General features: G+C 36.7%; 3 protein-coding genes across 17 annotated transcripts; 1 reads left to right on the top strand and 2 right to left on the bottom strand.

Moving 5' to 3' along the window:
* Positions 1–50,240: 50,240 nt before the first annotated feature.
* Positions 50,241–60,979, bottom strand: mfsd8l1 (major facilitator superfamily domain containing 8-like 1). 3 transcript variants are annotated; one of them, XM_017478591.3, is made up of 12 exons: positions 60,613–60,979; positions 58,917–59,067; positions 58,424–58,486; positions 58,011–58,130; positions 56,154–56,233; positions 55,491–55,761; positions 54,194–54,267; positions 53,353–53,566; positions 52,573–52,695; positions 52,067–52,197; positions 51,772–51,853; positions 50,241–51,530 (listed from the first exon to the last, which is right to left on the bottom strand). In XM_017478591.3, the coding sequence occupies exons 1-11, from the start codon at positions 60,613–60,615 to the stop codon at positions 51,788–51,790; spliced, it is 1,296 nt and encodes a 431-aa protein (XP_017334080.1). In that variant the 5' UTR covers positions 60,616–60,979; the 3' UTR covers positions 50,241–51,530; positions 51,772–51,787. The 3 variants fall into 3 exon arrangements, with proteins under 3 accessions (XP_017334080.1, XP_017334079.1, XP_017334081.1); XM_017478590.3 differs by having other exon boundaries at positions 58,917–59,102; positions 60,613–60,975; XM_017478592.3 differs by lacking the exon at positions 52,067–52,197 and having other exon boundaries at positions 58,917–59,102; positions 60,613–60,977.
* A 2,607-nt stretch (positions 60,980–63,586) lies between these two features.
* polr2h (RNA polymerase II, I and III subunit H) lies at positions 63,587–71,649 on the bottom strand. Of its 5 annotated transcripts, none has more exons than XM_017477269.3 (6): positions 71,566–71,649; positions 68,904–69,000; positions 68,627–68,710; positions 67,830–67,923; positions 65,716–65,799; positions 63,587–63,847 (listed from the first exon to the last, which is right to left on the bottom strand). In XM_017477269.3, the coding sequence occupies exons 2-6, from the start codon at positions 68,974–68,976 to the stop codon at positions 63,730–63,732; spliced, it is 453 nt and encodes a 150-aa protein (XP_017332758.1). In that variant the 5' UTR covers positions 68,977–69,000; positions 71,566–71,649; the 3' UTR covers positions 63,587–63,729.
* On the top strand, positions 70,901–113,558 carry LOC108271205 (lisH domain-containing protein ARMC9). Of its 9 annotated transcripts, none has more exons than XR_001813816.3 (27): positions 70,901–71,117; positions 72,942–73,026; positions 73,125–73,239; positions 74,307–74,432; positions 74,749–74,934; positions 75,419–75,574; positions 76,104–76,196; positions 79,121–79,145; positions 79,445–79,590; positions 80,989–81,087; positions 81,648–81,683; positions 83,453–83,487; positions 83,986–84,097; positions 86,428–86,520; positions 87,204–87,294; positions 87,889–88,012; positions 88,555–88,694; positions 89,336–89,412; positions 92,915–92,989; positions 95,445–95,535; positions 96,411–96,469; positions 97,449–97,547; positions 98,425–98,531; positions 102,083–102,156; positions 104,959–105,019; positions 107,187–107,278; positions 107,516–107,652. XR_001813816.3 is itself a non-coding variant. In XM_017478594.2 (27 exons), exons 3-27 carry the CDS (start codon positions 73,165–73,167, stop codon positions 112,615–112,617), a joined length of 2,400 nt encoding a protein of 799 aa, XP_017334083.1. In that variant the 5' UTR covers positions 70,903–71,117; positions 72,942–73,026; positions 73,154–73,164; the 3' UTR covers positions 112,618–113,558. The 9 variants fall into 9 exon arrangements, 8 of the variants coding, with proteins under 8 accessions (XP_017334086.1, XP_017334083.1, XP_017334082.1 ...); XM_017478594.2 differs by lacking the exon at positions 107,187–107,278 and adding an exon at positions 112,565–113,558 and having other exon boundaries at positions 70,903–71,117; positions 73,154–73,239; positions 107,516–107,682; XM_017478593.3 differs by lacking the exon at positions 107,187–107,278 and adding an exon at positions 112,565–113,558 and having other exon boundaries at positions 70,903–71,117; positions 107,516–107,682.
* The last annotated feature ends 306 nt before the right edge of the window (positions 113,559–113,864 follow it).

Genomic DNA, 113,864 nt, shown 5'->3' with positions numbered 1-113,864 from the left:
AATACACTCTGATATACAACTACACAATACACCCTGATACACAACTGCACAATACACTCTGATACACAACTACACAATACATCCTGATACACAGCTACACAATACATTCTGATACACAACTACACAATACACCCTGATACACAGCTGCACAATACACCCTGATACACAACTACTCAATACACTCTGATATACAACTACACAATACACCCTGATACACAGCTGCATAATACACCCTGATACACAGCTACACAATACACCCTGATACACAACTACACAATACACCCTGATACACAGCTACACAATACACCCTGATACACAGCTACACAATACACCCTGATACACAACTACACAATACACCCTGATACACAACTACACAATACACCCTGATACACAACTATACAAAACACCCTGATACACAGCTACACAATACACCCTGATACACAACTACACAATACACCCTGATACACAGCTGCATAATACACCCTGATACACAGCTACACAATACACCCTGATACACAACTACACAATACACTCTGATATACAACTACACAATACACCCTGATACACAGCTGCACAATACACCCTGATACACAACTACACAATACACCCTGATACACAACTACACAATACACCCTGATACACAGCTACACAATACACCCTGATACACAGCTACACAATACACTCTGATACACAACTACACAATACACCCTGATACACAATACACCCTGATACACAGCTGCACAATTCACCCTGATACACAACTACACAATACACTCTGATATACAACTACACAATACACCATGATATACAACAAGACAATACACCTGAATACACAACTCACAATACACCTTGATACAAAACTCAAAATACACCAAGACACACAACTACACAATACACCCAGATGCACAACTACACAATACACCCAAATACACAACTACACAATACACTAAAATACACAACTCACAATACACACAAATATACAACTACACAATACACCCAGATACACAACTACCCTAAACACACAAATACACAACTCACAATACACACAGATATACATTTACACAATACACCCAGATACAGAACTACACAATACACCCAAATACACAACTACCCAATACACCCAAATACACATCTCACAATACACACAGATATACAACTACACAATACACCCAGATACACAACTACCCAATACACACAAATATACAACTCACAATACACACAGATACAAAACTACACAATAGACCCTGATACACAACTACACAATACATCCAAATACAAAACTATACAGTACAGCCAGATACACAACTACACAATACACACAGATACACAACTACACAATAGACCCTGATACACAACTATACAGTACAGCCAGATACACAACTACACAAAAAAACAAGTAATACAATGCACTATAACAAAATAATTTCACAGTTACATCTTCTCGAAGGAGTAGTGACTGTAGTGAAGTGTAGTGACTGCTAGTGTTGTGCCTTGAGGGTGTGATCTGTGTTTAGTTGTGGTGAGAAATAGTAACTAGTTAAACACAAATTAAATAATAATCAGTGTGAAAATCTGTCACTTGATTTACAGTGAGCTTTAAGCTTTGTGTTTTGAAGTAACTTCTAAGAAAGTATGAAGAAACTGTACGAAGAATGTCTTATTATGCATTTAATGAGAGGTTGTATATGATAAGATGAAGCCATGGTTATACTGTAGGTTTTTCTTCCCTATTTGTGGCAAATAATAAGTGAGAACTAATTGCAGGTAGGAACTAAAGCTGTGAGTAGCGAATAAACGTCAGACCGCATGCACCATAGGATTGGTCTGAGGATTCATTCAAGCCAATCCTTTGGTTTTGTCACTGTACCACATCATAACTAATTCACATAGAACTGAGAAAAACTCTATTCAAATGTCACTGAAATCACGGCTCTGTGTTGCGCATGTACGTAGAAAATGAATAATCGCTTGCCACTATGTTGCTTGCTAGTGTGAACGTAAATATACAGTTTTAAAAAGAATAATTTTGAAGTAGGGTCATGTGACAACACAAACTATCTGCAAGATGCTTTTGGAGACAGATCTCCTGATTCTAGCAAAGTTTCAGAGATGTTCAAATTCAGATATTGGTTTGTCCTGACCACTGAGGCTGAAATCCGAATCCACAACTCTCAAACTGTCTCCTGTGGAAGGCTAATTTGTGTTTTTGTATAAATGTGAGTAAAAATTGTCTGAGAGATTAACATGAATATATTTAACCCCTGTGCCCCTAGGCTGAATATTAAAATGGTCCATTTTTATCCCAAGCGGAAAACGTCTGGCTTTAGTTCCTTTTTATCAAATGGCTCCAATTATTAGGAACCTTTTCATGGCTAAACCTCAGGATCATACGCTTTTAACCTTGCGTTGCAGATATCCCGTCCAAATAAATGCAGCCAAATTAAATCCAATCTGATCATTTTAACACAGCAAGAGGGACTTTTCTGGAATAAACAGAACCATATGGGAAAAATTTACTGAACGCTTGTGTGCATGCGGGAGAGCGAGTGAGTGAGAGAGAGAGTGAGAGAGAGAGAGAGAGAGAGAGAGAGAGAGAATATGCAGGAGGGCGCGAGGGAGTGGGAGAAAGAGAAGATAAAGAGGATGCAGGACGGCTGGATCCCGTCTTTCTCGGCAGAACAATTTGTTCATAATGGAGGGAGCAGTGTGTGTGTGTGTGTGTGTGTGTGTGTGTGTGTGTGTGTGTGTGTGTGTGTGTGTGAGTGATACCCCAGTGTAGTTCTGCTATCTATCAGAGAACTGCACAACCTCTGACCCCCGAACCCCCGAATGCGGGGAGCCAAAAAGTCTATGAGAATCTGGATCTATTTCAGAAAGACAGACAGACAGAGAGCAGGAGAGAGAGAGAGAGAGAGAGAGAGAGAGAGAGACAAACAGACAGACAGAGATAGAATTAGAGAGACAGAATGTGAACGAGGGGAGGGAGGGAGAGAGAGACAAAGTGAGAGAGTTACAACAGGTGAGTTTTAATAAATTTAAAACATACAGACAGAGACAGAGACAAACAGATAAATAGATAGATAGATAGATAGATAGATAGATAGATAGATAGATAGATAGATCGATAGAGTATAATTTTTAGCGAAGAAAATAACTTCACTGCACTTTATGTATACATGATGAAAATAAAAAATAAAAGCTTTCTTTCTATAGACAGACATTCAGAGCATCTACAGACAGACAGTCAGACAGATCGATAAACAGGAATTAATGGGTTAATAATAATGGACCATCAATTCATTTTCTGTTAATATTTCCTGGGCCTCAATAAATTAACTAATTAACTTTAGCACGAGAGCAAACTGAATGAATTAGTCAAATAAAGGGAAAATAAAATTATATTTTGAAATAAATTTTTAGTGCAATACCAGAAGGTGACTAGTTTTACTAGCAGATGTAAATATTCGGAACTCCCTAAGTGTGAGAATCAGCTCTGTTTGTCCATTCCAACACTTTCTGTCTGGATTTAATGTTTTACCAAAAAACAATATCAATCAGAGCTTCGCTAACATTGCACTGTTTGCTCGCTGCCGGCAGCTCGCTATTTTAACCAGTGTGTATAAGAGTGAGTAAAGGACTAGAACCTTGTTTTAAAGTGATCACTCAGTGAAAAATAATATGTCTAAGCATAGTAAATAATTCAGGACAAATTTGGTGTCAAAAGTTTGTTTATTTAGCACTGTAGCTATGAAGCTAATGTAGCTAAAAGGTAATGAAAGCTAATACAGCCCAGCTGTATAAGTGATCACGCAGTCGTCTTGAGAAAATATTTGTTTTATTATTATTATTATTATTATTATTATTATTATTATTATTATTATTTTAGGCACAAGTTATGGCACAATATTAATGTTTTCTAATATGGTGTACCTCCTATTAGTTGTGTTAGCATTCAATGATGAGTGTAAGTAGAGTGAAATTTTAGTTTTTTAGTTTTAGCTGCACACAGTCTGTTATGTTCTCTGCACTGGAGCAGCTACAGTGATAAGAAGAATGTCTCAGCTTCGTAAGCTTTATAAGTGTTATAAGTTATATAAGTGTTACAAATTTTATTTTTGAAGGAAATGTGCCACAGAAATACCTTAAATCATTTTACACCAGACCGCTTTGTGAACAAGGGTCAATACAAAGCAGGATTTGCTAAAAATTTGATTCGCAAGTATGGATCAGTGCCAACTCTTCATGATCCAGCTACATATTCAGAAGACATAAGTATCACACTTTATATTTCCTGAATGTTTGCAAATCGCCTTTCCGAATGAGCTTGTGAGCAGATTCCACGGCTAATGTGGCTAGTTACCATTGTCTCTGATTGTATTCATGGAGACCAGAGCTACGTCATGATTGTTATTTTTAACCAGAAACCACCTTCGTTATGCACAATACAGTAAAGTGATTGTCTTTTTGAAAACTATGTGCGTTTTGCACATCATTTTACACCAGGCTGCTTTGTGAATGAGCTTGTTAGCAGATTCCACAGCTAATGTAGTATCCAAAACACTAGCTGTTCTCTTCCGGAAAGGGGGCGGGGAGCAGCACCTCATTTGCATTTAAAGAGACACACATCAAAACAGCGTGTTTTTACTCTACACCCACCCCCCCACCCCCGAAAAAACAGGGGCATTTTCTGCGTAGTATAATAAGTGATGAGTAGGGTATTTTGAGCTGAAACTTCACAGACACATTCTGGGGACACTGAGACTCATACTATAAGGCTTAATATAGGTCTCCTTTAATGCCTACTTGCTAACTAGCTAAATCATTATGTTATGGTTTTGTATATCCTAGTTGCTGGCAACAGTGTTTTCATGAATTTAACCAACAGCAATTTGATTAAGCAAAAACACAATTCCACTATTTCTGAATGCACCAATATTTACATTTATATGCCAACAAGTGGTTACCATAGCTACATTTACCATAGTTAAATTTTACCTGATGCTATGAACGTGATGGCATTGACAGCAGTATTAGCATTAAAGTTGAAGCTTCAGAAGCTGATATTTTCGAGCCGAGTTCACAGATAAGGAGGTGAAAGAGCTGGACAGACTGAAGGACTAAAGCACAGCTGCAGCACTCTCTTTAGGTAGAGATGAACTGAGGGCTAAATCCCACTGCACAAATGCTGCAGGTACAGATAACCATGTTTTTAAAAAAATTTTAAACACAATATCATAATAAGACACACATGCAATTTCAGCACACCTCCCTGAATCCCAAAAGAACATGTCTCAGAGTGAGAAGCGATGACTGAGATCCATAATCTCCACTCAGGAAAAAGGCCATGGAGGGGACAGATCAGGGAACGAGTGATGAAATAATAAATAAATAAATAATGAGGGGGAATGAGAAAGGGAAAGAATGACAGAGGGTTGAAGGGCTTCTCCTTTCATGGCCAACTTCAAACAGAAGGGATGCTGAGGAGATCCATTGTACTGGAGAAACAAAGAGGAAATGAAAGAGTAAGTAAGAAAGAGCAAGAAAGAGAGAGAGAGAGATTAGCATGAAAGACAAGACAGATGACAGCACAAGTGGCTTTCGTGCTTAATTCTTAGAGAGCTGTGTTAGGACGTTTCTGTAATAAAGATGTGTCACATATAAATATTTGATTGTTTATTGTTAAATATTTAATACTTTAATGTAAGATTTATAAGCATTATAAGCATGCAATAAGTAGTTTACTAATTAAAATGTAATAATTAATAAATGATCAAATTATAAAGAATTGTGTAAAATGCATTGTATATAATATATTAATGTTTAAGAATAAGTTGAAAACAATATGATGATCAATGTTTAATGTAATTAAAACTTATAATAATAAAATTCATAAAACAAGAAAAACCTGAATCTTTCTGTCACAATTGAACTCTCTTTTATTTATCTCATTTTCTCAATTTAACGCTATAGATGTATATGTATTCACTACAATGAATATAACATAGTAGGGCTACAGAGCCTACTGGAATTTATTTACATGATAGTATGGTATTTCAGACACCTCTGCAGATTGTCTTTTCTTTTAAGCAGTAATAATAATAATTCAAAATAATTTTAATGAATGATAATTTTTTTAATCTTTAAAATAAAACCAGTAATCATTGTGTAGTCTGGTTATCCATCACACATGCTCATGTCTTGGATATGTTGAAAAAAGGTGGCTGACTTTGTTGTATATTTTTAAAGAAGTAAGTAATTAAGTGATGGAGTAGATCAAGTGGCTACAAAAGCAAGCGTGGCATCCTTTCTGATTCTGAAACTTGTTCAAGTTCAACTTTACTTTTTTGTTAAATATTTCAAGACTGCAGAGTCGAAAAGAAGCTAATAAATTGTTGTGCTCGATTGGCACACCTATACACTTATAATATACATGCATACAACAAATTAACAGAGAAAATATACATTAAAAGACAGCAGTGTAAGGAAAAATTTCCCATCACTCACCAAATTCAAACTTTGTCCTATGCGCATTTTTGGATTTGAAAAGACTTGCCACATCGGGAGGAGATTATAAGTCATGTGATTGGAATAATTTGGATAATGAGGCAACTATGTTTGTTTTCCATTGCTATTGTTATTCATCTGATTATATTCTTATTGTGTTATGTAAACGGTTGTTCAAACAGGAACTTTTAGGATATTACAGATTCAAACAGCAAATGAGTGACTACTCACTTTCATGTGGCGTGCAAGCCACCATGGAATTATGGCAATGAATTTATCCAAATCTGCTTCAACCACAACTCCACCTCAGTGAGAGCCAAACTCTGAGAGGATACAGAGCAGAACCTACAGCTGGAACACTTCTGGGCCAAAAATATAACACTGCACCAGTGTTAGATACACTTGGCTGCATTTGGGTCATTTTTGGATCAGATTTTAAATCCTGTATAAACGCTGACTCACAATACACCTGACATTACCTTAACTGTCTGATACTGTACCTAAACTACATTTATAGCTCTGACAGTAGTGCAGCTGCAAATCACAGGTTTATATTAATTTGCCCATTCTAATACAGTACTGTTTCTACAGTAACAGCTCGTTCACACGTACTTTTTTGACAGACAAAAAAATCACTGATATGGTGAAGTTTTCTGTAAGGAGACATTTACTTAACATTTATGGAAGGAGTCTCCAGTGTCAGATGTAAAGTTGTAACATTTTTTCTGACATCTTCAGGACAGAGGAGTTTATGCTTTGCAGTTTCTGTTTTTGTCTTATTAACTTGAAGAGAGAAAAAATAGAGGCTGGTGAGGGAATGAGTGTTGATGGCTACTATACCGTAATTGAGTACAGGAACTAATTTGTTTTGTGGCAACGCTACAATATTAACTGTAATTATAATGGATAAAAAAAATATGATAGGTTTTCTTTAATAAATAAATAAAAATAGATCATTGCTGTGGTAAATGAGGAATAAAACACCTGACACATGTTTTGGGGTGGTAAGAGTAACTCGACTTCATCACATCACTCAGTTGTGGATTTCTTTATTTAAATGTCTGTTGAGGCAACGCTTAGTTTAGTTGTATTTTATCTGACAAGGAGTTAAAACTTTACAGATTCTCAGTAAAATTTTGTCCTTTACAGAGGAAATGTTTTAGCGAAATTGTTTACCAACCATAAACAGCCATAAAATAACCAATAATGAATAATTTCATTATTTTTGAAGGCTTATTATTCATTAACTTTGCTCTACTGCATTTCTTTGCATGTGCCTAAAACATTTGCACAGTACTGTATATGGAATATTCATTATTATGGATGTAATTATGTTATTCTGTGATGAAAGCAGGAATAAAAGTGTGAACTAAAAGTGTTTGTGAAGCTTAGCATAGGAAGGGACATTTTTCAGTCATGACTGTTTATAGCTCAAGACTAAGATGAAGAGAAGACAGATTGGGGGATTTTACAGCCCTATTGCTGTAAAATCTAAAGAGATGGAGTGAGCAGAAATGAACACAGCTCTGCAAACACTTGGACTACAGAATCGGAACTGAATGTTTGGTATTTGGAGCACTAATGCCTGAGTTGACGTTTCCAAGAGATGTTTAACACTGTCGCATGCAGAGACGAGATGTCCAGGCCGTCTGCCACCAAATCAGGAAAACCAAACAGTCTAAGACAAGAGAGATTTACAGGAAAATGGGAGGAATTGTATTGTACACACATTCCTGATGTCTGTGTGAACATTTCTTGACATTTTTGGCCACCCAGTCACTCAGAGAAAATGTGCAGACCCAACAAATTACACTTCACTGACAGAAAGTGGTTGAAATTCGCTAATTCTTTATCTGTCCATCTTTCTCTCTGGTATTAGGGTTTTCCTGGAAGCGTCCGGACTGGAGATTGATGTTGTGAGTCTGCACAGTGTAACATCCGTTTCTTTCTCTCCTTTTCTTTTTTCCTCTCTCTCTCTCTTTTTCTCTTTCAATTTTTCTCTGTCCAAGATTTTCTGTAAACACACTGTCCTGTTCCACAGATGACATGCAGATGAGGCCAAAACCCCCAAAGTGTTTATGGCAGCGCAGGGCGTTTGAAGGCCCAGCTTTCTTTCCTTTCTTCCTTTTTTCTCCTATCCTTCTATTTGTGCTGATCTAAAGCAGCATGTACTCTGGACTTTCCCCTTGCTCTTTTTTGAGTAGCACTGCTGTTTAGATAACTAGTTTCTGCTAGCTCATTGCTAATGGGAATCCAGGCTGTTCCATTTACAGACTTCTCTGTAATGCTTGAGGCTACAGGTAAATAGAAGGGAGTTTGCAAATAGGTTCTCACCTGCACGACCTACAAGAATTGCAGTACATGGATGTACAATGCAAGTACCTGCATTGTACATCCTAACAGATTTTACAGTGAGGGAAATAAGTATTGAACTTTTTTTTTTCAGTAAAATTTTCCAATGAGGCTCTTCACATGAAATTTTCACCAGACTTTGGCATCAGCTAAAGAAATCCTTGCATGTAAAGAAATCCAAACATTAAAGTCCATAAATGAAGCTATGTGTAATAAAGAGGAATGACACAGGAAAAAAGTATTGAACACACTAAATGAAATTTATTTAATACTTACTGGAGAAGCCTTTGTTTGTAATGACAGCTTCAAGGTGCTTCCTGTGTGAAGAAATTAATAGGCTGCAATATTCAGGTGTGATTTTGGCTCATTCTTCTAAACATATTGTCTTTAAATCTTGTTCAATTGCATTCAATTCAGGTGATTGACTGGGCCATTCTAACACCTTGATTTTTTCTTTGAAACAATCGAGAGTTCTCTTTGCTGTATGCTTTGGATCATTGTCCTGCTGGAAGTACCACCCACGTCTCATCATCATCATCATCCTGGTGGATGGCAGCAGATTCTTCTCAAGAATCTCCCGGTAAAGGGCTCCATTCATCGTTCCTTCAATTATATGAAGTCTGCAAGTACCATGCGATGAAAAACAGCCGTACACCATGATGCTTCCACCTCCAAACTTCACTGTTGGTATAGTGCTTTTAGGGTGATGTGCAGTGCCATTTCTTCACCAAACATGGTGTGTAGTATAACTGAAAAAGTTCAATTTTGCTCCTGTCTGACCAGACTACCCTCTCCCAGTATTTCATAGGCTTGTCCAAATGAGTTTTAGCAAACTTTAAATGAGTTTCGACATGCCTTTTCTTTAGCAATGGAATCTTTTGGGGTGAGCATGAGCAGTGGAGTGCATTGCCTATTGTTTTCTCTGTGATGATGGCACCTGCTGCCTCCAAGTGTTTCTGGAGCTCTTTCCGAGTGTTCCTTGGCTCTTGGACTACTTTTCTGACTATTCTTCTGACTTCCTGTTCAGAAATCTTGCGAGGAGCTCCTGTGCATGGCCATTTGATGACGTAGTGATGTTGCTTCCACTTGCAGATAATGGCCCCAATGGTGCTTACTGGAGGATTCAGAAGTTTTGAAATACATCTGTATCTGATTCCATCAATATGTTTTGCAACAATAAGATTGCGAAGGTCTTGGGAGAGCTCTTTGTTTTTACCCATCATAAGATCTTTCTTGTGTGACACATTGGGAATGAAACGCCTTTTTATAGACCATCAATTTACTAACCCAGCTGATGTTAATTTGCACAGATAGGAAATATAATTACTTTCTAACTACTTAGAGATTTCAGCTGGTTCCTTGCCTTACCTTGCCTTCAAGAACTGCATTTTCTTAGCATGTTCAATACTTTTTTCCTGTGTCATTCCACTTTATTACACATAACTTTATTTATGGACTTTAATGTTGTGAATTCTTTATATATGCGGATTTCTTGAGTTAATACTGATATCTGGTGAAAATTTCATGTGAATAACCTCATTGGAAATATATTTACTGAAAAACAATGTTGACGCATTTAATACTTATTTCCCCCACTGTATTTATGCTCAGTTTTAAAACAGTTTAAGAGTGTTAGATTAGTTAGTGTTACGTGACGAGACTATAGCAGAAGCAAGTTAGGAATTAAGTTATTAGTTAAGAAGAGTTGTTGCTTCAAAATTGGTTAAAGTTGGAGTGAAGGGCAGGATTTGCAATTGTAGCTTTAATTGCAAATTCACCATGTACCCCATTCCACTCATTAATCCACCCAGAATCCAATCTGTAATCCACCCATAGTCCACTCGTAGTCCACTCTGTAGTTCATCCCCAGTACACTCTGTAGTTCACCCCAGTCACTCTGTAGTTTGCCCTCAGTCCACTCAGTAGTTCATCCCCAGTCCACTCTGTAGTTCATTCCCAGTCCACTCTGTAGTTCACCCCAATCCACTCTGTAATTCACCTAAATTCACTCTGGGGTTCACCTCAGTACACTCTGCTGTGTACCCCAGTACACTCTGTAATCCACCACAGCCCACTCTGTAATCCAACCCAGAACACTCTGTAATCCACCCCAGTCCACTCTGTAGTCCACCCCAGTCCACTTCGTGGTTTACCCCCAGTTCACTCTTTAATCCATCCATGCTCTAGTTCACCCCCAGTCTACTCTTAGACCTTTTCCACTAGGGCTGGAGCCAGAGCTGAAGCCCAATCTTGAACCAGGCTGCGCTTTTCTACACAAAAGAAACCCTGGGCCGCTACCCAATTCCTGGAGCCGAACCGGCCCTGAAACCTTGCTGGTCTCAAGCAAGGGCACCAGTGATGTCAGTAGGCGGAGCTTTCACTACAGACTGCAGTTTGAAAGGCGCTATTTTTAAAAGCTTTTTTTGGAGTTGCGGTAAACATTACAAACCAAGATTAAACTTGTCAGTTCAAAAGTGGTTGGCAGAAGAGACCAACTCTCCGATGAAAGAAATTCAAGACAAACTGGAAAGTTGCATCAGAAAAGAAAAGTGCAAATATGAGGAGATAGCAGGGTAACTGGCCACCTTAGGACTTAGCCGTTCAGCAGATCAAGTGGTCAATAAATAATAATAAAAAAAATAATGATAAAAAAAAAAACATAAAAAGGAATACACGGACCAAAAAAGAGAGATCAACAGAAGTGGCAGTGGACGGAGCAAAATGATTAATTTTGAAGTCATGACATTAATTCTGGGATATCAGCCTCATCACATACTCAAGGAGCAGAAGAGCAAGTAATGGCATTGCTTTACACAACAAACATTATCCAAAAATATGCTCATTTGAGTTGTTATGACACTAGCTCCCTTTACACTGTATTCAATTTTTTTTACTGTTCTCTTACACAGAAAAAAAGAAAACGTGACAGTAACCAGGACCTGCTGGAATATTTTCAAGCTGCAGATAAACGTTTCATGCTGTAAAATGTGTGTGTGTGTGTGTGTGTGTGTGTGTGTGTGTGTGTGTGTGTGTGTGTGTGTGTGCTTGTTCAAAGAATGACACTTAAACTAAATATTCACTTTTTAATCAGTTTTTTATTGTACACATTGACATTTAATTTAATAAATCTGAATTAACACATTATGTCTTCACATTATATCCAAAACTAACTACTACAAATGAACATATTACGAACATTTCTTTGGTGAATAAATCTCTCACCTGCAAAATGACTATTATGAATACCAATTCGTATATTAAGAATGTCGTTTATCCTGCCTGCTGAAATAGTGCAATAATTCTGGATCGGATGTTTGTGAGGTCAAATCCCAGCACTGCCAAGTGCTGCCACTTCTGGGCCCTTGAACAAGGCCCTTAACCCTAAAATGCTCAGTTGAATAAATTAGAGAAATGTAAGTCGCTCTGGATAAGGGTGCGATAAATGTAATTCCTTAGTACAGACTGTAGCCTCTTTCATAGTACACTCTGTAGTCTACTACACTCTGTAGCAGTTAACTTCATAATTCATCCTCTTCCATTCCTTAGTAAGCGGTGTGGTTATTGCTCACATTGACTCATATTGTTATTTATACTTCATTCCTTTCAAATACAGGTTGAAATCAGTGTAATTATAATTGATTGGATTAAAGCAGTGTTTGTTGGTCAGTCACCATGGCAGCTCTGTGCTCACACTTGCGTATTTATGGCTCTTCAATTACACCTCAATAAGAAAATTCTCCCTTTAATGCGATTCATTAGGGAACGTTTGGATGGTGGCTGCTGCCAAAAAACTTTCAGTCTGTCCGGCTTTGTGCTGTAAAACAAAACATACAAAACAATCTGTGCACTTTCACATCTGGCCTGTGAAGAAAAGTAGTGAAGGCATTTAGAGCATTTCTCTGAAGAACAAGAACAAAACACAACGCGGAACAAGAGAGAAACACTGCAGAAAAGTTTTGGAAAGCTTTAATAGTCATCATGAGTAAAATACGTCCAGTCACAATGACTCAGTACTGCTCATATATGTTAAAAAGATTATAATCATTTAATGTATTTATGCCAATTACATTAGATTATTTGTTTTAGGTTCACTCAAGTTCAAGGTAATGCACAGAAATACAGCTTGTGATGTTTTGATACACAATAGAAAATATTTTTAAAATTGATATTAAATACTCGATGAATTGGTTAATTATTTAATTAAATAAGTAATTCCATTGTCATGTTTGACAATCTGCTATATCTAAATGTTTTTAATCCTAATTTTGACCCTTATCAATTTTACACTTTCGGCATCCTGTTATCCCTTTGTGGTTTTCCAATTTCCTTATATGGTGATTGTTTCCTCGTTTCATGCCCCATTGGTCTCTTGGTTGCAGCGTTTTATTTTATTTTATCTTCAGTCTGGTGTTCTGTAATTAACCAGCACTTTTAAGCTCTTTCCTTAGTTTTGTTACTTGAAATAGATTCTAGAAATCTAAAAATCATTTTACAATTAAAATATACATTGTTATTATTATTAGGGTTGTCATGACTAGTTATTATAAAAAGGAATAATAGTTAAGTAATAATAGTTATGTGTATGGTTTTTTTGCTTTTTGTTTTTGTTTTTTGTCCATGCAATTTATGTTTTTGTTTATGATAATAATTTTTGCACCAAAATGTCTGACAATAGCATAATCCCTAACCACCATGTTTCAGTGACTTTCAATGTTTAATGTGATCAATCACAAAGTAATGTTAATTTTATATAAGCTTAATGCTTTGCAGTAATTAAACAAGCTTCAATATGTCTCAAAAGTATTTAAACATATTAAAATAACATTTGCCAGAGTAAGAATGATAAATCAGCTTACACTGGAGGGATTTTTATTCACTAAGCACACATGCAGATCTTTTGCCAACATAAAAACCGTGTAATAATGTGCATTTGTTAGGTCCTGAGTAATAACTTTACAATAATGAAACCACATGAATAAAGGCACTTTAGCAAGTAGTAAAAACATGAATAAATGTGCCCTGTGGTAAACTTTCAGTGCCCTCAAATGAAAAGCAGACGTGGGCTACTGCTGGGCCGATGATACATGACTTTAATATTTTTGAGGCTTGGAGCCCAGGTCAGTTTAAGAAGCAAACGGTATGATGTAGTTTGATTTGATCGCACAGCAGGGAAAAAAATATTTTAGCATTTAAAAAACTATAGCATTTTTTTGTTCAGGAAGTTAAAAGGGCCCCAGAATCTATCAGAGTTCTACATTGGCTGTATCCCAAATGTCAGAGTTCATGTCTGGTTAGTGTTCTCACTAAAACACAGGCCGTTTTAGCTAAATATGTACAACGCATAGAATCTGCTCATAAAGCCAACCTGTTCAGGAGTTCAGTCCAGTCCTAGTGCTGTTTTGTCTCATCTTTTGTCTCAACTGGTTTTAACAAATGTTTCATAGTGTGCATTTGAGAGAAAAAAATAAGTTAGATGTTGCACATTTTACACTGTAAAAAAGAAAAGGCGGCTTAACTTAAAATTTCAAGGCAACTTGTTGCACAAGTTTACTCAACTCAAGGTTAAAAATTGAGTAAAGTGAGCTACTTTGGTTAAAAGTTGAGTAAACTCAAAAAAGTTGTGCAGCAAATTGCCTTGAAATTTTAAGTTATGTTTCATTTTTACAGTGTACTGTTCGTGATGACATTCTTTTTTTTCTTTTGATACCTAAAGAAAACAACAGTACATCAGATGGAATAAAGTGTGAATCACGATGCCAGTCAGTGAACTAAAGACCCATCACTGTTCTCTGTGTTTAATGGTGAACATCATTATTGGATTGTGTGTGTCACTGTTTAATAGTACCAGTATTGGATGGTGTGTGTCAGTGTGTGATAGTGTCCGTGTTGGATGGTGTGTGTCACTGTTTAATAGTGGCAGTATTGGATGGTGTGTCAGTATTGGATGGTTTGTATCAGTGTGTGATAGTGTCAGTATTGGATGGTGTGTGTCACTGTTTAATAGTGCCAGTATTGGATGGTGTATGTCAGTGTGTGATAGTGACAGTATTGGATGGTGTATGTCAGTATTTGATAATGTCAGTATTGGATGGTGTATGTCAGTGTGTGATAGTGACAGTATTGGATGGTGTATGTCAGTATTTGATAATGTCAGTATTGGATGGTGTATGTCAGTGTGTGATAGTGTCAGTATTGGATGGTGTGTGTCACTGTTTAATAGTGTCAGTATTGGATGGTGCATGTCAGTGTGTGATAGTGTCAGTATTGGATGGTGCATGTCAGTGTGTGATAGTGTCAGTATTGGATGGCATGTCAGTATTGGATGGTGTATGTCAGTGTGTGATAGTGACAGTATTGGATGGTGTATGTCAGTATTTGATAATGTCAGTATTGGATGGTGTATGTCAGTGTGTGATAGTGTCAGTATTGGATGGCATGTCAGTATTGGATGGTGTATGTCAGTGTGTGATAGTGACAGTATTGGATGGTGTATGTCAGTATTTGATAATGTCAGTATTGGATGGTGTATGTCAGTGTGTGATAGTGTCAGTATTGGATGGCATGTCAGTATTGGATGGTGTATGTCAGTGTGTGATAGTGTCAGTATTGGATGGCATGTCCGTATTGGATGGTGCATGTCAGTGTGTGATAGTGTCAGTATTGGATGGCATGTCAGTATTGGATGGTGTATGTCAGTGTGTGATAGTGACAGTATTGGATGGTGTATGTCAGTATTTGATAATGTCAGTATTGGATGGTGTATGTCAGTGTGTGATAGTGTCAGTATTGGATGGTGTGTCAGTAATGGATGGTGTGTGTCACTGTTTAATAGTGTCAGTATTGGATGGTGTGTGTCAGTGTGTGATAGTGTCAGTATTGGATGGTGTGTCAGTAATTGATGGTGTGTGTCAGTGTGTGATAGTGTCAGTATTGGATGGTGTATGTCAGTGTGTGATAGTGTCCGTATTGGATGGTGTGTGTCAGTGTGTGATAGGGTCCGTATTGGATGGTATATGTCAGTGTGTGATATTGTCAGTATTGGATGGTGTGTCAGTATTGGATGGTTTGTGTCAGTGTGTGATAGTGTCAATATTGGATGGTGTATGTCAGTGCGTGATAGTCTCAGTATTGGATGGGGTGTGTCACTGTTTAATAGTGTCAGTACTGGATGGTGTGTGTTAGTGTGTGATAGTGTCAGTATTGAATGGTGTGTGTCAGTGTGTGATAGTATCAGTATTGGATGGTGTGTAGTGGTGTTCGATAGTATCACTGTTTAATAGTGTCTGTATTGGATGGTGTGTGACAGTGTCAGAGCTCAAGGCAATGCTATGTTAATCGAGGCGTCACGCAGTGACTGGAGCAGCCCAGTGGTCTTGGTGGCCAGCGCCAATGGGTCGGTCCATTGTTGTGTGGACTGTATGAAAGTCAACGTGATGTCTAAATTTGACGCATACCCAATGCCAGGATTTGATGAGCTGCTTGATTGATTAGGCACAGCTCACATTTATTCGACACTTGACTAAACCAAGGGGTATTAACAGATTCCCTTGACTCCAGTATCGGTTTGGTTTCTTTGGAGCTAGAGCAACTGTCTTAGGGACAGAATACTCCTCCCACACAATATGTATTCTGCTGCTTATTTGACATACTGTAAATGACGTAATCATGTACAGTAATGATTAACAGCAGCATTTACAACATCTGAGCGCTGTCCTGGGATCCTTGACATGACTCCAAAGTCTCACAAATCCAAAGAAGTGTGCAATTGGACAGTGTGTGATGGTGTTTGTCAGTGTGTGATGGTGCATCTCAGTTTTTGTTGAAACAGTGTTTATGGTTTGTTCTCAATGTTTGATATGTCAGTGTTTAGCGTGTGTCAGTGTTTTATGTTGCATCTCCCATATTTGTTAAAGAATCTCTCTGTTTTTTGTTGTGTCTCAGTGTTCGTTAGTGTTTGATGGTGTGTGTTGAGTTAATGCTGTATGTACTGGGTTTTGGACCTTCATCATCACAGCAGCAAATCAATGCTTGAATGTGTGTGTGTGTGTGTGTGTGTGTGTGTGTGTGTGTAGTATCTTTTAGCCTGTAGATGGGAAAATGGCTGATGTACGCATTCATATTTCAGCTGCTGACGGACAGGTGACCCTCGGCCCTCTGGGAATGAGAGCTGGCCTTCAGGCTATTAGAGGGATGATACACACACACACACACACACACACACACACACACACACACAGTCTGCTAGTGATTAGGCCTTCACACACACACACACAGACACACACACACATGCAATTTCCCACTGTCCTGAGGCAATAAAGAGCACGGTGCTGGTGTTCTCCATCTTCCATTGTGTGTTTGTTCTGCTGATTGCTGCTCTTTCCTTTTTCTCCGCACATTTCTCTCCATCTAAACTTTCCATTTTCCCAGAGTTTCCCTTTAAAAACGCTGCAGTTTTATTCTGGAGCACGTCGGTTGATGTCAGCACGTCTCTAATCCCATCAAAGGCACATCAGAAGCGTGGAGATGGAGGACAAGATGGCCTTTCATGCAGCCCGGAGAGTCACACGGAGCGCATATGGTTAGAGAGAGATAAAGAGTGAGATAGGGCACATACACACTCAAACAGAGCCTGGAGCATTTCATTAACAGGCCTCTCTCTGCTCCTCAGGTGTGTGTATGTGTGTGTGTGTGTGTGCGTGTGTGGTTTATGATTCAAAAATCTGTGTGAACATCTAATACAACTGACACAAATGTTTATTACTCGAGATCCCTCATTTTCCGCCAATCAATAATATCATCAACACCCTATTCACCCTATGACATAGTGCAGAATATCAGGAGTGCACACTTCAGTACTCAAGTGTGAAAGCATAGGGGAGGATCATTTATTCAATCCCACAATAGACGATGATTTTGTTCAGGAGATAGAATGATGAAAAAGTGTGTAGAGAACATCCCTCATGCTGTTCCCTAGACTTGTATGATAATAATGTAATGTAGGGAGTAGGGAGTAGGGAGTATGTAGACATTCAGGACACCACATGGGAGTGAAAGTGAAGTTCATGTGGGTGTTAAAAGCCCTGTCGGCCTGTGGGAGAGACACGATGGAGATCTGGACTGTATATAGACCTGAGACAATAAATATGTCCGAGTGTCATGTATGTGTGTGTTTGTGTGTGTGTGTGTGTGTGTGTGTGTGTGTTTGTGTGTGTGTGTGTGTGTGTGTGTGTGTATGTATACTATACTACATACATACATGTATACATGTATACATACATATATATATATATATATATATATATATATATATATATATATATATATATATATATATATATATAAACACTATCAGTCAGAAACACCTGACTGAAATGTTTCTCATGATCTTAAAAGTCTTTTGATCTGAAGGTGGATGATTAAATGTGTGAAATTGGTGTTGTAGACAAAAATATAATTGTTCCAACATATTCAATTCTTTCATTAGAAAACGATTATTTTTATTTAAAATATATATATATATATATATATTTAAATGGATGACTTGGACCAAAATATTCCGAAAAGCAGCCAATAAGTGTCGAGCACAGGTGGGAACTCCTTTAATACTGTTTAAAAAGCATCTCAGGGGGATTCCTCAAGAAATCGGTTGAGAAAATGCCAAGAATATATTTCTGGAAAATCTAGGCAAAAATTGTGTCTACTTTGAAGATGCTAAAATATACAATTAGATTTTAGATTTATTTAGATTTAGATTTATTTTGTATTTTAGATTTATTTTGTATTTTTTATCACAACATAATTCCCATAGTTCCATTTGTGTTACTCCAGAGTTTTGATGACTTTATTATTATTCTAAAATGTGGAGAGAGAAAAAATAATTTAAAAAATAATGAGTGTGTCTAAACTTTTGACCGGTAGCATATACTGTATATACAAGTGAATCTCAAAAAATTGACTATGGCTGTGTGTCAACCAGATTGAGAGAGGCTCAGGAAAACTTTTTAGAGCTGATTAGAGCTCTTCGCAGGTCAACATTTCTGTATTATAAATTCTTTATTTTAATATTTTGAGATTCTGGATTTTTGATTTCCGTGAGCTGTAAGCCATAATCATCAAGACTAAAACAAAAAAAGACTTGAAATATTTCACTTTGTGTGTAATGAATCTAGAATATATGAAAGTTCCACTTTTTGAATTAAATTACAATGAAAAATGAACTTTTCTACTATATTCAAATTTTTTGAGATTCACAAGCTTCTGACATCTCTCTACTGGAATCTTTGCCCATTCCTCATGTAAAAAGCTTCCAACTTATTAATGTTCCTTGGTTTCCATGCCAGCCTGCTTTCTGTAAATCCAATGGGTTTAAAATCTGGGGACTGAGAAGGCCACTAAAAGACATTCCAGGACTGATCCCAGAAGAATGCTTTGGTTGACTTGAACGTATGCTTGTTATCATTGTGTTGCTGGAAAGTCCAGTGATCAAAAACCTTCAATTTACCCACTACAGTAACCTAATTCTTCTCCTAAATAGCCTGGTATTTTAAAGAATCCATGAGGCCAGTCACTCGATCAAGACTGCCAGTTCTTGCAGCAGCAAAACACCCACACAACAGGACTGACCCTCCTCCATGCTTGACCATGGGGATGGTGTTCTTTTTGTCATAAGCCTTTCCTTTCTTATGCCAAACATACCGCTCGTCCATGGGTTCAGACAGTTCCCATTTAGTTCCATCACTCTGTAAAACATCTGTAAAAACATCTTCCAGCGCTTCATTATCCTCATGTCTTAATGAATTGAAGGGCTGGTTAAATTCCAACTTTCTCAGGTTGAACTTGTGTAAAACTTAGATAATAATTGCTAGCCCCTCAACTCCAACAAGAAGTTTAACTGTCCCTAGCTTTGACATTGATGATACTTCAATTTTTCCATCTGCCACAGTCACATGCTTAGGTATCATTTTTGACCCTTCACTAACTCTAAATGCATATATTAGCAAACTATCTAAAGCAGCATTCTTCCAACTTCGCCATATCGCCCAACTTCATCCCCATATGTTAACCAGAAAGATTCAAAAAGTCATTAGTCCATGCTTTTATTACATCTCACATTGACTATTGTAATTCCCTTTTCTCTGGACTACCGGCACACTCTATCTCCCACTTACAATATATTCAAAATTCTGCTGCAAGAGTATTAACTTACACTAAACAATCTGCATATATCACTTCCTTCCTATATAACCTTCACTGGCTACCTGTTGCATCTCGTATTATATATAAAATTCTCTTGCTTGCATTTAACTCACTCCATGGTCTTGCTCCTTCCTACATTCCTGAGTTACACTCTCCCGATATTCCCACTCGCTCACTCCGATCTTCTATGTGCGAACTTCTCCTTGTTCCACATTTCACCTTTCGTCAGTGGGCGGCAGGTCTTTTTGTGTTGTAACACCTAAGCTATGGAACTCACTCCAACCGGGCAATTCAGACAACTACCTCTATCTCTGAATTCAAAACTCAGCTCAAAACCTATTTGTTTACCCATTATTATCAATCATGATGTGTATCTGCTTCATATAATACTAATTGTGTTTGTCTGTTTATATTGCTTACACTTTCTGTGCTGTCTACATGATGCTAAGTGTCTGTCCTTTGTTATAGATTTGAATGTTGTAAGATTCACCATAACAATGCAACTGCATTGCTTCTTGATCTGGACTGGGCAAATGTCCACTGTCCACATGATTCATAAATTTTGACTATTTTACTGTATCGTTACTGTCTTTTATCGTGAAGAGTCCCTGAGCTATGGAAAGGCGCTATACAAATGAAACATGTTGTTATTATTATTATTATTGTTGTTGTTGTTGTTGTTGTTGTTAGAGCTGTATAGGCCTGTGCAAATTAATTTTTGCATATTCAAGTTTACTTTTTATGCGGTTCTTGATCAAGAATAGAGTGCGGTGAGGTGTCCAGGAATGAAATCCTTGCATGTTTAATGTTTTTCTGAGACTGTTCACTGATACTTTTGTCCCTGCCTTCATCAGGTTATACTGCAAGTCTTTGGCAATGAATATGTTTTTTTCTCCAGCTCTTCTGTTCAAATGTCAGATTCCTTTTGGTAACATTTTGCTCTTTGGTGTATGCCCAGGTAGGTTTGTTGCTGTACAGTGAGTTTTAAACTTATTATATGGTACTGCCAACTGTGTCTCTTGGAACTTAAGTGCCCTCTTGCCTTTTCAGTGTAATAAAATAATTCATTCTCTTAGCTTCTGTGAGGGCTCATTTTTACTTTGCCAAGTTTCCTGCTGAGCTTACACACATGCATGGTGGGATTTATACATGTATCACTGTTATAGCAAATTGAGTGTCATTATAGAGTTCCCAATGGCCTAATTGGGTTTTAGCACAAATCTGTAGCTTTTCAGACTAGAACGTGATTTAAAACCAGTTGTACTGAATAGGGTTGAATAATTTTGTCATGGCGTGATTAAGAAAATATTATTTTACACAGAAGTGTGACACCATATGTTTTCATTATCAATTTGGATAGGTCACTCAACTGATACATTGGTAATTGTAGAATATTAACAGATGTAACGGGACCCCTGTCTTCCAAACAGTTCTATTTTCAACTCATCAATTCACAGAACGTTCTCCCAAAAGGTTTGAGGATCATCAAGTTGTGTTTTGGCATAATACAGTCAAGCCTTAATGTTCTTCTGGGTTAGCAGTGGTTTTCACTTCGCCATTCTTCCATGGACATCATTTTTGCCCAGGGTATTTCTGATAGTGGAGTTATGAACAGTGATCTTTATGTAATGCGAACAGTGATCTTTATGTAATGCAAGAGAGGCCTGTAGGTTCTTCGATGTTGTCCTTGGCTCTTTTGTGGCTTGCTGGATGAGTAGTTGCTGTGCTTTTGGAGGAATTTTGGAAGGTCGGCCACTTCTGGGAAGGTTCACTACTGTGCTGAGTTTGTGGTTTGTGGTCTGTGGTCCTTTGGAGTCCCAGAGCTTTTGAAATAGCTTTATAGCCCTTCACAGACTGATGTATTTCTATCACCTTCTTCCTCATCATTTCTGGAATTTCTTTCAGTTTTGGCATAGTGTGTTACTGGGTAAGAACTTTTAACCAACTTCATGCTGTTGAAAAAGTTCTGTTTAAGTGTTGATTTGATTGAACAGGGTTTGCAGTAATCAGGTCTGGTTGTGTCTAGTCCAGCTGAACCCTATTATGAATGCAGTTTCATAGATTTGGGGAATTAGTAACTACGGGGGCAAATACATTTTCACACAGGCCCAGTTAGTATTGGATAATTTTTTTTGCTTCAATAAATAACATTATCATTTAAAAACTGTATTTGTTTACTCGGGTTGCCTTTATTTTTATCTGCCTATATTTTTATTTTGTTTTAATTTCTGAAACAATTTAGTACGAGATATACACAAAAACTGTAGAAATCAGGATGGGGCAAATATTTTTTCACAACACTGTGTGTGTGTGTGTGTGTGGGAGAGAGAGAGAGAGAGAGAGAGAGAGAGAGAGAGAGAGAGAGAGAGAGAGAGAGAGAGAGAGAGACCAGACAGGGAGCTTGTAGTTAGTAAGATTCTCACAGTATAAACTTTCTCACCCCCTCTCTCTATCTCCCTCTGCATCACACACGCACACACACGCGTGAGCACACACACATGCACACACACACACACACACACACACACACACACACACACACACACACACACACACACACACACACACACACACACATGCATAATTTAGTGCTCAATTCTGGTCACAAATAATAATCATTTAGGGCACGACTGCTTTCCAGGGCTGTTTGCTTTAATACTTTTAGTAATAAAATAATAATAATAATAATAATAATAATAATAATAATAATAATAATCACAAAAAAATCTTCATATAATGTCATTAAATAAATCTAATAAATAAATAATAAATAACAGTAACATATAAAGTGTATTATTATTATTATTATTATTGTTGTTGTTGCTGTTGTTGTTATTATTATTATTATTATTGTTGTTATTATTATTATTATTATTATTATTATTATTATTATTATTATTATTATTATTACAAGTCATTTAACAGGTTAATAAATAGTTCCTTCTTGTAAGTTTATAACAAAAAACATTTTTAAAATTATATTTATGAGAAATAATATATGTTGTGTAAGTTGAATATCACACGTGTTACATTAACATTTGTGTTTGTTGTTTATTTATTAGTTATTTTACTATTTAATTAATATTTTGTTTTACTAGTTTTAATTTAGTTTTTACTTACAATTATTTTTTCAAAGAGAGTCATGTTTATTATGTGCACAGATTATTATATGTGTATTATATAATCCACAAATTGCAGTATATTTGCATATGCAAGTGTGCCATATATAAACATAAATATATTAATTAATTTTATACACTTTAATATAATTTTAAATGATCGCTTTAGTTTTTATTAAATACTTATAATAATAATAATAATAATAATAATAATAATAATAATAATAATAATAATAATAATAATAATAATAATAATTTCATTTTATCATACAGAAAACTGCTCAGCAATGAAACTGTCAATCTACTGCTAAACGAATGTGAATGGTTGTTTGTGTGTGTGTATGTGTGTGTGTGTGTGTGAGTGTGTGTGTATGTGGTATGAGCGTCCATGTGTCTGCAGTAGGATTTGTAGCACTCCCTTGGGTCTCATCCTCCAAGGCACTGACTGGCAGCTGTGTGTGTGTGTGTGTGTGTGTGTGTGTGTGTGTGTGTGTGTGTGTGTGTGTGTGTGTGTGTGTGTGTGTGTGTGTGTATCAAACCACTACAGTGTCATGCTTTCCCACATCGCCTGTTCAACAGCATGGGGTTGTTTGGAATGTTGACCACATGGTTACCAATCATCACAAATACACACACACACACACACACACACACACACACACACACACACACACACAAGCTTTGATCCACTGCCACACTGAAAGATCTCTAAGACACAAAGCACACTGATGCAATACACGCCATTAAAATCCAGCATTCATAAATATACAGCAACACACACAGATGAAAAAAAAATCATATATATTTGTTTAGCTGGAAATAAACAAATATATATATATATATTTATTTATTTATTTATTTATTTATTTATTTTAAAGCTTTATTCAAGATCAGATTTTTGAGCCAGTTTAGGCTTAATGTACCAACATTTTAAATGTTTAATTAATAGTTTTAGTTTAGTTTAGTGTGTAGTGTCACTCTCACTGCAGGTATCATATATACAGGAACAGACTCATCCTTTAGAAGGAACTTTTTAGCAACGTCTGCAATTGTGCTTTGTTCGAAAAGCATGAATGTGCTGAACAAGCTGTTAAACTCAAACTGAAATCCTCAGGGACAAAGTAAAAAATAAACTCCAGCCACTCGTTCCTGATGTGTGGATCCTATGGAAGGCTGCGCAAAGACACGTTTGCATCCAAACAGACAGAAACAGAGGAATGTTTAAACGCACGCTTGTCCAACTTTTACTGCTTGTTAAAAAAAAAAGTTGTGTTTGACAGTTCCATCAAGACTTTCATGTATATCACAGTTTCCTGTTTATTTTTTTCACCACCAGATATGTGTGACACAAACAGAACTGATCTACAGCACACTGGTTCATATCAGCCATTTCCTTATCATTCTTCTGTCTCAGTGCATTGGGGACAACATATAAACGACAACAGAGACTAGTTCCATACAGTTTCAAAGCATGTGCCTTACATTCCCTCCAACCATCCATCCATCTGGGCCACTTTTACTGTTATGACCAAATGTTTCTAATGGAAAGTATTCTGTATTAATTGGTTATGTATTGCAGCCTTCCAGTAGTATGCCAATGTCCTCACAGTCCCCTGACTTTCTGACATCATTAAAGATCTGTAGAATATCTCAGAGCTAGAAACACTCTGTAAAGGAAGAGTGGGTGAAAATTAATTTAATAAGAGTATAAAGACTCCTAACTGGCTAAAAAGAAAAGCTGTGATAAGATAAGATAAGATAAGATAAGATAAGATAAGATAAGATAAGATAAGATAAGATAAGATAAGATAAAAACTTTATTTATCCCACACTGGGGAAATTCCCTCGTTACAGCAGCTCAATTACATGCAAAAAACCAGATAGAATACACTTTAGAATACACTTTAAAAGAATACACTTTAAATAGGAATATAATTGGAAAAACATGTCTAAAAAGTTATATACAATAGGAACAGAAAAATACGAATAATAGTAGTGAAAATAATAATAATGGTAATATGTACACCATGAACACCTCAGTGTATTTATATATGTCAAAACTCATCATTTCTGACTGCAGACTAGTGAAACAAATGACAAAGAAAACACCCCCTCAACTTGGAATTCCTACTTGGGAACTCAGGACGGTCTCCTCAACTCTGAGTTCAGCAAGTGACAGCAAATTAACATGGCTGCTCACAGCATCAGCAGGAAACACAGTAACACTTCTTTACCGTTAAATGGGTTACTGACAGCAGTAATCTAGTTATTGACCTTACTCTGATTAAGATAATAATGTGATTAAGGTGTTTTCATGAGTTGCTTTTACAATACTCCTGTCATGTTCTTGTTTTACATATTATAGAACATAATTAGATTAACAGCCCGCGTAATTACCTCACCACGCAATGCCGTCCGACGTCCCTCCAGAATTTCACGTATCGACATGCAGTTCGTCTTCGTTATGGTACCGTGTACAGTTTTTGGTGTTTTTATTTACTTTTTTTTACGAACGCTTTAAGTGCAGTTAATTATTTGTCATGCTATATGTGCTAATAGACAACTGCTTGAAGCCGTGGGCTGTGTCCCAAACCGCGTACTTACCGTCTATATAGTAACCAAGATACATGTATTTTTCAACACTACAGGCCTATAGTAGGCAAGTATACTGTTTGGGATACAGCCAAACTCTCTTGTTCACTGTAAAACCTAAAACTGCCGTGTCTGATCGTGTCCTGTCACAAAATGCGGTGAAAACTCCACATTCATAATGTGATTAAGGTGTTTACATGTCTGTAATACACATCCATAATGCAGGAATACTCTACCTGTCTTAATTCGATTAGAGCTTAATTCGAGTATGACCTTAATTAGATTAAGGTAATTAAAAATTGCTGTTTACATGGTAGTTTCTTAATCAAAGTATGGTCTTAATTGGGTTAAGGGTGGCTTATTGTTGTCCATGTAAACGCACTGATAGACTTGTTAGCTGCTAGTAAACTAGCTTATATTTGTCACACTGGTGAAAGTCTAATCCTCATTTTCCTACTTATTTAGTCGCAGCAATCAAATCTATCAAATGTGTACATAGTTACTATGTTAAACAGCTTGTGGAAGTGGTAGCTCAGTGGTTAAGCTGTTGGCCTACTGACTGGAAGGTTGTCAGTTCAAATCCCAGCATTGTTAAGCTTCTCCTTTTGGGCCCTTGAGCAATGCCCTTATCCCTCACCTGCTCAGTATAAATGAGATAAATGTAAGACGCTCTGGATAAGGGCGTCTGCCAAATGCCTTAAAAGTAATAATAAAAATTTTAAAAGGTTAATTATAATGTATATGCAAGTATTTTCGATGAATCGGTACACAGACATATACACTTGTTAAATCTATAACAATGGGTGTATAGTTTGCTATTTTGAGGAAGAAAATATGCATCGCTCATCACAGTTAGCTGAGTAGCTTGTTGCTAACAAAAAACAAACATGGAGACGTCTTTGTTTTTTTCCCTACTTTGTAGCTTGAATGCACTGAGGTTGAGAATGATGTAATTCCAGTCTCCAACCTCGAATGCAGAATTAGTGGGGTGGCCAAACTTTTTCTGCTTTTTCTGCTTTTTTTATGTTCATTAAACATAATGTAACTGTGCATTTTAAATAGTTTGCTACAGAGGTTGGGGTTAATTCTTTTCTTTTCAGAAATAATACTATAAATTTTTAATGATAATGAATTGACTGTTTAAAGTGAAATGAATTTCACCTCTCGTACTCTGTGTAAAGACAAACTGAAATGCTTTAGCATGTACATAATAAACATTAATAATAGTAATAATAGACTACTGTGAACTCTAGTGTTGGGTCCGAGTCCACCTTTGCCGAGTTGAGACCAAGTCCTTAACCGATTGAGGCCAAAAAGGGCCGAGTTAGACTCAAGTCCGAGTCCTTGATGGCCGAGTCCGAGTCGAGTCCTGCCAGGCCCAGAAAGTAATTCAATTGAAAAAAAGATTTGAAATTGCAATTGTAAACTCAACACTGAGCTGTTAAATTAATATTTTAACCTTCACAAACCAATGGCAACCACTATTACATCTTGCCATTTAATATTTTTATTTCACGTCATCAGCACCTCAACTAGTTTCCTATAAAAAAAAATGGTTTCAAAGAAAAAAAGGGATATAGGTGTATATTTAGATCTTTATTATATTACAAGTGTATGAAAATACACATTAGCCAGTTTTGTTATTGTATCACACTATATTGTGTCCTCCAGTTCAAGTTGACATTTCCATTTTTAATGCCTCTCCCCCACAGTTATAGGCTGAGAGAGAGAGTACAGAGCAGAGTTAAATTTAGCAGCATGTCATTACAACAAGCTTCATGCTTTATTGCTGCTTTTAATCTGTCTATGAATGACAACAAAGTCATTTCTGAACACAGATCTGTTCTTGTACCTTTTTTTTTTTACATTTTAATTCCTAAAACCAGCAGTGTTTATGATATTTACTACATTAAGAAGTACATTTCACATTTTACATGAAATTCAAGACTGGAATCACCAGATGCTAATGTTTATGGGCAGGCGATATGACTACAATCTTGTTCGGTACTCGCCCGATGAGGCGGCTGAAACGTCTTGAAACGCGCACACAGAAAGTCCCCTGGTCAGGCATGGAGACATTCATTCATTCATAAATCTTGAGCCTGTTGGGACCATGGAAAAAATTCTCAGGGTCCCCTTTAACCAACATTCATCACTATTATGTTATGAATGATGTAACACCAAGCAAAAATGTACACAATCTAAACATTTGTATATATTTCACATGTTCACATTAGGACAATTTTCGAACTATAAATACAAAGAACAATAAAAACTTAAATAAATAAATAAATAAAAACTCCAGGTCAAAAGAAGATTAAAAATTGTAAATAAAAATCTGTAAAAATATAGAACAAAATTTAAATATATAGAATGATCAAACACTGCAAAACACTTCAAATCAAAACAATATAAACATAGTGCAAACTGTATATCTAAAATCTGATCTTTTAGTTTTCTTAGGGAACTAAACCTACATTATAAGTCCAGTGCTCATCAACACCCTTTAAGCACTGATTCTACAAATGCTGCTTACGAGCCTTGGCCAGTGCAAATGCTGCCACTATGTCCTCCATATCTAAATAGCAGCATTCGGTTATTTACTGTTATACTTAAACACACAGTTGTTATTATCTGACCCACTTACCCACTGTCTTGCTTTCTTTTTTTCTCATTCTCTTTTTTTCTTTTTTTTACCTTCCTGATGGAAAAGTCCCCGTCAATTTCCTTCATTGATGTCGTTTCCTGACAGTTTTACCACCAAAAAGTCGACGGGAATGGCATGGGACCCCTTTCAGGAGGTTTCCGACTGTCACGTCATTACAAGTCATCCATTGTCACTGTGGCTGCCATATTTTGAGACATTGCAGTGGAGTAAAGTTTGTCAGACCCAGGGGCCCCCTAACGGCCTGGGGCCCCAAGCAGTTGCCTGCATTGCCTGTTTACAAGCTGCATCCCTGCTTGTTATCTTAATTTTATGTTGTTATTTATTTTTATCTTTCTTTTCATATTACACATGACGTGGGCTCGACTGTACTCGGGACTGGACTCGACTGTACTGTTTCGAGTCCAAAATGTCCGAGTCTGTGTCAAGTTTGAGTACAAATTTACCCGAGTGCGTGACAAGTCCATGTTCGTTCATAGTCACACTGGAGTCTGGACTCGAGTCCGAGTCTGGGATCGAGTACCCCAACTCTAGTGAACTCTTCTGTAAGTTTAATATAAAGTTGGAGGCGAATGAAGGCAGTGTGAGTTTACGCTCACAATAAGAAGCAGCTGACTGGATGATGAAAATATATTTTTGCAATAAATGTCAAATTTTCCTTCCTTGTTAGAGATATTCTTCTACATATTAAACTGGAGCTTTTCATACAGATTTCGTTGGCACTCTGTTAGCTAATCTAAATATTGTTATACATATACACTGTTGTGAAGTATTGCAATTTTGTCATTCATATGCAAACAAAACAAAATCCTAAAACAATGAAACTATTAAATATGAATATGACAGTGTGGAAAATCACAGTTTATTTATAATATATTTAGTATTACATGATTATTATATGACAGGTGTAGGAACTTCTGGAGCACAAGAGCACCTCGGGAGGATCATGTCAGTGTCAGTGTAGTTTATTTTCTATCAGGGGGCTTTCAGAATAAACTTCTGCAGTTGTTGTCCACTGATAGCAGTGTCCTGTGGTGTGGTGTGTGGTGTGGTGTGTGTGTGTGCATTCGTGTGTGTGTGTGTGTGTGTGTGAGAGAGAGAGAGAGAGAGAGTTTGTGTGTCTTGTGTGTGTTTGGCAAGAGGTTCAGTGCTTGGAAAAGAACAGTAGCAAAGAGGACACTGTGAGGACAAACACACACACACACACACACACACACACACACACACACACACACACACACACACACACACACACACACACACACACACACACACACACACACACACACACACACACATTGCCAAATCACACAGCCACTCTAATCTTCTTTAATCCAGACCTCTGCAGTGTCGAAGCCCACTGAGCTCCGGGCAAACACTGACCTCTCTCTCTCTCTCTTTCACACACACACACACACACACACACACACACACATTTTCCATTCAAAAGAATTACAATAGAATGAAATAGAACACTATAGAACATTGGAATTTGTGCCTAGTTAGTGTTCCTGCACGCTATTTAAAACCATGTTAAGCAACATCTCACCTTCACCCTCATCAAAAATGCCAGGGTCTATGAATATGCATGAATATGCAAATTAGGAAATGTCCCTCATTCCACTTACATTATATAACTTACCCAGACTTGTTAGCTGCTAGTAAACTATCTTATATTGATCACACTGGTGAAAGCCGTATCTTCATTTTCCCTCTTGTTTATTTAACAGCAATCAAACCTATCAAAAATGTACATTATTACCATGGCAACCATCTTTTAATAACTAACATTAGTTCCATAAGCTATTAGCTATCTTAGCACACAGACTCTGAATCATCTTGAGTATCAAGTCGTAATCCTGTAATCTTAGATGTGAATCAGGTTTGTGATGTGCTGTGATGAGAACACAAAACAAATTCTTAAGACAACAACGAACTATTTCAATGACCCTGATTCTGGTACTGAACCAATACCGTAGTAAAGACATACACCGATCGGCTATAACATTAAAACCACCTGCCTAACATTGTGTAGGTCTCCTTGTGCCACCAAAACAGCTCTGACCCATCGAGGCATGGACTCCACAAGACCTCTGAAGATGTGCTGTGGTATCTGGCACCAAGACATTAGCAGCAGATCCTTTAAGTGCAGTAAGTTGTGAGGTGGGGCCTCCATGGATCGGACTTGTTTGTCCAGCATATCCTACGGATGCTTGATTGGATTGAGATGTGGGGAATTTGGAGGCCAAGTCAACACCTTGACCTTTTTGCCATGGTCCTCAAACCATTCCTGAACAAATTTTGCAGTGTGGCAGGGAGCGTTATCCTGCTGAAAGAGGCCACATACTGTTTCCATGAAGAGGTGTACTTGGTCTGCAGCAATGTTTATGTAGGTGGTACATTTCAAAGTAACATCCACATGATTGTCAGGTCCCAAGGTTTCCCAGCAGAACGTTGCCCAGAGCATCATACTGCCTCCATCTTGCCTTCTTCCCATAGAGCATCCTGGTGCCATCTCTTCCCCAGGTAAGCGACACACACTCACTTAGCCGTCCACATGATGTAAAAGAAAATGTGATTTATCAGACCAGTCCACCTTCTTCCATTGCTCCATGGTCCAGTTCTGATGCTCACCTTGACAGGTGCCATTGTAATGAGATACTCAATGTTATTCACTTCATCTGTCACTATTTTTATGTTATAGCTGATTGGTGTATATCCTATATATTAAATTATGTAAATTAATGGCCAATTAGAGCAAGCACATTGTGTGCTTCATAAGTTGCCTTTTAAGAAAAAGAAGCAGGACTAAGATACTTTGGTCTCACTGGGGGTGGGGTTAATTTTCAGGCAAGAAAAATGTCAATAAAATATTAAAAAATAGTGACCATGACAATATTCTTAATAATAATAATAGTATATAATAAGTAATAACAGTATTTAAAACTTATATAAAATTGTTTTAGGAAAAAAACATTAAGTTACACACAACATCAGCACATAAAAGTGTAGATAAAAGTAGATAAAACTGCAAAAAAAAAAAAAAAAAGTTTACATGTAACTTCAAGATTCAGGTTTTTATCATTTTACCCCCTACTGCATTTATATATATTTATATATATATATATATATATATATATATATATATATATATATATATATATATATATATATATATACATTGCAGTAATGTTGAAGAGAGATTAATTTTTTTAGACATCCTCCACTGATTTGCTTTGTCTTTCTCCATCTGAAATCTATTTAGATTTCTTCAGTGTGTGGAATGGTTCCTTCTCCCAGACATTCCTGAAGACAGGAGGTCACAGCGTCGTGGTTTTAAAGGCAAACGTCCAAAAGCAATTTGTAGAAACTGGCTGAGAGCCAGAGTGTGTTTTTAAAAAGTTTACAGCAAGAAAGATTAATGGACAGTTCAGAAAACCACTGCGTCTCTGCAGCCTTTCGGTAAAAAGACGTAATGAGACATTTTCACTGCTCTCTTTTTTCATCATTCGGGTCAAGCGGAGTCAAAGGTCATACCAGCTCTGAGAACCCTGACAGAATTATTAACACAGACGGAATTTTAATGGGTGAACTGAACAAAGGATTCAAATGAATGAAATCACTGAAGCTGAATTAACGCAGTTTAACTGAAGTCAGTTAATTAACTCATTTGAGACTTTAACTGAATCTTTTCATCAGGGTATACATTTCACTCAGATAAACATTTGAGAAGTTAAAAAAAACAAAAAACATTTAATATTATAACCATAAAATGGATTCATACGTTATATGAGACATCAAGTTTATAGATCCAAAATGTTACATTCCTTATTATTCCTTATTCCTTATCTAACTTCACACTAAAATGTATTTATTTTAATTTAATGATATTTACAATATCTCATTTAGTTAATTTAGAAATAATACGCACACGAGCAGGCACACACACCAGCATCATCAGCAGCACCTTAATGTTCTGTAATACCAGAATCCACCATTATCATTTTAATTCAGATGTGTATTATACAAGCATTTAAAAGATATATACAAACTAAGCACACATACATCTGTAATTAATAAGTAAATGAACTACTTAATTAATATAGCATGGAAATTATTATATACAATGGGAAAAAAGAATGGAATAAAAAATACATTCATATCTTTTATATATTTTCCTAAACACACAGCCTTATGTAATACATACATAAATAAATACAGCATATTGTAACACTTGTTTGCATAAAACTAGGATGAAATAAAACTGAAATATAAAATGAATGCAAAGAATGAAAATTATTTTATAAAACATTATAATCCTATAATGCTTACACTGCAGTTTCACAGAAAAAAAAAAAAAAAAAAACATTCATATGCAACTAATCTGCAGTATCTTCTGTACGTTGACTATCAACATTCTGGAACAAGCATACGATGTATGTCAGCGTATCAGACATTCACTCAAATGCTCCGTATGTCACATTCTGCACCTATTTACAATTTAACCAAGCTAACCTCTACCACTACCCTGTTTAAATGATTTCAATATGTAGTAAATCATTTGACATCTTCTTTGAACATATTGAGCATAATGCACGTCATGCGTAATGTTTGTGCCTTTCACGACATATGATTACACTTCCTGAGTTCATGAGGTAACTTCTCCTCTTCTCTGTGAACACGATCAGGCTGCATGTGCTGTGGTAACACAGTACAGAAATATGGGTTATTTTCCAAATGCAAATAGCTTTTAAGCTGTAAATTCTTTAAGATACTGAGTAAACAGACACTTTCCAACATATACACTACCGGTCAGTAGTTTTGAGACACTTGACTGAAATGTTTCTCATGATCTTAAAATCTTTTGATCTGAAGGTGTATGATGTTTGAAATGTTTGAAATGTTTGAAATCAGTGTTGTAGACAAAAATAGAATTGTGCCAACATATTAATTTCTTTCATTAGGAAAATAAGATTTTATTTACCAAAAATTATTTTTTTTAAACGGATGACTTTGAGCGAAATATTCTGAAAAGCAGACAGTAAGTGTCCAGTATAAGTGGGAACTCCTTTAATACTGTTTAAAAATCATCTCAGGGGGATTCCTCAAGAAATCAGTTGAGAAAATGCCAAGAATATATTTCTGGAATATCTAGGCAAAAAGGGTGTCTACTTTGAAGATGCTAAATTATTTTGCATTTGTTTAATTACAACATAATTCCCAAAGCTCCAGAGTTTTGATGACTTTATTTTTATTATTCTAAAATGTGGGGGGGGAAATAAAGTTTTTCTAAACTCTTGACCGGTAATATATATATTAGAGAGAGAGAGAGAGAGAGAGAGAGAGAGAGAGAGAGATCAGCCATAACATTAAAACCACTGACAACTGACGTGAATAACATTGATGTTTCAGTGACTCTCGGCCATAACGCCTCCCCAATGGTGTGTTATGAAAGCAGGAAGTATCACAGGAAGGCCTTTTATGACACACTAGGAAATACAAGGCACACTGCAGCTTGAGACATACACTACCAGATCTGTCACTTAGTGCTGGCTGCAATAAAGTGTTGCACAGCATTTAAAGAAGATGCCATGGAAAACAAAACTGCCTTATTAGCTAACCCATCATCTTCTTTTTTTTTTTAAGAATCTGGTATTCTTAACTGAATGATTGGTCTTATTTGCCTCCTTTATGAATTTATGTGTGCTTGCTATCTTTATTTTTTCATATTTAATATTTCTTTAGTTAAAGTCCACCTATTATGTTTTTTCAACTATTACCTTTCATGTAGTGTGTTATAGAGCTGTTTGTGAATTTAAAAACATCTGCAAAGTTTCAAAAATCAAACGTACGACAAACAGAGTTATTGACTCCCAAAAGAAGGAACCGATTCTGAACAGCTGAAACGAGTCATTAGTAATTCCAGACTTACTTCCCGTACTAACCTACATAGGTTTGTAACAAAAAGCCCCGCCTCTGGTCTTCATCGGCTGCTCATTGACATCGGTAGACCAAGTACAACAATCTGGGATATCTGACTAATCAGAGCAGAGTGTGCTCTCTGAAAGGAGGAGTTTTTACGAATCCTTTAGAACGGATCATTTAATGAGTCGTTTGTGACACTGGGGGAAAAAAGGTAATGCTGCAATTGAAATTATGAGCACATTAAAGTGTTTTTTGACCTTGGATGCATGTGAATCTATTGTATGAGACCTTTAAAACTAAATTAGGCACATTTCAAAACCATAATAGGTGTTGTTTAATGTCTTTAATATTAGATAGTTTAATATAGACTGGGTTTTACAAAATATTCGAATAAATTAAATGAAAATAAATTTGTGCGTGTAATTGAAATAGGCGACATAAGCTTTTTAAATGTGACAACATAATCTGTATATAAAAGTGAATTAACTCATGGCGATTTATATGATTTTAATCCAATCAATTGAGGTTTATATTAGTTACTCTTCTTATGTGTAAAGTATACACACTCAGGATGAGTAGCGCTGAGCACACACACACAAGTAGGATGCAAATTAACAAATATATCATCAAATAAATGCATTATTTACAAACACATCATTTCATGTCCAGCTTGATAAGCGAGGCCCAATATGTATTTTTTTTTTAATCAGAAAATGATCGATTACATATCAGTCTAATTCAAACAGCATTGTAGTATAGGTGGCTGTGATAAAGTTATGTTGGTGCAGAACATGGCATCAATTGCATGTTGCTATGCATCATGTTATTTTTCCAAAGTGATAAGTTGCATGTGAACATTTTTGTCTGTGAGTCTAGGTTTGAACGTTTGAAACTCTTCATTGGTATGTTTTTTGACAAATGTGACAAATTAGATTAATCCTCTGATTTTACATGAGGAAACCTGCTCACAGCCTGATCTATAGCAAAAAAGGGGTGGGGCTTGCTGAGGGGTGGAGTCAACAGGGAGGTGGAGTTATTCTAGCACATTCTAGTACTCTGCTCTGGACTCTCAGTGGCATGAGATATCATACACTGATCTGTTATTAACAGAACTGTAGCGTTTAATTCAACATGGTCATCAACATTCCGGTATTAAATAGTCGCCTACAGTGCATATTATATGAAAATAGTTCGTAGCGTTCGATTTGAGATAGAGTCGTGTTCGAATGTGATCCACAGATAGATAGATTTTTTTTCAAGTGTACAAGTCAGGTAGTATAACTTATCCTTTATTTACAACCCTCCTTTACACATCTGTTCATTATTTATACTGTTTGTTTTGGCTGTGTGTTGTGTTTAATTATTTTTGACGTGTTATTATTGCAAATGTGCAGCTTTTTGTTTTAATCCATCCCTCCTGAAGATTCTTAGTGTGAGTATAACCCCTTATATTCTTTATAGCACAATAAAAACAACTGAAACAGCTGAATGTCATGTAATGGCTGGCTTCAGCTGCGAACTCCACTTCCCAGAGTTCACTTCTGCAACATGTGGCTGAAAGTTGGTCACCTGACTCATTCTCCTGCTCTGCATCGCTGGCCTTCTCATTACACTCACCTGTATCCAATCAGCCTCAGACTATAAATCACCCAGACTTTCCCCTCAGCCAGACTGAAGTCTTGGCCTAGTTATGCTACTGGTTTTACTTAGTGGCTGGTTTAGCCCTGGTTTAGCCCTGGTTTAGCCCTGGTTTAGCCCTGGTTTAGCCCTGGTTTAGCCCTGACCTGTTTTTGTGCCTGTTTTAGACTTTAGATTGTGTTTTAAATTATTTGTTTGGGTACTTATCTGAGAAAAAAAAAAAGAAAAAATTATAATTTTACATGATTTTATATTGTTATATTAAAGATATATATTTTAGATTTATTTAAAATAATTTTAGTAATAAATTTAAAAAATATATATATATGTTAAAAAAGATAACGTTAACCAAAAATGTATTTAATTTTAAATGTGCAAAATAACAAAGCTTGTGGGACAAAAGTGTTTTTTAAATAATTTTTTATATTATTTCAATACAGCTAAAATACTTTCATATTTGATTTTTTATTTATTTTTTAATTAATTTTAAAAACTGTCAATAAAAAAATTATTGTAAAAAGTGCAACATATGAAAGCTATAAGCAGGTACTACAAAAGTGTGTTTTTGCTGTTTATTTTGTTTGTTCTTTCCATCATGCTGCTATGTCTGTAAAATAATTTGTAAAATTATTAATTTAAAAAAAAAAATAATATGAATTTTTAAACAATTAATTATTTTTTTAATCTATTTTTTTATTTAAATTGTAAATTTTGAAAGCTATAAGCAGGTACTACAAATGTATGAATTGTTAAAATAATTGTTTGTATTTATTATATTGTTCCAGTTCTACTACTAAAATGTGTCATTACAAAATTGTCATTTTTAAAAATATTAAAACTAATCAATAACAAAATCTCATAGAAAGTGCAAAATAACAAATGTGTAAGCTGATACTACAAAAAGTAGATTTGTAGCCTATTATTATTGAATGTGTATTTATTGTTCCAACCCTACTATTAAAAACGTCTATAAAAGTATTTGACATGACTGAAAGCTCTTTGTCTTAGTCACACTATCATTACCTGCTAATGATGAAAGTAATAAATCAGTTCAGACGTGGTCAGTGCTGAACTCTTCACCTTGCTGGCATTTGTCCATCCCTCGTTCCTCATCTCTCCGTCAGTCAGCGCCGGCCGCCTCCCAAACGTTCCTGAACATTCCTGCAGTTTCCCTGACTGACAGGATTTAATAACACGTTAAAAGAGTTCTCCGTTATTAAAGGCCATGCTCGCTAATTTTTTGGGTCGATGTCAAGAGCTGGAGCTCGAGCCAGACCTCGTCTTTGGACTCGTTTTATTTTAACCCTCACTGTAGTTTGCACTATTTAGCAATGTTCCGTTCCGCTGAGCCGGAACAGCATTTCATCTGTAAGGTTTACTTTTTAAATCTATCAGTGATAAACATTACAGATAAAAACACCAAGCCTCTACTCATGCTAAATGTTAAGATTCATTATTAAATGTAGGTTTCACACTTTAGCTGTAGTGTTTTGGCTCTGATGGGTTTTTGTTTTTGCTGAACAGCAGGTAAACAGAAGCGAGATTGGAAAGATGGTATGTCTCGAGGCTGCCTGACCAAACATCATGGTCTTTTATTCGCTAAATTTGGCATGTAATTTAACGTTAAGTTAGCATTAGCGCAGGACACGGCCATTACCAGCACGTCTAAGAATGCGCGCCAAGCTACGATCACACTTCCTGATAAGCTCCCATCTGCTCCGTTACCTCCAGCAGGACTTTAACTCGCTCCAGACGATGCTTAGTGTCCTGTGGTTCTTATTATTTTTAGCTTCTCATGTTCAAGGATGGTTTCTTTCTTCTGCTCTCAGGTTTCCTGACAGGATTATACTGAGTGTATCAGCACATCTCTCCATCACTTCCAGCCTTAATCACGGCCTCTATGTTCTCTGTCTCTGTCTCTGTCTCTGTCTCTCTCTGTCTCTCTCTCTCTCTCTCTCTCTCTCTCTCTCTCTCTCTCTCTCTCTCTCTCTCTCTCTCTCTCTCTTGCTTTGTTAATTAGATTAGATGTGCAGATGGGGATGAAAACTTTTGCTCATGCTGTGGTTGTTGACCTTTTTTTCTAAAATGGCCTTTAAAATAATAAAAACTTAAATTCAGGATTTAGTTTTACACATACTGTACACACACACACACACACACACACAGAGAGAGAGAGAGAGAGAGAGAGAGAGAGAGAGAGAGAGTTTACCAGTAGTTTACTTTAATGACGAAAAATGTAGGAGCATTTCTTTTTCATTTTACATTTCATTTTATTTTTAGATTCTGAAGATGTTTATCTTGTTACTGTTACTTGTTACTAGCATATAAACCAAAAAGACATCATTGTTTCTAAATTTTTTAAAATAAAAATTGTCTGGTTTGTAGTAGCAAACCGACGTTTGCTTGAAATAAAAGGTGATAATGATTTTAAAAACTCTAAAGGAGGAAAATATTCTATATTCTTTTTGCCTTTGTGGCATTATAAGCAAAGACATTTTCAAATAAGTTAACTATAAACTTTTTAAGAATGTTTTTACTTAGTGTTCAAATGTGAGTACACATCTCCATCACTTCCAGGCTGAATCCGTGTCTCTGCCTTCCCTTTGTTAATGTAATTATCCAGCGTTGTGATTGGCTGAAGTGTGTGGAGTTTGTGGAGTTTTTCCTGTCTGTTTTGCCTGTCGCTGTGCTGCATTTTATTTCTACATGATTCTTTAAAAGCACAGAAAACTCTGTGAACTGCATCAGCAGGAAACATTTATTCATTTGGAACGTGGCCATTTTCCCCTCATTTCTACTAGAAAGCAGTAGAGTTCAGTTTGATTCACACACACAGCCTCTCTCTCTCTCACACACACACACACTTTTTACTTAAAGTTTAAATTTGAGTTCCATTTTGCTCTAGTTTGTTTATTTATTTTATTTATTTATTCATTTATTTATGTAAGAGTGTAGGGGGAAATATAAGACTAATGTAAAATGAATACATCTGAAGCAATAAAAATGTATGCATTTTCTCATAAAGCTTAACTTTGTCGAGACATTTATCAGTACAACCAAACAACCCATCTTTAAAATTCAAATATATATATATATGAAAAGTAAAAGATACCCCTTTCATGCATGAATAATTTTTTATGCAGATCCAGATTCTTTTGATTTTTTTTTATATAGAAAATATCATTCCTGAGTATAGAACATTTACACAGTTTAAAACAAACAAACAAAAATATGAGGCATTCAGTGTAGTCTGATACACAAAAACACTTTAAAAATTTTGTTATATATATATTAGTTTGCATAGCAAGTTAGTAAATATAGAAATCGACAAAGTCTAAAGAGCTACAGAGGTTACGTTAATTTACAGTAATGATCTCAAGTGATTATATATATATATATATATATATATATATATATATATATATATATATATATATATATATATATATATATATATATATAGCCTTAAGTTGACTGTCCATGAGTGTGAAGAGACACTATGCATGATAGTGTTCAAAAAATAAACTGGGTGAGTGTTCTGACTGAACAACAGCACTCACGACTTAAAATCCCATGTACAAAAAAAATTGGGAGGAGAATAAATAAATAAATAAATAAATAACAAAACAGATTTGACCCTTTTTTTGCCTCCTTAAAAGGTTTACAAAGTTCATTTTTTTTATAATTAAATTAAAATAAAGGACAGAAAGTCATTAAGAAATAATAAAGATAAAATTTTCTTTTTTAGAAGCAGACAAAAATGACAGTTTACAAAGAAGAACTACAACATTACACAATATGATCAGAGATTAATTCATAAAGCAAAAAAAGACTTTTGGTTTCAGGTTTTCTATCAAATTTTTTTTTAAAAAGAGAGAAAATGTTAAGGGCACAATTATCTCCACTGCAAACTCACTATTCCTTTTTCTTGCTTTCTTTCTTTAAAAAAAATATAATTATAAACCGCGTTTCTCCACCTGTCACTCTGTTACATTAAAAAAGTGGATAAAAGGAAACTCCATCTGATTATTGTTATTGTTATTTTTAGCTTTTCCAGTTCGGGGCCAGTTTCTTTTTTCCGCTCTCAGGTTTCCTGCCAGGATTAGAGTGAGTGTGTGTTCATCTGATATTAGCACATCTCTCCATCACTTCCAGACTGAATCCGTGCCACTGCCTTCTCTCTGTTAATTTAATTATCCAGCCTTGTGATTGGCTGAAGTTTGTAGAGTTTGTAGAGTTTTTCAGCTTGTCGTTGGGCAGCATTTTATTTTTACATGATGCTTTAAAAGCACAGAAAAATATGTGAACTGCATCAGCAGGAAACATTTATTCGTTTGGAACGTGGCCATTTTTCCCTTCAGTTTTTCGAAAAAGCAGTGGAGTTCAGTCTGATTCACACACACAGGTTTTCTTATCTGATCCTGGTAAAGTAAAAAATAAATAAATAAATTTAGATGTCCAGCAAACATGCATGTGTACTACATATTTGTCATTTCACAGTGGGACATTAGCATAATGTTAGTGTGATGTTTGTGTCATTGATGTTGGCATGGCTGTGAAAGTGTGATGCTACTAAAATGTTGCTGTAATGTTAATGTGACACTGCGGTGACTTTGGCGTGATATTGGCATGATGTCAGTGTGACACTGGTGTTATAATGGCATGATTGTGATGTTGACACCATGGTGTGACATTAGTATGATGTTGATGTGATGTTGAGATAATATTGCCTTAATGTTATTGTGATGTTGGTGTAACATTGCCTTAATGTTATTGTGATGTTGGTGTAACATTGCCTTAATGTTATTGTGATTGTGGTGTAACATTGATTTAATGTTATTGTGATGTTGGTTTAACATTGCCTTAATGTTATTGTGATGCTGGTGTAAAATTGCTTTAATGTTAGTGTGATGTTGGTGTAACATTGCTTTAAAGTTAATTTGATGTTGGTGTAACATTGGTGTAATGTTAGTGTGATGTTGGTGTAACACTGCGTTAATGTTATTGTGATGTTCATGTAACACTGCGTTAATGTTATTGTGATGTTGGTGTAAAATTAGTTTAATGGTATTGTGATGTTGGTGTAACATTGGTGTAATGTTATTGTGATGTTGGTGTAACATTTGTTTAATGGTATTGTGATTTTGGTGTAACATTGGTTTAATGGTATTGTGATGTTGGTGTAACATTGGTGTAATGTTAGTGTGATGTTGGTGTAACACTGCGTTAATGTTATTTTGATGTTGGTGTAATATTAGATTAATGTTATTTTGATGTTGGTGTAATATTAGTTTAATGTTATTGTGATGTTTATGTAATATTAGTCTAATGTTAGTGTGATGTTGGTGTAATATTAGTTTAATGTTAGTGTGATGTTGGTGTAATATTAGTTTAATGTTATTGTGATGTTTATGTAATATCAGTCTAATGTTAGTGTGATGGTGTAATATTAGTTTAATGTTAGTGTGATGTTGGTGTAATATTAGTTTAATGTTAGTGTGATGGTGTAATATTAGTCTAATGTTAGTGTGATGGTGTAATATTAGTTTAATGTTAGTGTGATGGTGTAATATTAGTTTAATGTTAGTGTGATGTTGGTGTAATATTGTTGTATAGTTATTGTGATCTTGGTGTAACATTGGTTTATTGTTATTGTGATGCTGGTGTAGCATTGCTTTAATGTTAGTGTGATGTTGCTATGATGTTCCTGTGATGTGGGCTTAAGTTTGGTATACTGTTGATATAATGTTGATATAAAGTTGGGTACAGTGTGACGTTAAGATACCTATGGCATGACTTCAACATGATGATGGCATAATATTTATGTGATGTGGCCACGATACTAGCATGACTTTGATGTGATGTTATTGTGATGTTGTTGTGATGTTAGTGTGACACTGGCATAATATTGGCATTATATTACCGAGTGTGTGATTGTTTCATGTCTACTGTAGTTTCACAGAGCTGTGTCCTGAAGGTCCACCTGAGACATCTCGAGGGGTTACTGACAAACCATATTAGCATTGGTGGTCACATGTTAACACTCAATAATTCAGTGACTCACTAACACTAGACAAAAAGCACAAGCTAACAACAGTGACTCCTAATAGTTTAAGCACAAATTTTACATGTTACTTAGACATAAAATATTTCATGAACAACAAGTACATTTTTGCAGTCGTTTTATTCCTCAGCGCTGAGAGGAAAATCCAGCACGGAGCTTTGATACAGAGGTCTGTGATTATGTTTTATCACTTCTCTTGCTTTCACATGCCACGTGCTTTCACATGTTTTTTCCCCTGATGTTCTTAGATGCTATAATGATGAAATGAGGACCCGAGAGGCCGTCACTTGATTCGAGCCGGGTTTTCAGTTTTTTTGCTGAAAAGCCTGATGTTCGCAGCAAGTCCAGTTGAGATGAGATCGCAGATGTGAGCGTGTTTTGGCTCTTCTCGTTCCAGAGAACGGATCTGCACCCAATTAGCCACCACCTAATCATGTGCCTTCCAGCCCTGGCTCGTGTTTGTGAGAGAAAGAAAGAGAGCGAGAGAAAAGAAAAGAAAGGACGTCAAACAGGATCTGGAGCCAAGGGATTGTTCTGGTAAAGTTCAAATCGTTCTAATTGAAACTGCAGTGAAAATGAAAATTCTGTTTAAAAACAGAATAAACGTCGTTCAGCTTTCCATGTTTAATGCACGCACTTGTTTGAAAAGAAACACGAGGGATTGACAGACAAGGACCGCTGTCATAACATGCTGTGGGCTTTGTATCCATGCACGCACACACACATACACAGCGTGATATGCCATTCCTTTGTCCAATTATCAGACCCATGATGGCATTTCAGGCTCTCTGGGATCCGTCGCAGTTCATCATGAGGTCATCGCTCACTACACTGCACTCCATCCCTCTCTCCCTCTCTCTCGCTGTTCATCCCTCTCTCTCTCTTACTCTCTTTTCATCTTTCTGTTCTTCACATGGTCATAACGAAGTCATACACTGCCCCCTACAGACTGATCCTGTTACAATTGTTACTCTGTTATACCTTAAAAAGAAAAAAATTCTTGTATTTTTCCTTTGATCATATCTGTCGAATGATGGCAGTTTGGCACTGAACTCTGGCACATCACGAAGAAATTCCAGGGCGAAGCAGTTTAAGAGTGAACCAATCCAACCCTTATCTGATTGTTTTCCACGTTTCTCAGAGAGATAGTGGCGTTTCTGGATTAAAAGGAGCAACATGGTGAACGCCAAAACTCAAACACAACGATGATGTGGTGAAACTCACGATTTGAAAAAAATCGAATGTGATTTAACTCTACTTCAGTTCCTTTCCACTGGCTCCAAAAGTCTGAGTGCAGGAGAAGAAGAAAAAAAAATTATTTCATGCAAGTGAAGTTATTATTTAACACATAGGCTGATATGAAACTGAAATCCCTCTGAATAGCACTGACACCTGGTACTGATGTGTAATAGTGAGAAATAGAATTTTTGCTTGATAAGTGATGAAATAAACAGCTTTTCATCATGCACTCAGACTTCTGGACTCTTGAATAGGTTTAAAACAGGGTTTTTTTTTTTAGGAAGGTTTGAGTTAAAATCCTATAATCCTGTGTGAGGATCATCAACGCTCAGCCGGTGTGAGAGAACATCAGGAACTCTCTGAAGCTCTGAACTGCTTTATAATCCTTCTGCTTTATAATCCAAGTGTTTAACCTGGAATATTTATCATTACTGGCTCTTTTTCAAGTTAATATAATGAAATAGTCATTTTTTTGTAGTTGGTAGTCAATTCCTTAACGACTGTGGACTATTTCCTTAATACAGTTAATCGTAAAAATCCATCTTTTAATCCTGAAGCACTTTTTTTTGGACTAATAATGAAATTGCTACGTATAATACACAGACCATTAAAACCACTGACAGGTGAACATGTACATGTACAGGTGAACACATCTGACACATACTATCTACCTAAAAACTGTTAGAGACGAAGTACAGCCCTTCATGGCAACGGTATTCCCTAATGGCGGTGGCCTCTTTCAGCAGGATAATGCATCCTGCCACACTGCAAAAATTGTTCAGGAATGGTTTGAGGAACCTGACAAAGAGTTCAAGGTGGTGACTTGGCCTCGAAATTCTCCAGATCTCAATCTGATCAAGCATCTGTGGGATGTGCTGGACAAACAAGTCCGATCCGTGGCGTCCCCACCTCGCATCTTACAGGACTTAAAGGATCTGCTGCTAACATCTTGGTGTCAGATACCACAGCGCACCTTCAGAGGTCTTGTGGAGTCCATGCCTCGATGGGTCAGAGCTGTTTTGGTGGCACACGGAGACCTACACAATATTAGGCAGGTAGTTTTAATGTTATGTCTGATCTGTGTATGTGCACACACACACACACATACAACCAGTTTATATTACAGTTACCTAATTTAATTAATTTTAAAACATGTATAATAATAATAATAATAATAATAATAATAATAATAATAATAATACATAGTAGTTTTCACATCTTTAAACTGCAGCTTAAACTGCTTTGTACAATATCACAAATGAAATTAAACAACAAGCAAAAAAGAACAATAAATTGTAATAATAGAATATGCAAAAATATTTTTTTTTAAATTAAGTGAAATGCAAAAAAAAAAAAATGCTCAGTACTTGTTGAAGTATTATTATAAGCATTATTTATATAGAATGCCATTTAACTATATTCTACATTTATCTAGTTTAACTGTATTCAAACAGAGTACTTTTGCAATGGAATGGAAATTAATAATGAGTATTATTCATTATATAAATAGTTATTAGAATAAATTCTGATTTTCCATTATGCAGCAAATCATCAGGACCAGTTTGGAAATAAAACCTTGTAAGATAATAATAATAATAATAATAATAATAATAATAATAATAATAATAATAATAATAATACAAATTTAAAAAGCAACAGTATTAAAGACATCCTGTTATCATCGAATTTATTCACTAGAATTCTCATTCTTTATAAAGAGGAACATTAAAATGTTTACATTAAATATTTATTTCTTTATTTTACACTTTCAAGTGTAATGTCAGTGAGTCACTGTTACAGGCCACATGTTTAAGTCTAGTGTGTGAGTACTGAACAATAATAACCATTTTAATAATTTTATATATATATATATATATATATATATATATATATATATATATATATATATATATATATATATATATATATATATTAATCAGGTGTTGATCTTTTTTTTTATATACATAAAGCTCTGATATGTTCTAATACTTGATTGTTTCTATAGTAACAGTTCACAGGGACTTGTATGGTGGACGCTCTCCATAAATGGATTTTATATATCATTAATATGGTGAAATTTTCTGTAAGGAGTCAATATTTTATATATGAATTTATGTAAGGAGTCTCCAGTGTCTTTGCAATAGTCAGAGGTAAAGCTGTAAAACCTTTCTTCCAGCATCTTCAGGACAGAGGAGTTGAAACTTTGGGGTTTCTCAGTAACAGGACAAGATGCAGTTTTTTTTGTCTTCAAGAGAGAGAAAAAGCCAAGCTGGTGAGGGAATAACTTTTTGTAGCTGCTATAATGTCATGTGACGTTCCACAATATTAATGTAAGTATAAATGGATAAAAACTATTGCGTTGAATGTTGTATATTTTTGCAAATTGCTGTGGTATAAGCAGAATAAAACACTTGTGGACATGCTGTTATGGGAAAATAATCAACTTCTGGGATAATGTTTTGTTGTGGATTATTTTCCTATAATAACACACAGCAACGACTTTACTCCTAACTTTGATGCTGCGAGGAGTCACAGTAGGAACCAGTGTGTGGTTTGGTATGAGAAAGAACTAATGCGTTCTACACTAATTTTGAAAATAAAGTTTCCTTGCCATTATGGTCTGAGTGAATCATTTCTTCTTTCTGAATTCTTATTCAGTTCTGTACAATTTAAACTGATTCACTGCTTAATGTGTTACTGTTCAAATGTTTACGTCTGTACTTAAAGTAAAATGAAGCTAATTGAAGTAAAACTTTTCATTTTGTCTGTAACAGTGTGTGTGTGTGTGTGTGACGTCAACGGATGTTGAATTCACCTCTGGCCTCGTGACCTTTAACCCACTGACCTTGGTTTTGCCTCACAATAGCCCTGTATACTTTCCATGCAACACTAAATGCGCACACACACACACACATACACACTCAGACATATTATTCATGCTCAGCAGATCAAGAGAATAGACTCAGGCGTGTTTGTCAGCGTTATTCGCTCTCTCTCTCTCTCTCTCTCTCTCTCTCTCTCTCTCTCACACACACACACACACACACAAATAAAACCCCTGTTAATGGAGTGTCTCTTATGTAAGTGTGTGTGTACAGGTGCTGATGGAAGAAGTAGGATTCAGCTCTGATCTGTGTCTCATGTGTGTGTGTGATGTGTTTATCCTCCCTGGGCCCCCTATTGCCCCAGACGCCCCTCTCTCACCCCTCTCTTTTGCCTTGCCCCACCCCATCCTGGGTGTGTGAGGATCAGCGTCCCATCTGTGTGAGAGGCGCGAGATCGTTAACCCTGATTAGACTGATGCGGCCCTCAGCACAGAGACGGCGTGAAAATCCTGCAGCAGCCGCAACCTACTGACCTGCTGCTGAACCCACAACACAACTCTCTCTTTCTCTCTCGCTCTCTCGCTCTCCCTCCCTCATTTTCTCTCACTCTACCATAGTGTTGGTTTTAAACATTGTGTTGGTACTCTTTATAAGACTAAATCCAGTGTAAAATCTAATCTTTTCAACGTTTTTGTGTCCTTCCTCAGTGTCCGAGTCTGACCACATGACCGCTGTGTTTAAAGCCCATAACTGTCAACTTTAGTTCTCTCTAAGTGATATAACATCTACTGTAAAAATAAAAAAAATCCACTAAATGTCTTAATTGTGTCTCAGCTGCAGGTCGGACCACTTGTTAACATAATTAAACCAAACAAGAATAAAAACCTCTAAACGACGTGACCTTTTAAACATGATTCAACTGGAACAATGGTATCCGCTCTGGATTAAAAGGCTCGGGTTAGTAAACGTGCAGGATGTGGCTCTGGGAAAAACACGCATCACACACTTTACATTCTTAGTAAAAGTGGATTCTTTTTCACAACATGTGACTTTGTGTTCCTCTCATGCACAAGATGGTTAAATTATGTTTCTAATACAGATGTTGAGGTGATTCTGAGCTGAGAGCAGAATTCACTTTGATGCTGATTGTCTCTGACAAACAGTAGTTTAAATTTAGAGATGGTTCTGTTTCTTCTTCACAGCACTGCACAGCACATTCAGTCTGTTTCCTGTAAATTCATTATTATTAGTATTATTATTGCTGATTGTTGTTGTTATTATTATTGTGTAATGTGTTATGAAGATTTACTTTGTTTCCTGTAAATGTATTTTATAATAACAATAATAATAATTATTATTATAATTGTTGTTGTTCTAGTTGTAGTTAATGCTGTAAATATGTATTTAAATATAAAATATAACAATCTAAAATAATTTACACTAATAAAATAATAATAAGCATTTTATATTCCTAATTTCATGAAGCTGAAATTCAGTTTTCCTTTTTAAACATGTGCACAGAATATACATACCAATATATTTTTTTCATTGAAATTTTTACATCAATTCATTGGAATTTTATACTCTACTAAAATGACAACATTTTCGTGCGATGAAATTCGAATTCGAACAAATTTCGTATATTTGTTTAACCATCTGTGATTATTTATATGTTAATATTTTATGTGATTGATAAATGTCAGCTACAGAACTTCTGCACAAAAAATGTATCACAAAACAATGCCTGTGTTTTAAAACACAAAAATGTTACATGCTTATTTTATAAGGAAGGGCAAGGGGACTGTATAGTAGTAGTAATAATAATAATAATAATAATAATAATAATAATAATAATAATAATAATAATAATAATAACAACATTTATTTTTCTTAGCATTCATAAACAGTTGCTTATGTAAAATCTATGTGTAGATTTATTGGCTTCTAAATATGAAATAAATGCTTAAATATAAAACTAAGACAATGTCACTAACACTAAAATAAAAAAAATAAAAAAACAAATAGCATAATTCATCAAAAAGCAACCTGTATATATTTCTTTTAACAAATTGTCTCAAACTCTTTTCTTTTGAAAAAAAAAATTAGTCATACAAAAAATATCCTTTAAAAAAAAAACAATAAAATAAATAATATAATGTGGAAGCTGCTGTATTCAATGGTGAATTTTCTTTATCTTTCATAAGTGATTTATTTATTTTTTTATATCCAAGATGTTCAACTTCTCCAAAAATTAAAGAGTATAATAATAATAATAATAATAATAATAATAATAATAATAATAATAATACCTTTCATTATAAATACAAATTATGTAATGAAATGAAGGAGTCTTCGACAGGTGACTCTACAGCATCAGATTAATCTTTAATCAAATAAAGTTTTTATTCTAAAGATCTAACTGATTTTAGTGGTTCAGTTAATATCTTCTCAGCCTTCAAACAAACCCCCAGAAATATAAATGACCTAAAATCGTACAGAAAAAAAAAAATCAGAGAGTTCATGTAAAGTTCACACGTCCACTATCATCACATCGTCTGTGCGTTTATTCGCTGTTCCTTTTTTTTTGTTGTTGATAGCAACAGAAATAAAATGGCTGGCGGCTCGATGCATCACATGATGTTTTGTACAGTTAAGACAGTGATTGACAGGTCAGTGTTCGGTCAGAGCAGTTTTAGAAATATCCCTAAACCATCCTCACTGTATGGGTGTATGACCCACTCCCAAACACTTCCCCGCCTTCCTGACCCAGAGTTCACCCAGGGGCCACATGATGCACTGACCGCCATGTAATATCCAAATCAACAGCACAAAGACCTTCCTTTAACTGACAAGGACAGGGTTGAGTGAGGAGCATGGTTTTATAGCGCCCCCTGTCCTCACGCAGCCATTACACCAAGACAGCCACAGCAGCAGCGCAGGGTCAATAACTGAAACATCATCATCATAATAATATTTATTTATTTAAGCATTATTACAATTGATTTATTATATTAATTTAAATGACACATTTGTTGACAAGATTAAAGATTAAATTAATTTAAAAAATAAGATTAAAATATTGTAATATAGTAAATTATATTTACTATGAACCCAAAAGGAAAAAAACCCACATGTAAAGTTTTATTTATGTATTTTAGCATATTTAATAATTAAATACCAAAAAGAAAGAAAACAGAATAGCTCATAGACTGCAGTAGCTATTTAACACTTTCCTTTTTTTCTGTTATCTGTAAATTAAAAAAAAAAAATAATAATAATAATAATAAATAATTCATTAGAATGATATAAAAACCATATTTTTTTTCTACTTACAGGAAAGAACAAAAGAGTAATATACTTTTACAAGTATTGCACAGTATTTTTTTATTATTATTTTAATGGAGACTTTAAAAACACATTCTTCATTAAAATCTCTCTTAAATCTCTTACTTATGCTACAGGTTAGTGTATATTTATATTATATATATATATATATATATATATATATATATATATATATATATATATATATATATATATATATATATATAGCTATAATTATATTATGGAATTACATTAATCTAGTATATAAAAGACTGATAACTACTGGAATAAAAACACTATTGGTCATTTAGATCCTATTATATGTACAAAACTGGAATACCATGACATTAACTTAATTGAAAGAACAAACAAATCATTTTCCAATAGAAAAATTCTAGTATTTTTATAGTCATTATCTTTAATCATTTTTAATTAGCTGCGTAATATTATAATTTAAAAACGATGACACTAATTACGTTATTGTGTTTTATTGTTGCTGAGTGATGACTACTCTAAAAGATGAATGGGGCAAAAACACAGACAAATAACAATGAAATGAAACCGTAACATCTGCTGTTATTTTAATGCTTGGATGATTTTTGAAATGAAATATTTAATGACGCATCACTGGCTGCGGATCTGAGTGCTGTGTATGATGTGAGCGATGTTTTCATGTACGATGCGAGTGCCCGCTCACCAGGAACTGTTAGGGTCTCATTAATAACACTATACACAGCACTACATTATCTACTGTCATCCCAAACTCAGTTATCTTTCTAAACAAAAGGGAAAAATAGTGGAGTTTGACAGATCATCTTTTAATAATACATTTCAGTATTGTCAGAATTAAGATGAGATACAGTGTCAATCACACACTTTCACATGTAGTGTGTAGAAAAGTAATACATTTGGGACAGAGGCTATAGGACATGGCATGAGTTTTTACTTCATGCCTTCACTGGAAAGAAGTATTTCTGTCCAAAAAGTCTTTCTTTTGTACTTTGTTTTAGTGTATTTTAGTAATTTTAGGAGATTCCTAATTCTACACAGTGTAGTAACATTTAAATACAACGATGACTTACAATGTAAGTCGTCATCAATAATCCTTAAACAGATTTGTAAAAGAAAAATAAATTCACAACCATGACTGTAACCCAGGTTTCATAAGTCCCTCATCATAATCCTGATTTACTTCTTTACAATGTTTCATTTTGTGATTATTAATCATCATTTACAGATCAAATCCAAAGAGAAGAGTGGGCGAGGCCAGGTGGATGACTCCAAAGAGCTAAGGCAAAGAGATGGTCAAAGTGCTAAAGTACAGGGCAACAGATTGGCACTAAAGAGCTAAGAGGGCAGGGAAATACCAGACCAGAGTGGGCAAAGAAAGGTGGGTGCCTTAGAAAGAAAAATGGATGGGGCCAGGTGGATGTCTCCAGAAAGGTAAGAGGGTGGGGTCAGGTGGATGGATCCAGTGAGCTAAGGGGATGGGGCCAGGTGAAACAGTTGAGGGGACAGGATCAGCAGATTGGCTCCTGAAAGCTAAGAGGCTGGATCCAGAGGGATAAAGGTAGTAGTAGGTGGATGCCTTCATAGAACTAAGAGGGCAGGGCCAAGTAGATGGCTGAAGACAGCCAAGAGGGTGTTGGGAAAGATGGATGTCTCGAGAGAGGACATCTTCAGAAAACTAAAGTGGTGGGGTCAAGACTGCTCCAGAGGAGTACAAGGGATAGAGCTAATCATAACCAATGAAAACAACTCATGAAGAACTGGGTATGTTTATAGAATTATGTTAGAACAGATTTGCAATATAAGGTTTTAAAATATACCAAACCTGGATATTGTGAGTGTATCAGTGTGTGCTGTGTGTGTGTTCATGTGTTCAGCACATGGAAAAAAAAGGATTCTATAACATTATTGCTCTGGATTTCAGTGTAGCATTTAAATGATATACATTTATAAATATTATGGTCACTGCATGTTGTACACCTTGTTCATTCCACGTCTCCTCTACTGCAGTCTGTACAGGAAATAACACACTATCTTTTCCAAAGCAGCGTGTTAAACGTCATTCCTTAAATACAATCCTGAAACAGATAATGATTCAAATGAATAAATATGCAACTAAAATCAAAATCACAGTTTGTGGTTTGAAAACATAACTAGAAGTTATGTGATGATAATCAAGATAGGAACATTTGAAATAGTTTTATAATCAACGCTGTGCTGTACTGTGCAAAAATGGCCACACTTTGACTTGATATGATGAAACCAACAAATGTGCATTTAATGCAGCGTTTATGCTATACTGTATATAACTGGTCGTACCCTTCTGGGTCGTGTCTCATTCCTCAGTTTGCTCCACTGTAGTGCAAGCGACAAGCCTCTTGTATGAGAAAGCCATCATAATCTGAGAAAAATCACAAAATCACCAGCAGAGGGCCATAAAGTGCAAAAGACTAAATGGAGTCAGTCACCAGCACGCCCTCACATGAGTGTGCACTTTCAGAACAAGTTATAAAGTGATGATAAATTTACTGACTGAGTAATTAAGCAGCACTGATAAAGAGTGAACAACGATGAATTAAAAACAGGATTGGAACACACACACACACACACTTACAGTAAGCAGTGCTAGTAAGACCATCATCACTCCCAGCATCACATAAAGGTTAGAGGTCAAACTTCCAGCCCATAACGGACCCAGAATAGTGGCCAAACCTCCAACAGAGCGCCGAATTCCCTGACTGAAACCTGAACACACCCACCCACACACACACACACACACACACACACACACACACATAAATATTTTATTTAAATTCTTAAATTAATGAAAGTTGGAGTCAATTTGCCCTGTCAAGTTATACCCCTACCTGCACGTTTCTGTATAAATGAATTAACACACACGTGATTGGCTAGCATCAACCTGATTGACAGGAGAGAGACAAAGATGGCCCCAGAGAACACTACTGTTATACTCTAATGGACTTCTGATCACAGATTCCATCACTGGAATAGGAACTCGTGATATCTTGAAAACTATAAAATAACTAAAAAGAGTTATCATCATCATCATCATCATCTTCATCATGTCATTATGAAACATTTATTTCAGCGTTGTCTCACCCTGTGTTTTCTCAGCAGTCACTTTGGAGAAGAGAGACACCTGAGCGACGGCGATAAAGGGCAGACCCAGAACCTGCAGGAACACGCCGATGATGAACTCGGTTAATTGCCACGAGAACCCCCCTACAGCAGAGAAACAACAACGGGAAAGTTAAAATCATCTCATAAATCTGGTACACACACACACACACACACACACACACACACACACACACACACACACAGAGAACATACAGTGACTCAAGCACTCCATCCAACTACTACTAGCTTAATTACAGAGGGATTTTGTGTGTGTGTGAGTGTGTGTGACAGAGAGAGAGAGCGAGAGAGAAAGATTTTGCAGAGTTTTAAATTATTTACTTGTGTAAGTTTATTTCATCTCCATCTGTGAAGCTGAGACGAGACACTGCACATCATAATACAAGATGGAGCGTTTTCAATGCTATACAATGTGATTCACTAAAGAAATAAGGCCACGCCCCCTTAACCACCACCATCACTGATGGTGGAAAGGCCATGCCTCCTTCACTGAGACAGAGAGGTACTGAGGCCGCGCCTCCTTTACTGAGACCGATACGCAGAGGCCATGCCTCCTACAGTGGGACTGACGGGTATAGAGGCCACACCTACTCCATAGAGACTGACAGGTACAGAGGCCACATCTTCACTGGAACTGCTACACACAAACGTCATGAATCGTTTGATGGGATGGACACATACAGAGAAAGAAACACAGACAGAGAGAGACAGACAGACAGATAGACAGACAGAGACACTCACCCTGAGGGTTAGCAAGGAAGATGATACACCAGACACAGGAAATGTTGGCGAGGAAGACGCCAATGGACAGCACCACCCTCTCCTCTACCTTTGTGCTGATCCAGCGGACGAAGATGAAGCCGGTAATCACCTCCAATCCACACACACAGTACATCACACTGTTCTCCAATTCCCCGAAATTAAAGTACTGCTGCGTTAGCGGAGTCACCATCGTCTGTTACCCAGTCAACATGGCACACACACTCAGTCCGAGTACAGTGCACAACCAGATAGTGGTAATGTATAAACGATATGGCTGCATTCACATTTAAAAAAACAAAAAAAACACTTGCATTGTTGCTCTGACATGTCCTTTTAAACATCGCCTATTTTATTATTATTGTTCTGCTTTTTTAAACTTTTGGTTTTGGACACGATATAAAAAATTAAAAGAAACACAAAAGCTTTTTTTCCTCCACAGGACTGAACACAATGTTCACCAACAGGTCAGCTCAGATGGGATATATTTCCTATACATTTCTCATGCTCATTTTATAGAAGGTAAAACAGGACGTAATCTTTACAGACATATGCATGCACGGGCTGTCAAAAATGACAGATTTAGACTAAAATCCCAGAGTTACTCCAGGAATAATAGTATTTCACACCTCCACATGGGAAACAAATCCAGTCTGAATAATCCAGGAAACAATCAAAAACCTTTGTATTGCCGTCTTCTGATTTTCAAACATTAAATGCAAACGCAAGGTTGTTTGAACAACTGCTCGCCAGATCACATGCTTTGATCTGATCACAAAGCTTAGATCTTTCTGTGTCCATGTTAATGTGTGGGTGTGTTCACCTCCAGTGCTGTCTGGTTGAACAGTGTGATGAACTGAGCTGTGAGCAGCACCACCACCTCCTCTCTCAGAAACTCTGTTAAAGTGCACATAAAAAAAAAAAAAACTAAGAAAGAAATCAACAGAATTTTAAAAAGGACATGTATATAATATTCATGCACCAAGTATGATGTTTCAGAGTGAAACCTCTCTCAGAATTCAACAGTGCTTTTCAACACTGCATGCTCAGTAACTTCCTTCCAATTAATTCTAACAAGATGGACTCCTACTAGGACCACAGGAAGCTAGAAGAAAGCTTTCTGATTTCTTAGTAACTCTACATGGCCTTTCAGTTACATCATGTGCAGCGCTAAATGACCTTTGGTCTAATTATTGACTCTAGTCTCTCATGTAGATAATATTACTAGAATAGCGTTCTTACATTTCAGAAATATTAGAAATATAATGTAACTACATGATGCAGAAAAACTCGTTTGCATGCTTTTGTTACCTCTAGGTAGGATTATTGTAATGCCTTGCTCCCTGGATGTTCCAGTAAGAATATAAACAGGCTCCAGTTGGTTCAGACTAGAACCAGAAGATATGACCACATCACCCCTATCTTATCCAGACTGCACTGACTCCCCGTAAATTTTTTTGCATGGATTATAAAATACTATTATTGATCTATAAGGTACTGAATTAGTCTCGTGCTGCAGTATGTGAGGGAACCTCTGGTCTTTTATGATCCACAACATCTACTTCATTCAAAAGATGCAGGCTCTTTGTTGGTACCTTGAATAGTGAAAGCTACAGCAGGGGACAGAGCTTATTGACAATGGAGTGGCTGGCCACTTTATGTCCCAGGATGCCCTCATGTCTGTGTTACATGTTCTGGCTCTCCCTTTTAGTTATGCTGTCATAGCTAGACTTGTCAGAGTCCCTATTTATACCCTGCACACAATGTACATCTTCTTAACCAAATACATGACAAGTGCATACCTAATAATCTGTGTTCTCTCTCTATTCCCCCTCCCTCCCTCTCTTTCTCGCTGTTAAGCTACACAAGCTACTGCATTACCAGTGATCCTTGCCACCATCACCACTGGCTTGCTCATTAGGGATACATTTATACATTTAAAATTTCTGTCCATTGTCAAAAATTCATCAAAATAAAATTGAATTGAACCTGTATGTATTATCAACTAGCAATCAAGTAATGGCTTGTGAGAATTGCTTTCAGAACATGCGCACACACACATACACACGCGCGCACACACACATACACACGCGTGCACATACACACGCACAGACATGCACCTCGTGCAGCACTGAAGTGTTTGAAAGGGCTGGAATGTATCTGTTCAACAGGTGGAGAGGGCGGAGTCAAGTTGCCATTAGCGATGGTCTGGTCCATTACAGGCGAGTTAGGGAGTGTTCCATATGACTCAGGCAGATCATTGGGTTGAACCAGCAGCCTCTCTTCCTCTTCCTGTTTCTCTTCTTCTGATCCCTCATTCCTTCCACTGAGATCCCAGTACATCAGCAACACAATGAGCTGCAGCAGCAGCCACAATACACACATGAAGATCTGCGCACACACACACACACACAAAATATTAACCAAAGCATTATTTAATTTGTCTGCTTCATATGTCTAACAGTTCCTTATAAATCAGCAGGGATTATCCTGCCAATGGTTATCAGGATCGAACGCAATGCAAAGGAGTCGTCTGTGCAATCTGACTGCAAACTGCCCTTAACACCTCATCACAAACAAACTCAAGTTTAAGAACAGTGGTTCAGTAGCAACAATGTGAAATCCTTGCTGAAATTTGATTGGCTGATGGCAGCCATTTAACCCTGCCATCATTCGAAAACCCCTTACAGTTTTACAGTGACTTAACTCTGCCCCCTCTGAATGACCACTCATGAAAACAATAAAGATACACATTAGTGTATATGTTTGCGTGTGTGATTTACCCCGGGAGCAGTGTATTTATTCACCACGAACGGTCCAAGCTGGAAGTCACACAGTCTGAGGAAAATGTTGAACGCAGGACCTGAAACACGACATGAATAAGGACAAGAACATCATCCCTATTAAAATATAAGAGTAACAGCTGAATATGTATGTGATATGGAGGTATACCACACTGCTGTGGAGTCTGATTGGTCAGAAGGTGTTGATTAATTTTCTATAACAGTAGCTCCGACAGTAGTGCAGCTGCAAATCACAGGTTTACATTCTAATATGGTTATAATTTGTTTAGTATCAGCTCATTCGCAGGGCCTTGTACGGTGGACACTTCACATAAATAGATTTGAAAAAATTGGCATTGGTATGATATGTCAAAGTTTTCTGTAAGGAAACATTTTAGTTAACATTTATGGAAGGAGTCTCCAGTGTCAGCGCATTGTAACAGTCAGAGTTAAAACTGTAACTTTAATTTTCTGCTGTGGAAATGTTGTTTCTAGCTAAACACACCGTGATATTAAAGACTGAGGGTGTGTCCCTTCTTTTCTTCACTTTGCAAAACTAACGCAAAAAAACAACAGAACTCTCAAAAGGGTGTGTTATTATTAGACTGAACATCACAGCTGTATGGTGTTTTACCACATTACAGCCATCATGCACACTGTAATATATATATATATATATATATATATATATATATATATATATATATATATATATATATATATATATATATATATATATAGCCCTGTGATGGACTGGCACCCTGTCCAGGGTGTACCCCGCCTTGTGCCCGATGCTCCCTGGGATAGGCTCCAGGTACCCCCGCGACCCTGAAGAAGGAGTAAGCGGTAGAAGATGGATGGATGGATGGATGGATGGATATATATATATATATATATATATATATATATATATATATATATATATATATATATATATATATATATATATATAATAACCCCAATGGTGCTTACTGGAATATTCAGAAGTTTTGAAATACATCTATATCCAAATCCATCAATTCATTTTGTAACAATAAGGTTGCAAAGGTCTTGGGAGAGCTCTTTGCTTTTACCCATCATGCTTCTTGTGTGACACCTTGGTAACGAAAAGCCTTTTTATAGACCAATTTACTAACCCAGCTGATATAAATTTGCACAGATAGGGGGTATAATTACTTACGGATTTCAGTTGGTTCCTTGCCTTACCTTGCTTGGAGAACTGCTTTTTCTTGGTGTGTTCAATACTTTTTTTTTCCCTGTGTCATTCCACTTTATTACACATAACTTTATTTATGGACTTTAATGTTGTGAATTCTTTATATTTCCAGATTTCTTGAGTTAATACTGATGTCTGGTGAAAAATTCATGTGAATAACCTCATTGGAAATATATTTACTGAAAAAAATTGCGTTGATGCGTCCAATACTTATTTCCCCCATTGTATAAATCATACTGGAAATGAAATAAAAGCTAATAGGTGGTATAAACAAAACTTTATAAACATTTATAATACTAAATTTTCGATGACTCTCAAAATTAAGTGTGTTCAAACAGTTATTCAATGGTCTGATTCCAAAAACAGCACAGAGAAATAAACACAAAAGATACATGTCAACAAACACAAGAAATAAACACAAATACACAGCGTCACATTGCATTCTAGCTACGGATATTATTATTTTAAAGAAACCATGACAATAATATAAAGTACATTAAATATCAAGGCACACTGAATCAACGATCAGCACATGTCTGATGCCAATCTTCCTTGACCAAGAAAATTGATACAGAATTTCATTCAATAATAACTAACCGCCCAGTGATGACCAAAAAACCTAATCAATCCAACAAACTGACCAATCAGGAGGCCAACTTGTCTGCAGGCCATAACAGCAGCGAACACAGTGGACCGATCTTCAGGTGCCGTGATTCTCGTCAAGAAACCAAAAATAGACGAACCGGCTCCGGTCCCAATCCCTGTTATGGAAAAACCATTATACTCAACATTACACATTATAACTGAAGGTGTTTCATGTGAGAAAACTTTTACATCACAAAACCGGCAGCTGTTTTTGTACATTTGCATAACATGTCAAACAAAGCAAGGTTAGTATTCTTTATTGGTGGGATTTTTAAAATATTATTAAAAAACACAAAATAAATATGATGATGATGATGATGATTATTATTATTATTATTATTATCATCATCATCATGATTTTTGTTATGCACTACAGAAATAAAGAATAAAAATTTGCACTACTCCTCACCAGCAACAAAACGACTGCCCAGCAGCAGCCACTTTGAAAATCCTATAAAATACATAAAATTACCTGAAATACAGACAGAAAGAGAAATGATCAGATCTTGTCTCCTTCAGGTTCTCAGCTTATTACATGAGACATAGAGAGATATATCATTTACATTTATATATTATGTAACATTGTAAAAAACACTTACTGCTCTGAAGGTCATTTTTGTTTGATTATTCTAACATATGAATGGATTTCTTTAAATAAACAATAAGCACAAATATGTTGGTGTAGAAGAACCATTTTTGGTTTCGTATAGAGCCTTTGATTGATGGATTGTTAACGCAGGGAACAAAAAAATCCCAGCATAAATGGTTATTGTGAAAAAGATTCATTGAATGAATTAATCTTTCAGAAACCAAAAATGAGTCTTTAGTATTATTCTAGAGAACCGTTGTGTGTGTGTGTGTGTGTGTGTGTGTGTGTGTGTGTGTCTGCGTGTGTGTTTTACCGATGATTTCAAAGCAGTTGGCGAATAAGATGATCTTCTTGGTGCCGTGTGTTCTGTCGGACCAGAAGCCGAATAACGGACCTGAGAGCAGGCCACTGAGGCTGAACGCTGACAGACTGAGACCCAGAAAATACGGAGCAGCATCCAGCGTCTGCAGGAAACGCCAGATAGTAGGTAAAATCACCGCTAATGACAATTAAAAAGAGAGAGAGAGAGAGAGAGAAAGAAAGAGAGTTTATCTGATGTGTGTTTGTCTGTCTATTAATCTGTCTGTGTTTCAATCAGTCTATCTGTAAGTCAGTCTGTCTCTCAGTATGTCTGTCGGTATGTCTTTCCTTTCATCAGTCAGATGGTCTATCTGTCAGTTGGTTGGACTGCTGGTCAATCGGACTGTCCGTCAGTCGTCAATCTACCTGTCAGTCAGTTGGACTATCTGTCAGACTTTCGGTCTACCTGTCAGTTGGCCAGTCTGTCTGTCAATCGGTCCAACTTTCTGTCATTTGGTCTAACTGTCTTTCAGTCTATCTTTAAGTCAGTTGGTCAGTTTATCTGTCAGTCAGTCTGTCTGTCGTTTAGTCTTTCTGTCACTCAGTCTGTGTCTATCTGTGAGCTGATCAGTCTGTCTGTCAGTCAGTCTGTTTGTCTGTGAGCTTTTCAGTTTGTGTGTCAGTCATTCTGTATGTCTGTGAGTCAGTCAGTCTACTGTAGGATGGTCTATCCGTCTGTCTGTGAGTCAGTCAGTCTGTCTTTCAGTCAGTCTACTCTAGGTTGGTCTCTGTCTGGTTCTCGGTGAGTAGGTCTTTCTTTCTGTCTGTCTGTCAATGATTAGGTCTGTCAGTCTGTCTTTTAGTCAAGCTGTCTGTCTTTCTGTTTGTAGGTCTGTTAGTCAAAAAAAACATCTGAACATCTTAACGTTCGTCCACAACATGGCTTAACTGTTGTATTGCCGCTGTATTCTTAAAACCTCTGTGAAAATAAAAGTTGTGACTCATTTTGTCTATCACGGTGTCATTTTTGTGTCCGTCTTTAGTTCACTAGATTTGGTGCCAGGTTATTTATTTATTTGCCTGTCCATTATCTATTCATCCATCTTTTATTTTACTTGTATTATATTAAGGTTTTAACGCATATGTTAGGAATGTTGCTAAAAAGACAAAAATGAGAATAAGTGCATTCAATACACAAAAACAAACCCATGAGAGAAAAAGACTGACAGAGCTCACAATTAATTCATTTCATTCCTGCAGAGAGTGAATGGAATGCTAATTTCATTTATAAGGAATTTAAAAGCTGTGTGTGTGTGTGTGTGTGTGTGTGTGTGTGTGTGTGTGTGTGTGTGTGTGTGAGTGTGTGTGTGTGCAGAATGAAATCTAGTGTCATCTTATTGCTTTAATTCCACCCTTATAGAAACAGAAGCAAATACTTTGTGGCCTTTCACGTGTGAAATAACGTGTGTTTATTCTTTCATATTCCTAGAAAGTTATTTATGCTCCTGCGGGGGAGACAACATGAAGTATATGAAAAGTACATAAATCTAGTTAATGATGAGCTACAGTGGAGACAACACAGATGAATTAAAGCGTTAATTTTACATCTAAAAGACCTCAAAGTCATGCTAGAAATGCTCTGTATCATGCACACAGCATGTGTATTTACTGACAAGAAAGTATTTATTAAACTGCATGCAAATGCTCACCATATTCCACTCCACTCAGCAGGAAAATCAGTCCGATTGTAATAAACGTCAGCTTTCTCTTGCGTCTATAATCCATTTCTGCTGCTTAAGACTGCTCGCTGACTTTAATAAATAAGTGTAAGATTGTGTGAATATGATCAGCACTACGTCCATAATATAAATCCATTAACCCTGTGCTTATTTACCTCACTACAGACTAACACCGACTCTACTTCTACTGACTCTCCCTCACACTGGAGCTTTCCAGTCCTTATTCCACAAAATCCCGCCTCCTACACAGGGATTGGCTAGTCGTGTCCGTCTCCTGCGCGATGGTTGGCTCGGGTTTTATATTTCCAAATGAACAGCGCGGTTCCGGAAGTTAAAAAACAAGAACTTTTTTTTCTTAAACTATTCATTCATCCATTGACATTTCTTCAACCACTTGGCATTGTAACTCAGATGTGCCGTTTTGTTCCAGAAACTTTTAATGATTAGTCAATGACCTAGTAGTTAAACTAAACAGTAAGGCTGCGTCCCAAACCGCACACTTCTGTACTACAGAGTGTGTCAAAATTAGTACGCCGCCACTACCAACCAATGGCAGCGTATTATTTTCTGCCTTGACTATTCAGTACAGAATGAGGCGAAGTGAAGGTGCTAACAGTTACAGCATGCCGTGCCGACAAACTAACCTCTAACCTCTTAATTCAATCATATTTAGGTGACAGATTTAAAAAAAATCCTTTGACATAAAAATTTTTATATATATATATATATATATATATATATATATATATATATATATATATATATATAGGTTGCTGTACCAATAATGTTTGCAAAACATATCATGACTTTTTTCTTAGATGAAATTACCATTAGCAGAAGAATATATACCTGTACAAGATAGTTATCCCATTAAACTCAACTCTAATAACTGAATTAATTCATTTCATTTATCCTATAATGTGCAGAAATGCAGATTCATGTGTTAGTAGCACAATAAGACATACAGCCATTTATTTACAGGCTAAAGATCCTACATAAGTGCTGACCAGCCTGACTGGTGACTCTCATTAAGACACACACACACACAGACAGAGAGAGAGAGAGACTTTCAGTCTCAAATTAAATTCAATTTCTTAATCTCTGAGTGCCTTTTCTCAGTCACATTTAAATCCCACATGAGCTGCTACTTATTCTGTGGAGTATGACAGTGTTTATAGCACTTTACACTCATCCTGTCACATTGCAACTCTATAGTTTTGTCTTTATTACACTGTGCTGCTGTGTGTAGATATATTTTACACGCATGTGATTTTATTTAATGGTCACACATTCTTTCAGTGATTGCCCGGGTTTAAACCCCCTGCCCACACTGTCCATTTGGTGAAAGATTTTTTATTTCCTGTCATGTTGTCTGACCCAAGTTAACCGAAATGCACAGTTGTATGACCCTTCCTTATCTAAGCACATGTAAGTGCAGACGTTGTGCATTATTATTAAGGAAGAAAAATATACCTCTATTTTATAATACATTGATGGAATTAGTAGACATTAAATAGGAAATGAGGCCAAATATTACTGAATAATACAACTGAATGGATCTGTTTGCTAAGCAGAGGACAGTTATATTGTTAAAGAGCCAACGTACAAGAGAATAATTATTGCAGAATATATTACTTATACAACCCCAATTCCAAAAATGTTGGGACGCGGTGTAAACTGTAAATAAAAAGAGAATGCAATGATTTGCAACTCTTAATTCACAATAGAACATAGAAAACATATCAAATGTTTAAACTCTGAAAATGTACCATTGTAAGGAAAAAATAAGGTAATTGTGAATTTCATGGCCGCAACACATCTCAAAAAAGTTGGGACGAGGCAACAAAATGCAGGAAAAATAAGTGTTACAAAAAAGAAACAACTGGAGGAACATTTTGCTACTAATTAGGTTAATTGGCAACAGGTCAGTAACATGATTGGGTATAAAAAGAGTATCTTAACTAGCACTCTGTCCAGGGTGTACCCCGCCTTGTGCCCGATGCTCCCTGGGATAGGCTCCAGGTTCCCCGTGACCCTGAAAAGGAGTAAGCGGTAGAAGATGGATGGATGGATGGATGGAAGAGTATCTTAGAGAGGTAGAGTCTCTCAGAAGCAAAAATGGGATGGAATCTGGATTGAATTAAAACCTGAAAGACCTGAAATACCTAAAACCTGTATCTATCGTTCAGCACTGCTTGTGCCTTTCCAGATGTGCAAGCTGCCCATTCCAATGCAAACCAATACCATCAGAGATACAGGCTTTTGAACTCAGCACTGACAAAAAGCTGGATGGTCCCTCTCCTCTTTAGTTTAGAGCAGAGGTTCTCAACCTTTTGCAACTAAGGCCCCCCCAAATAAAAACAAACAAACAAACAAACAAATAAACAAACATATATATATATATATATATATATATATATATATATATATACACATATACACACATATATATATATACACATATACACACACACATATATATATATATATATATACATTATATATATATATATATATATATATATATATATATACACACATATATACACACACATTTTTTGATAGATTTTTTTTTTGCTTTTGTACTTTTTTTAATTACTTTTCATAACATGATTTAAAAAAAAAAAAAAAAACGTTTATAAAACTATATAACCGACAGGTATGGAACATGAATGATCAAAAACATTTCTGAACATTCCAACTTTTGGAATTGGGGTTGTATATTTATAATCCCATTCAGACAAGGGTGTAATCTTTTGAACTGGTGTAATTTTAACCTTTTTTGCTATTCATTTTCATAATTTTATGGAACCATACACACAACGTATTTAATTTCGTTGGTTGTAGTCTTTATTTTGTGCTAAGGGTGCACAAACTTTTGCGCTCACTCCTACAAACATGTGTAGATGTCAGTTACTGAGTAAAAATGCAAAAGACTGATAAATACATATAAAAGGAGTTTTATTTACATTATAGTCACTTTGCGCTCGACTTTTCCCCAGCTTTTACAAATACAGCTGGAGATTTCAGAGCTGTACTTCCCTCATGCTGTCATCATCAGCACTACAAAAACACACACACACACAGTTAGAATGCAAGTTTCTTCATGAGCAGGTAAACTCGGGAATCGACCTCAAAGCCGTGCAGGTTGTTGGCGTCACCCTGAAGTCGCATCAACAGGCCACCGTACGACACGTACGCAGAACTAAAGAGAGGAAAAAGGGGTATATTGCATATAATGTTGTATATTTCAGAAGCTTGGACTTAGAGGGTCAATTTGCATTCTTTCTGAAAATGAATTAATGTTAAATATGTTCTATATAAACAACACTAAATATACAATGTGTCCTAAAAGTCTCCATACTTAGGGGACATTGACACTTATTTTTTTTTAGCAAAAATTGCTTCCAAATTTCTTATATAGTCTAATACATTATAGTTCTCTCTCTCATTCATTATACATCTCACACACACACACACACACACACGACACTGCTGCCAAACGTATTAACACACTCAAAAACTGGACGTGTTGCGGACCAACCGAGAACGGGACGTCCACGAGCATCCACCGACAACGGCTCAACTAATGTGGTGCTGGTAAACATAGTCCCATAAGTATGGAGACTTTTGGGACACACTGTATACATTTTCCACCAAAATAGTGTTTAAAAGTATAATAAAATATGAGAGTTCAAAACGTCATGGCTCAATGTAATAATCATTTTTGTCAGCTGAACTTTATAATTCCCACTCCTACACAATAACTTGTAATTGACATTTAGTTTGTCCTGTCTGTGCTTTAGTAGTATCATATTTATGACCTACAGGAGGAGATTAAATGAGCCCAGAAGTGTATTAAACCTACAGCACAAGTGTACAGATAGGGCAGTGGTAGCTCAGTGGTTAAAATGTTGGACGACCGATCGGAAGGTTCAAATCCTAAACAAACCTTTAATCAAGGCCGTTAATGATCAACTGCTCAGTTGTATAAAAAATTCTCTCTCGATAAGGACATCTGCCAAATGTAAAATGCAAGATTGTTCAACAGGGAACAATGTACATGATGTGACGCCTCCTTCACACTCTTTAATAACGTCCCAGGGAAGTGCCTTGAAACACGCAGCATTATTTGATCTGTTGATGTAATTTTCTCTAAAACAGGAAGTCAGGGCGGGACATAAAGTGTCTCCTGCCCCTTTTTCCTATACTTAACATTTAGTCAAGTCTGGAAACTGTAAGCTCCATACCAAGCACAAATACCTCCTCCTTCAAAGTGAATGAATTCAAGCCATTTCCTTCTTAACCAATTTACAGTCAGAAAACTGAATAAAAAGAATATGTTCGAACTGCCAGAGACACATTTACGACCCATGCTTGCTCATACGAGTTCTCTCGCTCAACAACAGCAACTTCAGCATGGTGACTGTTATAATGTTGGGGGTGAGCCACTTCAGATTCTAGATAGCATTTGACTGGATAAAATCTGATGACAAGCTGAAGTGCAGAATGATGTCATCAAAATTGCTGATCCGTATTGCTGGTAAAGAGAGACTAAGTTTTGAATGCGTATATATTCTTCTTAATGTGAAACTTGTCATTGGTTTTGTATCACACAAGCTTAGAGAGAACCTTAAAGCTAACATTCATACTAAAAGCCACAAAATACAATTAAATAAAAGTCATATTAAAACCGTGATTTAATTTGTTTCTTGGTGCAACTCAATTGATGATCAGCATCAATTCAATATCTACTGGCTGTCTTGCTTAATGAACACTCAGAGGCTAAACTCACTTTCTTTGGCATGTTTGCACAGAGTGAACCATTTTCACTCAGTGTGCAGAATCAACTCAGAATTTTGGAGTTGACACTAAGTGTTCAGTGCCTGGAATCAGTGAACTGACTTTTTTTGGATCGATTTCCAGCACCTTTGGATGTGGCCCGAAAGAAAGGATCAGATGAGAATCGGATATCAGATCTAACACGTATATGATCGTGAACATGGAGAAAGTGAGATCAGTGATTGTCTAAAGGAAAATAATGTGCACAAGCATGTTAACAATTGCACTTACAGCCGTGTCGCTGCTTCTGTCGAAGTCTCGTCTCCCTCGATCTTATACACTTTACCGTACATGGCGTAATCAAACTGATCCGCCCTGAAGAGAGGGGAAAAAAACACACACACTTAAATGCCAAGATTTCAGTGCTTCAAACGTCAACAGCTTTGTTAGCTAGTTCATTACTTTCTGCCAAAGTTTTTTTTCCCTTTGTATTTCTAAGTGCACACCTTCTTTTACACATTCAGTTATTTACAGTAGGAGGGTCCAATTGACGCTTTTCCCATTCGAGAGAAACGTCCGATAAAGTGTCTGTATTTAAAAAGGGAGTGAGTGAGAAAGTCAACAATGAGGAACGTCAAGCTTCAGTAAGCTTCAGACCCTCTCTTTCAGCACTGTGGAGTAATAATAATTCTAACAAATAGTAGACTGACAAGGAAAGATTTTTTTTTAAATTACTGTTTATTCATTTAATATTAATGATTTATATTAATTAATTTATTTTTCATCCAAGTAGATAATTATCTGTAATTATGTTACTACTTAAAATAAAAGAAAAATAATAAAATTCCAAGAATAGAACCAATAGAATTAAAAAAATGAATTGATAGCAATTAATAGATTATATTCTGTACATTGTTATACAGCAATTTGTAACCATTAATAAAGTAATTAATATAATATAAAATGAATGTGAACGTAACTTGCCAATAAAAGTAAGGTCAATAATAAAAGTTAAATGAAAAGAGTGAAATAAAAATGTTTAAAAAAAAAAAAAAAAAAAAAAAAAAAAAAAAAAAGTGAGCTGGGTCAGGGTTGCCAGACTGTATGCAGAGTGCAGAGCACATTATTAAAAAACATTTTTACTTTAACATTCGGACAAAATGTCAAACAGCACGAGCCCAAGCCCGTTTCCCTTCGTCTCAGGATTTGTCCTACAAAACATTTGTTAGGGCTGGGCCATAGATCCATATAATATTGATATTGTGATAAATGATTATGCGATACACTTTTCTGAGATACCGTTGGTATGGTGAGGTATTTTTTTAAGTTTTTAATCATTACAAATGAAATGGTACCGGTGAATGGATGCCGCTGACTTTAGTTTTTTGTTTTTTTATTGTTTTTTTTTTTAAATGGCTTTGTATGCATAAAAGTATCGTCAAACGCAGTTTAACATTTTCTATTTTACTACTGCTTTTACAGACAGTTTGTTAGCTATATATCGTTTGTTAGGTATATATGCATCGTGTATCGTAGAAATGTCCTCAGGTATCAGGATGATATTTTTCCTCATATCGCCCAGCCCTAGTATATACAGTGCCCTCCACTAATATTGGCACCCTTGGTATATATGAGCAAAGACGACTGTGAAAATTTGTCTCTATTTTTTTTTTTTTTTTTTTAAATCACTCTCTCCAGATCCTTCAAATTTCTAGGGCCATGCTGGTGGACTCTCCTCTTCAATTCAGCCCACAGGTTTTCTATGGGTTTCAAATCAAGGGACTGGGATGGCCATAGCAGGACCTTGATTTTGTGGTCAGCAAACCATTTTCGTGTTGATTTTGATGTATGCTTTGAATCACTGTCCTGCTGGACATGTCCTTTGATTCATAACATTTGATTCATAACATTTTCAGTTGACTGGAACTTCTTAATTATTGCCCTGATGGTGGAAACGGGCATTTCAATGCTTTAGCTATTTTTTTTATAGCCACTTCCCATTTTGTGAAGCTCAACAACCTTTTGCCGCACATCACAGCTATATCCCTTGGTCTTACCCATTGTTATGAATGACTAAGGGAATTTGGCCCATGTGTTACCTCATATTTATACCCCTGTGAAACAGGAAGTCATGGTTGAACAATTTCCTCTTCCTAGTCACCCCAAGGTACTAAAAAAAAAAATTCAAATATCAATGGGAATATACTTCAAATATATTTTTCTCATATGAGCTCATAGGGTGCCAATAATTGTTGCACACCTATATATAAAAAAGTTGTTTTTTTTAACAAAAGATCAAAATGTTAAACAAAAAAGGCAAGTCTTCACAGCCTTCTTTGCTCATATTTACCAAGGGTGCCAATATTAGTGGAGGGCACTGTATACAAAGTGGATGTTAGCGTCACCTGGACGGTCGGTCGTCAGTGGGATTGTACTCGCCATCGTCCGGAGTGCCGTCCTCATACAGCGTGCTGGCGATCACCAGCCTGAACTTATCGCCTGAAAACCACCAAAGTCACACCATTACATCTAGATGTTCCACTACAGCTGTGCTGCATACACGCACATCACATAAGAATGACAGCATTCCTGATGATCAACAAGAGTGTACAACTGTGTAGCTGGGTGTACAGTACAGATGTGTATACTGTGATCCTGAAGACCTAAATATGCCATTGTGTACACTGTGTACAGCTGTGTGTATTATGCAGCGCTGTGTGTATTGGATAGTTGTGTATTGGACACAGCTGGGTGTGTTGTGTATATCTCTGTGTATTTTGTGTGTATTATGCAGCGCTGTGTGTATTGGATAGTTGTGTATTGGACACAGCTGGGTGTGTTGTGTGTATCTGGGTGTATTATGCAGAGCTGTGTGTATTGGACACAGCTGGGTGTGTTGTGAAGCTGTGTGTATCGGACAGATGCATACTGCACACAGCTTTAAGTCTTGTGCACAGCTGATTGTATTGTGTAGCTGTGTACGTTTGTGTGCTGTACTCAAATCCTGCAAACTTGACAGTGTAGCTGTGTGTATTGTAAAGCTTTATAGTTTACAGCATGTGTATTGAGCATATCTGTGCCCTGAGCAGAGCTGTGAATATTGTGAAGCCGAGTCGTGATCCTGGAGACTCATAGGATGAGTAGTGAAGAGTTGCGTGTTTTACGTTCTTGAGCATATTGTACATTAGTGTAGATTTCTCACCGAGCTCGACCGGGTAAATCTGAGTGTTCACATCCAGGATCAGGTCCATTTTAAACGACTCGCTCTCACAGTGAAGACGAGACACTGTGAGACAATAAAACGAAGGGAACACACACACACACACACACACACACACACACACACAGTGTGAGGAGTGTGAACAGGACAGGATTGTAACTCTAGTCACATTTTATACATTTTAGCTCATAATCATCATGTAGATGTGAGCGAGAGAGAAAGCGAGAAGCCCATGTGAGCTGAACTCACTGTTCCTCACCTCTGTCAAACTTCTTCCCATCAGGATCAATGTCTTTCACATCAAAGATATCCTCAAACAGAATCCCAGCCATGTTTCAGCCCAACAACGGCGACTTCTGCTGTCAGGACAGAACCAAATCTGTTCTCAGAAACTTAAATGAAGGGGGGAAGAAAAAGCAAACACATCTGACGACACCCCCCCCCCCCTTCTTGTTCCCAAAGTTTTATTACTTTTATATGAAAAGTAATTATGAATGTATCTTATTTACATTTTGGGGGATTGTATAAAGAATTGTGGCACATGTTAAAACATAACTGAGCTGGAAGCAGTCGGTCTAATCCGTCACTCTGTACTGCAGAGTAATAGGAGGGGGGAAAAACTGACAGCAAAATATTACATTCTACCGGCGTTTGCTTAATATAAATCTCTTTATGTATGTTTATATTACTCGTTATTTACCTACACATGGATATCGTACATTCTCTAAAGACCATTTTTTCGGAGAGAAATAAAAATAATAATAATAATTATAAATAAATATATTTTTAACTTATACAATAACCGTTAGCATGCTAGCATTTCTAAGCTAGTTATTACTCAGATTTTTTATGTATTTTTTTTAAATAAGTTCTTTATTTTCAGTCACTTACTTACTCGAACAAACCCTTATCCGCTGTCGGTACAGTATGGGTAAATGTAAATTAACCCACAATTAAGGGGGGGGGGGAAAGAGAAAACTTTAAAAAGTCGACTTTCCAGAGACAGCTTTCATTCATCTACCGCGCTACAGCAACATGCGTCACCTTTGACTGGTACGCGTTACAATTACTTCCGGAGCAACACAAAATTGCAAGAGAAAATAGCTTCGTCTTCTTCTTCTTTTGGTTTTAATGGCGATTGGCAAACCAACGTAAGGTGCATTACCGCCACCTACTGGAATGGAGTGTGGGCAGCAGATTTACAGGGAAAAATTTTAATTAATAATAATAATTATTATTATAATAATAAATAGATAAATAATAAATTAATTAATACATAAATTATTATATACTAGATATCCTTACTAAATTACTAAAGTCTCTCACTTATCCCAGTATTTTTTAGATAGTTTATTAAGAGAAGGTGCATTTTCCCAGATGTTTTCCACAGCAAGTTCTTTAGTGTCATGTTTTGCTTTCCTATTTGCATCTCTAGCTCAGTTCTTTCTTCCTCATATCGTTTGCATTCTAACAGAATGTGATTTACTGTCTTTTGTGTATTGCAGTGGGTGCAGAGTCCAGTGGGGTGTTTTCCTATTCTGTGTGATGTTAGATTTAAGCCAGCATGACTTATTCTGAAATGTAATTATTATCTCTTCCTTTGCCCTAAGAGAACATTTATGATCCTAGAAAATTGTATATTCATACCCTATTTGCGCACACACATACGTGTTTAACATTCCACCTGAACGCTCATGTTTCTCTTTTTGTAATTATTAATTTGTTTTGATTTATTTTTTTAATCATGTATAAAAATTTATGGCATAATTCAATAATCATACATGTGTTTTCGTGTTGATACAACACAGAACCAAAGGAAAAATTAACTAAATAACTAAAATTAGGAGAGGGATGAGGGTCTTATTCTAATAACATAAACAAGTCCAATGTGGAAAGAAGTTAAGTTTCAGGGCATTTCTGTCCGACATCCATTGCAGAGATTTTGCAGATAACTTCAAATCATTCTTCCATCCATTGAAATGAGGGTTAATCTTTAAATATTTACATCTGTTGATAAAGTGTTGACCTAAAATATCAAAAAATTCTAGGTTCTTATCATTCAAAACCACTCCAGCTTTAATTGAGATCACATTCAACGGGTGTAGCGATATATCTTTAGATTGTAGCCAATTCTGAAAATTTGTTTTGGTTGCATTTTACAGTTAAGCCACTCGAACTGCACAACCTGTTCCAATATATTTACGACACTTCAGCCCACCATACGGCCGTTTCTCTGCGTTGCTAGGTGTATTCGCTAAGCGTCTTGTTTGTAGTTACTATGGCTACCAGCCTTAAATCAGTTCGTTAGCTGCGTTGCTAGCTCGCATGATAACTTCTTTTAGCGGCTGACAAATCTGCGTTTTCTGTTCGCAAACATTATTCCTCGTCTTAAGCGTGATTTTGGTTATTTTAGAGAGGCGGATAGAAATGTGTCGCGACAGTTTTATCCCCGCAAACGAGCTGTGTGAATGAGGTAAGGATGCAAGCGTAGGTGTTCTGGAAAACTAGCTAGGTACTTAATTATAGGATTTTTTTAAACTTAGGAATATATATTTAAAACGTTTAATATATTAACACATACTCTCATGCGATAATATGTTTCTTAATAATAATAATAATAATAATAATAATAATAATAATAATAAGCATTTGCTAAAGTATGAAGTTAGCTATTTTATTAGAATGCTAACTAGCCTGGTGTTGTTTGTTAGCCACCTAAGATTTAGCTTGGCCTCGAATAGCAGCAGTGAGTTGTTTTCAACTCCACTGCTGTTTAATGATTAGGAATAATGCTTAGAATTGAACCTTTTAGAAAGCAGAGAACCGAATATTTACAAGTTAAAGTCGTGAAATGTGGTCTACTATACCAAATGAGCCATAATAACAAAGCGTTCAATAATATAAAATACAAAGAGAGTCACCGTAACAATGCTTTTGGAGGGAATTGCGTCGTACGCCAACGAGTCGACTTTCTGATCAGACTCTTTGACTCAACCAACTTTAGGTTGAGAACCGATTCACAAATGTGAGCTTTCGTTCTTTTTCTCGCAGATGTAGTCAAAGCCATTTATTTTTTATTCATTCGTTTATCTTTAGTAACTGCTTAAATGCTTCCACAAGAAGCACTTTTCACCATCTGAGCGGCTCGTCTGTGTGAGTCGTGTGTGTTTGACTCCCAGTCTAGTTCTCAGGAGGAAGACTGTAATGAAGCACAAGAATATTAATGTAGGGATGTTTACTGTTTTTGTTAAATGCTTTTTTATAAAATCTGATGCAGAGTAAATTAGTTAACTAATTAGAAGTTAAGAACGAATTCAGTTCATTTTTATCGAAATAAAACGTACTTTTATTAGAAGTAAGATTCATGTAAACAATCTAGACATGGTTAGGTTAAAGAAGAACAATCACTGGTCAAAATATTGGGGAGCCATTTGGGATCCCAACGAGTCAACACTTATTTGTGATCAGAGCCTAATAGTCTGCTAATCTCCTGATTTTAATCATGTGATTAAATGATTAAAACAACGATATATGATGAAGATAGACTGATTGTGAACAGTGGCACATTATGGGCTGTGGTCTGTAGCACTGGGTGATATGACGATGTAATATCAATACTGTGATGAGTTATATCACAGTACACTTTTCTGATATATTACAGATAACTTTAAATCTTTTAATATTTTTTTTACAAACTAAATGGAAGCAACTGATTTGATTTAAAGATTCAATGCAAAAATTTGACAAGAATTTCTTATTATCTTCTTATTTTTGCAGTTAAATGACCTGAAATAAAAGTGCAATTGTCCTCAGTTTTGTGTAAGTGTGTGTGTGTGTGTGTGTGTGTGTGTGTGTGTGTGTGTGTGTGTGTGTGGATGTTTGGCTGCAGTACATCGTGATACACATTGTGTAGGTTTTTGAGAAAAGTTTTTGCGAATTGTTATATGATATTTTTTGTTGTGAGCTTGGTGGTTTTGTGGTTAGCACATTTGCCTCGCACCTCCAGTGTGCACTGTATGGGCAGCACTTGCATGTTTTCCTCGTGCTGCAGGGGTTTCCTCCAGGTACTCTGGTTTCCTCCCCAGTACAAAGACATGCATGGTAGGCTGATTGGTATGTCTAAATTGTCCATAGTGTGTGAATGTGTGTGTGATTGTGCCCTGTTATGGATTGGCACTCCGTTTTGGTTTTTTTTGTTGTTTTTTAATTTTTTTTTAATTTAAGAAATCAATCTTTACTTGTGTATTCTACTCCAGTATCCATCCATCCATCTTCTATACCGCTTAATCCTTTTCAGGGTCACGGGGAAACCTGGAGCCTATCCCAGGGAGCATCAGGCACGAGGCGGTGTACACCCTGGACAGGGTGCCAATTCTAATCCAGTATGTTTATTTATTTATTTATTTATTTCGTTTTAGATCAGATTTATTTGACCTAATTACTGTGTATCACTCTGTACATTTATCTCGGTTATTGATAGGAACAAATCTGAGCCCCTGTGTTTATCAGATTGTGGATACATGAGTTCCAGTAGCTCTACAGAGATGGGGGACGTCTTGGCGAATGAAGCAGATGTCCTACTGATGATCAGAGAAGTAGGTTTATGCAACATTAATGAACATTTTGCTAGTAGTTCACCTCCAGGATTATTAATGTGATGTGTTGCAGTGTGGTGTGTTAGAGAAATAATCGTAACTTCTGTTGTACCTTTTTGGTTAGTTGAGTGTAATTGTAAAGAATCATCACCTAAGGTTTATAATTCGGACTTGAAATTCTCACTGAAATCTCCAGAATGATAGTTTTAACATGTTTACAATCCTCTTCTATGCTGATTTCTATTCTGTACATGTGGGTATTTGGATTAAATTTGCTAAAGATGCATTTTCTATTTAAAGTGCACCTATTGTGGTTTTTTTTAAATATTACCTTTTATGCAGTGTGTTATAGAGCTGTTTGTGAATGTAAAAAGTCTGCAACATTTCAAAAATCAAAGTACATGACAAACGGAGTTATTGACTCCCAAAAGAGGGGGGGTGGGGGGGTGGCTAATGCTGTAATTGAAATTATGAGCACATTAAAGTGTCTTTTGATCTTTGATGCATGTACATCTGTTGTATGAGACCTTTAAAACAAAATTAGGTACATTTCAAAACCATAATAGGTGTGCTTTAAATAAGAGACTTGTGCATAACAGTAATGAGCTCAGTTTGTGATGTCACAAAATAGGGTTTAATCCAATGAATTATAGGTCAGTATGTAAATTAATCGTGGATAATGTAGAACCAGGGAACATTTCCATGCAAATCCGCTTGTCTAATGTTAGTAATGAATAGATGGAGATTGTCATGGAGACATTATGACAAGGAGAATGCAAATCTGATACTGAAATCTGACTCCTCCATTTGGACCCGTGGCTAATATGAGCTGGTTTACTAGCAGGCATTGAGCTGATGTTAGGCAAATAGAGAAGGCAGGCGCACACTGAGGTGCCTCCTAATTACATATTCAAGCATATTTATAAATGCTGTTGAGTTTATGAATTATAGTATAAGTATAGAGACAATCCTCTGCATGTTAAACAGTGTATTATTTTACATGGTGTAAAAGGACATGTTCGGGAAGGCTTGTATGTATATCTAATGAATGCGTTTGTAATCTCTAGTACCTGAAGTTCTGTGAGCTGGAGGAAACAGTGACGACCTTTGAGAAGGAATGCAAGAGCAAAGGAAAACCTGTGACAAAAGAACGCAGCCATTTAGCTGAAGACTCCAAAACGCTAGCCATACAGGTAAGCACGATTATGTTATCTGCAGACTCTGCCCTGATTGTTCTCCTTCTAATTTACAGAACAGCAGCATTCAGATATTCAGTTTACAGGCTTCATATCTTTTCCTACATAAAGCAGATTATGATTGCTGAGTGTTCTTGCAGTGGTTCTGGGACATCGTCTGTGCATTAGCAGTGCGTTCCATCTCACCATGTCTCTGATTTACGGCATCAGTTTATTTTTTATAAAAAAACAAACAAACTATTATATACATAATATTTGGAAAATAAATGTGTGCACTGGAGGAGCTGTGAGCTGTTCTCTGCCGTGTCCATAGAAAGATCGTCTGCAGAAAGATCTGCTCAGCTCGTTTGATGATGGAGAGATGAAGGTTTTCTTCAAGCTTTGGACAAAAAACATACCCGCACACATCCGTGACAGCGACCTCGCCGTGCAGAAACTGGAGTTCTACCTGCACGTTCACTTCATCATCTATCCACTGAAGAACTCTGTTGGAAAGCAGGTAGAAAAATAAAATAAAGTTTTTTATTGACATGGTTTTATTAACCATCAGTTTCTTAATAGTGAACAGAGCATGACGTATGAAACACGATTTATAGTTACATTTAATGTTCCTGCTCAAAGTTAGCCTCATGTTAAAAGCATAAGCTGAAGATGTTGGAAAATTCACTGTTACCGCTTTACCTCTGCTTTTTACAAAACGCTGACACTGGAGACTCCTTTCCATAAACGTTAAATAAACGTCTCCACTCAGACAACTTCACCATATCAATGATTTAAAAAAAAAAAAAAAAAAAATCTGTTTGTGAAGCATTGACTGTACAAGTCCCTGTGAACGAGCTGTTACTGTAGACACACTAGCGTATTTATAAAATGTGCAGAGATTACCTCATAGCTTAGGAATTTTTATTAACAATAATGATTAATGATCGCATGACGTGTTAATCTGGCTGTGTGTAATCTTGAAATTTCGTTTTCCTTTAAAGGATAAAGCTGAGTGTGATGAGCAGATCAGGCATTTTAAGCACTTCTTGGAGACAAGAGGCGCAGCACTGAGCCAAACCACAGAGTTCCTGCCGTTTTACGCTCTGCCTTTCGTTCCCAACCCTGTAGCACATCCGTCATTCAAGGAGCTCTTCCAGGTGATCATCATTTCCACTGCTACACAGCCTCTCTTACACCTCCTATCTTAAAAAAAAAAACAAAACACAAACTAAATTTATGTCAAAACTCAGGTTTTATTCATATTAGTTCAAAACAAAACCGTGTGATCCAGACTTTTCAGTCTTGTTTGGTCCCATCTCATGACTTTCTTCTGATGTATGGAGTAAGGGAGCTGGATCTCTGCTGGATATCTAGTGCACTTTGTAGGCTGGGGAAGCTTCTATTTTAGTTTTTCTGCTGTGCTCTGTATTTCATGTACACCCTATACCTCATGTAAGTGCACCATGTAGGGAAGGAGAATAATAGCTTGCACACTGTTAGATGTAGTGTGCTGTGTATCCAGTAAGGAGCCAGTTTGGAGTTAAGCCTCTGTGATTATATTGTTAAAGTTTAGTTGATGGTAAAGTGTGAACTGTTTAGTTTCATATGTGTAAAGTACAACAGTACATACAAAATTAGCATTAATAAGTTATTTTATTGTGTGTGTGTGTGTGTCTTTGTTTTCAGGATTCCTGGACTCAAGATTTAAGAAAAAATCTTGAAAAGGTTTTGGTCTCGACCCTGAAAGCATCCGCTACACCGAGGCTGCTCGCATTATATGTATCCTTTCCTTTAAACACTGATTACACATCACATGACTGATGATGATAGCCGTCATGGCATGTTGGTAAAATTTTATTCGGATGTTCTTTTTGAGAGACCCTCATACACCAACCAATCAGCTGATTCTCAATGCAAACTATAAATTAATATTATAGCAACTGCTGCTTGACAATCTTTCACCATCAAGCATATAACATTAACATAAAAATAGTTTATATAGAATTTATTTTTTTTAAAATCCTAAATGTGTTACCAGGACTAGGTTTTTAAAAATATATTATTTGATATTAAGGATTACACCATGCTTCTCTTGAATTATAGATTGTGATTGGTCAGAAGGTATTGATTATTTTTCTATAACAGACAGTAATGTAGCTGCCAAATGCAGGATTATGTTAATGTGCTTGGTCTAATAAGTTATTGTTTCTATAGTAACTGCTCCTTCATAGGGGCTTATGAGGTAGACACTTTAAAAAAAAAATTAAATGTTGATATGGTGACGTTTTATGGACAGAGTTTTTATAGAAGGAGTCTGCAGTGTCAGCACTTTGCAACAGTCAGAGGTAAAGCTGTAACTTTAAGTTTTCTGACATCTTCAGGACAGAGGAGTTTACATTTTGCGGTTTTTCAGTAACATGACAAACTGCGGGGTTTTTTTGTACTTATTGAATTTGAAGAGAGAGAAAAAAGAGGTTGATGAGGGAACGGCTGTTTATAGCTGCTATAACGTAAATGAGAATAGGAACTAACTTGTTTCATGGATGTTAAACAACATTACATGCAAGTACAAACAGATAAAAATGTGTCAATCATTGTTAAATTGCTGTGGTATGAGGCAAGTAAAAGAGTTGGGGATGTGCAGTTATGGGGAAAAAATGTCCGTGTGATAATGTGTATGTTGTGAGACTTGTGCTGTTTTTTGTTCAGGTTATGCTCATGTTCATAGGTGGTTTGTTAGCTTTATGAAAAAGTCTGCACTAACTGTAAACATGGCATGTGAGATTATGCTGATGAGAGTAAAGTGTCGCAATTTGTGTACTGACACAGATTTATTCTGCTGGCATGTCTTTTTCCCCAGCGATACAGTCCCAGAGCAAATATCATTATATTACTTGTGATAAATGGTTTTGAAACAGTGAATGTTCTGGATCTACTGGATAGATATGATAAAAATATGATGCTATATTGTGAGAAATGAGTTCTGAATCTAGTTACAGTGCATTCCAATAATATTGGCAATATAGAGCAGAGTATTTTTGTGAATTATTTGAACAAAAGATCAAAATGTTAAACAATGAAGACAATTTTTCACAACCTTCTTTGCTCATATTTACCAAGGGTGCCAATGTTAGTGGAGAGCACTAATGTTATAACAGTATAGACAACAATGTCAAAAAAGATTATTTGCTCAAAGACTACTATCACACTATAAATTTACAACACATCATTAGGCACATTTTGAAGTGTAAATACTTTTGTCATGCTCAGGAGCTTGAGAAGGAGCTTGAGAAGACACCTATCACCAATGTGAAAAACGAATTGCCCCCTTAAACTTAAGTGCCACCTTTTGCAGCAATAACTGCAACCAAATATGTCCGATCAGTCTTTCGCTTATTTCTAGGACTAGGACTTACTCCTATGCTTTGGATCATTGTCTTGCTGCATAATCCAGTTGTGCTTGAGTTTCAACTTATGGACTGAAGACCGGACATTCTCCTTTAGGATTTTCTGGTAGAGAGCAGAATTCATGTTTCCTTCAATTATTGCAAGTTGCCCAGTCTCTGAAGCAGCAAAGCATCCCCACACCATCACACTTCCACCACCATGCTTCACCGTAGGTATGACGCTCTTCTGTGGAATTCGGTGTTTGGTTTACGCCAGATGTAACGGGACCCCTGTCTTCCAAACAGTTCCACATTCGACTCATCAATCCACAGAACATTCTCCCAAAAGATTTGAGGATCATCAGGGTGTGTTCTGGCAAAATTCAGATGAGCCTTAATGTTCTTCTGGGTTAGCGGTGGTTTTCACCTCACCACTCTTTCATGGATGCCATTTTTGCCCAGTGTCTTTCTGATATTGGAGTCATGAACAGTGGCCTTTTTTGATGCAAGAGAGATCAGTAGGTCCTTTTGAAGTTGCCCTTGGCTCTTTTGTGACGTCCTGGATGAGTAGTCATTGTGCTCTTGGAGGAATTTTGGAAGGTCTTCCACTCCTGGGAAGTGCTGTTGAAAAAGTTCTATTTAAGTGTTGATTTGATTGAACAGGTATGTAGTAATGAGGCCTGGTTGTGTCTAGTCCAGCTGAACCCCATTATTTCATAGATTTGTGGAATTAGTGACCATGGGGGCAAACACATTTTCACACAGGCCCAGTTGGTATTGGATAACTTTTTTGCTTCAATAACTAACATCATCATTTAAAAACTGTATTTTGTGTTTACTCAGGTTGCCTTTGTTTTATCTTAGATTTCGATTTAATTTCTGAAACAATTTAGTACAAGATATACACAGACCAGACGAAATCGGGATGTGGGCAAATATTATATCACAGCACTGTACATAGATAGTATGTATGCTGGGGAGTAAAGTTAGAAAATAATTTTTTTTTAAAAAGCTGGGAAAAACAATTAATCATTTCATTCAATTTGGGTTCTTTTACTGACACAACAGTGTTGTTGGTAATTTGTTTCGATCCATCTCAACAGTGAACAACACACTCAAAATACTAAACATTTATCTACACTGAGTTTCCAGTTTATAAATGCATAGATCAGTGTATCAGATGTATTCAGTTTTCAGAATCAGCAGAAATACTATTTGTATATAATACATATAGTTAATGGTATTTATGGAGAAATAATAGTTTTGTTGTTTTTTAATCAAAAGTAAAATTGGATTTCCTTAGCTATATCTCAACAGAGAGAGAGCACAAACAGCAACAGAGGTAATAATTTATTCACTCTTGATATTAAAAATAGTCCCAAATGTTTAGCTTCATTTTCAGTATGATATATAATTGAGGCTACTCTGCTGCAGTACCGACACAGACCACTAGGTGCCCTCACCGTACATCTCCAACACTCTGACATGCATTATGATTTTATAACAAAGTAAAACTTATTCTTGCTTTGTGTGTGTTCTTTTTTTTTTTTGTCCATTTTGTATAAACTCTTCGATTAAAGTGTGTGTGTGTGTGTGTGTGTGTGTGTGTGTGTGTGTGTGTGTGTGTGTGTGTGTGTGCAGAGCACATGAAGCAGCTAGCTGAAGCAAAGAAGCAGGTTTCAGCATACATAAAGAAGTTCAATAAGATCCAGTTTGATCATTACAACCTCATCAGTGCAACTGCTGACCTGGTGGACACACTTGAGGCTACCGTCAATGGGAAAATGGCAAGAAATATCCATTTTGTCTTCATTTATTTGATTGATTGATTTATTTTTAATTTTTATTTATTTTTTTAACATATTTTTTACTGCCACATACAACAACTAGTGTCACAGAGTTGTTAATAATAAATTGCTTTGAATGAATGAATTCAGTACAAAGGAATTTTGTTTTGCCAGATAATTCTTATCATTATTCAGAAATGAAAGTTCATTCTAATGGCTCCAGGAAGCACACTGAAAAATGTCAATAGCAGAAACCAACTCACAAGTGAAAACAATTCAGAGTAAATGTTAATGGATTTTAATCATATTTTTTTTCTGTATGATTTAAGTAAAAAGATGAATAAATAAATAAAAAATACTCAATCCTTGGGATTTATACAGTACAACTGATAAACATAGACATCCCCTAATATTCGAACATCTTTTTTTTTTAAAAAAAATTGTAATTATAAATATAATAATCAAGTTTTATTTGCCCGTCTCTCTGCGAGACAGTGATACACATTTCATTAAAAGTCACACAAAACTTGCCATCGACTCCAGTGCACGTATATGCTGATTGGAAACACCCTCAACACTACGTGCCCAGCCCCTATCCCTAGTAAACTGGGGTCACATTTCCTGTATTTGCATATTGAATCTGATGATGCAATAACACTCTCCTGTTACAGCGATTCTCATTCACATATTATGAAAACTAGAGATGCACTGATACTAAATTTCTCAGCTGATACGATAACTTTATTATTCAATAAATTTATTTCAGAGTGATATCGGCCGATACCGATAGTTCTGCCTTTTATACCTTTTAAATGAATAATAATTAATTCCACAATTCTGAAGGAAATGCGAATAAAAACTTTATTCTCTCCATTTCAACAAGTTGTTTCACAGTAACTGGTCTCATAAACACAAAACACATTACTCACATTAACATTAACACATAAGTAAGATTTCTTAACTTATTGAATGATATTAATTCATATTAGCATTGACTGAATTCACATTCGCAAAAAACAAAACAAAACTCCATGCTGAAACTCCCGGTTGACTCCTGCAGTATCTGGTGTAAAATTTTTAGCAATGCAGAGATTACAAAAACCAGTTTAGTCATCATTCCACACAAGAGACATCATCTTTACACACAGCATGACATTGAAGTGTTTTCCTGCCCTCTTTTGATTAACAAGATATAATCAACCCTGATCATTGGATGTTTTTAAACTATAGCGATACCGATTATTGGCCGATACATTGGTGCATCTCTAATTAAAACCCAGTTAAAGTTTTACGCGTTAAGTAAAAAATATAAGTCCTGAATATAAGTAATTATTTTTATATCACACACACACACATTCTCACAGCCTTGTATTTTTTTATTTATTTTTTAAAAAATAGATTTCCCCTGAGTATCTGCAGAGTTTGTATGCGCGCCTCTTCGGTGGACAGATGAGCGAGAGTGTCGCTCAGAGCATCGATTTTACACGGCCTGGGACAGTGAGTCACACAAGCACACATTCTTGCTAGCTACGTGGAAAAAGAAAAAAAAAACCATCAGTTTAGATTACAGTTTTGTGTTTGTTGCATTTCTTAAGCTGGATATAAGCTCTATATGTATCAAACGGTCATAAATTTAGTTAGGATCCAAATGAAAGGCACAAACATATTTAAATATTCATTAAACTGGATGATGTTTGTAAATGTAAAACAGAAATACAGACCTGCCAAGCTTTACACATTTTGAATAGGAGCTTCATGTTTGAACATTGTTGTACTGCTGAGAGTTTTCACTCAATATAATACACCAGAACAGTCTTATTTTTTTCCTCTGATGGTAAATCTGACACACAGCAGAGAAGTGGCTATAGGATGTAGATCCTGGAATGTGCAATGTTTGAAAAGTGGGCACGATGTTAATAATTGACAAATAATAAACCATTATTCAGCTGTATAATTTAAATGACACTAAACACACTCTGTTCTGCTTAGTGATTCCTCACCCACTTCTTCTGTGTGTGTGTGTTTGTGTGTGTGTGTGTGTGTGTGTGTGTGTGAAGGGATATTACTCTATGTCTCCTTATGATGATGGATATGTAAGTTTCTGGTGTATCTTCATATCTTTTTCCTCCATCCTTTCTCCCTCGTGCTTCGTGCATCCTTTATATTCGTCCTCTCGTCCATTGGCATGTCTCTGGCTTTCCCTTCGTTTCTGTGACATGAATGTCTGTGTTCAGTGTAAGAATGCTTGTCTTTGTCCCGTGGAAGCCCAGTGGGAATAACCATTTATTAATTAGCATTTAACCTGTTCTAAACCTCCTCCTCTTCCAGCCTGCACTCTTGCACTAAAGTTCCTTCTTCATGATGTTTCTTTAGATTAGTGCGGTATCACACATTTTAAATTTAGCATCCGGTACATAGAACATGACTTTTTTAGAATATTGGTCCATCCAAGTTCCCTGACTTGAAACCCATAGAAAACCTGTGGGGTGAACTGAAGAGGAGAGTCCACCAGTGTGGACCTCGAAATATCTTTAAAATATCTGGAGAGATTCTGAATGGAGGAACGCTCTCAGATCCCTTGCCATTTATTCTCATCAGGCATTATAGGAGAAGGCTCAGCTGTTATCTTGGCAAAGGGAGGTAACACGAAGTATTGACTAAAAGGGTGCAATAATTGTTCCACACATATATTTAACAATGGTTTTTATTTATTTTTTTTTGTTTGTTTTTTTGGATAAACCCGTGTTGTGTTTGCAATTGTTTGATATCCGTGTCTAATTTTCATAGCCTTGTTTACTTTTTTACTCATATGTACCAAGGGTGCCAATATTAGTGGAGGGCATGGTATATAATAAAGTTAAATGGCTAACCAAATAAAATTCTTACTCTATATGAAGGTTGCATTAAGGTCTAAAAGTAACGTGAGTAGCATTTGATCTGCTATTAAGAGTGGAGCCATACGCAGATTTGTGAATGGTGCGTCACTGTGTTTCATTTTATTGCTTGATCAGACGTCATTAAATGTTTCCTTTACAACTTCGCACACACACCTTACACCCACACACACACACAGAGGACAAACACTCAAAAGAGGCGTAATATGATTGGGTTAGCTTAACTGAAAGGCTCCTGCTCACATCTAATATTTACCTACAGTTTTAAAGATGCCACTCTTTATGATTCTCAGTGAAATGAGGCATTAACTTCCCTCCAAACACAAATAAACCACTAATTACCCTGCTCTTTCACTCCAGTACCTATACCTCCCACTGTATGGGCTTGAGTTTCAGTCTAACTCCCTGTGACAAGGACCGAAGAGGAGAGAAAAAGAGTAAGAAAGTGAGAGGAGAGGAAAGAAAAAGAAGGTTGTGTTATAAAGGAAGGGAAAGGAATTGTAAGGAAAGAAAAAAATAAAGGAAAGAAAATTGAAAAATTTAGATGGGACGGAGAGGAAGTGAATTGAATGGAAATAAAATAAAAGGGAAGGAAATGTATTCAAAAATAAAGTCAGAAGATTTAAAGAAAGGAGAGTTAAAGAAAGGAGAGAGCAGAAAAGAAGAGAAAAGTAGAGGAGATGAAATGAAATGAGATATTGGACAGACTAGGACAGGAAAAGAAAGGCGTGAAATATGAAAGGGAAAAAATAAGTCGCAGTATGCTGATTAATGCGAGGTCAGCATTTGGAGTCACTGCATGGACATGTTTGTTAAAGCTGCGATTCTGCATGCAACCCTACCCACATAAACACACCGTCTACTGACCTGCTATAGCTACACACATGCTAATGTTACATATTAATATTACACTAATTATCCAAACCTCTGTCTGTCTGTCTGTCTGTCTGTCTGTCTGTCTGTCTTAGGCCTCGTCCATGTTACGAGCGTCCATTGCAGCACAGTAAGTATGAACCTGCAGCACCGTACTGCAGCAGAAATAACATCTTAGCAAGTACAAAAGTCTTAAATACAGTCATATCTACCTAGTATTTCCTATTTTACACAGTTACTGTCAAACAAATACGGGATTATTAACCCTATATCTAGACTTATTTTACTTCTTTCAAGCTTGAAATAGTCTTGTTCTGTTGTCAGATATTTTTTTTCTCAATTTAAGCATTAATTTCTAGAAAGAAGCAAAATGATCTGCAAATAGAATAAAAAAAAATTAAAACAAGTTTAGTAAAAGCATCTAAAAACAGGTGGAATAATCTTATTTTATTCCATCTCATAATTAGAAATATTAGATACACTGACCCATATTCAGTTTATTTTGACTTGCTTTTTTGTATGCTCTAGTGTTGTTTATGAATTATCGCAATGTTTTTCAGTGCAGTTTTTTGGTTTCTGTCTGGTAGAACTGTAGTTGTGATTCCTGCGTCTCTCTGTTTATCATCAGGAGGAGTAAAGATGTCCCACTGCTGCCTTCACTGGACTATGACAAGCTGAAGAGGGATCTGATTAATGGATCGGACAGGCTGAAAGCTCTGCTGCTGCAGGCCCTGCGCTGGGTACACACGTGCACACACGCGCGCACACACACACACTCTCTCAATCTCTCTCTCTCTCTCACACTCTCACTCACTCACTCGCGCTCTGTCTCTCTCCCTCTCACGCACACTCTCTCACTCACTCTCTCACACACACACACACTCTCTCACTCACTCTCTCACACACACTAACTCCCTCACTCTCTCTCTCTCACACACACACACACTCACTCACTCACTCTCTCACACACACTAACTCCCTCACTCTCTCTCTCTCGCACACACACACACACACACACTCACTCACTCACTCACACGCTCTCTGTCTCTCACATACACACTCACACACACTCCCTCACTCACTTTCGCTCTCACACATACACACATATCTCAAATTCTGACACCTGTGTGTGTTCTATTAAGGCTATAAACTATAGGGCTACTTCAGAAAGATAATTTTATCTTTAAGTACCTTTATTGATCCCTCGTAGGGGAAATTAAAATTGACCGAGCAGATCGAGTAGGAGGAGTAACATCAAAGAAAAGAATAGGATTTCTTATATAATACCTATACAGTAGAAATATGTCGTGCAAATTAGACAACACTCGCAGACTTGTCCTCTGAAGGTAAAAAGGTTTATTACAGAAGGATGGTTAAAACAGGATAGAATAAAGCAGGATAGAATAATGAGAGCGCTCTAACGCCCTTGTACTAAACCACTACTATATATATGAAACGCAGAGCATGACATAATTCTTTGTACTGTTAAGAAGCAGTTTGAGGCAGTTCAAACAGGCTTTGTTTTAGGATCTTGGATAGACGAACTTTGAACAGATGAACCTATTTGTGTCTCTGTAAGCAGATAAAAATTCTGTACTGGTCTCTATGACATGGCATGGCCTTCTTAGGCATTATCCTCAGATGAACATAAACAAAGTTGTTATAAGAACAAACTTATTACAAAGTAAAAATGAGTAATTTCCCTCACAAATTATATAAACTGTATGCTAGAGTTCTCTTTGTATTTGTACATAGCAGTATCCTTGGTATTTGCGTACATGTGCAATAGAGTGTAGCAGGAAATAATTCTAAGACCCGGAGTTAGCATTTTAGCACTTCCGCTTCCATTGGCCTGAAGTCAGTGACTGAAATAAGGTCTGTGGATAACACAAGCTCAAGATATTTCCACGTTTTATTCCATTACATAAAATACATCGGTAATACCCCACTCATGATTTTTTAAAGCTTTTACATGTCTTGAAAAAGGTGGTTGCTAACAAGTTTGACTACAGAGGTTGTCAGGGACACCAAACACCATCACACCGAACAGGAAAACTCATCTATCTACTACAGCCTCGTTATGTTTATTCTCACGCTCTTACAAACCACTCCAAATCAAACTTTCCAACTTGTAGATTTATCAGTTCATAGTATTTTCCAAATTGTAGTGCTATAAATACAAGAATAACCAATTAATATTTTTTGGTTTTTCCCGATTTTTTTTTCTAAGTTCTTCTGTAGCTAGGCAATTTTATTATTTTTTTTTATTTTTATTTTTTGCCACAAGTCGTTGTATGGAAGTTTTATCAAGTGTGATAAACATTATATATATATATATATATATATATATATATATATATATATATATATATATATATATATATATATATATATATAAAACAATAATATGGATTTAAAGCTTTTTTAAAGTTCCTTGAGGCACATTTATCAAAAAGCACTTATACTTTAAACTTTTATCAAAACCGAAGAAGCCAAACAGAACATCTTTATGCCACAAACACTATCCAAAAGAGACACACGTATAAACAGAATTTTCTCTAAAATAATGAAATATGGACACATTCCCAAAAAAAGCAAGGGGCAAAAAGAGCGCCATGGATCCTTATCAGGAAATATTTTCTTTAAATATAGACTGAAAGAGTTATTGTAAGCTTAGAGGTGGTGACATTGAAGTTATGCGACCTTGGTGTAAGTTCATTTATAGACTAACTTTGGCTTTTTACTTCTGGTGATTTGGATATAGGCTTCAAATGTAATACAAAAAGATCCCAAAACACTCCTATCAGGTGCTCTACACATACTTTAAGCACTCTCAGGTTGATGTTGTCAGAAAGAAAACTTCATTATTATTTTATATATTTTTTTTAGCATATGTGTATGTCTCTACACAGGCGGTCATTATGCTATGGATCTGCTGTGAATTGTAGGTAGTGTAACAGTGTTAAGTAGTAGACCATTTTTAATATAATTTTTTAACATGTGTGTGGACAGAAAGAAATGTGAGCCTGTGAGTCGTAACGTGTAGGTGACCGTGCGCTTTTGGTTTCAGAGGTTGACCCGCTCAGTGCAGGGTGAGCAGAGAGACACGGTTCTCCAGGCTTTCATCAGTAATGACCTGTTAAATTGCTACAGCACTAAACAGGTAAGAAACACCACTTTACACTCAGTACATTCTAATTTACTCTCCGTGACATGACATGAGTTCTGGCTGCTGTTCAAATCACAGGTTTATTTGAATGTGCTTGTTCTAATATTTTATCATTTCTATAGTAACAGCTCATTCACTGGGTCTTGTATGGCGGATGTGCCACATAAACTTTTTTTTTTGTTGTTAATTCTTGATAAGTTTTCTGTAAGGAGATGTTTATTTGACATTTATGGAAGGAGTCTCCAGTGTCAGCACTTTGTAACAGTGAGATGTAAAGCTGTAACTTTAAGTTTTCTGACATCTTCAGGTAAAACTTTGCAGTTTCTTGGTAACATGACAAACCATGTTTTTTTTTTTGTTTTTTGTTTTTGTCTTATTAACTTCAAAAGTGAGAAAAAAGAGTGACCTTGTCAAAGCAGTTATAAAACAATGTTTAATGAGAACAGGAACTTGTTTCATGGATGTTCAACAATATGAAATGTAACATTAAACTGATAAAATTCTAATCATTAGGGGAACAAAACACTTGCTGTTACACAGTATATATATATATATATATAAAATAGCTAACACACACTGTTTATTGCTTAAATGGTTACAAAATGAACGTAATTATGAACAGATGAATAATGTAACTAACATTATCAGGGTCAGATCATTTTTGCTCTGCTTTTTAGAAATCTGTGGTTCACCTCATCAAATCGAAGAATGAGACGGTGAGGCAGTACACAGCTCGCCTCATTAACACCTTCGCCTCCCTGTCTGAGGGTGAGTACAAGTGATGAGGAGAAATATCAGTGAGCTGATTTGTTTAATTACGACTTTATTACTTTTGGGGCAATAATGTAATAATTAAGCAATTAAATTAAATATATGTGTGGTTAAAATGATATTGGCATATGAGATTAGTGCAGACACTAATATGCCCTCTAGGTCCAGATAACAGAGATTTAGATTTTTATTTTATTTTATTACACACTTGTTTGAGTTTTACATTTATAAACTGACTCGCTGCTCACAGTGCATTATGGGAAGTACACACCAAGAATACACGCTGTATGAATACCAAATAACACCCATATTCGGAAGTGCTTAAATTTGTGTTTTGAAATGACGAGGAAAGCACAGTTCATGAGAACACTGTTGCTAGGCAACTGGAAAATATAGATGCTAGTATAAACTTACTAATGACTTGGGTTAATGAAGGAGCTAGCTAGCACTTAGGTGTTATGCTTCAGTTAATGTTGATTTGAAGTCATACATATAGAGATGGCGTATAGCTCATGTGGAATCTTCTCCTCAGCATGTTGTCACTCATTGCTGTCTGAACGAAGTGTCTTGAATGACCTTTTTCCCCACCAGGTCGTGTGTATCTGTCTCAGTGTTCCTCTCTGCTGAAGCTATTAACTGAATGTTTGCAATCGGAAGAGAAGGACTCTGTGACCAGAGAGAAAGTGTTGGGGGCACTGCAGAAACTCAGCCTCAGGTAACGCATCACCTGCGCACTCACCTGTACTGATGCTCCAGCTTACACCTACATTCACATTTACTCATCCAGTGGGATGTCCACATGAGACAGAATCCAATCTGAGAACAGGGCCGAACAGGACCCATATAGTCTCACTACTTGTTTATAGCCAAAAAAATAGTTAGTTCCTTTTCTTGCTTACATTACAGCAGCTATAAACACACCTCACTTTTTCTTATGGTCAATATGACAAAATATTGTAGCTTATCCTTAGTTTGTGAATATTAAATGCAACTAAAAATGTATAAAAAGGATACTGTTGTTGTTTAATAAATGAAAATTTAACTTATTAGTAAGCCATTGTGGTATAAGAGGAATAAAACACTTGGAGACATGCACCCCGTCACTCAGTATTTTATTGTGGCACACACACACACACATAAATACACACATACACACACACATACATACATACATACATACATAGACATGCGTGCACACACATAGTGTATTTACTTGTTATCTCAGATAACGCTGCACATGTGCATGTGTTTGAGCAGACGAGTCCATCAGTCGTCTCTGATCAGATTGGGTCTGATTGCATGGTTGGTTGATGAGCTGCAAGACTCTGACTCTTTATCAGATTACACAGTGGAATATGCTGTAACTCTTCTGATGACTCTCTGTCTGCGCACACAGGGTAAATGCTCACATCCACATTACACCGTGCTAATGAGTTTTTCACAGACATTTAACACTGTTGTTACAGTCACTACCATACAGACGGGTGACAAATTCGAGGAAAAGGCTAAATAAAGTGTGCTAGTGAGGTGTTGAGCCAGCACAAGCCTCCAGAACAGCTTTAGTACTCCTTGGCATTAATTCCACACACATGTGGGACCGTACCAAAGTGATGAAGAGCTGTTCTTCAATAAGGTCTTCCTTCAGGTGGTGTAGAGCATGTCACTCAAGTGTTCAGTTTAACTGAGATGTTGTGAGTGTGAAGGTCATGGCATAGGATTTTACTCCTTTTCTTACCCATCAAACTATTCACTGAGCACTCATACCATGTGGATGGGGACAGATTCTTCCTGGAAGAGACCACACCGATCAGTATAGAAACGTTTCATGATTGGATAAAGGTGGTCAGCCAGAAGATCAAGTGAAGCTGAACCACATCATACAACTTAATACCCCCAGAGCATAATCTCCTGCTTTTCCTTTAATTTGTCACCTGCCTGTACAGTATGTAAATAAAGATCATTTATTTAAGATCATTGAGATTTATTTTGTTGCAGAAGGCAATAAAGAGAAGTTAAAAACATATGGATTATTTTCCAGGAAGAAGAAAATGCACAGAAAAAGCCAAACATGTACTAACGGTTCTGACTGACCTCTTAGGACATGAAAACCACGAGGTATGTTAACGAACATGTTCCTTTTATGTCCAGCTTCATATCTGACAGCTTGCTCAGACCCACATGAAAGTAGATACCTCCTGCTCACGCCAACTTTTTCCATACCTTTGGGTCCCAGTACCAATACGCACCTCTAGTCTCATCCAGCCAGACTGTTAACCTTTCTGGCAACTGTTTAAAAAAAAAACCTGAATAGTGCATCTCCCATTTGTATTTTGGTATGTATCTGTTAAGAAAACATTAATACATCTACTCATCCTGAATAATATATTCTAATTCAGTTACTCCTATTTTCAGGAAGCTCTGCACACATGCGTTTTTCTCTAACCAAACATCTTTACGGCTGTCTCTATGGTAACAGTGATCAAGGCTAGGCCGAATCCCAAATCCGCCGCTCCTATACAATATTGTGGTTTCTATGCTATTCTATGCATTGCTATATATATTTAAGCAATATAAAAGCAATGTATAAAAGCAATATCACACTTGCAGTCATGTTGTTGTTCAGAATATCAGCAAAGTTGGCACTCGTGCCTACAGCCAAACCACAACCATGGTGATATTCAGTACAACAGCGCTCTTGCTCATGCGATATTGCTTTTATACAACAGTTCTATAAATACAAAATTTATATTGAATAACTGACATTTCAGACACAATATAGCCAAAAAAAATAAAAAAAAATCTGCTCCGTGAATGAAAATAGTTCCCAAAGAGGCCACACCTGGATAGAGTTTTTCATGTTGCCATGGTAATGAACAGACAGACTGACAGCACATAGTAAGTGTAATAACAGTTTCAATGTAATAAACTATTGCTAGAATTTGGAATTATAACAAACACTAAGAAGAGGAGTGTTATAACAGTGAAATGTACGGGTGGTTCAACTAAATATAAGCACATTTGGAACGTAGCTTGTCCGGTTAAATTAGTGGACCGGACCTAACCTTGAAAAAAAGCATTTGCCCTAGAGCTTGGCTCAGACCACTGAAGGTGAGTTGAGCTGGCTCTTACTGCCCTGATCCAGTGTCTGTTGTCTAATTTCTATCTCTGTGAAGGATATGTATTCAGATATTGTGTCAATAGTGTATTGAGTTAAATCCAGGAACATGTCTTCTCTACATATCTACTCTTTACATATGTAAATTGTGGGGGGGAAACACCTCCTGAGGATAATTTTCCTGAATAATTATTTTTTCATTACACGCTCCTCTCTGCCCTGTGTCCACATTTAAGTTGTTCCTTTTTAGTGTATCAAATGTGACAGATTATGAATATACACTATATGGCCAAAAGATTGTGGACCTTCTCCAATTGTCTAGAATGTGTTTGTATGCTGTTGCATTACAGTTTCCCTTCACTAGAATTAAGAGGTCGAACCCAAACATGGCGATGCCCCTGTGCAAAAAAAGCTCCAAGGTTGGACTGGAAGAACTCGAGTGACCTGCACAGAGCTCTGAGCTCAACTCCGCTTTAGAACACACAAGTGACAGGATTTAGTGCCACTGTGACCAAAGATGACAAAGCTGATGAAAGTTGTCAGTGTTAGAAATTTCTTATTAAAATCTCAGTGTAAGCACTGCTACAATGTTCATTTAAAATCCACCAATAGGAGGATGGCAAACCCACAGGACAGTTACAAATAGAGTGGCAGAGATGGAGAAACGTGAATGAAATGTGGTAAAGGACAGAATAAAACATCCCCTATTAGTGCAGGCTCACTGTGCAGAATGTTTGTGTTAATGTGAGCCCGTTTTCTCATTTAGGACATTGGACTTCTGACCAGAAGGTCATGAGCTCAAATCCCAGCATTACCAAGCTGCCACTGATGGGCCCTTGAGCAAAACTATTAACCCTCAAGTGCTCAGTTCTATAAATGAGATAAATGTAAGTTGCTCTGGATAAGGGAGTGTGCCAAATGACATAAAACAGGAAAAAACTAATTTTATTTAATCGCAGGTCTATCATGAGAGGATCCTCATAAACAAAATCTAAACTAAATTTAAATGATTTTGTTTTTAAAATGTGAAAATCTAAAGGAACATCTTTAGCTCAAATCTAACATGAGTGATTCTCAGTCCTTCTATAAGGAATTTTCTTAATAAGTGCGTCAGCACTGTGTGTGCGTTGTGCGCATGTGTGAGTGTTAATTGTGTAGACTGCCTGGGTGTTAAACAGTGAGAGGGTCTGAAGCTTACTGAAGCTTGACTTTCCTCATTGTCGACTTTCCAACTCACTCCCTTTTTAAATACAGATACTTTATCAGGCGTTTCTCTCGAATGGCAAAAGCGTCAATTGGACCCTCCTACTGTAAATAACTGAATGTGTAAAAAAAGGTGTGCACTTAGAAATACAAAGGGGAAAAAATCTTTAGCAGAAAGGAATGAACTAGCTAACACAGCTGTTGACACTGAAATCTTGGCATTTAAGTGTGTGTGAGTGTGTGAGTCTGTGAGTGTGTGTGTGTGTGTGTGTGTGGGTGGGAAGGGTGGATTGTGCGCGTGCATTGTGGTGGTCAGGTCCATAAATATTTGTACATTGACAAAATTTTTATTTTATATAGTTATTTAGAAATAGTGAAAACATTCAGGTGTGCCTAAATCAGCTGTTCTTAAAAAATAATATACTGGTGAGCTCAGGAACACCAAAGGCCTGGAAAACCATAGAAAACAACTGTGGTAGATGACAGAAAAAATATTTCTGTTGACCAGATAATGAACACCTTCCAGACATAGGCGTATCTGTGTCCATCCATCCATTATCTATACCGCTTATCCTACCGGGTCGCAGGGCACCTGGAGCCTATTCCAGGAAGCATGGGGCACAGGGCACCGATCCATCACAGGGCACAATTACATTCACATTCACACACCCATTCATACACTACGGACACTTTGGACATCCATTAACCTACCATGCATGTCTTTGGACTGAGGGAGGTAACCAGAGTACCTGGAGGAAACCCCAGCAGCACGGGGAGAACATGCAAACTCTGCGCACACACCCAGGGCCATGGCAGGAATCTAACCTGTGGAGGTATGAGGCGAATGTGCTAACCACTAAGCTATCGTGCACTCTCGTATCTGTACCAAATTCAACAATTAAGAGAAGCCTTCAAAGCAGTAAATAATTAAGGTTTACCACAATATGCAAACAATTGGTAAGTCTCTAAAAGATCAGATAATTGTTTGCCAAAAAATCTTTAAAAAAAAATAAATAAAACTTTTAAAAAAGCCCTTATAGTTCTGGAGCTACATCCTATGGGGACGTGAGACAAAGATCAACATGTGCCAAAATGAAGGGAGGAGAACATTATGGAGAAGGGAAGGAACTGTTTTCAAATGTCTTCACTTTGACTGTGTGTGTGTGCGTGTGTGTGTGTGTGTGTGTGTGTGTGCGTGCGTGCGTGTGTGTGCGTGCGTGTGTGTGCGTGCGTGTGTGTGTGTGTGTGTGCGTGTGTGTGTGTGCGTGTGTGTGTGTGCGTGTGTGTGTGTGTTTACAGATCCGGTACTATGTAAATGGAGCTCTGTACAGTATCCTGAGTGTCCCAACATTACGACAAGAAGCCAAAGAAATGGTGAGTGTTTAACATTAGTATTAAAAATAAAAAGCACACACAGACACACCCACACACACACACACACAAAGATTGCATGCACAACCACAAGCTGTGTTTCCTCTTCCTGTTCTTCTTCTTATTAATCTTATTATTACATTTACATGCAGCCTAATAGTTAATACCAATATTCATTAATATCCATTAATATTCAGACTGAGAGCTCAAGCTGAAAAAACATTTATGTAAACACCTCACTGAGATCAGAGTAAACCAATCAAGGCCAGTCAAGGCCAAAATTTCTATCTGATTAAATGAGGTGGATTAATGTTAATGTCCTTTTAATAATTTAGTATAATGATAGCCGTGTAAATGTTTGTGTCTGATTACTTTCACTTGGAAAATGTGCGTGTGTATGTGTGTGTTTGAGTCACAATACGATCATTTAAATAAACGGCTCATATTACAGATTTTCATTTATTGCAAATCATTATGATGGATGAGGAAGCAGCTTATCCTCAGTAAAGATCAGTCTTTTATATCAGATGTCGGATGTTGGAACTTGGAATTATGTTCTTGTTGACATCAGCGTGTTTGAGCAACAAAGTATGGAAAAACACAGATGACCCCATGTTCATTTTTCATTTCGCTAGCTACAGTGGTGCTTGAAAGTTTATGAACCCTTTAGAATTTTCTAGATTTCTGCATGAATATGACTTAAACATCATCAGATTTTCACACAACTCCAAAAAGTAGACTAAGAGAACCAAATTAAACAAATGAGACAAAAATATCATACTTGCTCATTTATTTATTGAGGAAAATTATCCAATATTATACATCTGTGAGTGGCAAAAATATGTGAAACTTTGCTTTCAGTATCTGGTGTGACCCCTTTGTGCAGCAATAACTGTGACTAAATATTCCCGGTAACTGTTGATCAGTCCTGCACATCGGCTTGGAGGAATTTGAGCCCATTACTCAGTACGGAACAGATTAAACCCATGGATGTTGGTGGGTTTCCTCACATGAACTGCCATTATTCTATCAAATAGTCCTTGCCCAAATGCAGCAAAACAGGCCCAAACCATGACTTCGCCACTGTTTTTCATAGATGAGATAAGGTTCTTATACTGGAATGCAGTGTTTCCCTTTCTCCAAACATAACACTTCTCATTTAAACCAAAAAAATCTATTTTGCTCTTATCTATCCACAAAACATTTTTCCAACAGCTTTCTGGCTTGTCCACGTACCCCTTCAACGACGTTTAATTATGGTGACATTTAGTAGCTGAATAAAGGTGCTGTATATCTGTTATACCAATGGATAATGCTATGTATTTTCTGTGTTCCTGAATGTTGACCAAATATTAAATGTGAAGAAGAGTTTGTGAGCGCTGTAAAGTCACTTCTTACATTACGTAATCATGTTTTGATGTGGTTTTACTGAGAGAGAAATCATTTAAAACCCAAAGCACAAAAATATTCTCTGAACATGCTCACCGGTTGCTATGGTAACATTGATGCTCAACCTCACTCCACGTATGCACAAAACTTTGGATCGGATATAACTTGCAAATAGATGAACAATGTATAAAGAGTGTCCACTTTGGGATTCATATAAAGTTTATTATGAATCTGCAGTCAGAATTAATTCTTAGAGATTGTCGAAAATGTGAAGCACAACCAGTGAGAGAGTGAGAGCTGAATAAGAAACTGCAGGAAATCATATGTTCTAAAACATTCCAGTAATTAGAATATCATTTCTGAATTTAAATTACAGATCCTACTGTGCTGTAGGGAGGAATTAAGTCAATGACTAATTCAGCACTAAAATAATCGTTGTGTTTAAGAAAATGTTCCACATGAAAGGCCCGCTTCTGTGTTCCTCACCACTTCAGAATGTTCTCAGTTCAGGAGTGGCACAGCGTTGATGTTACATCAGTATGCTACATCTCCTAAAAGTTCAATTAGTGGTCAGTGCACAGTGTAATTACAGTGTAATTATAGTCATGTGGAGGTTTTTATTAGTACTTTAACATCACATCTGAGGGAAATGTCAATACAGGGTTCGTTTGCAGGTCTGGAAAGTCCCAAAAAATCTAACATTTCAATTTTGCTTTAAGACTCAGAAGAAGTATGGACATTTAGCAAGCACTTATCATGTGGAAAGATTTTGAATATACGTAGTCAGATTTATACTATCACAGTAAACCAAATATGTATTTATTAAACCACTTTCTAGATATTTTGACTAATGTCAAGCTTTCTGAAGCTTTTGCAATATTGTGCTGTGAAAAAGTATTTGCACTGTCAGCAGGATATAAGAAAAAATCTTATTTTTAAAATTTTTTATTTCATGCTGATAACTTGTAATGTTTTGCGGTATAGCAGTTTTATATTTGAACTTGAAATAATAGGATGCTATTAAATGTGTGAACGAAGGTGTGAAGCAGGTTCATTACATGTGTTTCAGAGTTTGGAGGAAATTCTGCGCTGTTACATGAAAGAGGAAAACGCTGAACTGAACAGACAGATGGAGTTCATCATCAAACAGCTCAACTCCGGTACAAGCAACTCTTTATAATGATACGATTTATGTAAAAAATAAATAAATAAATAAATAATAAAATAAAAATGTCCATTTTATTGTAATTTTAGCTCACTCACCTGTGTCAGGTATACAGACATATTCAGCATGCTCGTGATGACAGGTGTCCTCATATGTTTGGCCATATAGGGTATAATTTATCCTTGATTTTTAGTTATTGAGTTTTAGATTTGCCCGTTTCATTTCAAGTGACTAGTCAATTAGGCTTGCATCTATGACAACTAAATACTAATCATAGCAACCTTGATACTAATTGATAGCTTTTTCCAGCATGTGTTTAAAAGGCTGTAAAGACTGCCTGGTTATTTTATCACAGACCCCTGGGTGTCCCTGGACCCCACTTTGAGAACCATGGATTTAGATGATAATAGTTTTATAAGGTCCTATACTGTTATTTGAATTACCCTCCAGTACAGAAATGAAGGAAAAATAAACCTATGTTTTAGATTTGAAGGTAAGCAGAACATCATGTACACTTCATTTTAAGCTGAATGTGTTCTTACAGTACTGTGGATGCAGTTTGAAAAACAAACTGCGGTCAAGTACTGATTATATTTCATTTGTTACTGCTTATTATATTAACCAATTTGATATGTATATACTTTCCATTCAATTCTTTTTGAAATGCTCTTTGCTTTGCAGATTTTCTTTACACAAGACTTTTGCACAGTACTGTATGAGCATTCCTCATATTTACATCAGTGATAAAGTGAAGGTCAAGCCTCCTGTTCTTGAGCATTTCCTCTCATCTGGAATATGAAATGAATTCACTTTATGCTACTAAAAATTTCAAACATACACGGTTCTCACCACTCTGCTTGCTTTGATTAGAGGAGGCACCCAAAGATGAGTTGGAGTCAGGGGATGAAGAGGAGGATGAAGAAGATGAGGTGAGTGTGAAATGGTCTTCAAATATCCAAGCAGGGTATATTAGGGATGCATTGATACTATTTTTTTAGTACGAATATGAGGTTTTTTGTTACTCATTGACACTGATTCTGATGAAGAAATGATTTCCCTGCTGAGTATTAATCAGTCATGTTATGTAGCTCTGTTTATGTTTCCCCGGTTTAAATAACAGTCGTGAGAAGTACACATTTCGGTGTTCATGCTCTTAGACTACTAGACTTGTTCTTTTCAACTTTAGCAGGTTAGTTCTAATAAAACTGATATGCATTAAGTAGCGACATTAGTTATCATGAATGGAGTAAGGTTGCAATGAAAACGTGTGCTTCATTGTATGTTTCCAGAAGAGCTGTTGTATCTACTCACCTAATGTCATGTATAGACATGTTTTCTCACCTAGAGTTGAGCTCAATATGCTGACTTTTATGTTTAAGATGTTTTATCAGGTTACCTGCATTATAGGGAAAAGTAGCTGAAAAACTTCCTATTCCTGTAGTTTTCTTTGCTTTGATTATTAATAATATATATATATATATATATATATATATATATATATATATATATATATATATATATATATATATATATATATAATCCCTGCCATTTCTTGTCATTAGTGCAGCAGTATACACTAGCCTTACGTCACATAGTATTACTTGGTATCAGAGCATTTTTGCCAGGTAATGAGCATGGTATCAGACCTTACTGTTCAAAACACACCCAGGAACACAGCTTAACCTGAATGCATGCCAAAAGTTTCTGAACAAAAGTTTGTGAACACTTGACCATCAAACCCGTATTTGCTTTTTGAACATTCCATTCCAGATTTATTCCGCCTTTGATGTTTATAATCACCTCCACTCTTCTCAGAAGGATTTCCACTAGATTTTGTAATGTGGCTGTGAATGCTTGTTCTTCCACATCAACCTTGGCAAACTATGTCTTCATGTCTGTGTCTAACAGGAGGATGTGATGGAGCCGGATCTGGATAAAGAGGAAGATCTCCAGCCTCAGCCTAAAGAGCTCTATGGAGAACAATTACTGACCACAGAGTATCTGGGAGTACGTATTCATCATCCTCTCCAGATCACACAGCACACTGTAGCACCTGAAGATACTTGAACACAACAAACATGTCAAATTATAAGTACTCTGGCAATTTTACTCTGGCCAAATTTGTTTTCGGAAGGTCAGAAGGTGTCACTTCAGACACTGAGAATGTGTGTAAAATCATTTCTAAAGAGCAGGGAATACATTTGTGGAAGTTTTTAGTCATTGGAAGAAACAAATTATATTTGATAAAAGTTCTTCAGAACAGTTTCAAATGAATGAATTTGTGATTTATTATTACTGCAGTAAAGCTGGGTTTGTTTTCGATATAAAATACTCATTTTAACATTTGGTCTCATTTATCAAGCTGGATACGAACAAATTTATTCATAAATCATTCGCAGGAGTACTTGCACAAGAAATATGGTCAACGTAATTTCGGAAAAACATTCGTAAGAATAAATCACCTAAACCTCAATTGATCAGCTTCAAAACATATACAGCTGCAGTCAAAATGATTCAACCCCCCACTGCAAATCAGGTTTATTTGCAATGAACTGTTTGCTGTTTGCAATGAACAAATCAAGCAAAAGCAATTGAAATAGTAAAACACAAAGCATGCTTCAAGTAGTTTCCCCAAATTCAACTGGAAATGCAATTTATAATGACTTCTCCAGTCTCAGAATTATTCAACCCCTTCATGGCAAGTATCTTTAGTACTTAGTAGAGCACGCTTTTGCTTCTGGCAGTGTTCTTGAGGAATCTTGGCCCATAAAGAAAGGATTAAAACAATTAGTGATGTGCTTTGTTCGCATTGTTGGAAGGTATGTGCGTGTCTGTGCGCGCGTGTGCGTGTATCTGAGAGTATGTTTTGTGTATTTTACTGTAGATTATGACCAACATGGGCAAGGAGAAGAGATTGAGCACACATGCCTCTCAGAGCACAGATGAGCCTCTCAGGAGACCTGTTACACCAAACTCTCAGAGAAACTCTGTGTAAGACATGATCGTACACACACACACACACACACACACACACACACACACACACACACATATATGCTTCAGTTACTGACTCTGGATGTTGTGATACCTACAAAAGGTATGGGTGTGTGTGGGTGTTTAAACCTGACATTGTTAAATACAGCTGTAACCTGCAGACAATCCCAGCTCACTGATTAAACATGCACAATTAAACATGCACAGTTTCAAAGAGGATCAAATATTTGCCTGTCCAAATATGTCAAAAAAAAAAAGCCAACAATTCCCATGGAGTGTACTTATCTTTTCACATGACTGTATACCACACGGCAGAATGTCTGCATTCCCTCTGTCTTTCTGTCTGTCTTTCAGACATATATGCATGTTTGTCTCTCTCTCTCGCTCTTCCTGTCTCTCTCTCTCTCTCTCTCTCTCTCTCTGCCTGTCTCTCTCTCTCTCTCTCGCTCTGTCTGTCTCTCTCTTTGTTTCTGTCTTTCTCTTTCTTCCTCTGTCTAGCTCTTTGTCTCTCTCTGTTTTTAAAAAAAAAAAATTATTTATTTGTTATGTGCTTTATTGGCATGACGAACAATTGTACATTTGTATTGTCAGAGCAAGTACAAGGGAAGAGTAGTGTAAACACAAGAGAAATTAAATAAAAGACAAAACTAGATCAAATAAAACTGAATAAAATACTAATAGATTAAATGCTAAAAAGTAAAAAATAGTGCAAACAATGTACATAAATGTACAAATTAAGGACAAAATAAATGTATATACAGAATAATTGATAAATGGATAAAATGTGTAAAATCACAGGATAAAAGTGAATTTACTTATAAAGGTAAGAAAAAATATGTGTAATACAATAATAATAAAGAAGAGCAATCACAATAATTACTGGAAACACAAGGGCGAGGGAGATCACTCGCTGTTTCTAATATTGTGGCAGGCCTAGACATGTTGTGCTGCTAATATACAGCAGTCTTTATCTTCTCCTAGTATGAGGGGCAGTTTTTCGCTGTTTGATAGAAGGTCAAATGTTTGGTGTGTGCGTTTCATTTTGGGGACTCCATGGAGTCTGTACCTTGTCAAGGTGCTTCTTAGTGTTTTATCTGTCACTGTGTACTGATAGTCTGCTGTGGTGTACTGTCTTTTCAGGGCCAAATAGCACTGCATTTTACTCTGTTGTTGTGTTTGGATTTCCCAATAGGTGATGTAGATTTGTTTCATTAGTATTGTACTATAATTTGGTCTAATCTGATTTGTTTGACTTTGTTGTCCTGGTCTGGTCTGGTCTTCAGGGCTAATGCTTTGGACCAGCTGAGAGAGAGGGATGTGTGCTTTGATCAGCTCTTGGTATTTGTAATGATATTATTGGGGGTGACTGAGTTTTAGATGTTTCCAGAACCTGATTGCCCATTTCTGTTTTTATATAATTAGCTAATATTTACCTAATGCTGCCCTGCATGCGTTATTTATAACACCCCCCCCCCTCTCTCTCTCTCTCTCTCTCTCTCTTTCTCTCTGCCTGACCCACTGTCTGTCCCATTGTCTGTCCCTCTGTCTGTCTCTCTTCACTCTCACTCATCAACACTGCATTGCAGTTTTAGGATATACACACACTGTACACACCTGTGGTATCTGACACCAAGACGTTAGCATCAGATCCTTTAAGTCCTGTAAGATGCGAGGTGGGATCTCCATGGATCAGACTTGTTTATCCAGCACATCCCACAGATGCCTGATCAGATTGAGATCTGGGGAATCTGGAGGCCACGTGAACACCTTAAACTCTCTGTCATGATCCTCAAACCATTTCTGAACAATTTTTGTGGCACAGGATAGACGCATTGTCCTGCTGAAAGAAGCCACTGCCATTATGGAATACTGTTGCCATGAAGACGTGTACTTGGTTTGCAGCAATGTTTAGGTAGGTAGTATGTGTCAAAGTAACATCCACATGAATGTCAGGACCCAAGGTTTCCCAGCAGAACATTGCCCAGAGCATCATACTGCCTCTGCCGTCTTGCATTCTTCACATAGTGCATCCTGGTACCACATTTTCCCGCAACGCACACACACCCGGCCATCCACATGATGTAAAAGAAAATGTCATTCATCAGAGCAGGCCACCTTCTTCCATTGCTCCATGGTCCAGTTCTGATACTCATATGCCCATTGTAGGTGCTTATGGTAGTGGACAGGGGTCAGCATCCTATCGTAGCCAGCATAACATTTTTCAGCAATTTATGCTACAGTAGCTCTTCTGTGCGATTGGACCAGATGGGCCAATCCACACGTGCATCAATGAGCATCAATGACGATCCACACGTGCATCAATGAGCCTTGGGTGCCCATGACCCTCTCACCGGTTTACCAATTGACCTTCCTTAGAACACTTTTGGAAAGTATTAACCACAGCATACTGGGAACACTCCACAAGACCTGCTGTTTAAGAGATGCTCTGACCCTGTCGTCTAGCCATCACAATTTGGCCCTTGACAGAGTTGCTTAGAATTTATGCTTGCCCATTTTGTCTAAATTGGGCCCAATTAGCCATTTTCCCTCCCTGGTGTCATGTGACTTGTTAGTGTTACATGGTCTCAGGTGTGAATGGGGAGCTGGTGTGTTAAATTTGGTGTCATCGCACTCACTCTCCATCACACTGGTCACTGGAAGTTCAACATGGCACCTCATGGCAAAGAACTCTCTGAGGATCTGAAAAAAAGAATTGTTGCTCTACACATAGATGGCCTAGGCTATAAGACCATTGCCAAGACCCTGACTCTGAGCTGCAGCACGGTTCCCAAGACCATACAGCGGTTTAACAGGACAGGTTCCACTCAGAACAGGCCTCGCCATGGTCGACCAAAGAAGTTGAGTGCACATGCTCAGCGTCATATCCAGAGGTTGTCTTTGGGAAATCGGTGATGTCATCATGGAGGAGTGGAAGAGGACTCCAGTGGCAACCTGTGAAGCTCTGGTGAACTCCATGCCCAAGAGAGTTAAGGAAGTGCTGGAAAATAATGGTGGCCACACTAAATATTGACACTGGGCCCAATTTGGACATTTTCACTTAGGGGTGTACTCACTTTTGTTGCCAGTGGTTTAGATCTTAATGGCTGTGTGTTGAGTTATTTTGAGGGGACAGCAAATTTACACTGTTACACAAGCTGTACACTCAATACTTTACATTGTAGCAAAGTGTCATTTCTTCAGTGTTGTCACATGAAAAGATATAATCAAATATTTACAAAAATGTGAGGGGTGTACTCACTTGTGTGAGATACTGTGTGTATGTAGGTATGTATGTATATATATATATATATATATATATATATATATATATATATATATATATATATATATATATATATATATATATATATATATATATATATATACACACACACGCACAGATACATGTACATACATATACCCCTTGACAGATGCCAGTGTAACAAGAAAAACAATGTTATTCCCTTCATCTGTCAGTGGTTTTAATGTTTAATTTAAAGCTGGGTGTATATATGTATGTATTTATGTATGTATTGTTTTTTTTTCAGAGCTGCCCCTGACAGACTCAACTCCTCCGTCACCTCTCGCCCAAGTACCAGTGACTTCATCCGCCGTACACTGGGTATGTACGCACGCACACAAACACACACACACACACACACACACACACACACACACACACAGAGTGTACATCAATTAAAGTTACATCACAGCACTGCTGATGGTCGGACAGTTGTATATCTGGGTGAACTGTGGAGTCACTATGCGATGTGTGTGTGTGTGTGTGTGTGTGTGTGTGTGTGTGTGTTTTAGGCATGGCTCAGTGAAGCTCCATATTTAAATCATGTTTGTAAAGTATTATAGATTTTATCTACTGCTTGTTTTGTGCTCCTCTTTATTTGTAGAACATATTAATTAAATTATTACATAAACAGTGATGCATCATGCTTATATATGGTCATTTGTAAACAAAAAAAGGTTATCCCCTCACCAGCCTCCCATTTTTCTCTCTATTAAAGTTAATAAAACAAAAAATACCAGCTTGTCATGTTACTGAGAAACCACAAAGCGCAAACTCCTCTGTCCTGAAGATGTCAGAAAACATAAAGTTACAGCTTTACCTCTGACTGTTATATAAAGTTCTGATACTTGAGACTCGCTCAAATGTTAAATAAACACATTTCTCCTTACAGAAAACCTTTTTCTTTACTATAGAAGCAATAATGTGTTCCCGATAACTAGTGCATTTAATATAAACCTGTCGTTCATTCTACATCCGGAACTACTGCCCGAGCTATGCAGGTATATAAAATTAATCAATACCTTCTAACCAATCAGAATCCATAATTCAACAACTCTATGATATAGAATATAACTAAAGCCATGAGACTAGTAGATTAAAACATATGCACACACGGTATAGAACAGTATAGACTACAGATAAAAGAACTTATGGACGGAAACAAAGTTTCAGTTCTGAGTGAGTGAGTGTGGAAGCCAGTGAGTAGTGGAAGTGAGTGAGTGAGTGAGTGAGTGACTGACTGACTGACTGACTGACTGACTGACTGAGTGAGCGAGCGAGCGTGCGTGCGTGCGTGTGTGTGTGTGTGTGTGTGTGTGTTAGTTATATCACAGGAGATGAGGTCAGGTTTTTTTTGCGCGATAGTTTAATTTCCTCCTGCTCTCAGTTTCCTGTCCAGATGGGCTTTGTGATGTGAACTGAACTGGTTTACCAGTGTGTGTGTGTGTGTGCACGTGTAGCCTCTAGGTGTGTATTTGAGAATTATTCAGCCAAAAATGTACTCAAGTGAAATTTATACTTTTATATACTTTTTATATATATATATATATATATATATATATATATATATATATACATACACTCAGGTATAAAAAAAATCATAAGTAAATGTTTTAACATGAAAAGTTACTTTTATACTTGTTTATTATTGAATATGGGATTGAAAATAGATGTAACATTATAGATACTAGCTGAAGTGATATTTCTACAGGGGGGTGAAGGAATCCCTCATCGCCTCCCAGGTCTTCTGATACAGAATTTAAAGGGTTAAATAGTCGGAAGTAAACTATCCTGTAAATCCATGGCTCTAAAGCAAGGTTTGGGTATTCCCAACGGTCCATGAACTATAACCAGGGGGTCAGCGTCATTTGGATGCTAACCTTCACCTCTCTTCTTTTTCTGCTTCTTCTCCTCCTCCACTTTCTCCTCCCTCTTTTTCTTCTCCTCCTCCTCTTCTCCTCTTCTGTTTCTTCTCCTGCTCTTCTTTTCTTCTCCTTCTTTTTCTTCTCCTCCTCCACTTTCTCCTCCCTCTTTTTTCTTCTCCGCCTCCACTTTCTCCTCCCTCTTTTTTCTTCTTCCCCTCCTCCACTTTCTCCTCCCTCTTTTTCTTCTTCTCCTCCTCCACTTTCTCCTCCCTCTTTTTCTTCTCATCCTCTTCTCCTCTTCTTTTTCTTCTCCTCCTCTTCTTTTCTTCTCCCTCTTTTTCTTCTTCTTCTTCACCTCTTCTAATTCTTCTTTTTCTTCTTCTCCTCCTCCTCTTCTTCTACCCTTCCTCCTCTTTCTCCTCCCTCTTCTCCTTCTTCTTTTTCTTCTCCTTCTCCTTCTTCTCCCCCCTCTTCTCCTTCTTCTTTTTCTTCTTCTTCTCCTCCTCCTCTTCTCCTTCTTTTTCCTCTTCTTCTCCTCCTCCTCTTCTCCTTCTTTTTCCTCTTCTTCTCCTCCTCCTCTTCTCCTTCTTTTTCTTCTTCTCCTCTTCTTCTCCTCCTCCTCTTCTCCTTCTTTTTCTTCTTCTCCTTTTCTTCCTCTCCTCCTCCTCTTCTTCTTCTTTTTCTTCTTCTCCTCTTCTTCTTCTCTTCCTCTTCTCCTTCTTTTTCTTCTCCTCCTCCTCTTCATTTTCTTCTCTTCCTCTTGCCCCTCCTCTGCCTCCTCCTCATGTTTTTCTCCTCCTCCCCTCCTATTATTTTTCTCCTCGTTCCTCTTCTTCTTGTGTCTAAATTGTTCATCTTCTAAAATCATTGCTCTGCTGTTTTTGAGTGTGCTGAACAATGACTTCACACTTCTTCATAAAAGCAGCCTCCTACATTTACAGTATGTATGATGATAGCAGTGAGAATTCTCTCTCTCTCTCTCTCTCTGTGTGTGTGTGTGTGTGTGTGTGTGTGTGTGTGTGTGTGTGTGTAAAGGTTTATTGAAAGACATATTCTGATACTTAGTTTTACAACACATTGATATTCATTATCATTATTGGTTTTTATCATTGTCCTGGATCTTGTTTTTGTTTTTATTGCCGCATTTTTAACTTTCAAACTTTTTGATTGTTCATTAAATACTGTGATGGTACTTTATTTTAAAGTGTCATGAAAGCGACACTTTTCATTCAATTGTGGTTTTTCTTCTTTTTTCCAGATTCCGTATGGTGTTCATCTCAGGAATCTGTAGGATCGGAGGTGAACACTCACTCGCACAGGTGACACACACACACACTTTAATGCTTTTTTTGTCTTATGATAACAATAATGATAATCATCACTGGAGACGATGGGATAACCTACGAGAGGTCCAAGCACATGGTGCTGGAACACTATAGGTTTTGTTAGGATTTTTCTACTTCTTCTTCTACTCCTCCTCCTCCATTGAAACAAATAGTGCAGACCAAACTGTATGTCCTACAGAAGTGAAACTTGGCCAGCAGGTAGAACTCTGTGCCCTTACCCAAGCAAGTGAGCTGGTCCCAACAGGCATAATGGTGATTCCATAGTGCAAGCATTTACAATATCTTCACATGGGGTCAAACTACTCACCGTCAGTAATTGTGACCCTCAATAATGATCAAAAACATGTTGAAATTTAATCATGTTAAGTTTAAACAGGTCTGATTAATGTGAACAGTTGTAACTCATTATTGCTTTTATTGATTCGCACAAAACGTGAACGACGTATGTAGAGGACAACATTCTGAGGTCATAAGCAAAGTCTGGGTCTTGTTTATAAATTGGGGACCGATTTAAGGTCAGGTAACCATTTCTCAAGAACCGTAAGTCCGATCAAACTAAAACTTGGTATTGTGCATCTATGCGCTAATCAGTAAGTGGATTTTTGATGATGACGTAATTACGTAAAATACATGGTCGTCATCAGCCCATCACGTTGACTGGGTTAACACTGGTGTTCCTATTCACTTTGTTTGTGCCCTACACTTTCAGAAAAAGGGTACTAAATGGTATGTTTCCTTGTTGTTGGGGTGGTACCCAAATCTTTGTGCTTACTATATCCACATTTCCAGGTGAAAGATACGTATTAAAAAGGTACACTAAGCTACCTTTTAGAGTAAAGCTTTAAAGTTACACACCACTACTAAAGTTAATAAAGGTAATTTGATGGTACAGGTTAGTACCCTTTTTTTTGTTTTTTCCCCCGATTATGTTCATAGGATATAATATAATTGAGTCAAGTACTATACCTAGTGCCATGCATGCATAGTGTAGAAAAACATCTCAGATGCATGGCTCCTTGTTTTTTTTTGTTTTAATTATTGGCAACCTCGTGTTTGGGTCTGTGCTGCCATAACAACAAACTTGCTTCAGGCGCAGTTCCACTCTGAGAGAGAGAGAGGCTGCACACACACATACATGCTTTAACATCAAACAAGACACCAAGTTTCATTTAATCTTCTTCAGAATTTTGAGTATGAATTTATCAAGACATCCAATAACCTCATGCGAAAACTTCCTGATATCAGCAGCTATGTGATGGGAAAGCATGCGCACACACACACACACACACACACACACATAGAGAGAGAGAGAGCGTGTACAGGAGCTTGACTCAGCACTTTGTCCAGTGTGTCTGTGACTCGCCTTTCAAAAAGCCTTGAGAACAAAGCGCTTATTGATCTTGGCTTGGCCCGCTTGCTCTGTCTCCATGTCTTTAACCCTTGAGCTGTAGACAGACAGACTGAGAAGTTTAAAATAAATTCTACAGTTTGAGGAATCAGAACACAACATGACTAAGTAGGGCACACTAAATTAGAGCTATTATGAGGTCACTTCTTGGTTAAAAAATGCATGGCCACGGCTTATTAATGTGACCGAACAAGATAATGAGGGGGGGTGAGCTGCCACTTGTCTGTTTTATATAAAATGTAAACACTAGAAAAGTTTGCATGCACACATTATTATAACGTTTTGTACATAGTATCTCGTTCCTAGTTTAGAATGTTTGTTCTGTTTTGAAGTTTTTATATAAATAATGCGTAATATACAAAATAATGAACATCTCAATTCTGTAATTTACAATAACTAGACAAAATAGACAGTCATAGCAAGATCTCTACTCAGTTGTTCTTAAATATGAAATCAAGTACAAACTTTTTTTTGAGGTGGTTTTATCCATCCCAAAAATGAAGACATATCTTTAATAAAGATTTGCATAATTTCCATAAATTTTCACAGTGAACTGGCATCATATTAAAGAACAACAGTGTAGAGATCTTATCATTAATAAATTACCAATTTTATCTAATGATTGTAAAAATAATAATAATAATAATAATAATTTGTATATTATGCAGGATGTTCTATAAGTCCATCATCATCATTAGATTAATGTATATATATATTTTTATATCTTTACAGACCATGATGTGTTTGGGCAAGAAACAGCAAATCCAAAACTATTAGAAAATCCAGTCTGCGAGTGTGTGCGAGTGCGTGCGAGTGTTATGCGAGTGAGTGTGTGCGAGTAATTTTATTTGAATTAGCTCTGAAAAGAATTTTTAAAAAGAAGTGTAATTTAAACATTTTACAATTTGAAAGATTAAGTGCAAAATCAAATTACCTGCTTCCAAAAAAGAGAATACTTGAATACATGATACAATGTGTCATTTAACAATGAGAGCTTGATTCTTTTATAATTGAATCAAATCTGTTGTTTCAGTCTCCTTTCTCTCTGGCTCCTCCCACAGTGATGTCACCAGCAGCTTCACTGGCCGACCCACAAGCCCACGTTCCACTGGTGCTGACGTAGGGGACAGGGTCCTGCCAAAACTCCGCCCACTTGGCCCTCATTTCTCCCACAGAGAACCACAACAGAGCATCAGCAAACTGAACAGCGCTACACACAAATCAGACAGTGAGACAACACTATAAACACAACACACTCAAGACACACATCACACAGTGAGACAACTCTATACACACAACACTACACACACATATCACACAGTCAGTACGTTTACAAGGACAACAATAATCTGATATTAAGACGATACTCTAATTAAGAAACTAGCATGTAAACAGCGATTATTGATGACCTTAATCATATATTGACGCGCGCTAAAATTACTGAAAGAACTAAGAGTTTCACTTTGTAGTGTATTTGTGTAGGTTTTGAAAGTAATATTAGTAAAGTAAAGTAATTAGTAATCTGATTACTTGTTGCATGCAGTAGTCAGTAATGTAATCAAATTACAATTTTAAAGTAGTAATTTGTAATCTGTAGTGGACTTGTTTTTTTTTTTTTTTTTTTTTTTTTTTTTAAACTTACCCAACACTGCACAACACACACATCACACAGAGAGACAACACTACACACCGAGAGACAACACTACACACACACTACACACCGAGAGACAACACTACACACACACACACTACACACCGAGAGACAACACTACACACACACTACACACCGAGAGACAACACTACACACACACACACTACACACCGAGAGACAACACTACACACACACACTACACACCGAGAGACAACACTACACACACACACTACACACAGAGAGACAGCACCACACACACACTACACACCGAGAGACAACACTACACACACACTACACACCGAGAGACAACACTACACACACACTACACACCGAGAGAGACAACACTACACACACACTACACACCGAGAGACAACACTACACACACACTACACACCGAGAGAGACAACACTACACACAGAGAGACAGCACCACACACACACTACACACCGAGAGACAACACTACACGTACCTACACACAGAAAGACGACACTACACACACACTACACACAGAGAGACAACACCACACACACTACACACAGAGAGACAACACCACACACACTACACACAAAGAGACAACAGTACACACACTACACACAGAGAGACCACACTACACACAGAAAGACAACACCGCACACACACTACACACACACTACACATAGAGAGACAACACTGCACAGAGACAACACCACACACACACTATGCACAGCGAGACAACACCACACACACTACACACAGAGAGACAACACTACACACACACTACACGCAGAGAGACAACACCACACACTAACTGTCTGGAGGTATGAGGCTAATGTTGCTAACAGGCAATGGAAGTGTATAGCCTCCAGTTTAGCATGATGTGATAAATGTGTATGTTAATTTTTTTTATATGCTATTCTATAAAACACAAAACAAAAAAGCTTTATGGGTAAATGATTTCATGATGCCAAACAGGTGGCTGGGTGAGTGATTGAGACATACAAATGAAGGATAAGAAAAACATTTTCTGTCTCCTGCCATTCACTGGATTCAGCAACTTGAGCTAAGAAGGAAATGTAGCTGTTTTAAATATCACGTTAGAAGCAGTGTTTAAATGTGAGCAGCACTGCTCAGATCAGCGTCTGCTTCCTTGTTCGTCTAATCATTCACATTCCTCTAAGCCTTAATATTTTGCTTCACAGCTATTGTTCTTGGTGGTGTTCCCAGAGTACTGGGTTTCAGAGCTCAGGTTTGAGTTACATAGTGTGTGGAAATACAGCTTTACTTCCTGTTACATGCTACCATCAGTAACCAAACTTCTTTAATTTTAATTTCTTTAACAATCATTGACATAAAAACATCAGCCCGGCTTTTAGAACTATTATTAGCACACTGAAGTGTGATCCTGTGTGAGAATGTGGGATGTTTTATTTTAAGGCTAAAGTTGGTGTCACATTATTAAAACTGACACTTAAACTGACTTTTTACTTCTGAGGGACCTAAAAGGAATGAAGTTATAGCCTGCTTTCACATCTGGTTTTGGCATGTTTTTTTTTTTTTAATTTTTTTTTTTATGCTTACAGCACACAATTTTCAAGATTCAAGCACTCAGAGAATTTGTACAAGAAAGTTTGTGCGTGTGACAGGTTGTACATACTCATAGATGCTGCCATAGAAAATAAATAATCAATAACACATATAACACTTTTGTGTTTAAAATTGTGCACAATATTATGCAGCACTGCAATAATACAGAATAAAAATAGAAAATATAAAAATAATTATCACAACTCACCCAAACTGGACATTTGAAGATTAGAAAAACATCACCTGGTCTTTTTCCAGTCTTCAACTATCTAGTTTGGGTGAGTCTGTTCCCATGATAGCCTCAGTTTTCTGTTGTTGACTGACAGAAACAGACACCTGATGTGCTCTTCTGCTGTTATAGCCCATCAGGTGAGTTTCTATCGACTTCCTGCCAATTCAAACCAGTCTGGTCATTCTCCTCTGATCTCTGTCAACAACAAGGTGTTTCAGCCTGAAGATCCTTATTTACAAGATGGGGTTTTTTTGTACCATTCTGTGTAAACTCTAGACACTGTTGTATGTGAAATTGCCAGGAGATCAGCCGTTTCCGAACTACTGAAACTAGCCCATCTGGTACCATCAATCATGCCATGATTAAAGTCACAGAGTCATTAAAGTCACTTTCCCTATTCTGATGTTTGATGTGAATATTAACTGAAACTCTTTACCTGTATCTGCATAATTTTATGCATTGCACTGCTGCCACGTGATTGGATAACTGCATACATGAGCAAATGTACAGGTGTTTCTATTAAAGTGGACTTTGAGCACTTTTAATTAGGAACACCTTTACACCTACCGATTCATGCAATCTAATCAGCCAACGCATAAAATCATGCACATACAGGGCCAGCAGCTTCTGGTAATGTTCACAAGAACAATCAGAATAATGGGGAGATGTTATCTAAGTGATTTTGCCCGTGGCATGATCGTTAGTGCCAGATGCGATGGTTTGAGTATTTCTATAACTGTTGATCTCGTGGGATTTTCACACACAACAGTCTCTAGAGTTTACTCAGGGTGTTGATGTGAGAGGTGACTGTTTTGAGCTGACAGAAAGAAAGGCTTTAGAAACTCAGATAACCACTCTGTACAATTGTGGTGAGCAGAAAATCATCTCAGAATGCACAATTTGTCGAATCTTGGGATGGATGGGCTACAACAGCAGAAGACCATGTTGGGTTCCACTTTTATATGAGAAGAACAGAAAGCTGAGGCTGCAGTGGGCACAGGCTCAAAAACTGGACAGTTGAAGACTGGAAAAACATAGCCTGGTCTGATGAATCGCAATTTCTGCTGATTCACACAGATGGTAGAGTCAGAATTTGGCACCAAAAGCATGAATCCATGGACCCAACCTGCCTCATGTCAACAGTCCAGGCTGGTGGAGGTGGTGTAATGGTGTGGGGAATGTTTTCTTGCCACACTTTGGGCCCATTAATACCAGTCACACATTGTTTGAATGCCACAGACTATTTGAGTATTGTTGCTGACTGTGTGCATGCCTTCATGGCCACAATTTACCCAACTTCTTATGGCTACTTCCAGCATTATAATACACCATGCCACAAAGCAGAAGTCATCTCAAACTGATTTCATGAGCATTATAATGAGTTCAATAGAACGTCTGTTGGATGTGGTAGAACAGGAAATTCACAGCATGAAAGTGCACCTGAAAATCTGCTTGATTTGAGAGCACAGAGCGGCCCTACCCAGTATCAGTATAGTGTTCCTAATAAAGTGCTCTGACTGTGTGTTTACAGGATATTTTGAACTTCAGGATAAGTTATTTTCACCTTTAACTTTAGTTATATCAGTATGCTCTACATCAGTTTAATTCTTTATAGATTAATAGCATGTTATATGTGAGATTGGCTTTATGTGGATCATTTCCTCAGCATGTTGGTTTTACTCAAGTATGAATGTTTTTTCCTTCAATGTATAATATGACATTTATCACAGTATAAGCTCATAGTAATGTAAGAGTAGCTCATAGACCACTGATCAGCCCCTAAATACATCTCCTGTAGCTCCTGATGGACTCTGTGTGATTCAGCAGAAAGATAAAACCAGTTCTGATTAAATCAGTTAAAGGGCATGGCTCTGTTTCTTTATTCATGTGATGTTTTACAGGAAAGTGTGGCATGTGTGTACCAGTAAAAATATGACACAATACCACGATCGGTACTGATGCATATCTGGTTTACATTTTTCTTCATAATCATTTCCTTGTCATAACCACACAAGCACATCTCATTTGCATTTACACACACACGCGCGCACACACACACACACATTTCATTCACCTGTCTCCTCTAGCGAGCAGCCTATATGCTGAGCCCTTGAGTGACCAAATTGTCTGGTTTATAATCTTCTGATGATCACCTTAATTATTATTAAAACTATAAGATAATTGTGTTATCCAGTTCTAGTCAGTTATGTGTGTTTCAGTTTGAGGTTTAAAGCACCACAATAAGTGTCTGTCTGTGTGTCTGTCACACAGACACACACACACACACCAATGGTAGCAGAGCTGCCATGCAAGGTGCTAACTTGCCATCAGGAGCAACTTGGGGTTCAGTGTCTTGCCCAAGGACACTTCGGTATGTGGAGTCACATGGGCCGGGAATCGAACCGCCAACCCTATGATTAGTTTACAACCTGCTCTACCACCTGAGACACAGCCGCTCCTTTTTTTTTTTTTTACTTTTAGAGTTCATGTTAAGTCACACATTAAATCATATTTTAAAATTAAATGTATAATGTTGAAATATTTTTTTTTTTATCATTTTGACCACAGTTTGCATCAAACATAAAGAAAGTGTATGTTTATTTTAAATCTTTATATAAAAAAAATAAATAAAAAATTCCCACTGTTCTGTGTCCTCGTGTTCAGGTGCCCAGTCTAACAGGAAGAGAAGCTCTGTTGATGGACATACAGCTTCCTGAAACCTCATTCCTCCATCTTATCAGGCCAAGATGGACGAGTGCAGGAGGAACAAAGCTTGTGTTTGTGGTGAGCGTGTTGTTTCAGGCAGACTGATCCGCTGTGGAACCCAAAACCACAATAACACCTTTATCATCAGCACCACAGACTCCGCTCCCTCACCTTCACTCTGCTCAGTCCTCATGCTGCGGCGCTTTACACGTCACCTCATCACTTTAATAAAGGAAATATTTCAACTATTGTGGAACTTTTTAAACCAATTTGTTTAGGATCCAATGCTGTACTGCTTATATCCTATTCTGTATTTTTATTTTTTCATTATTTTTTGGCTCACAGTTGATTTTTTTTTTTTTAATTGTTTATTGTATGATGTACATTTTCATACTTATTAGATTATCTACAGTATGAAAGGTTTCCATTTTTGTTCACATTATGCTGTTGAACATGGTCAAAATTAAAATGTTCCCAAACATCTGTGGACATTTGAGTTTTGGCCAAACTGCCATTTTCAATATCAAGAACATATCAATTCCACCTTCAGTTCATATTCCTCACTGTAGAGGTGTTTTTAACATTAAACAGCATTTCATTCGGACATTAATGACTTCAGTAGTTCAGTGAATGTGTTCTGGGTTTGTTCATCTTAATTAATGTCAAATAATAATCGCATTATTTATTAGGAATCTTACTGTACAATAACTTGCATTTCATCAACTATTATACATTAAGCTGACATTTTAAACAATAATTCTTATTTAAGATTCTCATTATTTAAGACAGATCCATGGTCAGTCATATGGGTCAAATGCTTTTAGTCAAACTTCATCATGTTTGTGTTTGTGGTTTTAAATCTCACTGTGTGAAGTGTAAATGTATTTTTGATGGACGAAAGCTGTGATATTTTTGTGCTGTAAACAAGATGAATACATTTAATGTAAACAAACTGATTTCTCCTGATTCTTTTCAAACCATTTTCATTTGGGTCTTTACACAAAGTCTGAAGAGAAACGTTGGAAACGAAACTTGATTAAGCTAAGACTACACCTAAATGATTGTAAAATTATAGCTATAGGTTTTGCTCATGATGTGTAGAGATTAGTTTTGATGTTCTATGTCTGTGGTGGAAGACGAATACCATGCATGCCTAAAATAAATGCATTATTTTATAGTTGTCAAATTGGTGATGACTAAACTTCACCGACGATGACGATGATGATAGCCTTCAGAATTCTCTCACACCCCCTGCCTC

Source organism: Ictalurus punctatus, chromosome 10 (assembly GCF_001660625.3).
Source record: "Ictalurus punctatus breed USDA103 chromosome 10, Coco_2.0, whole genome shotgun sequence".
In the NCBI taxonomy this organism is placed as follows: Eukaryota; Metazoa; Chordata; class Actinopteri; order Siluriformes; family Ictaluridae; genus Ictalurus; species Ictalurus punctatus.
The sequence above is the reverse complement of the archived record's forward strand: the minus strand, read 5'-3'. Positions and strand labels throughout refer to the sequence as shown.

Bases quoted from the DNA above. Each gene is read 5' to 3' on its own strand.
- mfsd8l1 (XM_017478590.3), bottom strand. From the start codon at position 60,688: ATGGATTATAGACGCAAGAGAAAGCTGACGTTTATTACAATCGGACTG. The intron at 58,131-58,423 runs GTGAGGAGTAGT...TTTCCATAACAG, and splicing joins GGGCAGTCGTTTTGTTGCTG to GGATTGGGACCGGAGCCGGT. The intron at 51,854-52,066 runs GTAAGTGTGTGT...GATTTTTCTCAG, and splicing joins TCTTACTAGCACTGCTTACT to ATTATGATGGCTTTCTCATA.
- LOC108271205 (XM_017478594.2), top strand. From the start codon at position 73,165: ATGAGTTCCAGTAGCTCTACAGAGATGGGGGACGTCTTGGCGAATGAA. The intron at 76,197-79,120 runs GTATCCTTTCCT...ATATCTCAACAG, and splicing joins CGAGGCTGCTCGCATTATAT to AGAGAGAGCACAAACAGCAA. The intron at 81,684-83,452 runs GTAAGTTTCTGG...TGTCTGTCTTAG, and splicing joins CTCCTTATGATGATGGATAT to GCCTCGTCCATGTTACGAGC.
- polr2h (XM_017477269.3), bottom strand. From the start codon at position 68,976: ATGGCTGGGATTCTGTTTGAGGATATCTTTGATGTGAAAGACATTGAT. The intron at 68,711-68,903 runs GTGAGGAACAGT...ATTGTCTCACAG, and splicing joins TGGGAAGAAGTTTGACAGAG to TGTCTCGTCTTCACTGTGAG. The intron at 63,848-65,715 runs GTAAGTGCAATT...TCCTCTCTTTAG, and splicing joins ACAGAAGCAGCGACACGGCT to TTCTGCGTACGTGTCGTACG.